This window comes from Rhinolophus sinicus, linkage group LG04 (assembly GCF_036562045.2).
Source record: "Rhinolophus sinicus isolate RSC01 linkage group LG04, ASM3656204v1, whole genome shotgun sequence".
NCBI lineage: Eukaryota > Metazoa > Chordata > Mammalia > Chiroptera > Rhinolophidae > Rhinolophus > Rhinolophus sinicus.
Genome location: NC_133754.1, coordinates 34,959,608 through 35,103,786, shown reverse-complemented (window position 1 = coordinate 35,103,786; position 144,179 = coordinate 34,959,608). Strand labels below are relative to the sequence as shown.

The 144,179-nt window shown below is 34.8% G+C and overlaps 1 pseudogene; it reads left to right on the top strand.

Annotated features, from left to right (window-relative positions):
* Positions 1-23,249: 23,249 nt before the first annotated feature.
* LOC109458893 (protein SEC13 homolog) lies at positions 23,250-89,012 on the top strand (annotated as a pseudogene).
* Positions 89,013-144,179: the final 55,167 nt, after the last annotated feature.

The following is a 144,179-nucleotide window of genomic DNA, read 5'->3' as shown; positions in this document are numbered from 1 at the left end:
ACATGGACCCCGAGAGGCCAGGTTTAAGCAGAAGTACATTTATTGCAAGAGTGTAAGACAAAAATCACAAGAGAAAGCTCTCGGCAGATCCACAGAGAGGGTGAATTCCAACGAAATGCCCAGTGGGATGGGCTGTGCTGGGAACTATAATAGCTCTAACTCAAAGCTGATTGATCTTCTGTACATGGGCAGTTAATTTTGGCGGGGTCGGCACGCTGATTGGCCCCCTTCCCTGTACCTGCGCTGATGATTTTGGTAGGCTTTTCAGGTTGAATATCTTTGTTACAAGCTGAATGGTCCTCCTCCTTTACATCTGAGCTGATTACTCTGGCGGGTTCACAGCTTGAATCTATTAACTAGCTATTCAAGTTGTTTCCTCTGGCTTTGTTATGGTCTCCGCCTTAATCCCCTCTACCAAGGCCATTTTCCTGACTGGCTATAATTTTTCTATCTCAATCCCCTCTCTGATGACGGAACCCTAACTGCCTTTAGGGAAAGGGACGAATCCCGCTCTAGCTGCGTCCTGCTGAGGAGGGACAAAGTATGAACCTGCAGTGGGCTAGTAGGTCAGAGGGTGGTCTAATGGCCCAAGGTAGATGGGCAGGTCTCATAGGTCCATACGTGGCTCCATGCTGAGTACCATCTGTAGCTTACTGGCTTCTAGGCAAGAAGAGATAAACTGAGTAAGTGAGTAGGTTGAGGATGCGAGCCTGAATGAGAGTAGAAGGAGGAGCATTATTAGAGGGCCTACAAGGAGCCACAACTATTGTAGGAGTTTGACTCTAAGGGATGCCCACCAGTCTGAGACACTTTTGATGGAAGTTATTAGTTCATCAGCAGTGTCTCAATGGTAACTATGGACCCCATATGATTTACGTAAAAACAGCATTCCTCTTGGAGATATACACAGGTCCTTCCCACATAGAATGTCAACAAATCTAAGGCCCATCTGTTTTGAAGAGCTACCCCAGCTAGTGAGTCCATTTATTGGGCAAGCTGTCACATTCCAGCAGTGCTTTCTTTTAATGTTTTTCCTTGTTGGACAGACAGATGAATGGAAGTTCCCCCTAATGATGTAGGATTTCTAGTATCCAGTGCCCGGGGTGTGTGGCCTCACACACTCGAAGAATAAGGATGCAGACCCAGAGAGGTAAAGTAAAGCAGTTTATAGTTTTATTGCAGAAGAGGATAGTTTATTAAAGCAAAGAGTTGCCAAGCGGGAGGGGATACCCGAAGCAGGGATGCCCATCAGCTAAAGCAAAAGACTTCTGTTTTTGTACTTTTTCTTGTATATCTAAGGACAAAAGCTGATGTCTACTGGTACAGTTTTATCAAATTATCAGCCTTGAGGAGGCTTTTGAGAAGGCTTATTGAAACAAATCGGTTGTCGTGTGCTAATGATGTTTCCCAGGGCTACGGCCTTGAAGATATGATTGGCCTTGTCCATTCTATGGGAATTCCTGACTGCCTGAAGTTATGCTGACTAACCTGCCTCAATCCCCCCTCTGAAGACGAAACCCTAACTGCCATTAAGGAATAAGGGCAATAATTGCTCTGGTTACTTCAGGCGAAGAAGGGGCGTAGAGAAACTGGCAGATGTCCAGACATCTATCTAAAGATCACTGGTAGATGAATGAGTCCAGGTGAAGATGTTGTCTTGTAGGCCATCACAGCCAACCATTAGGTGGTCTGCAAATTGAGGTGTATTGTAGACAACAGTATGAGGTAATCCTTAGCCGGGCTAAATAAATGTACATCGCTGTTACAGCAGAGATCCACAGCAAGTTCTCTGCGATATCTAACCTGATGAGTCTTTTGGGGTAAAAACACAGTAAATCGTCCGAGAGAGTAGGGCCCCCATGGTGCTGTAAGCTGGAACGTAAGAGTAGGTAATCTTTCCACAAATGAGAAGCAATCCAGCCAGCACTTTGATATATGCTTTAGCATAGCATAGAAGTGGTATAGTATAGCTATAGGTTAAGCTATTACGGGCCAAAAGATTAAAACACTGCTTGGGGCTGGCCTGGTGGCTCAGGTGGTTAGAGTTCTGTGCTCCTAACTCTGAAAGCTGCCGGTTCCATTCCCACATGGGCCAGTGGGCTCTCAACCACAGGGTTGCCAGTTCAACTCCTGGAGTCCCGCAAGGGATGATGGGCTCCGCCCCCGGCAACTAAGATTGAACATGGCACCTTGAGCTGAGCTGCTGCTGAGCTCAGCTGACTCAGTTGGTGGGAGTGCATCCTCTCAACCACAAGGTTGCCGGTTTGAATCCCGCAAGGGATGGTGAGCTGTTTCCCCTGCAACTAAGATTGAACATGGCACCTTGAGCTGAGCTGCTGCTGAGCTCCCTGATGGTTCAGTTGGTTGGAATGCATCCTCTCAACCACAAGGTTGCTGGTTCTACTCCGGCAAGGGATGGTGGGCAGCGGCCCCTGCAACTAGAAACAGCAACTGGACCTGGAGCTGAGCTGTGCCCTCTACAACTAAGATGGAAAGGACAACAACTTGACTTGGAAAAAGGCCTGGAAGTACACACTGTTCCCCAATAAAAGTCCTGTTCTCCTCCCCCCTGCCCCCCCCCAAAAAAAAAGAAAAAGAAACTTGAGTGTTATCCTTTAAAAAAAAAAAAAAAGAAAGAAAGAATGGAAAGAATGGAGGAACATTAGGTTGCCCCATATGCAACCTAAAGGCTGGGAAAAATACTTAGTAATTGGCTTGCCCATTACTCCACGGACAGTAACATGTAGATTGGAGAGGGTCCCTGGGGTGGAGAGGACAAAGACAGTGGCTCCTTTGTCTAGAAGGAAATCAATCAATTTTCCTTCCACTTCTAGGGTTCCCGGGTCTTGTGAGTCCTGATGGCTAGATGGGACAAAGGGGTCACTGTTAGAAGTCCCAGGTCCCTTTTGTCTCCAGTGGGAGTCTAGCTAGATGAAGCTTGCTTCGGGGTGGAGGCCTCTGGGGACAGTCTGACTTCCAGTGATCCTCTTCACAGATGGGACAGGGCCACAGAGTTCTCTGGGTCGGCTCCAGTTGTCGTGGGCATTCCCTTTGCCAGTGACCAAACTGCCTGCAATGGTGGCAGTCGGATTTCCCCTGGGTACCCTGTTCGGTTGTAGCTGTAAGGCAGCCACCAATTCTTCTTATTTATTTTTCTCCTTCTTTCTTATTTTTCTCTCCTTGTCCTGGGCTTCCTCCTGGTCCTGACTGTAAAAGAAGGTGTTGGCCACCTTGAGTAATTGGTCCAAGGTGTCTTCAGGGCCAATAGCCAATTTTTGTAATTTCCTGTGAATATCTGGGGCAGCCTGAGTTATATATTAATCTTTTAGAAGAACTTCCCCTTCTAGGTTGTCTGCCTTATAGTTGTATATTTAATTAAGGCTTCCCTTAAACTTTCTAAAAAGGCTGAGGTATTTTCTTCCGAATTCTGGCAAATAGTAGATAGCTTTGGATGGTCCTCTGACTGGGTGTCTACTGAGGGGGCCTCCTCTGGAAAAGAAGGTTCCATTGGAGGTTCCTTTGAATGAGTCTCCTTTAGAGGTGGGAGACAAGAAATCACAGCCAAAAGATCTGGATCAACCTTACACTTTTGACAGAGGTCTGGGTTGTCCTTTACAGCAAAAACAAAAGCCTGAACATATGGAACTTCTGACCATTTCCCTTCTCATCTGCAAAACAAATCTAGCTGTATGATAGTATTATAGTTAATACTTCCCTCCAAAGGCCAAGTTTCCCCATCTTCTAATTTGTATTGAGGCCAAATCTTGGAACGAAAGAAGACCAGGTGCCACTTCTTCAGAGTCTGAGGGTCAAATTTGTCCTAATATTTCAGGATGCAATTTAGGAAGGTGAAGGCATGTGAGGGCTGATTGCCCAGCTAGAAGGAAGGGGGAAAATAAAGGCATCCCTTTGCAACTTGTCTCCCAATCAACCTGTCTATGGTGTCCCCTAGATGCCTGAGCCAAGGACACCACACGACCGGTTCCAAGACTCGTGTGAGGAAACATGGTGCCAGGGTAGATTGTGCTTACCTGGGCAGCCCAAATCTTGTCCCTGGTGAGTGTCTGCCCAAATCTGTGGGTATCCCCGCCTAGTTGTTTGGCATCAGCCCACAGGCCGATAAAGGTAGTGGCCAATAATGAGGTGTTCTAGAGTAGAGGGGTGTATGGCCCGACTCTGGGCATCTCAAACATTGATGGTATGATCAGTGTAATGGCAGCCTTCCAAATAGAGATAGTTAAGGAGGGAGTATATGCTCAAAGCCTGTAAAGAAGGTATATTGCTTGGAAGAAAAGATGTGGAGGGAGGCCATGTTGTCCAATATGTGAGGAGGGACAGAAAGAGGTATTGGAAGACCCAAAAGTCTTTGGATGAGGCTGCTTCCTTAAAGAAAAGTGACTCTGGAATATGTCAACTTTCCCCAAGGACCATCAGCTTCCCTGATGGTTGGCAAAAGCAAAGCTATAAAAGGGAAGCAGCGAGATATTCGGGACCCCAGGGGTGACATCCTAGATGAACTTGGGCCGCTAGACATTTATTGGAAAATTGGCAATGGGTGGGAAGATCACAAAAACAACAGAGATGTTGGGTGTGAATGTCAGGACACCTCAATTTGTGTTTTAAAACTTGGAAGAGATCCCAATAGGATGATATGAAAGGGTATGCTGGATGACAGTAAATTGTATCCTAAGTAACAAGGGATGTCCTATAGAGACAGAAGTCCATGTTCTTACCTTAAGATGGCTGGTGGGGAGTGTTGAGGAGGTCTCATAAGGAAGAGACCCTGGACCAACGTTTCAAGAGCTAAGGAGAGATGGTGACAGGATGAAAAGAGCAGAATAGATGGAGGAGTCATCCAACTGGCACCCTTATGTGTGGTCGGGCTAGGAAGAGACCAATGAGACCTTTGGGACCCACTGCATAGTAGCCACATGCAGAGCCCCTCAGTTGTCTGCAAAGGCCCACAATCCTGGCCATGCGCCAGTGTTCAGTCTCCTTGCAGAAAGGAAAAAAGGCAGCAGAAGAATCGGAGAAAGTAGCAGAGACAGGGAGGGAAAGCCTCCAAACGGCACCCTACTGGGCAGTCGGGCTGAGAGAAGACCGAGGGAGCCTTCAGGACCCACTGCAGAGTATTTGTGACCAGAGCCCTTCAATTGCTGCCAAGAGTCATTCACTCCAACCCTGTGCCGTCTTTGGGCCCCCCTCCTCACAAAAGAGAAGGCAAGAGAAAAGACAGTTGGACTAAGGCCAATATTCCTCCGTCTTAGCACTGGAGGGGATTGACCAGAGCCTTCCTGGAGAGCCTGCCCTCCATGTCTTATAGATTGGCAGCTGCACTATACACTTTTAAGTGGCTGACAGAGGCCCAATTTTATTAAGAGAGTCATTAAAATGGAAACCTGAAGTCAGGCAAGTGGAAGCAGAAGCAGTGTGCTTACCTCTCCTTCAATCCTGAATGAGCCCCCAACAAAGGATGTAGGATTTCTAGTATCTAGTGCCTGGGGTGTGTGGCCTCATGCACTCTAAGAATAAGGATGCAGACTCAGAGAGGTAAATTAAAGCAGTGTATAGTTTTATTGCAGAAGAAGATAGTGTATTAAAGCAAAGAATTATAGCTCCCAAGCAGGAGAGGGTACCTGAAGCTGAGATGCCCATCAGCTAAAGCAAAAGACTTCGTTTTTATACTTTTTCTTGTATATCTAAGGACAAAAGCTGATGTCTACTGGTACAGTTTTATCAAATTATCAGCCTTGAGGAGGCTTTTGAGAAGGCTTATTGAAACAAAGCAGCTGTCGTGTGCTAATGATGTTTCCCAGGGCTATGGCCTTGAAGATATGACTGTCCTTGTCCATTCTACCAGGGAATTCCTGACTGCCTGAAGTCATGCTGACTAACCTGCCTCACTAAGGCTGCACCACATGCTCCAAAAATTCAGGTCAGGAGTGGGATTAAAACCGGTGTCACTGCAGCCTTTCGCACCCTAGGGCACTATTATTTTAAAGCATGTGGCATATTGCTGGTGCTGGGATCATAGTCTGCCATGGGAGCTATGAAAGCAAGACTACAGTGGCCTGTTGAACAAGGGGGTAAGGTAATATAGGCCTTAGTATCACAGAAGAAAAAAAGACCCTCTTCAGGTGTTAAATTAAGATTAAACCCATAGGGGTAGAGGGCTTTGGGTCTGGCTGACCGAGAGGAATATGTCCAGTTAATTTTTGCCAGATTACTTCCCAGTCTGGCCAGTCTGGCTCTTTCGGAGAGTGTGGCAAGTAAAATACTGGAAGGGTAGGTTTTTAGGGAGAACTGGTGTGCAGAGAGGAGCAGTTCCTAAGGCTAGATTGAGCCAAGAGGTATTGCAGACTATATGGGACCATCCTGCTGAACGGGATTAGTTTGAGGTAGTGTAAAAGGACGCCCACCCTGGAGAGGGGGTAGAGTGTTCTAAGGAATGTGTGATATCTAGTGTGATTTTTGTAGGTTCTTAGGGTGTGGTGTCTTGAGGAATTCCAATGTTCTTGTCTAGAAGTTGGGATGACATTAAATGTGAACTTACATTAGGAGGGGAGGAGTTGTCCAAAGAATAATTCTGGGTGAATTGTCTGGGGTGGGCGTGGGGGATTGTTTTCAGAGCAAAGTGGGAAAGTGGCAGAGGTGTTAAGGCCTAACCTATCTAACCAGGCAACAGTCTTGGGTTTCATTGGAACAGGAAGTCTGTCTCGTTTTACTCTCTATGTCTTCCCTCCAGGCAGTTAAGAACAGCTTCTCAATGTACTCGTTAGGGAAGAGGTAAATTAAGAGATTGAAGGAGTAAGGGTGTAATTAGCCTATAACCAGGTAAGAGTAAGGCAGGGATTATGGTGCCTAGAGACTCCTTCCCACAGATTCAGCAATCAGTTAAATTAAAGGCAGTTGCCATTAGCTGGACCCATTTTAAGATTTCCTCTGTCTGGATAGTGTGTGTGTTGCCCAGGAGAAGAGCCAAGAAGACGAGTCATGTAGCCATCTTAAATCTTGATGGAAATGTACAGGACTAACAAGGTGAATCCTATGAACTCAGTATATAATAGCGCTAAACTCAAGCCTGCCCATGAGAGACCTTGAAGACAGAGGAGGGGAGTGGGATCTAGAGCCCCACAAAGGAGGGAGGCAGCTAGAAAAAGGAGGAAGGCCAGTACTAGAAAAATGTAACCTCTGATTATTGCCTTCTTGAGGTCAAGTTCCACCATCTGAATACTTATATGAGCAACATAGGATCAGTTTTAGGTCTCCCTGGGGATGGCTGGAGTATTCAGGTCTCTGATCTGGGGTTGTCCAAGGCTTGACTCAGGAGTGGTGGATCCAGGAGTCAAATTCAGGTACTTTAATTGCAGTGGGAGTGGAGAGGATTACCAAGTAGGGGCCTTTCCAGACAGGATCTAGGCTAGGAGATAGAGAAGGAAGAGTTTTAATAAGAACCTCATACCCCAGGGAGAATAGAGGGTTGCTTTCTTCTCTGGGTTGTGATCCCAATATTTGTTGGACAGCTTGTTGGAATTGGGCTAAGGAAGTTACATGTTGGGTTAATTCTATAGCTTCATGGTCTACCAGAAGGTCATTTGTTAGAAAGGGCCTGCCATATAGTATTTGGCCATAACACCTCTGCTACTTTCCCACTTTGCTTTGGAAACACCCCCCCACACACACACCCCAGACAATTCGCCTGGAATTATTCTTTGGACAACTCCTCCCTTCCCAATGTAAGTTCACATTTAATGTTATCCCAATTTCTAGACAAGAACATTGGAATTCCTTTTGCTAGGCATGTTTCAACTGCGAGAGAGGACTGTTGGAAGTAAGGCAGCCCAGCCTTGGATGGTCCCTTGGGAAGCTTCCAAAGATATCTTTGGTAATATCATTGATCTTTTCTACCTTGCCAGAGGATTGGGGCCGCAAAGCATAGTGGAGGTGGTAATCTATTCCCAGGGCCTTTGAAACCCCCTCCGTGACTGTGGACTTGAAGGAGGGTCGTTGTCACTCTGGAGGAACGGGGGGAGGCAAAACCTAGGTATAATCTCTGTGATCAGAGTTTTAACACTTCTATAGCTTTTTCAGTCCTACAGAGAAAGGCCTCAACCTAATGTGTAAATGTCTCTCCCCAGACTAAGAGATATTTATATCCCCTAGCTTTGGGCATGTGTGTGAAGTCCAGTTGCCAATCTTCCCCTGGGTATTACCCTGTCTTTATAGCCCTATAGGTGCCTGGGGATGTGTTAGGGATTGTTCCTATTGCAGACTTCACAAGAAGTGAGGATGTTTTTAATAATTTTATTAATGTCTCTGCCTATGAATGACTGCTGAGCCATCTGTATGGTTTTGTCTCGTCCTAAATGAAAGGCCTGATGTAGAGTTTTGAGGACCTCCCATTGATTTGCTATTGGGAGATGGAGACAGCCGTCCTCACTTTGTAACCACCCTGTAGGCAGGCAGGTATAACCCCTTTCTTTGGCCCAGTTTTGCTCTTCCGGTGTGTATTGAGGTAGGATTTGTGTCGCTGAGCCATCCCAAACTACGGGAGCTATTACCAGAGATTGTCTGGCAGCCTCTTTAGCTACCTGATCTGCTAGATGGTTTCCCTTGGAAACCTCATCATTTCCCTTTTGATGTCTCTTGCAATGTATAACTGCTATATCTCGAGGGAGGAGTACCAATTGGAGTAACCAGTTAATCTCCTGATGATATTTAATGGGAGACAGGGTGGCTGTTAAGAAATCTCTTTCATTCCAGACGTTCCATGGGCATGTACTGTAAAACTAAAAAGGCATATTTGGAATCAGTATATATGTTAGTGTTTTTTATCTTTGCCTAACTATGAGGCTTGGGTGAGGGCAGTAAGTTCAGTGAGCTGAGCTCTGGTCCCAGGGGGCAGCGCTTTACTTTCTATGGTCTTATGCAGTGTGCCTATAGCATAGCCAGCTTTGGGGACTCCGTTTTCTACAAAAAAAGCTCTCATCGGTAAAAAGTGTCCACTCTGGGTTATCTAGGGGTATATCTTGTAGATTTCTTCTGGCAGCATAGGTCTGAGCTAAAATTTGTTGGCAATCATGCATGGGTTCTATGCCCTTCTCTGGTAGGAAGGTGGCAGAGTTGAGGGTTCAGCATGTCCTGATCTGTGTTATAGATCCTTCTAGCAGTAGGGTCTAGTATTTTAAGAGGTGAGTGTTTGTGAGGCAGTGACTATTTTCAGTGTTTAGTAATCCCTGTATATGGTGTGGGGTGTACACTGTGAGGTCTTGTCCCAGGGTGAGTTTTTGGGCTTCTGGCACTAAGAAGGTCGTCACTGCAACTGTCCTGAGACAAGTAGGCAACCCACGGGCTACTAGATCTAACTCTTTGCTCAGATATCCTATCGGTTGTTGGGAAGCTCCTTTTTGTTGGGTTAGGACTTCCAGCACCATTCCTTTTATCTCTGATATACAAGTTGTATGGCCCTCCAGTCGGGAGGCTCAAAGCCAGGGCAGTTAGTAAAGCTTGCTTTAAAAGGTTGAAAGCCTGTTCTCCCTCCGGGTTCCAGAGCACCCGGTATGTCCCAGCTTCCTGTGTATCTTTAATTATTTGGTACAAAGACCTGGCTATCACCCCATAACTGAAAATCCATAGACAGCAATATCCTGTGATGCCTAGAAATCCTCTAAGTTGTCTGAGAGTCCTGGGGAGGGGGTATGTAAAAATAGGCTGGACCCTATCTGGCCCTAGGGCCTTCTGTCTCTCTGAAAGAGTTAGGCCTAAATATTTGACTGTAGTTTGACATATCTGGGCTTTAGCCTCAGAAATTTTGTAACCCTTGGTAGCTAAGAAATTTAGGAGGGCAGTTGTTCTACAGCTTATAAGGCTCTCGGGGGGAGCACACAACAAGAGATCATCTACATATTGTAACAGAGTACATTGGTCAGAGGAGAATTTGGACAGGTCCTTTGAGAGAGTCTGTCGAAATAAATGTGGGCTGTTTCTAAATCCCTGGGGAAGAACTGTCCAAGTGAGCTGCGAGGTCTGGCTTTCAGGATCCTCAAAGGCAAAACGATACTGTGAATCAGGGTGTAAGGGTATGCAGAGGAAGGCATCTTTTAAGTCTAAGACAGCAAACCATTTGGCTTCTTTAGGTATCTGGGCTAAAAGTGTGTACGGATTTGGGACTATAGGGTGAATGGGGACAACAGCCTCATTAATGGCCTGGAGGTCCTGTACTAATCGTCACTCTCTGTTGGGTTTTCGGATTCCCAGAATGGGGGTGTTACAAGAACTGTTACATGTCCTGAGGAGCCCTGTTTTTTTAAGGTTATTGATAATTGAGATTAATCCTTGTCTAGTCTTGGGTTTTAAAGGGTACTACTTCCTGCAGGGAAATGTATGGGGGTCCTTGAGGTAACCACGGATTAGAGTAGCTGTTAGGGCACGGCCGATTAATTATTCTAGGCTCATCCCAGACCTCAGGGTCAATGTCTGTCTCTATTACTGGGAGACGTTTGGGAATTTGTCCAGTGACTAAGAGGACTACTGTTCCTAGTTTTGTCATGAGGTCTCTTCCCAGCAGAGGAGTGGGAATTTCTGGCATGATCAAGACAATGTGAGAGAACAATAAGTCACCTCACAAACATCCCAGAAGTTGTGAGAAGTATTTGGTGACTGGTCTTCCAGTCACTCCGTGAATAGTTACATAGTGGTTTGAGAGTGTCCCTGGCTCGGAGAGGAGGACAGAGAAGGTGGCTCCTGTATCGAGAAGAAAGTCAACAGGCTTTCCCTCTATTTCTAAGAGTACCCAGGGCTCGAGGGTCACTATGGGCAACTGGGACATGGGAGCCATGGTTAAAAGCCCTGGACCCCCTCAGTCTCATATGGGGGCCAAGCTGGACACGACTGGCCTTGGAGGTTGAGACCTCTGAGGACATTCCAATTTCCCGTGGTCTCCTTTACAGAGGGAACATGGCCAGAGTGGTCTCTGTGCTTTCCCCAGCCTCTGGGGACAGACCCTTTTCTAGTGCCCAGACTGTCACATTGATAACAATTAGGATTTTCCCGGTCTTCTGTGGGGCAGTGGCCCAAAGGGCCGCCACAAGCATCTGTTTTCTTTTTAATCTTTCTTTCTTTGTCCCGTGCCTCCTCCTGATCCCGATTATAGAACACAGTATTGGCTATCTTAAGCAATTGTTCTATGGTGTCTTCAGGACCAATAGCTAACTTCTGTAGTTTCCTGCGAATGTCTGGGGCAGCTTGGATTGCAAATTTGTCTCTTGGGTTGCAAAGATGCCTTCTTCTGCATACCCTTATGTCTCCTTCTAGAGTATCTGGTCTGATGGGGGTGTGTTTGATTAGGACTTCCCTAAGTCTCTCTAGAAAAGCAGAGAGGTTTCCGTCTGACTGCTGACTCATGGTAGAGTTTGGAATAATTGAGTGGCTTAGCCCATGTCTTTCTCAATCCCTCCAAGACACATGCCAGAAAGTGTTTCCTCTGCCAGTTTTCCATGGCCGTATCAGGATCCCATTGGGGATCATTGGTAGGCACTGCCTGTTTCCCTGTGGGGAAGGGTTCCCTGACAGGGTCTTGTCCTGTCTTTTTATCATGGTATACTAAACATTGATCATCCCCAATTCGCACAGTGGCTTGTAGGGCTACTTTTCTCTCAGGACTGGTAGGTGTCTGGTTAAGAAGTAACATGGTGTCCTTCCATGACAGTTCAAAGACCTGAGTTAGGTTTTGCAAGGTCTCTATGTATGTGTCTTGGTCATCTGAAAATTTCCCTAGGTCTCCTTTTATCTGTTTGAGATCTTGTAAAAGGAAAGCAACCTGGACACTGACTGGGCGGTATATTACCCCGGCATTTCCTGCAGGGGGAGCAAGTTGGACCTATAGTTGTGTGTCCTTTTGTCAGAAAGTCCCGGATATAGGGCAAGAGGGAAGGGCATTCGGGAGACTGGGATAGAGGGGTTTAGTTCCCAACGTTGGTGTACTATTCTCGGGGGAAGTTTCCTTACAGAAACTCTCAGGAGTAGTCTCCTTAGGTGACACCTATTCTTTAGACAGAAGATTTTCCTTCAGAGGTAGGCAAGAGATTACGTTTATAATGGCTGGTCTACTTTACAGGTCTTATAAAGATCAGGGTTATCTCTTAAAAAAAAGAAGTCCTGAACATAGGGTATCTCAAACAATTTGCCTTCCTACCTGCCCAATAGATCTAATTGCATAATAGTATTGTAGTTGATACTTCCTTCAGGAGGCCAGGTTTCCCCATCTTCTAACTTGTATTGTGGCCATGCTTCTGAACAAAAGAACATCAGGCACCATTTCTTCAGGGTCTGGGGGTCAAATTTATCCCAATGTTTCAGGTTGACATTCAGAGGGGTGTAGGCGGTTGAAGACTAATTGCCCACTCTGTGAGGGAGAAGAGGAAAAGGTGTCCCTTCATCACTCTTTTCTCCCGCTATGATGTCTAGGGTGCCCTCTAGACCTGCCTCTGTGATCTAGCTCTCTGCATTACCAGGCGTTAGAATGGGGGTCACAGGTGGCCAGGATTAATCATGCGTACCTGAGCCACCTGGACTGGACCCCGAGTGCCTGCCTGCTGTCTACCCCCATGATAGGGAACCTGTATAACGTGTGGCCAACAATGAGCCATCTTCTAGTGGAGGGATGAAGGGCCCTACTCTGAGCATCCTGGAAATTGATGGTGTGGGGTATGTAGAAGTTACTCCATTTGAAAAGAGCAGAGATGAGGGAGTAAATGACCAAAACCTGGAGGGAGAAACCTGCCTGAGGGATAGGGATTCTAAGGAATCCCAGTCCTGATGGGGGCTAAGGAAAAGATTGTAAATACCCCAGAAGGCCTCAAAGAAGGAATATTCCTTAAGGTAAAGGGAATCGGGAATAAGGGATGTGGTTCTGATGATCCTGCAGAAACAGAGGTGTGAGAGAAAAGCAGGGAAATATTCGGGCCCCCAGGAATGGAGGCCTTGATGTACGTGGACCGCTAGACAAGAGCTAGTGTAATGGCGGGAGTGGGTCAGGGAACAAAACAACAGAAGTGGTGGACAAGGAACTCAGAACAATGCCATCAGCATTTGAGAACTATGAGGAGTTATAAAGAATTCTGCCAGGTGCCTAAAGAGGTGATCTGTGGTGGCTAAGGAAGTGCAGTAAAGGCAAAGCTCCATTTTCTTACTGTAAGTATTGCAGAGGACATCTTGGTTGATGAGGAGGTCGAACGGGAAAGACCACGGACCAACACCTCACAGGTGTTGAGGATAGGAAAGGCTAGAAAGAGAGTCATAGTTTTGGAAGGGTCAATACAAGGCACCCACTAGTGGCGGTTGGACTGGCTCAGGGTCGCGGAGACCCTTGGGATCCACCGCAGAGTTGCCACAGCCAGGGCCCCAAAATTGCCTCCATGGTCAATGCCGTCAGTTGTGTGCTGAGGACGTCATCCTTTGCAAAAAGAGAAGCCTGGTGGCAGGCAGCCGAAATTCCTGATGTGGATTGGGGAATCAACCTCCTCCGTTTCTGGAAGACCTGTCCTCCGAGGCTTGTATGTCGGCAGCCACGCTAACTGCATTTAAATGGCTGATGGAGGCCCGATTTTTTGAGAGAGAGAGAGTCTTAAAAGGGAAGCCTGAAGCCAGGCAAAGGGCAGCAGAACGGGCAACAGAAGCGGGAAATGCGCTTCCCTCTCCTTTTGTCCCAGACGCACCCACGGCTGAATTAGGATCCTGATGTCTGGGCAGCTATTCCTGGCTGGCTTGCCAAAATGAATTAGGATCCTGTTGTGTTTTCCCTGGAACACGATCCTGCCATTACTGAAGAACAGCAACGCGGATCCTGAGAGGCCATGTTTAACCAGAAGCAGTTTTATTGTGAAAGTGTAAGCGAACAGGCATAAGAGAAAGGGCTGTGGGGACAGAGTCCCAGAGAGCAGTTTCCAGGCTCTCGGACTCATGTGGAAAGGTGCTGGCTCGGGTAGTCGATGGCCATCAGCTGTGACTAGTTGGCCTATAGAGGCTATAGTGGTATGAACCCCTTATCTATGGGTCCTTTGGTGTTCCTTTTTGGCCTCACCATATCCTGTGTTCTTGTGCGGGAAATGGCACCAGAGACCCTGCATGACAGGGCTCTCCTAGGACAGAAAGTCCGAAATGAAATGCGTCCCCCCCGCCCCCCAGGACCATCAGGTTGGGCAAAAGAAAGATGACTTAGAAGTGTTAGCTAGAAAAGTGGGTTTAGAGGTGGCTAAGGGAGCTGCTTGTGGGCACTGTTTGTAGAGGCCTGGCAGTGGCCATGGTGGCCGGGGGGAGACCAGGTGGCGGCCCTATGCTCCCGACCTTGCTCTTGCATCCCCTCCTCTCAGCTGCTGCTATAGTGCCAGCAGAGCTGGGGGTGGGGTGGGGGGAAGCCAGGTGGCAGAGAAGCGGCAGGCTACTCCTGGCTGGCTCACCAAAATATGTTACCAAAGAGTGGGCCCTTCTCAGCGTGATATCCAGGTTCTTGGCATCTCGAGCAAAGAATTTAATGAGATACCACGGTAAAGTAGTGTAAAAGCAGTTTATTAGAAGAAAAAATACACTTCAAAGAGCTAAAAGTGGGCCCGAGCAGAAAGCAGTGGCTCAAGGCCTTTATTAGAAGAGAAAGTGTACTTCAGAGGGTTTGGAGCAGGCCCAGAGCAAAGGCAAAGCTTGCAGGGGCCTGGGGGTTTTATCTGGGATGGCCTATTCCTCTCCAGGCATGGGACTTCCTGATTGACACCCGTGATTGACAAGAGGCTGTTACCTTATCTCATCAGAATGCAATTATTCTCTGAAGTTTGAAATTGTTAACTATCAGCTGAATGGCCCGCTTCCCCCAACACCTGAGTTTTGTTTGGCTTTTCACCTTGAATGGCTTTGTTACAAGCTGAATGGTCCTCCTGCCCCTACATCTGAGTTTTGGCGGGCTGGTCTCGCAGCTTAAATCTATTAGCTAACAATTAATGTTTTGCTATGGTCTCCGCCTTTTGTTATGGTCTCCTCCTTAATCCATTCTACCTTGGCCATTTTCCTGACTCCCTATAATTTTTCTATTTCACTACTACATCTTTTTTTTTCCCCTCCATAAAAATGCATCTCCATTCAACATACATCCTTTTAACAAAAATGCACATCTTCTGTTCCTTGAAAAAATAAGATGTTTCCTTTATTATTTCTAGTCATTTTAATTTCATAAGTTAATTAGAATTCTTAAACCTTTCAATTTATAAATAATTTTTATATTTTCTTGAAACATGAATTTTCATAGACTATTTGTCAGCATGGCATATAATATGTTTACTAATAGACCCAAATATCTTTATTTTTTTTGTAGAAAGAAGTGAAAATGGATAAACTTATGTTCAGTAATTAATGTTCTAATTTTTGGTTTTATTTGGTAATGATCTCAACTCATTAAATGAACTGAACTCATTATTTGTATCATCTTAATAAAACTTTAAGGTTTCTAATAAACAAAAGGAAGCTATTTGTACATACACATACCATAACACTTAATTACTGTTAAGTTCACCTGAAAACTTTTTATCTTATATGTATCTATTAAAATTGTTCTGAATAACCATGTTTAGAGTGCTTACAAAATACTTCATGAGACATTAGATAACATCAGTCATCATCTTAAGTTATTTATTAATTTGGCTGACAAATTTTGCAACAGAGCTAACATGAACTCATTTGACTAATAATCCCAGTTAGAATAAAAGCTGTTTATCTGCATTATTTTGAAAGGTCCTAACTCTGAAGATGTATCTGTTTTTATTAAATCAACAACTTAAATTAGCTTTAATACTGAATAATTTCCCCAGATCATGAAAACCTGAAAAGCATTTGGGTTATGTTCTACTATATTTCTGAAAGTTATTAATACTAAATTTATACAAGTGCTTATTTATTTATGTATTTATTTATTTATTTTATCCAATTTAGAACTCTGTTACAAATTACTTTTAGGAATACCATCTGGAGGTAGAAAATATATATATATATTTATATATCTGCAGGAAATTTTTAGCTTTTATTCTGAAAATTTTTAGTCAAGAAATGGTACAATAGTACAAAACTCATAGTTTATAGTGGGGGAAAAAAACAGTTGGGTCGAAATTTTTTCATAGAATAAACTAAGTTTGCCTGCTAAGAAAGCTAAAGTTCTTTACTATTTGTGGAGAAGACTTTTAAGATTTGTATTTTTCCCTGGAAATAATTTTAAGGAGGCTGTAGTCTAGAGTTTGGGCGAGAGAGCCCTTGTTGCATTTCGTATGTTAAAAGAGTCCTTTTTTCCCCTTTAGTCTCAGGTGAGTGTGGGCTGTATTTACATTTCAAAGACATGATAAGATTTATATCTTCAAGGGACTTAGAAGGTATGCAGGTTTTTTCCTCAGAATTTTGGGGTAAATTTTACTATTTAAAAATGTCCTTCTTTTTCTTAAGTTCAGGACAATATTATTTATATTACCCTAGTCTTCTAAAATACTTATAAGCATTTTGAAAAGAATAGGTGACGTTTTGGGATGCTTCTAGACTTGTATTTCTAGTTTGTAGAGATTTGTAAGACAAAGACAGTTGTTTCTATTAGACCTTGAATATTGGCCTCCAGCTAATCCATTTCCTGATTATTTTTAGAAGGGCCTGGGGACACTTTTTAAGAAGGAGGATTTATATTGGATTTTTGTTTTAAGTTTCATTTGTTCTTCCATCTTGGTAAGATTTCTAAGGCTAACTGTGATATTCTTTGTATTGTTTTTAAATTTGGTCTTTCTATAAATACTAATAATTCTTTAGGAAAAACTTCCAATTTAAAAGATCCATAATCTGGACACAGAGGAGTAGGACCTATTAATCTCAATAACAATTCAAACCTTTTTATGTCTTAACCAAGGATGCAAGATGCATCCCACGAGACTGGAAAACATGCAACCCCAACCACATCCAGAAAGTTTACTCCTAATGTTAGCCTAAGAAAGCAAAGGCTTTTGTTGCACAGGCAATAAGAATGGTGTAGTAAAAATAGCGTCTTAAGTCTCATAGAAGAACTTGAGGCACCTCCAGTCATAGGCTTACTGAATTAGGATCCTGATGTATTTTCCCGGTAAAGGGATCCCACCGTTACCTAAGAATAGAAACGGAGAATTCAGAGGCAAGCGAGATTTAAGCAGAAGCAGTTTATTGCAAAAGCATAAGAGAACAGGCACAAGATAATGGCTCCTAGAAGTGTAAGCTACCTCTTGGGCCCCTCTCCTCGGTGGCTACAGCAGTACCAAGCTGGGGGGCGGGGGAGGGGAGGAGGAGGAGCCAGGCAGCGGAGAAGCAGCAGGTTACCGGAGAGTGGGCCCACCTTGACGCAGTGTCCAGGTTCTTGGCATCTCGAGCAAAGAATTAAACAAGATACCTAGATAAAGTAGTGAAAGAACAGTTTATTAGAAGAAAAAGTACACTACAAAAAAGTAGGCCAGAGCAGAAAATAGTGTCTCAAGGCCATTATTAGAAGAGAAAGTATACTCCAAAGGGTTTGGAGCAGGTCCCGAGCAAAGGCAAGGTTCAAAAAGGCATGGCTCTCAGGAGCTTGGGGGTTTTATCTGAGATGGGCTGTACCTCTCCAGGTGTGGGACCACTTGATTGACACCTGTGATTAACAAGGAGCTATTACCTTATCTCTTCAGACTGCACATGTTCTCTGCAGTTTGAAATTGTTAACTACAAGCTGATTGGCCCTCTTTCCTGTACCTGGACAGTCAATTTTAGCGGGCTCTGCAAGCTGATTGTCTTATTTCCCTGGACCTGGGCTGAGAGTTTCAGCGGGCTTTTTAGCTTGAATGTCTTTGTTACAAGCTAAATAACCCTTCCCCTCTATGCCTAGGCTTTGCTCTGACAGTACTGCATCTTGAATAAAGTTATTTCCTCTGGCTTTATTATGCTTTCCTCCTTAATCTCATCTACCCTAGCTACTTTCCTGACTGCCTATAATTTTCTATCTCACTACCGATCCATGACACTGAGAGGGCACTAGTGAAACGGGACTTTTCCAGCACTAACAAAGCAACAAATGTTGTGCCAATAAAGTCCTCCTATAAACCGTGACCCCCTTATGACCATTTCCCCTGAGAGTTGACATGGTTACATAGAGAGAGTTCTGATTGTGACTTTGTGTCTCAGAACCCCAGTCTATTTGACTGGCCAGCACATGCACCGCAGTAAGTGCACCTTCAAGATGGCAGAGACCAGAGAGAATACTTCACTGGTCACAGAGCCAAGCTCTCAAGACAACTGTGTTTCCTCGAAAATAAGACTTAGCTGAACCATCTAATGCGTCTTTTGTAGAAAAAGTTAATATAAGACCTGGTATTATATTATATTATATTATTATACCCGTGCTTATATTATATTACATTATATTATCCCTGGTCTCATATTATAGTAAAATAAAACCAGGTTTTATGTTAATTTTTGCTCCAAAAGACGCATTAGAGCTGATGGTCCAGCTAGGTCTTTTTTGGGGGGGAAACACGGTAGAACAAGATGAAGTATGTAACAGAAACATACTTCAGAAAGAAAAAACAGTGACTATTATGGATGGAAATGGGGTTCTATGAAAAGTAGCTTCATAGATGCTCATAAATTACTGTAGAGGATCATAAATTCCTGACTGAGGTCATAACTTCTTTATTAAGTAGTAACTTCTTTATTAAAATGCTTAAGCTAGCCCTGTCCCTGTTCTTGTGCATCTAGGTTAACACACCTTTGAAATGCCAGAAGTAATCCTCTTTTTCAGACCCCTGGAAAAGTAACCACCCTCAAGGGTGCACATAATCTTGTTAACTATTCTGTCCTTTGCTTTCTTCTGAAGTAGGAATAGTTTTCTGTGAGTCCCCAAATGATGTAAATTATATTGGATTTGCTAACAGTTTTCTGGGTGTAGGCCGGGATCGTGTCTCGTGAAATTGAAGAATGGAAACACACACCAGGGAGAGGCAAAAAGTTGTAGAGGAAGATAGTTTATTAGAGACAGCTCCCGAGCTGGAAGGGGTCCCGAATGGGGGTGCCCAGTGACTGAGGCAAAAGCTCTTACTTTTATACCTTCCCTTGCCTATTTGGGGAAGGGGGCTGGAGCCTTCTAATTGAATTCATCTATCGGGTTTGTCCTGTTTGCCCATCCTGAAGGGATTAATGAACCAACCCATTCCTATCTATCAGATCTGCTCCTTTGTATGGCCAGAAGGGATTTGAGATCATTTATTAACCTCAAGGTGCAGTCTCATATCTTGATCCTGGAGTGAAGGAGACATTCCAGAAGGTGGACTTTCAGGATATGGCTGTTTTTTTTGTTTATTCCACCAGGGACCCCCCTGTCTACCTAGCAATCGTACTATCTAACCTGTCTCAATACCCTATCTGAAGACGAAACCCTAACTGCTGTTAGGCAGTAGGAGCAACAACTGCTCTAACTACTTCAGACTGAGGAAGGGAGTACTAGGGAGAGACCAGCAGCTAGGGCTTGTCCAGAGGTCTGTCTATCTTAGGGTCTCCAGTAGATGAACAAATCCAGGTGAGGATGTTGTCTTGTAAGCCATCGCAGCCAACCAGTGGGTAGTCTATAAACAGAGACGCATTGCAGGCAACGGCATGAGGTAATACCTATAATAATGGATAAAAGAAAAACTAGAAAAATTTCCTTAAGTCCCGCTAAGCTGGGAAGCTAGGAAGTAGGAAACGAAAAATCTAGGCCAAAAAATCTTGTTTTTAGTTCAATATTGGAAACTATATTATGAATTTGTTGAACTTTGTCTTTAATTAACTGCAAATTATCAGAGATTGAAACAGCATAACCCTTTAAACTATTTACATCCTTGATTGTGTTTGAGAAGGAGATAATCTATGGTAGCTCTGTTTTTGAGAACTGTTTTTCTGACCTGTCCTAACTCCTGCCTCATGGCATGGGTAGCCTGTGAGGTAAATTAAAGCACTGGTTAGAGCAGCCAGTGAAACTAACACATTGATTAGCCTGAGTTACGGCTCTTTTTTCTTTACTCAGTTCTAGTATTTGGGTGAGAGCTATTAGCTCCGCTAGTTGTGTGCTGCCCCAGAGGGAAGGCTTGTATTTTCTAAGATTTCATGTAGAGTAACTACAGCATATCCAGGCTTTTGTATGTTATTTTCTATAAAAGAGCTCTCATCAGTGAAGAGAGTCCAATCTGGGTTGTCTAGAGGTGTTTTTTGTAAATCTGCTCTAGCAGTATAGGTCTGTATTAAAACTTATTGGCAGTTAATTCTTCCTCCATCTTTGAGAGGAATATGGTAGGATTCATGGTTAGGGAAGGTTTGTATTTGGATAACAGGACCTTCTAACAAGAGGGCCTGATACAGGAGGGGAGGTGGCTATCAGTGAGCCAGTGACTCTTATTAGCATCTAAAAGTCCGCAAATGTGGTGTGGGGCGAAAACAGTTAAGTCTTGCTGCACTGTGAGTTTGGTGGCTTTAGGAACCAGGAGGCAGCTGTAGTTATGGCCCGGAAACAAGCTGGCCCGCCGGGTGCTATGAGGTCTAGTTCCTTATTAAATAGTTCCAGAGACCTTTTTAAGTTGTTTATTTTATATTTTCTTTAAGGTTGTGGGGACAGAACCCCAAAAAGCAGTTTCCAGGCTCTCGGCCTCACATAGACAGGTGCTGGCTCAGATAGTAAATGGCCATCAACAGTGATTGCATGGCCATCAGCTGTGGCTAGTTGGCCATCAGCTGTAACCATAGAGCCATTGGCTACTAATATAACTGCTGTGGCTATGCTAGCAGAGAGAGAAGAATGGGGGCTAGCAAGAAGATGGCGGCTGGGCTAACAAGTGTGGATGGCGGTTTGCGGACAGTGTGGATCCAGCCTCCAGTGAGAGTATAGTGCCACCAGAGAGAATATAGTGGTATGACTCCCCTACTTATGGCTCCGTGGGTCTTCCTTTTTGGCCTCACCATATCCTGCGTTCTTGTGTGGGGAGCGGGAGCAGAGACCCCCAAGGCTGCCCCGCCCGACAAATGGCGCAGCGAGCAGGGTCTCCCGCACGACAAAGGTATAGACCAATGCTAAGAAATAGGCTGTGTAAAATGAGCCCAAATCTGGGGGCTATCTTTATCTTTACAACCAAGCAGTTTTCAGAGGAAAAACCTCCAGAGTGAGCAGTTGAGACAGCATAAATGGCTTCTATATCAGTTAGGAAATTAATAGGCTTACCTGCCTTGTCAGGGTCACTGGCAGTTTTACCCCCTGTGATGAGAATAGCTTGGGAGCTGCTGAGAACTTCAGGCTCAACAGTGATGACAGCCATTTTTAGGGAGTTGATCCCTGCTCCCTTCAGAACAAGGCGTATTCCCTCCTCTAGGGCCCTTTAGTCTGTACAGGGGGTACGGCTGTTTTGGAGGACTAGGACACCCCTTATTCCAGTGGTCTGGGCTTCCATATCCAAAGCAAGCTCCTTTATCTGGCATTTTCTCTCGGGGGCTTTTGGGTGACTTGAGGTGGCTTCAGCCCAGGGTTGTCTATAACTGTGGCCAAAAAGTCTGGCCTTCCTCTGGTCTCATTCTCTGGTCTCACTGTTCCTTTATTCCTCGTTTTCCTGTCTTGGTTGTTAAAGACATTTAAACAAACTCCTGGCCTTCTCTAGGATCTGAGCCTCTTAATCAGGGATGTAACAGTGGGTCAGAACCATTAGAATTCCCTGCCAGTTAGGGGACAATATTAGGCGAAGCTTCCTTATGTTGGCCTATAGCTGATACCAAAGAAGGCACATGAACTCTAGCAGTTCTGCAATATAATGTCAGTAGCAGACCAATAGACTAGTAAACTTGATCTTAGTAGAGAGAGAAAGCTTAACTTTTATTTTGTACCAGCTTACTTTTGAGATTTAAATTTACTTAGTTAATTGCATTTAGCTTAACCACATATAAAACTCTCAAAACTTCTCACAAACCTTCTACAACTTTCCTAATCCCTCTCAGTTTGTCTCTTTTCACTCATTCAGAAATAACCATCTTTAGGACAAACTGTTTTATTTCAGTACATTCAAACATGGATTTCCGTACCTTATACCTTCCTTGAAAACACACCATTTTCTTCCATGTTAGAATCCATAACCTTTTAGAACCTTAATTTTTACTGACAATCTAAAGTAAGCAATTAACACTTCCACTGGCAAATCCAGGAATATATTTGGCAACATTTAAAAGCATGCACTTTTGTAATAAAATATAAGATATATTTATTAACAGATCTTAATTTCTCTCTTAACTTTCCTGTGACAAAGAAGCTAGAAATAGATGAATTTAGACTTACCTAATAATTGACACCTTAGCATTTTGTTATTTTGAAATACCTAGATATTTAATCTAAGCTACTTTCTTGACAAATTCTGTAACAGAGATAACATGAATTTAAAAGTAGGCTTATTTAGAATGTTAGTACTCTGGGACTCCAATCTAAAGGCAATTTCCCTTATAGTGAATCCAACTGTGAGTGGTCCCCACAGGACTTAGAATTAGAGCAGTGGAGTAAGAGGTCTGGCTTGAGAATTAGCTGCTTGGTTTTTAAAAGTGCCACTTTTTTCCTACAGTTACCTCAGCCTCAGGTATTTTTGTTTATTGGTGGATTAGGAGATGAATGTTTATTGAAGGGACCTCCTCAGGAGAGGCAGATCCCACTGGAGGTTCCTTTGGAGGAGTCACTTTATGAGGGGTCTCCCCAGGGAGAATCTCCTTAGAAAGAGTCTCCCTAAGGAGTCCCCTTAGAAGGAGTCCCCCCCAGAAGGGGTCTCCTTAGGAGGAGGGAGGCAAGATATCACGGCCAAAAGAGCTGGGTCAACTCTACATATTTTACCAAGATCTGGATTGTCCCTCGGCAAAAATAGCCTAAACACGTGGAACTTCTGACCATTTGTCCTCCTTTTCTGTAAAACAGGTCTAGCTGCATGATAGTATTGTAATTAATACTTCCCTCAGAAGGCCAAGTCTCCCCATTCCAACGAGTACTTAGGCCAAACCTCTGAACAAAAGAAAACCAGGCGCCTCTTCTTCAAAGTCTGAGGGTCAAATTTGTCCCAGTGTTTCAAGATGTAATTCAGGGGGATGTAGGCGCATGAGGGCTGATTGCCTATCTGAAAGGGAGGAAGGACAGAAAGGCGTCCCTTTGCAATTCATCTCCCACAACTTGCTCTAGGGCGTCCCCTAGACGCATGGGCCATGGACGTCGTGTGACCAGTTCTGAGGCAGGTGAGGAGACATGGCGCACCAGGATTATTCACACTTACCTGTGTGGCCTGGCCTGTGCCTCCAGGTGGGCGCCTACCCTGTCCCTGCCTGAATGTCTGACACTGGCCCACAGGCCAATAAAGGCTGTGGCCAATAATGAGGTGCCTTAAGGTAAAGCAGTGTATGTCCCAACTCTGGGCATCACAAAAATTGATGGCCGATTAATATAATAGTGGCCTTTTAAATAAAGATGTTTACGGATGGAGTATATACTTAAAGCTTGTAGGGAAGGCATGTGGCCTAGGCAAGAGGGAGTGGAAGGAGGCCCTGAAGCCCAATATGTGAGTGGGGACAAAAAGAGATACCTGAAGCCCAAAAGGCTTCAGAAAAGGCTGTTTCCTTATGGAAAAGCAAATCCAGAATATGTTGGTCCTCCTTAAAAACTTTGCCTGGTGGTGGCTGAGGTGGCCTGGTGGGTAGGTCTCCAGAGAAGCTGTGCTCTTGTAGCCCCTCCCTCTCAGCTGCAGTTGAGCCTAGCTGGGGGCAGAGCCAGGCAGCAGAGAAGCCACAGGGTCCCCAGATGAGTACAGAGATAGAACAGAGGAGATGAAAAATCAAGTCTCCAGAGAGGCATTATGCTGTACAAACACAGACCTCACTGGTGCTTGGGTTTGTCTTGAGCCTGGCAGGTACTAAATGACCTGTTCCAAGACTGGGTTATCCTGTCACAGGAGTTTTCAAGTGGTGGACACCCTAATGGCCATTTAATTGTCCAACCCATGCCCGCAAAGGACGGCAAACAAAAAGAGGTATAGGAAAGTGAGTGAGAGATTTTGGTGTCCCCTAAAAGGGACTTACCTCCTGGCTGGCTTGTTAAAATATGTTACTGGAGAATGTTGAGGAGGTCTCACAGGGAAGGGACCCCAGACCAATGTCTCATGTGCTAGGGAGAGATAGTGGCAGAATAAAAGGACAGCAGAGACAAAGGAGTCATCCTGCTGGCACACTTATGGTTATAGGAAGTTGGGCTGGGAAGGGACCAGAGGGATCCATTGTAGAGCAACCACAATCAGGGTCCCTCAGTTGTCCACAAAGGCCCACAGTCCTGGCCACGTGCCAGTATTCAGTCTTCTCGTGGAAAGGAAAAAGGCAGCAGAAGGAATAAGAGAAAGTAGCAGAGAGGGGGAGGGAAGCTTCCAAACGGCACCCTTACAGTCAGTCTGGCTGGGGGAAGACCCAGGGAGCCTTTGGGCCACACCGCAGAGTAGCCACCGTCAGAGTCCTGCAATTGCTGCCAAGGGCCATTCACCTCAACTGCGCGCCATCTTTGGTCTTTACTCCATCCAAGAGAGAAAAGCAAGAGAGAAGGCAGTTGGACTGTGGCCGACATTCCTCTAGCTCAGTGCCGGAGGTGATCAACCAGAGCCCTTCTGCAAGAGCTGCCCTCCGAGTCTTGAAAGTAGCAGCCGTACTTTCCTCATTTAAATGGCTGATGGAGGCCTACTGTTTGTATGATAGAAAAAGGAGACAAAACATGATGAAGGCCAATAGGGTGGGCAAGTAGAAAGGCACAGATCATATTTACCTTTCCTTCAATCCCATATGAGTCCCCAAATGAAGTAGGAATATTTTTCTGTGAGTCCCCAAATAATGTAAATGATGTTGGATCTGCCAGCAGTGTTTGGGTGTGGTCCGGGATCATGTCTCATGAAGCCAAAGTGTGGGAACACTGACCAGGGAGAGGCAAAAAGTTTTAAAGGAAGATAGTTTATTAGAGGCAGCTCCCAAGCGGGAGAGGGTCCCGAATGGGGGTGCCCAGTGACTAAGGCAAAAGCTCTTACTTTTATACCTTCCCTTGCCTGCTTGGGGAAGGGAGCTGGGGCCTTCTAATTGAATTCATCTATCAGGTTTGTCCTGTTTGCCCATCCTGAAGGGCTTAAGGAACTAACCCATTCCTATCAATCAGATCTGGTCCTTTGTATGGCCAGAAGGGATTTGAGATAATTTATTAACCTCAAGGCGCATTCTCATATCTTTCTCCTGGAGTGAAGGAGACTTTCCAGGACCTGGAGTTTCAGGATATGGCTGCTTTTTTATTTTTACCACCAGGGACCCTCCTGTCTACCTAGCAATCATACTAACTAAGCTGCCTCACTCCCACCTTCATACAATCTTGCTTACACTCCCTCATTAATTCCAGAAGTCTAAAAGAAACTGCAACACTGTCATTCTCCAGTGCAGTTGACATCTTGCTTTCCAGCAATTGTCATCAGTTTGGCTTAAATACATTCTTATACTAATTCTCTACAGATTTGGATATTTATTACATTGACACCATCTTTGGGAGGAAAAGATCAATAAAAACCAAAAATACTCATTTACCAAATTTACCAGAGTCACTAAGGAAGAAGTTCCACAAATATTTTCTCTGGCTAATCTAAATTTAGAAAGGAGAAAGGGCTCTCACTACTCTCATTTGCATTGGACCCTGCAGGTAGAGACCTGGAAGACTAACATGGTTCTCACCTTCTGCCAGCACTTGTCAGAAATCCCAGGGTCTCCCAGCTGCAGCAGCCTCAGGCAAGTAGTGTCCAGCCAGGGAAGTTAATATTCTGGCTAAGCCAACTGTCAAGGGGAGAATTTTTTTTTTTTTCTTGTACTCTTCTAGGTTCTTCTGGATGATCTCAGAATTTAATTGACGTGAGACAGATTACCAAGAAAAAAATCAACTTTGATGTCATGCATACAGACGTCTCATAGATAGGGGAACTAAAGATATGACCAAAGCAGGCAACTTTTATACATTTTAGACAACGGAACCATCAGTTCATGAGAAAATGACAAGACAAAGAAACTTACCTGCTTAATTAGTGAAGAATCTAAGCAGTTTGTTAACACAGGCCTCTGTGCCCTGAATTCCCTAACTCTGGTGATAAGGACATCTTCCCACCTCCCTATTGCAGGGAAGGCACCTTTCACAGAAGAGATTTATTAACCGCTTTCAGGGAGAACAAAGGACAAGCACAGTCTTCTTTTTGAACATGTTTCTTAAGTAACTTTAATTCAAAAGTTGCATATTTTGGGGTATCTGATCAGAGCCCCATCAGTACGTACAAACTCGAGTCTACATTTGTCCCTTAATCAGTACTAGTAGACATAATAGTAATGGGAGAAAATTTACTTCAAATTAATGTTTGCCTTCAGAGTCTGATTTTTATCTTAAAAAGGTAACAGACATTGGGAGCCTGAAGCAGGAAGGTAAAGGTAGGGATAACATTAAGTAGAAGATCTGAACATATTTTGATGTTGAAATAAACTGGATTTGCTAAAAGATTGGGTGTGAGATGTGAGGTAGGTTATCCAAACCAGATTTGCCTTGGATTTTTTTTCCGGTTATAGCACAGGAAGCATAACTTCATGAGAATGCTCTCAATCAGGAAAACCAGGTGGTTGGTCACCATAGCCTTGGGAAAAAGAGAGGTGTCAGGTGGATTCCAAAGATTTTGGCCTGAAAAATTTGGAAGAGCATAATTGTTATGGAAAAGTATTTTCCAATGTGAAAATGTTTTCCAATCAGTTGTATCAAGTTAAACATTCACAAGCAATACCTAGGAGATCCTGCAGTTTTACATCCTCCCCAACACTTGACACTGGTAAGCCTTACAGTTATTGCCAACTGAATGTACATAAGACGACATTTAATTGAACTTTTGATTGGCATTTCCTTAATCATTAATGATGTTGAACATCTCGCCATTTATTTTCTGGCCATATGTGATTCATGTTTTTGTGAATTGTTTGTTGATGTTTCTTATCCATTATTTTAATCGGGTAGATGATTTTTCTTCATTAATAAGCTGGGAAGTTTAGACATTTAGTTTCTTAATTCATCTAGAGTTAAATTTTGCTTACGATGATTTGGGGATCCAATCGATTTATTTTCTTTGTTTCCTTTTTTTTTTTTTTTTTAAATGCAAAGTGATAGTCATTTTTTTCTATTTACATTGCTGAATAGTCCTCCATTTCACCAGTGATGTGATAGGGCATCTCTGCAATACTGAAGTTTGATATGGGCACGGGTCTATTTTATGCATATATTGGTCTATTCTTGATCAAACACTGCATTACCTTAATTCATATAACTTTATACTTACTAATGTAGGAAACTATATTGCCCAGATTGTTTTTCTTCAAAATATCTTATAATTTGGGGACTATGTGCCTTCCATGTAAGTTTTAAAATCAGCTTGTGAAAATTCTCAAAAAATGATGTTAGTTTTCAGTGGAATTTCATTAAATTAAAAAATAAAATACTGAAAAATAGATATCTTTGTGATATTAATAGTTACAATCAAAGAAGATAATACAGACTTCATTGACTTAGGACTGTTTAATGTCTTTCAATAGTCTTATAATTTTATTTATAGAATATCAAATAATTTAGATTTGCCATTTATTCCTGGACACTGCAGTTTTATACCATTGTAGAACAAATCTTTATTAAGTTATATTTATGTTTGCTCACTTATCAATAAAAATTATTATGCTGATTTTATATTCATCTATTTTACAGATACCATTTTCAATATTTCAACATTAAACACAATGCTATGCATATAGTTGTTCATTTTTTAAAAATATACTCTTCGACTCATTATGGAACTTTCCTGTTATTTCTTGTTTGATAAAAGTTTAATTAATTAATTTTTAAATGAGTGAATATTTGGTTTCATGTATTGTTTTTCTGCAGCTATTCATTTTGCAAATGTTATTGAGAATGTAGTATTTGCAAGGCACACTTCTAAATAAAGATACATCATTTAAACAAAACAAAGACAGAAATCCCTGCCTTTCTCATATTGAAAGGATTATAGAATACACCTCTGGATTTTTCTACTTAATCCTGTTAATCTAGTTAATTAAATTAATTGATTTTCCAATATCAGAGATTCTTGGATTCCTGAGATGAAATAACCAACATGTATCATAATTTTTAAACATTTATGGATTTATTTGTAAACATTTTTTAGAATAATTACACACAAATTTATGAATGACCTATAATTTTTCTTTAAATAATGGGAAAAAGAAGTATCTTTTTTATACTTTGCAGAAACTTGCTTCATATTTGAATGAAAGTGTTCTATAAAAATTTGTGAGAACTGTGAAAATCTGAGTTTGATAGTTTCTTCTTTTTTTTTCTTCTGCAAAAAGCTTTATTGTTTCAGTTTGGTCCATGGCATGGGATAGGGCTCCAGGGTGGTGCCTAGTAGTGGCAGGGAGAGGTTCAGGCAGAAGCCCAATGCCAAGGGAATACAGAGGGGCCCTTCAAAGGCCTCTGGGCTCCACAGGCTTCTCATTGTGCTAGAGGGCAAGGCTTTATAAGAGATACTTGCCCTGCCCAGCCTGGGGGCCAGCCAGCCTGCGGAGGTTATTCAGGTGGTCTGATAGTGTCTTTCTGAAATAGCTTTTATTATGAATTCAACTTCATTAAAGGTTTAAAGCAAAACTAATAACAGCTAGTGGATTTTATTATTTCATTTATCTTTCTATAAATCCAAGGTGCTGTCTGATTTATTGACACTTTTATAATATTGGTTGTTAAATATTTCAACCATCACTTCCTTTTCTACTTCTCTGTTTTTCTATGGATGTTTTAATTTCATCTATTTGTTGGAAAACAGTCATTATAATATATACCTGAAGTAAAAGTTTATTTTGTATATATGTAGAGAGAGAGGGTGCCAAAAAAAAAAATGTATCCACATTTTAAGAAAGGAAACGTATACACATTTTAAAAATGTATACACATTTTAAGAAAGGAAAAAATACTGTATTAAAATTATGCTGATGGTAACCACTTTGAGCACCTCTTGTAACTGCAGAAGTCAAACATGACTTGTATTCATCTTTTGTTATTGGTATATATTGAGTATTACAATTTTAATACAGGTTTTTTTTTTTTTCTTTCTTAAAATGTATATACTTTTTTTGGCACCCTTTGTGTAGAGATAGAGATAGAGATAGAGATAGAGATAGAGAGAGATCTAGAGATAGATCTCTCTCTATCTCTATCTATATTTGTAAATCTCCGGGATCTCTTAGGTACTGCTTGTGAATGTTTACCTTGATATATATGTGAGAGATAGAGAAAGAAAGAGAGAGTGAGAGAGAGAGTTTGAGGAATTTGGTGAGGGCTGACTAATTGAAAATTTGTTGACCAGGTCAGCAAACCTGAAATTCGTAGGAGTTGATGCTGCAGTCTTGAGTTTGAAATCTATAGCGTGGAAATAGTTAGTTTCTATGTTACAAAGGCAGAATGCTTTTTTTTTTTTTTTTTTTTTTTGAAACCCTTAGTCTGTCTTTGCTTTTAAGGCCTTCAACTCATTAAATGTGGCTCATACAGTCATCGTGGAGGGTAATCTTTTCCACTCAAAGTCTATTGATTTAAATGTTAATCACATCTAAAAAGTATCTTCAAAGCCGTATCTAGAATGATGTTTGACTTGATTAGACAACTGGGAACCATAGCTTAGCCAAATTCACATAAAAAAAATAACCATCACAGTTTTTAAACCTAGGAGTTTTGATATGTTTGTTGGACAATCATGTCAGGAAATGTAATTTCATGCATATAGATTAAAGTACGGGGACTTGATTATATTTCACTGAGTGAATATACAGATGGAGAAAAAAGTGTCCCAGGAACAAGCCATCTGTACGAGGTACAGTCTGCAAATACAGTGAATGTTTAAAAAAAAATAAAAAAAAAATACATATGTATATTTTAGTGTGCTATAAATCATATATATAAATATATATGTATATACATGTATATACATATATACATATATATATGTATATATATATATATATATATATTTGCAGTAAAAGACACATTGCCATTTATCCCCCTCAAAATACTCCCCCCTCACTTTGAACACACTTATCCCAACATCTTGCTACTTTCTGAAGCAGTTCTGGAAGTCCTCTTTCGTGAGTGTTTTTAGTTGCGTTGTCATGGCTGCCTCGGTGTCCTGAATTGATTCAAAATGTTTACTTTTCATGGCCATTTTGACTTTGGGGAAGAGCCAGAAGTTGCATGATACCAGATCCGGTAAATAAGATGGATGAGGACACACCCGTCATGTTTTTATTTGACAGAAATTGCCATACCAGAAGTGATATGTGATATGGAGCCTTTCGTTTGTTATTGCAAAGTATGGTGAATGCTGCTACTGAGTGCCATCCAACAGAAAGGCAGTGATCTTCAATACAGGAAGTGGTACATTGAACCTTAGTAACAGAGCGTGACAAGTTTCAACTTGTTCGGTTCAGTCAGTCAGGTATGAGCTCCAGTTGAGAGAAGTGTGCTATAAATCATCTTTCATCATGACAACACTTTGTGTCATACGTCACTTCTGATATACAACAATTTCTGTCAAATAAAAACATTACTCTGTGTCCTCATCCACCTTATTTACCAGATCTGGCACAGTGTGACTTCTGGCTCTACCCCAAAGTCAAAATTAGTCAGGACATCTAGGCAGCCATGGCAGTGCAACTGAAAACACTCAGGAAAGAGGACTTCCAGAACTGCTTAGGAAAATGGCAGGAATGATGGGATAAGTATGTTTGTCATGAGGGGGGAGTATTTTGAGGGGGATTAATGGCAGTGTGTCTTTCGCTGTAATATATATTTTTTTATTTAATCATTCATCATATTGTTGGTTCACACCACATATATTGCAGCCTTCATGTTACATGGTTGCAGGCACAACTTTAAGATTTAAATGTGTTAGCAGGGGTGACTGTTATATTAATAGGTTATAGTGAGAGACTAAGAACATAGATGTACCTATAGATATAATAGGTATGTATATTCTGCTTGTGATTCCTTACTTGGCATTGAATTGGTAAATTCTCATAGGAAATATCATTGTTTAGATTACAAAAATAAAATTATTGTTTTAGGATTACACTTCATTTTGTGTGTAGTATTTTTGAATAGTTCTTACTCCTGCTCATCAACCATGATTTCTTTAATTTATCAAGTAGTTCAAAATTCTTACTTTTTATTTATTCTGTTTTTCTATCAATACTGCCATTTATATTTTACTGTTATTATTTTCATTATGTTATGTACGTAACTTTTTTGTAAGATCCTTTAGTCATTTTCCATTTGTTACTATTGTAATTAAAATTAAATATCATTTTTTTTCATGTAGATTTCATATAATTTATAATAAAAGAACAGTTTGGAAGTCTTCTGCTGTTACAGCCACCTTCTGCTATTAGATAAAATTATTCTGGAACATTAAAGCCATACACACAAAAAAGTCCTGCAATCATTCAAGCAAAATAAATGCATTGAGACAGTTTTGCACTTGTTTATTTGTTCTGGAAGTCATCCAAATTAACTTGTAATACTAAATAACCACAGATGCCAATGCAATGTAATTTGAAGTGACAACATATCAGTTTAAAGTGCAACCATAGCACTAGGTGTTACAATTTGTGTATATGAGGTTCAACCAGGGCATTTCATTATGAGAGTTACTGATTTTCAGCATGAACAGAAACATTTATAAAACAAATTATTCCAGCTAATAGATTAACAGGGATAATAATTTTTTTGTTCAGAGATAAAGCAAATGACCTTTTATTTAATTGCTTTATCATCAACTATCTGCTAATTATGTCAGCTAGCTTTCCCATGTGTTTTCATCTCTAAGAAATAGATGTCAGAGTAAATATCGTTTCTTCAAAAGTCTCACGAGTCAAAAACTTTTTTTCTGAAATATCAGAGAATCCATAATGATTTGTATATAATTTAAAATTCATTTGTATGCGTTTTAACTTGAAATTTTTAGAGGTATAAATAATATATTGCTTACACAATATTCCAACCAAAATATGTACAAAACAAGTTTTCTCAATCATTAATGGTTATTTAAAAACATCAGTTTTACTGAGGGAGAAACTTGATTCAGGAGTCATAATGGTGTGTAAAAACTATAACTTTTTTTAAAAAACTTTTATTTATTTAAGTGTGTCTTTTCAGGACTCATCAGCTCCAAGTCAAGTAGTAGTTTCAATCTAGTTGTGGAGAGCACAGCTTACAGTGGCCCATGTTGGGATAGAACCCGCAACTTTGTTGTTAAGAGCACTCTAACCAACTGAGCTAACCGATGCCCCCAGCAGTATAACTTTTTGGTTCATAATTTAAAAAGTATTCAACTTTATAAAAATATATAATGTAATATTTTACTGTTTTCCCAATCTGAATCCATAAGAAACATCAACATTGGTTTAAAATAGAATGTATTATATGATATGGAAAGCTTAACATTCTTTTATCATTTTTTTCTTTCAAATTTTAACCAGAAACTGTCGTTTGCTTATTTCTTCAGATTAATTGTTATCTAATTATACCAAAATTATATAAAAAAGTATAATGGGACTAATGTTTGAATTTTCAAAAAATACATGTTTTACTTATAAAATTATGCCATTTTACTAGAAACGTGTATTTGCCCACTTAAAGATTGAATATGTACTAAAACATGAAAATCAACATTACTTATATAAATTTTATTTACACTATTATTTACATATTTGACTGAAATCGATCTTATGAAAGCATATTTATTAATGGGTATAAGCTATTTACAAATTCTCTTTTAACTATTGTGGATGATTTAAATGAAAATTTATTTACCAGAGAAATAAGGTGATATCAGCCCCACAAATATGAAAGCAGCCACATACACATTCTCTGAGTAGGAAACAAAACTGCTAATTTTTTTTTAGCAATGCAGTACAAACTTTGTATCTTGGCCTTATGATGTAACTTATAATAAACACTTTACAAAAATAAATAGCTCATATATACTTTGTTTGACCATGAATAGTGCAACAAAATAACTACATCTAATTACAAGTTAAAAACACACACAAGCATTTTATTTTTAATTTGAATTTTCTCATGTTATCATATAATTCTTGACATAATTTTTTGTAGTATTAATAAACAAAGTTTATATAAACCAATTATTCCCGATCAAACTAGTCTTAATATTTTACAAACTACTCCTAAATGTGCTTTAAAAAATACTGCTGCATGCGTAAATTTACCATTAAAAAAGACACATGCTTATAAACATCTCTCTGTGTGTATAAATGTATATTGAATTTTGCTGCAATTTGCATCACACTCAGTCATTTATTTGTCTGGGACTTTTAGGGAAATATTTCTGTTTGACAAGAAAATAATTATCTAATTCCTTTTCAAATTAAAAATAATTTTAAATAAAAATAACTAACTTTTAGAGCAGTTTAGAGAAAATTGAGCAAATTGTACAGATTGTTCCCATATGCCTCGTTTATTCTCCACTCAGCTTCTACTAATAACAATTATTAACATCCTTCATTAGTATGGCTCATGTTTTCAATTGGTGAAGCAATACTGATACATTACTATTAACTAAAGTCTATTAAGTTTTACTCTTTGTGTTGTGTAGTTTTGTGTTCTGACAAATGTTTAATGACATGTATTCATCATAACAATAAACTGAGTAGTTTCACTGCCCTAAAAATCTCCTGTGTTCTTTTGGTGCACGCTTCACCTATTCATCTCTTCTTTCCCCAACCCATGGCAACCACTGATCTTTTTACTATCTATAGTATTGCCTTTTCCAGAATATTGTACAATTGGAATTAAATAATATGTAATCTTTTCAGACCAGCTCCTTCACTTAGGACTATGCCTTTGAGGTTCCTCCATGCCTTTTCATAGCTTGATAACCCATTTATTTTTATACCTAAGTAATGTTCTACCATGTGGATGTACCATAGTTTATTTACACATTCACCCATTGAAGAAAGTCCTGATTACTTCCATTTAAAAACAAAACAAAACATATATATATATATATATATATATGTATATTTATATACATGTATATGTATATGTATACATGTATGTATAAAGCTGCTATATGCAGGTTTATATGCAGGTTTTGTGTGGAAATACATTTTCAATTAATTTGGGTAAATAAAGTGTGATTGCTGGATTGTAAGGTAAGACTATGTTAAACTTTGTAGTGAATTGCCAAACTCTTCCAAAGTTCCCAGGCCATTTTGCATTCTCATAAACAGTGAATGAGAATTACTGTTATTCTGCATTCTGATCAACATTTGGTGTTTCCAATGTTGACTTTTAGCCATTCTAATACTAGGGATGTAGTCATACCTCATTGTTCTTTTAACTTGCAGTTCCTTAATGATGTTGAAAATCTTTTAGTTTTCTTATTTATCACCTGTGTATCCTCTTTAGTGAAGTGTCTGTTCAGATATTGGCTCAATTTTAAATGAGTGCCTTGCTTTCTTATTGTTCAATTTTCAAAATTATTTGTATATTTAAAGTACAAGTCCTGTATCAGATAAATGTTTTGCAGGTATTTTCGCCCAGTCTATCGCCTGCCTTTTACTCTTTTAACGATGTCTTTCATGAGTAGAAGTTTTAATTTCAATGAAGTCCAACTTACTAATTTTTCTTTCATGGATTTTGCTTTTGGTGGTATATCTAAAGCTTATTGCCAAACTTAAGATCACCTAGATTTTCTCCTATGTTGTCTTCTAGTTTTATACTTTTGTGTTTTGTGTTTAAAGTCTACACAGTCCATCAGAGTTAATTTTTGTGAAAAGTGTAACATCAGTATCTAGATTTAAGTTTTTCTTGTGGGAGGTCAAGTTGTTCCAGTTCTATTTGTTGAAAAGACTTTCTTACTTGAATTACCTTTGTTCTTTTGTGAAAGATAAGTTGACTATATCTGTGTTGGTGCATTTCTGAGCTCTCTATATTCTTTCTTTGATCTATTCATGCATTATTTCACCAATATCACACTGTCTTAATTATCATAGCTCTAAAAATCTTGAAGTCAGGTAGTGTCAGTCCTCTGCCTTTGTTATTTTTCTTTATTGTCATGTGACTATTCTGGGTCTTTTGACTTTCCATAGATGATAGTTAATTTTATGTGTCAACATGACTATAATATGTGGGACCTAGACATTTGGTCAAACATTATTCTGGGTGTATCTGTGAGTGTGTTTCAGGATGAGATTAACATTTGAATCAGTAAACTGAATAAAACAGATTGCCTTCATAAAGGGCGTGTGCCTCATCGAATCAATTAAAACTTGAATAGAACAAAAAGGCTGAGTAACAGAGAACTCCTGCCTGATACAATGAGCTGGGATGTTGGTCTTTTCTGGCCTTTAGACTCCACTAAAACATCCAGCCTGCCTGATTTCAGAATGGAATTTACACTATCAGTTCTCCTGATTATCAGGTCTTTGGACTCAGAGTAGAAGAACACATGTCTCTTGGGTCTCTAGCTTGCCAAATACATATCTTGGGATTTGTCAGCCTCCTTAATCACATGAATCAATTCCTTTTAATAGATTTCTTCATATATATAAAAAAATTAGTTGGGGTTCTCCAGAGAAACAAAATTCACAGAAAGATAGATAGGTAGATAGATTGATCAATCGGTTGATTGACTATCTCCAATAGTGATATTTTATGTATCTCTGTTACAAAACCTTCACATGAACAGTACTCTGTTTACTACTGGAAATAGAATCATTATTGTTCCAAATACAAGCATATTAAAAAGCCAATACCAGAACTCCACGCTGACTTTTGAAAAATTAATCCTTAAAATTCACTTTAAAATACAAAAGAGACTATTTAAAAGTGTTGGCTGTCTATTATCTTGATTTTTGGTGATGGTTTCACATCTGTAGCATATGTCAAAACTCATCAAATTGTATACATTAAATATGTGCAATATTTTATATATCAATTACACCTTTATAAAGTATTTAACATTTTTTTTTTCAATTAAAGTTTATTGGGGTGACAATTGTTAGTAAAGTTATATAGATTTCATGTGTACAATTCTGTATTACATCATCTATGACATTGTGTGTTCACCACCCAGAGTCATTTCTCATTCCATCACCATACATTTGATCCCCTTTACCCTCATCTACCACCCCCCTCTCCCCTTACCCTCTGGTAACCACTAAACTGTGTCTATGAGTTTTTTTGTGTTTTTTTCTCATTTGTTTGTCTTGTTCTTTTGTTGTTTTTGCTCTATATACCAAATATCAGTGAAATCATATGGTTCTCTGCTTTTCTGTCGGACTTATTTCACTTAGCATTATAATCTCAAGATCCATCCATGTTGTCACAAAAGGTCCTATTTTATCTTTTCTTACCGCAGAATAGTATTCCCTTGTGTATACATACTACGACTTCTTTACACATTCATCTAAAGAAGGACATTTTGGTTGTTTCCATGTCTTGGCCACCGCAAATAAAGCTAGATTGAACATTGGAGCACACTTGTCTTTATGTATAAATGTTTTCAGATTTTTTCGTAGATACCAAGGAGAGGGATTGCTGGGTCTTATGGTAGTTCTATTCATAATTTTTTGAGGAACCTCCACACTCACTGCCTTCCATAGTGGCTGCACCAATCTGCATTCTGACCAACAGTATGTGAGGGTTCCTTTTACTCCACAGCCTCTCCAACACTAGTTAATATTTGTCTTGTTGATGATAGCCATTCTAACTGGGGTTAGGTGATATCTCATTGTGGTTTTAATGTTCATTTCGCTGATGATTAATGATGTTGAGCATTTTTTCATATGTCTATTTGCCATTTGTATGTCCTCTTTGGCAAATGTCTCTTCAGGTCCTCTGATCATTTTTCAACTGGGTTTTTAATTTTTTATTGTTGTTGGGTTATATGAGTTTCTTTTATATTTTGGATATTAACCCCTTGTTGGAGGCACCTTTTACAAAAATCTTTTACCATTCAGTTGGTTGCCTCTTTATTTTGTGGATGGTTTCTTTGCTGTACAGAAGCTTTTAAGTTTGATATAGTCCCATTCATTTATTTTAGCTTTTACTTCCCTTGCCTTTGGAGTCAAATCCATAAAATGCTCTTTGAATGCAAGATCCATAAGTTTAGGACCTATGTTTTCTTCTATGCAGTTTATTATTTCAGGTCTTATGCTTAAATCTTTGATCCATTTTGAATTACTTTTGGTGCATGGTGACAGATAGTAGACAAGTTTCATTCTTTTGCACATGGCTTTCCAATTCTCCCTGCACCATTTATTGGAGTGGCTATCTTTTCTCCATTGTATTTTTTTTTGCTTCTTTGTCAAAAAATATCTGCCCATATTTATGTGGTTTTATTTTTGGGTTCTTAATTCTATTTCATGGGTCTATGTGTCTGTTTTTCTGCCAATACCATGCTGTTTTGATTATTGTTGCCCTGTAGTACAAGCAAAAGTCAGGGAGTGTGATACCTCCAGCATTGTTCTTTTTTCTTAAAATTGCTTTGGCTATCTGGGGTCTTTTGTGGTTCCAAACAAATCTGATGATTTATTGTTCTATTTCTTTAAAAAATGCCATCGGGATTTTTGAAGGGGATTGCATTTTATCTGTATATTGTTTTGTGTAACATGGCCATTTTAACTATGTTGATTCTTCAAATCCATGAGCATGGAATGTCTTTCCAATTCTTTGGTCTTCTTCAATTTCTTTTAAAATGTCTTACAGGTTTCAGCATATAGGTCTTTCACATCCTTGGTTAAATTTATTCCTAGGTATTTTATTCTTTTTGCTGCAAATGCAAAAATAATTTTTTATTTTATTTCTTTTTCTGAGATTTCATTTTTAGTATATGCAGATGCAATGAACTCTTGTACGTTGATTTTGTAGCCAGCAATTTTATTTATTGATTGTTTCTAATAGCTTTTTGGTGGAGTTTTTAGGGTTTTCTATACATAGCATCATGTCATCTGCAAAGAGTGACAATTTAACTTCTTCATTCCCAATTTGGATGCCTTTTATTTCTTTCTCTTGCCTGAGTGCTCTATTGAGGACTTCCAAAACTATTTTGAAAAGCAGAGGTGATAGGGGACAGCCCTGTCATGTTCCGGAATGTAGAGCAAAGGGCTTCAGTTTTGCACCATTAATTATGAGATTAACTGAGGGTTTGTCATATATGGGCTTTATTATGTTAAGGTATTTTCCTTCTATACCTATTTTATTAAGGGTTTTAATCATAAATTGATGTTGTATCTTGTCAAAGGCTTTTTCTGTATCAATTGATATAATCATATGCTTTTGTCCATTATTTTATGTTATGTATCACCTTGATGGATTTGCATATGTTGAACCATCCTTGTGCCTCTGGGATGAACCCCACTTGGTCGTGATGAATAATCTTTTTAATGTATGGTTGCATTTGATTTGCTAGAATGTTGTTTAGGATTTTGCATCTGTATTCATCAGAGATATTGATCCGTAGTTTTCTTTTTTGTGTTGTCCTTACCAGGTTTTGGTATCAGGGTAATGTTGGCCTCATAAAATGAGATAAGGAGTACTGTTTCTTCTTCAATTTTTTAGATGAGTTTGACCAGGACTGGTATTAGATCCTCTTTGAAGGTTTGGTAGAATTCACTAGAGAAGCCAACTGGTCCTGAACTTTTGCTTTTGGGAAGGTTTTAGATGACTGATTCAATTTCCTTACTGGGGATCAGTCTATTTAGATTTTCCAGTTCTTCATGGTTCAGCCTAGGAAGACAATATGTTTCTAAGAACTTGTCCATTTCTTCTAGGTTATTGAATTTGGTGGCATATAGTCCTTCATAGTATTCTTGGATGATACTTTGTATTTCTGTGTCATCCCTGGTAACTTCCCCTCTTTTATTTCTGATTTTGTTTATTAGTGTCTTCTCTTTTTTTTAACTTAGTGAGTCTAGTCAAGGTTTTGTCAATTCTGTTAATCTTTTCAAAGAACCAGCTTTTAGTCGCATTAATTTTTTGTATTTTCTTTTTGTTCTCTATTTCATTTAGTTCTGCTCTGATTTTCATTATCTCCTTTCTTCTGCTGACCTTGGGTTTCATTTGTTCTTATATTTCTACTTCTTTACGGTGTAACATTAGGTCATTTATTTGGATTTTTCTTGTTTCTTGAGATAGGCTGTAATGATATAAATATCTCTCTTAAAACAGTTTTCACAGCATCCCAAAAACTTTAGGATGTATTTTCATTCTCATTTGTTTCTATGTAACTTTTGATCTCTCCTCTAATTTCTTCTTTGACCTGGTCCTTCTTTAAAAGTATATCGTATAATCTCCATGTATTTGTGGCTTTTCCTGCTTTCTTTTGCAGTTCATATCCAATTTCAAAGCCTTGTGATCAGAGAATAAGCTTGGAATGATTTCAGTCTTCTTAAATTTGCTGAGGCTAGTTTTATGTCCCAATATATGGTCTATCCATTAGAATATTCCATGTACTCTACAAAAACAAAATGTATAGTCTGATGTTTTAGGATGAAGTGCTCTATAAATGTCAATTATATCCATTTCATCTAATGTGTCATTTAGGGCTGCTATTTTGTTATTTATTTTCTGTTTGTATGATCTATCCATAGCTGTCAATGATGTATTTAGGTCCCCTAGTGTAATTGTGTTTTGGTCAATTTCTCTCTTTAGTTCTGTTAGTAGTTGCTTGATATATTTTGGTGCTCCCTGATTGGGGGCATAAATATTGATGACTGTTATGTCTTCTTGTTGTATAGTCCCCTTTACCATCATGAAATGTCCGTCCATCTTTGTCTCTTGTTACCTTTTTTACCTTGAAGTGTGTTTCATCTGATATCATTATGGCTACACCTGGTTTTCTCTGGATACCATTTGCTTGGAGTGTCAATTTCTATGCTTTCACTTTAAGTCTGTGTTTGTCCTTGTAGCTGAGATGTGTTTCTTGGATACAGCATATGGTTAGGTTTAATTTTTTGATCCAATCTGCTAATCTGTGCCTTTCTATTGGTGAGTGCAGTCCATTCACATTTAGGGTGATTATTGACATGTGAGGATTTCCTATCATTCTATCTTTAGTTTTCTGTTAAGAGGGTGTCTCCATTGTTTCTTTGCCTTCTTGTTGTTGCTTATTATTTCTGTGTGGTGGTATTCTATGATTTCCCCCTCTGTTTCTTCTTTTATTACAGTATATATTTCAGTTCTGGATTTTTTTTATGAGTGGTTACCATTAAGTTTATGTAAAGAAAGTTTGATATTTTCAATATTCATTTTCTTCAGCATGCTTACTTTCTCCATTGCCATATTCTGGTTCAGGCATTTACTCTCCCCCTTTTTATGTTTTGGTTGCCACAATTTGTCCCTGTTGATGGCGGTCGAATAGCCGCCTTTAGTATTTCTTGTAGTGCAGGTCGTGTATTAGAAAATTCCCTCAGCTTCTGTATGTCTGGAAAGGTCTTTATTCCTCCTTCATATCTAAAGGATAACTTTGCTGGATATATTATTCTTGGCTCATGATTTCTCTCTTTCAATAGTTGGAATATTTGTTTCTACTACCTCCTGGCTTGTAGAGATTCTGCTGAAAAATCTGATGATATTCTAATGGGCTTTCCATTGTAGGTGACCGTCTTCTTTTCCCTGGTTGCCTTGAGGATTCTTTTTGTCGTTGATTTTTGACAGTTTCAATACAATGTGCCTTGGAGAAGGCCTGTTGTTGTTGAGGTTATTAGGTGTTCTATTTGCTTCTTGGATTCGAGGATCCAGTTATTTCCACAATTTGGGACATTCTCATTGACTATTTGTTTGAATATACTCTCTGTTCCCTTCTCTCTTTCTTCTCCTTCTGGTATGCCCATTATTCTTATATTGTTCTTTCTGATGGAGTCAGAAAGTTCTCGTAGGCATCTTTCATTTCTTTTAAGTCTCAAGTCTCTTTCTTCTTCCATCCATGTCATTTCTAGGTTTCTATCTTCGATCTCAGTGTTTCTTTCCTCCAGTTGATTAATTCTACCTAAGCTGGCAATTTCATTCTTGATTTCTTCGATTGAGTTCATAATCTCTAGAAATTCTATTTGGTTCTTTTTTTAAAATTTCAATCTCTGTGGTAAAATGTTCATTTTTTTCTTTGATTGTGTTTCTGAATTCATTAAACTGCCCGTCTGTGTTTTCTTGCATCTCGTTGAGTTTTTTCAGAACTGCAATCTTGAATTCTCTGTCATTTAAGTCACATATTTCCATATCTTTAAGTTCATTTTCTGGAGACTCTTCATTTTCTATCTGAGCTGTCTTGTTTCCTTGGTTATTCATGGCAATTACTGATTTATTATTTCTCTTCCTAGGCATCTACAGGAGTGGGTCCTACAACAGGTTGATAGGAAGATGTCTTTCTTTTGTTTTCCTGTAGGTGTTGGTAAAATGTTTTATTTTCTCTCCAACTGCAGCCTTTTATTCTCTGTCACACTGTAGTGTTATGTTTTCTCTGCATTATTCCAGCTTCTCACACAATGGGGGGATTCCCTGGGAGATGGACTTCTCCTCTGTTAACAGTTCGCGTGTGTCATAGGGAGCTTCATCAGTGTGGGTATGCGGAGAGCTTTTGAAGGTCCAAAGCTCCTCCTGCACCAGATTCAGAACCCGTGTGTTTCAGCGTTTGGTTTACTCCTGTAGAGATCCTCCCAGATAGGTGGGGACAGGGGTGGGGTTAGTTGTGAGATGTGGCCCAGAGCAATGGCGGTGACCACCACCACAGCCAGTCCTCCTTCCACAGCTCCCTCCCCTTTGCCAGAACTAGTTGGGCTGCAAATCTGTGTCTGCAGACCACACTGCAAATATTCTGTTCTTTTGATGTGACACTGCTACTGTTTCTCTTTCAGCCCTCGGCAGGTTGGGGTGGGGCGAGCTCTGGGACGGTAGGGAGGGGGCAGCTAGTCTCAGTGCCTAAGACTTCCATTCTCTGTGGCATTGAGGGCATAAACCACCGTTTTCAGCCTTCTTCTTTCAGTCTTTGCTCTGAGGTCTCTGCTGTGAGCGTTGGGTTCATCTGTGTTATATGCTGTACCCCCAGTCCTGTGGGCCATAAATGGAGCCCTAGCAGTCTAAGTTCTTCCGTTTCCCGTAGCTGTGGTAGTTCTGGGATGCAGAGAGCTTGGAGCCCTGAGTTAGGTCTGTGTCTTCCCTGTGCGGCCCCATCTGCGCACTTCTCCCTTCCCTTGTCCCCAGCTCGCACAATTTTCCCACCTTTAGGTGATTTCAGTAGTGTGCCTCTTCGTCTTGCATGTCTGCTGTGCAGGGAGTCCTTTGTGGAGTTATAGATGTTCAATTTGTTGTAAATCCCAGGGGAGATTTCAAGAGGCTCACCTCACTCCGCCATTTTTATGAAGTTCAAAAAAAGTTCTTTAAAAACACTGTTACTCTAGAATCACTGTTGGTATCAGTTTCTATTAGCGTTCGTCAGAAAAATAGGCCTAATACATACAGCCTAATATATCTATAATATTATATATATATGGCCTTGTATAATTATTGGAGAAAATCAGTAAGTAAAGTCTAAAGGAGGTTTGAGGAATCAGGAGGAGTCACCAACAAGTCAATTTGAAAAGTAAATTAGGCTCTAGTGAGGCACTGAAGTAATAACTGGTATAATAGTCCATGGCAGATATTTAGGATCCCTCAACTGAGTGTCTGGTGATTGGCTTAGGATCCATGTCAAAAATGAGAAAAGGTGGGACAAAACATTGAGGAGATCAAAGTAAAATTGAACCTGTCAGCTCCTATGCTTTTATCTATCACCATAATTAACAATCATATCCTCAGAGAGCTATGGCCAGTGCTTCGCTTTTGCTTGCAAAGAAGCTCTTCAAGGCTAATTCAACCCTGAATGTTAGAGGAAGGGGATTCTGGGAAATGTTATGAGTATAACCTAGCTGACAACAGACAATCCAGTGGAGGAAGTGATGGGTATATTTGAAAAAGAGAAGCAATAGAATTTTTGATAGATTGAACGTGGAATAAAAAGGGAAATAAGAGTACAGAATAATTCCAGAAATTATGATTGAACATTGAAGATGGGTGTTCCTCAAATAAGTTGGCAAATTGTGTGGGAAGAGGTTTGAAAGAGAATAGGAGTTAAATTTTGGAAATGTTGTATTTGAAAAATCTATTATATATCCAATGGTTGATGTCTTATAAATATTTGGATTGATGAGTCTAGAATTTAGGGGACATTTTGAGTTTTAAACTTGACATTCATCAGCATTCTGGCAATATGTAAAGCCAGGAAAATAGATGAGATTGTCGATATTTTAAGTGTAGATGACTGAACCTGTTGTAATACAACATCACAAGGTTTGGGAGAAATACGCATTTTACTAGAGCAAATAAAGCTGAGAGCAATCAATCAAAGAATTAAGAGAAAAATCCAGAGAATATGTTGTCCTAGAAGTCAAGGGAAGAATGGGTGACAAAGGAAATAGTGCACTGGATTGATTAAAGGCAGCTATAAAAGTTACATTTGTAACCAGATTCTTATTGAAGGTCCAGTCCTGCTCCCTGGAAAGTATTCTCTACAGTTCTTAGCTGCACATTCTGATTCCACGTTTTTTCTTTTCTTTTTTTTTTTTTCATAATAAATGGCTGGTTTTTGCAACTTATTAGCCTTCTCAACTGGCTTCCTGCCTGTGGAAGTATGGGAATCTGGAGAGTTTATTTATTTATTTATTTATTTATTTATTTATTTACATTGTTATTCTTTCTTTGTCAAACTGGTCAAATAACTTCTTGTGTATCAAATTGTAATCTGTTCTATTCATCAAAGTCCCAATGTTCTTTTTTCCAAGACAGAGTGTCCTATGTAATTGAGTGTAATAGTGCTGTGAACTGTACCTTTAAGATTCTTGGATGTTCATTGCTTACGTGAAAGGATATATGTGTCCTAATATACTTAATGCCCTTCCTACCCTTAACTTGTTCTAACATTCAAACAAAAGAAAAGATCTTACAGTCACATCTGCTGATGTCTTGACTCTTTTATGCGCTTTACTGAATATTGAACATTAGCCCTGAATCCATTCTTTAAGTGAGAACATTTTTTTTTGTGTGTGTGGCTGTTTCTAATATTTCTTTTTCTTTCTGTCTTCTTCTTGTTCTCCTTCTTTTTTTTCTTGGCGAAACTAAGGATGAGAAACTATTTTATTTTTGAACTAAGAAATTCTGGCTCCTTTGGATGCCCTCTGAATTCTGCTTGAACACTGAAAGCTTTTTTTTAGCTTATCTTTATCAGTACCTTATAACAAGAAAATAAAATTCATTGTTACATTTAACATCCAACTTGGAATTCCATCTAGCTGCATCTATTTTTTAATTAGCTATTTTCTATTTCCCACGTTACCACAGGCAACAGTTTCACTAGTATTTCTGCCACAGCACAATAAGGGACCCATTTTCTCTTGGATCACTAAAAAAAATTCTCTACGCCCTGACACTTTCCATCTGGCTCCAGGTACCAAACCCAATGCTACATATCACAAGTTTTTATTAAGGTATCCCTATACTTCCAAGATACAAGTATGTTCACGATATTTAGTGCTGCATTTAAGAAGTACACCAAACTTTAGTGAATTAAAATAACAATCTTTCTGTCTCACTTGACATTGACTTGAGTAACTCAGTGGAATTTAGCTGGCAGAGCTGGGCTGGGGTGGGTGTGATTTCCAGGATGTATTTACTCACATGCTTGGTGCTAGGGGAAAAGCTAGAAGGCTGATTCTCTCTCCTTCTCCGTGTACTTTTAGCACTTCTTCACAAAGTATCTCCACCAAGGTAGTTGAACTTCTTCCTTGGTGGTTTAGGAATCCTAGCAGCTGTGATACAGCCCACAAATCTTTTCATGGACTCGCCTTAGAAGTCCTAGAATATTACTTCACTATTTTGTACTTGTCATTTGAGTCCCTTAGGCCAACCCAAAGTCAAAGGAAGGGGAATTTGACTTCATCTCTAAAAAAATTAGGGGCAGCAAAGTATTTGTAGTCTTATTTAATCTATTTAAGTTTACCATTGTTTTTTCAGTTCTGTCATACTGAATCATTCCATAACTTTTGTCATCATTCAGCACTTATAAATATATTTTTAAAACCCTTTGCTTATTTTCCAAAACCCATCTCTCTTACAGTTTTCCTTATAGCAGTCTTCTATTTAATTTTATTTGTGGTTTCTTTTTCATTTATCCCTCTTATTTGTCTCTTTTCAGCATTTTCCCTGAATGAAAACTGAATTTCTGTCTTCCAAATAAATATTATTATTTTAGATGGTGTTCTCTTTTGATCTGACTAGTCATCATCCTGCTGCACATTTCCATTTGGTTGGTTTGCAGGTATCTCACACTCAACATGTCCAAATAGAAAATTCATTTATCCAGTGCCCTCTAAATCAGTTTCCTACCTTAGAGAATAGAGATACCATCCAATGAGTTGTTCCCAAGAGAAGACTTATTATTTCCCTTCCAATTCCTTTTCCTCCCAATCTAAATGATGCCAAAGTTCTCCCATTCTCTTTTATATATTTTCCCTGAGTTAATCCACATTTTTCTCTTTGCAGTGTCAATTTGCTAGTTTAGGCCAACATAATTTCTTGTCTGCATTGTTGCTAAATTCTCCTAATATTTTTCTTAAAACCAGGACCTACTTCCATCTAATTCATTTTCCAGGACACACATTCAGCAAATGATTTAAAATTCAAGTCAGATCAAGATTTACTTACTAAAAAGAAAAATCTACAAGGGCTCCCCCATGCTTTTTGATGAAGTCCCAAATCCTTAATAGAGCTTATGTGGCCCTGAATAATGTGTCTCTTGTTTATCTCTCCAAACATTATTATAATTATTTTATTGCATTTGACAAATCAACACTACAAGTAATCTTTTATTCACACAAATCAAATGTTTTTATTTCCCAAATGAGTCCATATTTCCTTTTATCCCACGTTTTACTCAAAATGTTCTTTTTACTGCTACTCCCACTTCCATCCATGATTCATTCCCTTGCTGATTTTCACCCACTGTGGAGGGATCACTTACTTTCACCAGCCTTATATGATGCCCCCAAGTGACTATTATGTACCCTTTCATTTATTTGTATAACATGCCAAACTTGATTATCAAAACACTTCATCACTCAACATTTTAATTGAATTTTTCACTACGCCATGTTTCATAAGGGAAGGCATTTTTTTCCTGCTGTTTTCATCATATTTTATCCAACTGTTAATACTGAGTCATTTACTTAGTAGCCTCCCATCAAATATTTTATGAACTCGTACATGAATATACATTTGACAGGTGGACTTTCTGAATGCAGCTTGATTTTTATCCAGGTGATTCTGGATTCCAACTTCCACTTCTTCAATTTACTAGACTAAAGCAATTAATATGACTCTATAAGTTCTGATTTCCCATCTGTAACATGGAGATGATATCATCTCACAGGGTAGAAGTTGTTGGGGTGGAAAATATTTCTTACTTCTCATGTTTAACTGGAAGAGAGGGAATGTCTACTCTCTACTCTCCCCAGGTGGAGAAAGACTAGGCAAGATACTTAATCTTTCTCTGTGTCCTTTTGTACTCTTCTCACTTTTCTCTTTTGGTCTCCTTTATATAGCAGTCATTACCATTTGCTCATGCAAGCAGTGGGCTTTTCTATTTATACCAGGAGGACAAGGTCATTATGTTCTACGTCTAACCTATATCTCTTTTATTTCTGTTGGCCTATCTAGCATTTTTTTTCCTAAACAAAAGGGGAAGAAAATAGTTAATTTTTGTCTTTTCCAACTTGAATGGAAATAGATGCACCATGCAGATACAAATCATGAGCAATCTGGTGCAGCTATATTAATATCAGACAAAGTAGATGTCTGAAGAAGGACTATTATAAGGGAAATATAAATATATTTCATAATGAATATTATAAGGGAAATATAAATATATTTCATAATGATAAAGGGGTCAGTTTCTTTTTTTTGTTTGTTTTGGAAGGGAGGTAATATTATAAAAAATATTTAAATCACAAGATGTACATGATTCTTATAGTTAACTAAAATTATTTGAACTTAAAATCATTATGAAGAAAGAAATTTGTAAAATAATTATGGGACAAAAGAGATCACCTATCTAATTTTTTTGAAATTTGAATCTTAGTTAAAAACTCATAGACATAGACAGTAATTTAGGGGTTACCAGAGGAGAAGGGGGAATGAGGATGGTAGATAAAGGTAAAAGGGATCAAATGGTGATGGGAAGATAATTGACTCTGCGTGGTGAACACATAATGTGATAAATAGATGATATATTAAAGAATTGTACACATGAAACTGATGTAACTTTACTAACAAGTATCACCTCAATAAACTTTAATTTAAAAAATGATATATTGTTTCATGTCAGTAGAGGAAGAATCAACTATAGTTTAATTTAAAGGTTCTTTTTTTTTTAATTTAAAGGTTCTTAATTTTTAATATTTTTTCTTAAGTCATTTAAAAAAATGTCCTACATTTTGTATTCCTATAAGCTTTCAAAGTTATTTGTATAAAGGTATCAGGACACTTAAAAATAAAACCATATGTATATATTTTTTTGCATTTTATTTTTTTTGTTCTTTGTTTCTTCCTCACTTACTTGTATCTCCCCTTTCTTCTTGCTTATTTTTCTAGAGATGTGTCTAAAAGTAAAAATCACAGGTCTGTGCACTCAATTTCTGGAAACTGCCTTTGCATAGAATGGGATCACAAAATAGGTCAGAGGTATTTTGTAATTGACGACTGTTAAGGGAAATAGCTGAAAATTATATCTTCTCTGCTTTTGAAATATCAAGAAAAAGTACAGGCAAAGCTGATATTGAACCAGAGAAATGAGTATTGTTAAATCAGGCTGTGTGTCTGACTTTTCCATGTTAGTACTTAGTTTATACATTCTGTTCTTGGATTCTGCCAGTAAGATCTCAGCTTTTTGTTTGTTTGTTTTTATAGACAAGCTATTATGAGTAGAATATATTTAAATACAAAGACTGGCATGAGCCCTAAATGACTTGGTTGAAAAATAAGGATGTATCAAAAAAAGAGAATCTTAAAACAAACAAAAAAAAAACCTTCAGAAAGCTCATTTATAGTAATCTCCAACTTTTTAGTCTTTTTTTGTTTGTTTGGTTGTTTGTAAAAGCATTTTTCATTAATAGAAGAGCTAAAATAAGTACCTGACACCAGGTAAGACAGATTGTTCAGTGCTATTGCCTCCAAAGAAGACTTTTTGGATGAGCATCAAGACCTTTTAGGTAATTACAGATATTGTATTGCAGGGAGAGTATAAGTAGGTGTGTTGGCTGTACCAAAGCTAAAATTCAAGTTGTCAACACCTTCTTAGGTGTTTTTAGTGCTCTGGACTCTGGAAAAAACTGAGCAATTCCACATAAGTTTCCAGGGAAACTTTTTAGTATATCTGAAATATGATTATAATTAAGCTCATAAACTGACTATTTTCATGTTTGGAGCCTTTCAAAACAGTTTCCTTTTAGTCTTCTAAACTGAAGACCTCAGTTGAAGAATTTACCACCACAACCCCTTAAGTATTTTGCTTTGTCTTTGTAATTTTTTTTCTCATGGAATTTATTTTTGTAGGATATAACCGATAATTTTTATAAGGAAAGCTTTCAAAGGCTGTTACTTATGAAAATTTGGGGGATAAATAGGTGATGCAAAAGATAGAAAACAAAGTTTTGGAGAGAATTTAGGGACAGAATAACTCCTTATCTATTAGGTTGGTGCCAAAGTAATTACGGTTTTGCAATTATTTTTAACCTTTTAAACCGCAACTATTTTTGCACCAACATAATAGGATGTTACTGTGGGGAGGAACAAAGTTTCCTCTACCCTCAAGGTTCTTCTGGCTGGTCTAACAATCAAATAGCCATGAGACAGATTAGCAAGAGAAAATAAATTTAATAGATACATATATACGGGAACCCCACATGCATGAGAGAGTCAGAGAACCCACCTGCAGGATTCTCTGACTGTGGGTCAGAGAGAGGATGATTGAGATACATAAGACATTCTGAGCTTGGGATGAGGTAATGAACTTTAAATATTTCAAAGGGTCATTCCAGGATGATAAGGACAGACATTTAATAAATAGAAATTTGCCCTGCTCTATAGATAGTAGTTAAAGGGAGGGGACAAAATGTCTCTTGAGCTTGAAAGCTAAAATTGTCATTAGCTCACAGCAATCTGCATACCACTGAGGCATATCTTGGGGTGGCTCATTCTAAACTTTTGCATTACAATAAATAGAGAAGGAAGAAAAAAATAATTTGTGGTCCTGCCCGATGGCTCAGGTGGTTGGAGCACTAAGATCCTAAAACTGAGGTCGTCTGTTAGATTCCCACGTGGGTCAGTGAGCTGCGCCCTCTATAGCTAAGATTGTGAAGAACAGCTCCAGGGAGAGCTGGGCTGCCTTAAGCAGCCCGAGGTTAGCGTGAGCTGCTGTGGGATGCTGTGTGCTGCCAGTGGGCTACCGTGTGCCTCTGTGAGTGGACACTGGCCAGCATGAGTGGCCAGCAACTATTGTGAGCTGCCATGGGCTGAGCAGCCGCCAAAGACTGGCAACTGACTGCCTCAGCTGGGGGGAGTGCAAGGCTCATAATACCAGCATGGGCCAGGGAGCTGTGTCCTACACAACTAGACTGAGAAACAACGGCTTGAACGGGGTGGGGGGTAGGTGGAAGAAAGGGGTAATATATATATATATATATATATATATATATAGTGTATATATGTGTGGAAGGTAAGTGGTATAGGACATAACTGTCGGCTGAAAATAATATCAACTAGGTGTTTTGGCACCAAAAAGATTTATTCAGGAAAAAGAAATGGTTGCAACCCAGCACATGCAGACATGGCAAGCCACGTGCCACATGCACACTCTGGCCTGTGTGCCAAGATAAAGGAGTATTTATAGAAGAGAAAGGGAAAATTAAAACTGTAGAGCTTTAGTATAGAGTTCTTCCTGAAGGAGCCTTGCATACGAGGGGTTCTCGTGATTATTTAGCATGGGTGAACTTCCATAAGCCCTAGCTCCTTGTATAGACCCTCCCAACTTATTATGTTTGCTTAAAGTTCTAGTTAGTCTTTATCACAACATAAAGGAGCTGAGAGATGAATAGACATTTCACATCCTCAAGGGCAAGGGTGAATCTATAGGTGAGCAGATATTTGCACTGGACACCATAAAAATAATCTTAAGGATTGATACAATATGGGGAACATAGAGTATAACAAGAATTTGTGAGCTATTGTGATACTATATACTCTCTCATTACCTTCACTTGAAGCCTATACAAGTAGAATTCCATGACATCAGCTGATGGGTCTGAACTGAGTAATAATATATCCATCAGCATTTACCATTGTAACTTGTACCTCTAAGAAGAGGTGCCTTACTGAAAACACTGCTTTATATGCAGTATTTTAGATTTGATTCCAGTATTCACCTTAAATCTTTTCTTTTGAAAAGTAGTATTAAAATAATAGAATTTACCTGAATACAAATGTTTCCAGTATAGATGCATTATATCATATGTTATCTGAAATTCAGTCTATTTTAACTCAAAATTTCATAACTTTATTTCCATTTTTGCCGATTCCAGTCCTCTAAAATCAATTCTACATAGTACTTGCAAAAAAAATAAGCCTCACTTATTTCCTGCAAATTCAGCTCCTAAGATTATCTTGCAGTTCTTCATTTTCTGCTTTAAAAATTTTCTTACAATAAACAATTCTAGGTCTCTATTTTCTGAAATGATCAACTCTCAGTTTGTTCAAAAGACTATATTAGAAGAGCAATGCCTCAGAAAAAAGTTGGAAATTTCTGAAAAGTTCCCCAAGAGCATTCTTCTTTTTTCTTTTGTTTGTTTGTGATTGTAGTGTCTAGGGTGAAGCATTTAAGGGTGAGGGTTGGGGATTGAAACCATCAAAAAGAAATTGATGATTCCCGGATGAAGATGTAAACTGATTAAATGCTAGAGAGAAAGGTTGAGTGAGTGTCAGTCACCAACTTTTGTAAAGATGAAAGGGAGTGGCAATGGAGGGGTTCATGAGCCAGTCACTGGTTTGGACCCCTTTTGGTGAAAATGCAAGTAAAAGAGCTTTGTACATAACATCATGATGTTCAACAGTCAGCATTAGTACTCTGTTTGAGAGAGGAACTAAAGGATTTAACCATAATTTGTGCGTTTAATTTTATTTCCTTGAGTTAAAAAAGAAAATGCTAATAAAATGAATTGTTAGAAATTTACATTAAATCAATTGCTGAATTATAAAACTAAATACATTTTGTGATATATTTTGCTTAGTACTATAGCTTCCAGGGAAAAATATTTGGAGGAGCTTCAACTTTAGGGGACTGCCAATATTTCCTTGGCATGATAATGTAACTGGGAATCTTGGCTAGGCCAGCTTAAACTCAAATGGATCTGTTTGTGGAGATGGACAACCCCCTCTCTGAAATGTTGTGGACTCTATAAGATAACATCTTGCTTGTCATTCATCAGAGCCACTGACCTTGAAGCACTTTTAAAATTAATTTTTTAAATCTAGGTATCTTTTTAAAAACATATACGAGACATTTAATAGGAACAATCTAAATGTGTTGTTCCTACCAATAAGACAATTAAAGCTGTTTGTAGGGAACACATGTGGTTCTGAGGGCAATATTTAGAATGGATGTCCTGTCCCTCTACTATCTATTACCTACATTTATATGAAAATTTGCTGAAACTATTATCAATTAGAGAATATCACTAGTTTTATTTAATAAGGGGAGTTGCTACTCAGCTGCAGCATAAAATGTTTTGCTTCATGAAGCAAGTTCAGGTTTAGAATCAAACTCATTAAAGATTTCAAGAGTATATTGTGATAACAAACTAGAGGAGGAGAAATTGCCAGGTTTTACTGCTTGGAAAATTAGGGAGTGAGAATGATTGATGCAAGTCCCTATAGCCTTAAAAGATAAAACTAAGTTTGCATAAAACTAGGGTTATGCTGGTGGGTGGAAAAATAGTGAATGCTATTACAAAGACAGGTGAGTAGACAAAGATATACAGCTCAATATCCCAATGTCATAACAGTGGTTCCAAAAATATTTAACTCTTTTGTGGCTAAGATAACTCAAAATTCATTGTTCAAGAGCAATATCAAAGATGTTTAGTTTTTTTTTTTTTTGTTTTTTTAATTGAGAGAATCAATAAAGTTAAAGTAGATTCCTGACTGATGTGATTTGGGCTGTGCCTTGCACATCCAAGAAATTTACACAGCATTTTTAAAAGGTGTTGCTCTGCTTTCAATATACAAGTATATCCACTGTGTGCAGAGCCGGTTCTAGGTTCTGTAGTAGGCACACAGGATACACATGGGTTAGACAGAGCCATGAAGAATTACAAATGCAGGGTAGGGCACCCTATTCCATTCTAACAATTCAATTAAAAAAGTCCCAGAAATGAAGCTTTTATACAGGAAATAGTGAATTAAAGTAATTGAAAACTGAACATTTATCTAGTCTCATACTTCTTTTCCTATCATGTGAACTAACCAAATAAATAAAGCCACCGAGCAGGATTAAAAATGAGGATGATCACCATTCCACATAAGCAGTTCAAATACAATTTTTTACAGCCAGGCCATTAAAAACAAGTATGTATGGCATGAGCCAAATCTTCTTTGCAATTCCTCATCATTGGTCAATAGGCCCACATGGGCTTTGTCCTACAAGATAGAAGTGACTGGTGATGGGAAACACAAGGACACCTTTGGTTATTGTCTCAATATCTGCCGGACATGACTCTTCGTTTGTTTTAAAGGTGAAGGTCATCAACTAGTCCATTCCCACAATATCAACCCCACAGTGGTCAGGGCTTATGCCAGGGCTTGTTCTTCCACTTGAACTTTTTCGTAACGTCTCTAAATTGGAACATGTTCAGTATCATTTCACTTCCCCTAGGACCTCCTTGTACTCTTAAGAATCATTGAGGACCCCAAAGATCTTTTTTTATGTAAATTTGATCTATTACATTTACTGTATTCAAAATGTTGCAACCATCTCTGTTGTTGATTGAAAACACAGGTCACCGCCCTTTTTGGAAATAACGGAAGTTTGGGCCTTCCTTGAATCAGACATCAGCAACATTTACTTGAAAATCTATTTTTCCAGGTAGTAGACTGGGATAACAAGGGTTCATATGAGAAGAAATTTAAAAAATCAGAGGTTTCATGAAGTAGTAAATTAAATATTTTGAAAAATACAGGCACAACATCTCTTATGATTAATTAGAATAATTGGGGAAGTATTTGGGACTATCTGGAATATTTGTTGAATAGGTAATATTGGACCTAGAAAAATGTGATTTAAAAATGTCTTTTTATGACTGTTCTCATCTTTCAGGAGTAGTTTGTCAACTTGAGTTTATAAGTTTCTGTGTCTCCTCCCAAAATATTTTGTATAATACCTATAGACAAACACTGCTGCTGCTGCTACCATTACTACAACGACTATTACTACTGCTAACAGTGAGCATTTATTGTTCCCCCACAACCCACGACTCACTGTCATAAGTTCTTATTATCTCAGTCAAACATGACAAAATACTTCTTCATTCCTCTTTTATATACGAAATTGAACATGCCCAAGAACAGAGAGAACTAGTAAATGTAAAGATGGAGGAAACCCCATTTCATGATTCTACCTTCCATCTCTCAATTCTGTTTGTGGAATAAAATGATAACGTTCAATTACATTTTCTATAGATATCAAGTATTTCCTTGTTCATACATTTCAACTACTGTACTTGTAAAATAATATCTGCCCTATCAATATAAAGGGTTTCTGAGAGATTTAAATTGCACATCAATGGGAATCCTTTATGAAATTTAAAAATATGGAGTCTTTGTAAAATCAATCTGAGAATAACTTTCCAGGGAAGGAAAAAGAAAATAAGTAAATGGATTTTTGTACATCTTTAAACTTCTATTAGATTAATGTAAGCCTCATCCAATCCCACAAAATTAGGAATTTCTAAAAATGAGTGACACAGAATAATTCCTATATTTACTAAGTGTGGTATACATCTTGATATTTGTTTTGTTTTGTAATGCAAGTGTCTGTGTTTAAACTTTGATTGCTGAGATATCCATTTCAAAGAGGCATCCACTTCAATGGTGGCTACTCAGGATAAACACATTGACAGCCACGCCCCTCTGCCCCCACTCCTTCCCCCACATACACTCTAAGGCTCTTTTGTTGTAGAGACCTTGGTTGATTTCAATAACTAACCCTTTGGGTTACTTGTTTTTTTCTCCCCCTCTTCCCACACTTTAAATTCCCACTCTTGTATTTTAAAATCCCCAATAACGAATAAGTCATGAAACTTAGTCCCTCATTTTCGACACCAATAAAAGAAAAATCCAGGTGCGCTGTGTAATTTCAGGTGTTGTAAGTAATAAACCTATATGTTTTCAGTTTCCTGATGCTTACTGCTGAAAGGTGTCTTGGAATCATAATAAGAACCACAAGAGCCAGTTCAACCACAACGTTGGTTATTGATAGGCTGAGGCTGGCTCAAAACACCAACTCTCTCTGTTTCTTACAGATGTATGGGTAATTTTGTATCAACCATGTGGACAGTAACTGGAAAAGTCAACCATGGGCTTAGACACAAGATCAAAAATAGAACCTATATGAAAATACATATTTATTAATTAATTTCACTAAACTGTAACATGAAAGTAATACAATTTTAGATTTTTTCAATGAGTAAAATCATAATACTTTCTACCTTATGACTAAACCTGAACAATAAAACTTAAATAATTATTTTTTAGATGTCAATGTTGACCAAATCAAAATTATTTTGAGAAAACAAATGAGCCTTATCTGTCCAATGTATTTCTAAAAAATTGACTTATATTTAGTGAGAAAAGAAAAAATATGCATATGAGTTAGTGTTGAATGCCTGTGCTCCTAAAATTGAGGAAGAGTATCTGTAATTATGTGCTTGCAGGAAATGAAAACAATAATCTTTTAAAAAAAATTATGACTTTATAGGCATTCAAACCCAACTTGGTTTTGCATTTAATTGTGGTGTTTCAATCATTCCCTTTATCTGAATTTTCATAGGAATCCTAGCAAAGTTTTACTGTGTATTAGAAAATCTTGTATTTTATCAGTATATCTTGAAAATTGGTTTTATATTAGTGTGAAGAATCTGAAACAAGATATTATTTTGTATTAGTGTAGAGATAACTATGTAAAGCTAATTTCATTCCAGGACAAGTAACACACAATGTCTACTACTGGAGACATTGACAAACGAATCTGTCCTCTCTTGCTTTACTTATAAAGATGGAGAGGGATGTCACAAATCTCAGACTTATAATATTGTTTTAATAAAATTGTATTAATAAAGACAGTAGGCATTCTTAAGGCATTTTTAGAGTTTCTTTAAGTGTATGTTCTCATCAATTCTTAATGCTTAATAGTTTCTTTGGGTGATCTATGATTCTCTACTCTAGTTTACAAATTGCTTGTTATGACTTCCTTAGAGTATGGTTCTCCTGAACATTACATAAGGAATTTTTTTTTTTTTGCAAGTACGTTGTTTCACATAATCCAACACTGAATTAAATCAAAATAATTTCTGAAACAGTAATGGTAAATCCTACATATATAATTTATTACAGTTAATGCAATTGATTAATATAAATGATAGGGTAGGTAGAAAGGTATAAATGAGTAGGAGGAGGAGAGACTAGCCCCAACTCAGACCACTCTTAGGGACCACCCGAGGCCCCTGTCTTTGCCCCAGTTTGTGTCACAAACATCCTGCTTATCAGGATGTACATTCTACTTGCCCAGATGCTCAGGACTGCACAGTGTTGTTTTTCCCCCTTTCCTGGGGCTTTTCAAATAAATTATGGGAAACTGATGGGTTAACAATTATGCCCTGGGAAACAAGGAAGGAGGACAGGAAGTGTCAGTAGAAAAACAGGAAGATACTGGAGAGGCAGGTGGAGAAAATAATTCTACCAGTAGGAATAAAAACCCTCACACAATGTAAGGGGACCCACTCTCAGGTCAGTCAGCTCCATGATTGGAATGTACTCGCTTACTAATAAACCTTGCTTTCTGCAACTTTCTTATCTCTGTCTTTTGACTGAATTCTTTCCTTCAAAAGGACAAGAACTGAGGAGAAAAAAAAAAATCACAACATTAATGCAATCATTACATTTCCTGTACCTCTCACATGTGTTTGGAAAATTTATTGCACTTACAAACTCAAAAAATATTAAAACTTAAAAAGATAAATTTACTGTCTCACAGGGTTTGGAAAAAGTTAGTTAAGGAAATACTGCTTCCATGTATAACTTTTTTGAACAAAATGATTAAAAAAATTTAAGTGTAATTCATTCAAATTAGTACATTAGTGACTGATATAATGTATTTCTTTAAGACTATACTTATTATTGATAATTAAAGCCAAAATTATTTGTTGGTTCCAAGGCTGAGTGGGGTTAAGTACAACTCTGCATCATTCCTGGATTTCTTAGATCACATGAGAGAGTATCTTCCCCAAAACTGGATAATTAAGATTATTCGCTCTGCAAGTTTCTATGTGCAGAAATCATTGGTCAATGTCAAGGAAACATAGAAGTAATTTTACAGTGCAATTAGGAAGACACAAATTTAATTCAACAGCTAATTATAATACCATATATACCTTAGACATATAGTAAAAGTACAGAAATATTCTAAGAATCCCAGAGGTTAATCACTATTTGAGAATCAGAAATAATAGAGACACAGACTGTGAACTCTATGTTTAAAATTAATGAAAAGGTGATAGAAGTCCTTTAGGCATGAATTCAGTTAAGTGGCTCTTGCCAGTATTTATCATATGGACTCAATCACTGAATGACAGTTCATCTCACTAAATTATTCCTTATGTGAAACTAATTGTCATTCCCCAAGTGACCTGACAAGCAGGGTATACACATCATGACATAAGCGTATATAACCAGAGAGAACACATTATTCTTTAGAGCATTAATAATTCTTTGTAATTCTCTAAGCTTATTTTTTTAATTAAAATGGAATATTTATTAGCTCATTCTAACTGTGTAAGCCCCTATGAGATAGGCAAGGTAATTTTAGATAATCCTGTGAAATTGACAAGTCCAATTGTAAAGATGTGAAAACTGAGGCTATAAGAGTTCTAAATCCAACTAACTCTTAAGCACAACCTTGGGAATTCAACCCAGGTATTTTGACTCCTATTTTAATTTCTCCTTTTACTAAACCACATTACCTCTTACAAATAGATTTAGCATTTGGATACTATGTTCTGTTATTAAAGCAGCTCACCACCCATCTTTTCTATGTGATATAAAATAGGTTTAAACCTCTCCAGGGGAGCTCTTAACTTAGAAAGGAAAGAAATGTATCACAGGTGAAAGACAGCAGAACAATGTGACCTGCTGCTAATTTGCGGTGGTATTCATTTGGGTGGGATTTGACATTTCTGGGTATATGTGTATTTGTGATTGATATTTCATTCTTTAAAGCACAGCCTTTAAAACAGCTGTGAAATGTCAAGTTATTAATTTACACATTGCAAATGTAATATTAGAAAACCGATTTACATCTTTCCAAATTCAACCCCAGGGATACCAGACTTTTGAGATCAGTACATCCTGAAAAAGATGACCCCAATCAGCATAACTCTAAAAATTACTTCTCGACTTTCAGCTCTGCAAAGGCAAAGGGATAATAAAGGTGTTCTGGTCTAGTCATAGGAGATGCAATAAAAACAGGAAAAGGTATACTTTGCAAAGCAGGGAGTCATGGGTGGAGCATTTTCATACTCATATGCTTTTTGTTTTTCAGTTATTTTATAACTTGTGGGCAAAGGTATGGGGCCTTCAATTCAATAGATCCCTGCTTAATATAGTAAAACTTTCTTGAGAGGAGAGCTTCATTTTAAATAACATGTAAAGCCTATTTTACAGGTTTTTTACCTGAAATATTTTCATTGATTTTTTCCTCCCACAAATTAGATGCACACCTATAACTATAAAAATCATCAAAATTATCAAAGCATGCCTCAAGCATGCATTTTAAGATACATGAAACATTTTCATAATAAACCTTTTGAGCAAATCCATAATTTAACGTCCAAATTCTATTGAAAATTGCACTAGAATTGAAACAATTTTTAATCACCCACCTTTTTTGTTTCATTTTTGGATGTTTATATTATATTAACTAGACCATTAATTTTACATTAAACAAAATATTTAAATGACGTTTGCGATTCATTCATTAATATAAAAAAATGAAGACTGAAACAAATAATTATCTTTCCTTAAAGCTATCACTTCTACATGCCTGATTCTCTGACATTTTAATAAGGCAAAGAAACCAAATTTTTATTCAGAAACATATTTATGTGATTGAAATATATTACTAACTCATTGAAAAAATTTGAATCTCCATAGGAAAACTAAATTTGGGGTCAAAACTAAAAAAATAGAAAAGAACAAGATTTAATCTACCATGTGATGTAGAGATTAACTGAATGATGTTGAATATCATAAAAAAAAACAAATATATTGAAAATGACTTGATTACGCTAGGTGAGTAAGTGAAACCTAGGGAGAACGCTTAAAGGAATAATAATATATACTCCCCTGGATGCCTTAATCACAGTGGCATAAGTTGGACCATTAAGGCTAAAATGTATGCCATAGCAACTCAGATTTTTCTAAGATATGCTTTTGTAAAATCATTGTGCCTTCACATTTTATTAAAACTTATGACAATAATCATTTATACCCGAATAATGGTTAAGCACTCTGATAATTGTTAGAAAACAATTAATTTGAAATTATTTAAAATTATCAAGTGAAGATATTCTTCAAAATCAGAATAAGACTGACATCCACTTACCACTCCAGACCTACCTCCATTATGAAATCCAAAAAGAAGATCAAATGATTTCTTCTCATGGCTTTGCTTGTGGTATTCTAAAGATAATATAGAACACCAATATCTGAAACGCTTCTTATAATCTTTGGCCAAAAATAGTAAAGGACTATAAATTAGCTAATTGACATGCTTTTATGTTTTAGTATATTTATCAATTGATGAAGGAATAGAAACATTGGGTTAGACCTTCCAAACACTATACATATATTATTGTGCATCAAATAAGATCTATATCTATATCTATATCTATATCTATATCTATATCTATATCTATATTTATATCTATATCTATATATCTTATTTGAAGCACAATTATATATATATATACACACACATATATATATATATATACATATATATGTATAGATCTTCTTATTTGAAGCACAATAATATCGTTAAAATTACACTTCCTTAATATATATTAAGTACCTGACAGTGTGTCACGTTCTTTACTTATTGACAAACTTTTAAACGATCAGTTAGTAATTCTTATTTTACTTATTTTACAGAAATGAAAAATTCTTCTGCAGGCAAGTTGCCTTTCCTAAGGTTCCTGAGAAAGAAACTGTAAGGCTTGCATTGAAAGAATCTACTGTGTCCACCACACTCAGAAACTCCATGCTCCATCATCTTCATCTTTATGAAAGAATTTCCTCATCGGTGAGGAGTAAGATTTTCACATATGCATCATTGACAGATTCTACTATTTTACTCAATAGTGGCCAATTCTTTCACTTCTAGCATGGAAAAAAAAGTTACCCAAATAATCCAATTTAGTTTATTCTCTTGGTCCACTTAAGGGTCAAGATAACAAATCCAATAAACCTGCAAATTAAAACACTAGTGTTGGCTGACATCAATTGGTTGAGGGAACAGCAGAGTTGACAGGCAGATGTGGCACGCACTTAGTGTATTTTGGCCAAAGAACCTTATAGATTGGGCAAACAGAACGTCAAAGGATGGTAGGAAAATGTTAGCTCTCATGTTGGAGGTTCTAGTTTGCATTAATTGAAGTACTAAAATGATTCTAATATTTCCCATTTATCTACAATCTTATATAAAAATAAAAATAATATTTTGTCACAAATTGCAAGTGATATCCCTGTACTTGTTTTATTATTTATTGGGAAACAATGACAAATATTTGAGACAATATTGATGGGTAAAATATACGAATGACAGTATATAAAGTTTCCCTTTTGTAAAATGTTAAAACATAAAATGTTAATAGAAGGCCTTATAGTTATTCATATGTGTTCCTGAAAACCCTTAATTAATTATGGCTTGTTTTTTTTTTAATGTCTGGTTGTATTTAATTTGTCAAATTTTCCTTAGGAATGTTGCATGCACATTTATATTTGAAACTGAGCTGTGAGTACTGTTCTATTTTTCTCTTGTTTGGCATTGTAGTTATTTTATAAGCTAAATTTCTATGCTTTTAAACAAGTTCATGAATATATTAAAAGGTTTTTCAATGTCTTACTAGTTAGATAAAAATCTTAATCCTACTTATGATTAATGGCTTTCTTAAGATATATATGTCCACTTTCTGAATTTATAAATTAAACTAATTTTATCCAGTTTTGTTACTTTATATTTTTCTACCATGCTATCAGCTCATTATAGATTTCCAAATGTTTTAATTCAATATAACTGGGAATGAATTCAGATATTTTGGTGTCTTATGGGAGTTCCTTAAGTAGCAAACAGAAAGAGATGAGGAGCATTTGCTGCTTTCATAGCATTTCTCTCTGTAATTTTATCTTTCTTTGTGATTCTTCCCCTCCCAACCACACAATTAACCTATTGCAGTGGTTTTTGTCAGGATACAGTTTCTCATGAGCATTGGACTGAGGCTCTCAGTTCCTTGCCACGTGGACCTCCACAATGTGGCATCTGGCCAATGGGTTTTTCTTTATTCATTCAAGAAATACTAGTTCCCATAATCTGTGTGAAGAAGAGCTTCAAGGAATCCAGCAACCAATGCTGAAAACCACTGCCTGAGATTAAGCGCAGCAGGCAACCCCCAAATATTGAGATGGAAAATGAAAGAGAGTAGGGGAAGAGAGTAAGACTGAGGGAGAAGCTTCAGGAAAAAGGAGGTGCAAGTGTGCCAGAGCAGTGTGAAGATAGTTCCCTAATTCAGATTACGTGATTTTGTAAATAGGTATAAGCCATACTCATCGATATCCTTCATTAATCATAAAACTGAAGACATTTTAATAAATACTTCTATCCTTCAACTGGGTCCAAACTTGAGAGGGGAAAAATATATATCATTTGACTGTTGCAAAATCTTAATATTAATGATAATTCACTTACATAAAATCAGATATCTTCACATGAAATGATTTAACATTTATTAAAAAAAAAATTTTTTTTCTAGAGTTTGAGAGAGGTTTCCCTTCCTCCCTCTTGCACATTAAATGATTAGTGGATCATTTCCATAATGACTCTTGCTAGTAAAGAAAAAGAATCCTGGCTGATACATCTAAGTAAAATTTTCTCTAGAATAGTTACAGTGCTGTTGAAGACCAGATTTATTATTCTAAGCATTAACCACACATTTTCAATATAGGAATAGATTTCTTTAAGAAATAATTGACAATGTAAGATTAAGTTAATTGTTAAAAAAAAAAAAATCCCCTAGTAGCCACATGTCTTGCATAGAACAACGCAACATTTGTAAGTATCAAGCTGCTCTTTCCCAGACAAACATGAATCATAATATTGCTATTGAAAATGTCCATTAAACTAAATGAGAATGCAATTAGCTTCCAAAAAAATGTTAAGGACTCCAATTTGCTGTCAAGAGAAATTGTACATCCAAAATGTGTTCATTAACTGCAGTGTGTTAAAACTTCTGATTTCAGGACTATTTCCTACTACTTTTAAAGAATATCTATCTTAAAAGAACTTCAAATGCAGTTTCAAACATAATGTCACATTGTGTGTTATTAATATACGGAAATGTTCGTAGTTTTATTTAAACTTTTATTTTTTCACGCTTCAAATTAAAAACTTCATTTTTTTTAAAAAATGAGTCCACTAAATCAAATTTATATGGCGGTTGTGCTGTGTTCTAGAGATGTACCTATATTAAGGCAAATTAAATTTTCTATCTTGATTTTATAACTTGTATGATTCCATTAAATAATTGGTCTTGGTTTTCTTACCTTGGGTATAAGAACTATGTGTCTAAATTGCTGATTGAATTTAAAGACACTCTTTTGAATTCTACTTTCAGCAATATTGTGACACTTTCACACCACAAACATCTCAACTTCTATATGCATGATTAAATTCAAGTATTTTAAATGAAGAAATGGTCTGAAAGAAATTAAGACAAATCATCTGAGGGCAAAAGCAAGCCTGAAACACTGATCTACAAAGGTAAGAGAGTTCTGAATCTACAGTGTATCACTGGTACATCTATGAATGAGTGTAACTTAGAATTTTAGTGCACAGGAAGATGACTAAGGCTAAATGTGAAGAGTTAAAGACCACATCTCTTAAAAAGGGCACAGTAAGAAAAACAATGAAAAAAAACAACCACACTATATCTATAAAATATTTAAATATTTACCTCAGACTTCCCTCTCTAGAAAGAAAAAAATGAATTCCCTAAAAAATGTTTTAAGACATATGGAACTCTCCTGGTAGAAGAAAAAGTCCTTTTTCTGAGCTTTAGATGCTATCTTTTGCTATTCTCTATGGTATCTGCTGATGACTGTATTCATAATATATTTCTTAATGTAATTCTGAATGTAAATACTAGATAGTTAACATCCTGCTCTTGATATTTATGGGAACACTGCCAAAGATATAGTAACACATTTGATGATTAATATATATTTCTGGAAGAAATTCTTTACGAGTAAAAGCAGTTTCCATGTATTTACAAAGAGTTTTGATCGTGTTTTCACACTCGAAGTTATCAGCTGGTTTCACTTGGTCTATTATGATAAGCATAATATGTCTCCCATCAGATTGACCTTTTGGGTGCAATTTGTGAGACTACTTGAGTTCCATTTTTTTCCTCTGGCAAATATGTTCTATAATTGTTCGCTATTGAACATTCATTACATGTTAGTTTCTATCTTTATGCCATCACTGCACATGCTTAATTTCTCAGGATCAAGTCCATTCTGCTTTATTGATATATTCCTGACACAACATGCCAACCGTGATTTTGAGGGCAGGATGTCTTTCTGTTTGCTGGGACACACCTGGTAGTGCCCTGGCAGTTTCCTTTGCCTTCCAAGTGTTACCAGCCATAACCATCACTCTAATTATTATAGCCATTCTTCCATTCCATCCTGCCTGTCCCATCTCTGTCTTTGCCTAGGGAAAGACACCTGTTCTTTATGCTTCTGGGCATGGTGAGGAAAAGGGTAAAAGCAAGCACACTTTGCAGGGCCAATTATAGTTTTCTGACCAGGACACTTAAGGCAGGGTGTTGACCTGCTTTTCTTCTCCTTCCTCACCCTCTCTGTTTGGAGAAGCTCTTTGTTAAAGCCACTAAGCAAGGCAGCCATAGAGTACACTGAGGTGGCTCTAAGGCCATGGTAGTCTGCACAGACAACCCATAATCGAAACCACAGTCAATGCACTCAAATTCAAAAAAATAAGAAAAAGAAACTGAAGAACGACTAGTCGCAAATAGCCATGAGGCTTTCCCAAATAACGCAACTGCTTAAACTATGGCCAATTAAATAACGTCCATGTTTTGCTTTCATATTCTCTATAAAAACCTGCCCCCGGCTCCTTTGGTGGAATGCTCCTAACCACATCCAGTTTGGTGCTGCCAAATTAAAATCCATGTTTGCTCAACTAAACTCTTACGCATTTAATGAGTCTCACGGTATCTTGAGTACCTTCAATACTTGCCCCTTTAGCGTAGTGCTTCTCACATGTATCCCAGACTGTTGTTTTCTCTCCTGAACAAATACTACAGGTTTTAGTGTAGTGCTTCTCACATGTATCCCAGACTGTTGTTTTCTCTCCTGAACAAATATTTCAAAGATCCTAACGAATTTTCCCCCCTGAAGATATTGTTTTTTATTTTCTCTCCCTGCCCCCAGCCTCCCACAGCTGACAATTCTTGGGATTTGGATGAGGAACAGAGTTTTCATCTGCCATCTCTTTCTTTTCTTATCTCTGTAGATTTTATATTTACAAAACACCAGTATTTTTTCTTTGTATACTTTCTGTGTTTGTGGGTTTTTAGTTTTTTATTTATTTTTTCTTTTAAGTACCAAATATCTGCCATTGGTATAGATAATTCTAGATCTTATTTTTGAAACCTTGATGTCTAGACATGGCAGTGAGCTCCTCTTCTGATCAATGTGTTTAACATAATCACCTTAGGAAAATTAAATATTTTATCCAAATATGCTCTTAAATATGTAATATATTTTATTAGAAATCACAAATATAATTTATTACAGAACAAATAAGAAATGTCAAAATACAGTCCCAGCATTTTGGAGTAGCATCTACCATTTCGTTCTCTGATATTGGGTTCATTTTGAATGATTCCACGAACCTCTGCAGCAAATGAAACTTTTGTGATGGACAGCCTCCAGCTGTTATGGGGTTTAGAACTTGGTGCTTCATTTATTTAATTCTTCTGGGCATGATGTTATTCTACCTACCCCTTCCAAGATATCAAATCTTTAATGAGTTACTTAAACTCAACACATACTTAACACTCGTAAGTGGGATCACTTACTGCTTAGGCCAGATACAGGCATTTTAATTGCAGACGCTCACAAATAGATATTCTTCTGAGTGACAATAAAAATACCTGAGCAGAGTCTGATATTCTACAATCTGAGTAAATATAGCAGAAATTTAGACTATGGTCATCATCAGCAGGATTAGGATTTAGCTTTATTATCAAGGTTACTCTTGTTTTTTCTTGTTCCCACAGCATTGCTCCTCCCAGGCTCCTGCAGTGTTTTCAAATATCAGAAACAATTTAAGAATAACATAAAAGTTCTATTGAATGTCTTAGCGAAAAGAGGTGAGGTAAAGCCTTGATTGACTATAGAAGTTTAAACAGGTTAACATTTTTCATTATGATTTAACTGAACTTTATGTAAATCTGACAAACTTCACCTCTTGGTGTCCCCTGTATCGCATTCCTCAGAATATATGCCCTCCTTGCTGCATCTGGATGTCAAAAGCCCATCAGCTCTAAATTAGCTGTAACCCCAAAATACACCTCTTTCTTTTCTTTTTTACTTCTGTCCTCATTAAACTTATTAGGTTGGTGCAAAAGTAATTGCAGTTTAAAAGGTTAAAAATAATTGCAAAACCGCAATTACATTTGCACCAACCTAATACATTACTTCATGACTGTGAGGTATGAAAATAAATTGATTTTTTTAAAAAATGAAATCAAATGTGAAAAGTGGTGAAGTGACTTAATTCTGGAAAAGATGTAGGCAAATAGTGTCAACACAAATCTATTGTATACAAAATTTTGAGCTTCATGGAAAAATTTTTTTTGGAGTGGTAGAAAGCTATCTTTTAAATTATATTATACGAACTACTGCATGGGGAGGACAGAAAGGAGAACTTTAGGGTACCATTTATCAAGATGGGGGAAGGTATAAATTTCATTAGATGCTTAATATTTTCCAAGGACATAAAAGGCTTAGTTTGTGGAGTGAAAGCAGGAAAGGAGGAAAAGGAAAATGGAGTAGAAATAAAAAATTTCAGTTTTCCTTCTCTCACAGGTGGTGTAGCACAATATTCATCTTTAGTTCCACTGTTCCTGTCACCATCACATGCTGTTTATGCCTTTCTGCTGGATAATATAAATCTAAAAACTTAAGTTTGAACTACTTTTCAATGAATAAATATGGTCACATAGGCAAATATTTCAAATTACTAGGAAAGGCTTGAAAATATTATACTAGTAATTATTAACTATATGCATTTTATGGCTTTTAGTAAACATTCATATCCATTGACAAATATGTCCTTTTAAGGAGTGACATTTAATATGTTTAATAGTCAAAGTGATATTCACAATATTTAACTTGTACAGAATGGTCACTGACCAATAGGAACTGGGAAGGGCTAAACGGGTGACTCCCAGCTAAATGTGAGCTCTTCGTGTAGTCATTCTTTCTTTCAATCATCGATTGATTAAATGATAGCACAATTTTGTGTCAGCTTACAAAATCATTTACAGATATTTATGCTTATAAGCTGAAGTAATTTATATACTAAATTAGCCAAATAAATTTTAATTTCTTATATGATACCTCAATTACTCTGTAACTTGGAATCCTCTTCATTATTTGCAATACATGGCTACAAAATTATTTTGAAACATTAAAATATAGTACTGTACATTAATTTATAACATTTGTTCATTGGAAAATTTAGCAATTAATATTTGTAATCTTTCAAGCAAAATGGCTATAAGGTTCAAAAAATTATGTCTCAGTTGATAAATATATTTTCTTATATCTTGATGAAGTAATTAAATTCTCATAACTCTCCAAGAAAATAAGCCTCCAAGCTGATTGTTCTGGTTCTGTTGAATTTAATGCAGGCCTCTATGTCTAAATATCAATAGAGTCACTGAACATTTAGTTTCAGCTCATATTTTCCTAACAAAGCTTTTAAGTGCTCATCCAAGAACCTATAAACTGAATTCAACAGTTAAAAGTCCCCATTTCCACTTAACTTGCTTAAAACTTCTGAGGAGGTTGAGTGAGCTAATGGAAAGTTAAATAAGCCGAAAGAAAAAAACATGGGAGTTAAATGATGAGGTTTCTCTTTGGCTTTTTTACTCTTGGCTGCCTGCAGAACTAAAACACTTTACAGAATGGACACCAGAGATTAGATCTGTGTTGTGAGATTTTCAACATGGAAAAATGTTAACTGTTTATCTGACTAAACTGATTATATTGAAATAGCTACAAGTAAGAGATACATTTAAAAACATTAAAATGTTTATTTCAAGTAAAAAATATGTGTAATATCTATCCAACGTAATCTTTTTAATGATTACTTGTATATATTTCATTATGTCTATCTATATTTCAAGATAAAGTAAACACATTATAGATACACATTAAAGTACACACATTGTAAAGCTATTTTAATATATCAAATAAATTCAAACATGAACTATTCTGGAGTTACAGTCTCACTCAAATTCATAATTTTCTATCTAAGGAGAGCAAACTATACCAACATATATCTATTTATTGTATGGAACTCTGATAAATGGAGAAGAATTCACTTCAGGTTTTAAAATTGTATTTAAGACAAGTAAATTTGACATTTATTTTCAAAGAACATTGTTAGGGACGAGAGTATAAAGTTTTAGGAAGTGATAGGTGATATATACCAGTTATTATGAAACGAAGTATAATACATTTTTTTATTTTAAGTAGGTAGTGAGTATCTTGTTTAAGTAATCTGTACAGCCTCCACTAACAAAACTGTATTTTGAATGTCTTTTTTGTCTATTTTCTTGTATTTCCACTTTAATCTTATGGTTTTTAGTGATATTTGAAGTGGCAGTTTTTAATTTTTATGGTAGAAAAAAATGCTGACTGTGAATGAGAGACAGTAAACAACACTGGAGAAGACCAAAGAGATGATGTCACTGAAGAAAAATGGGAAATTAAAAAAAAAAAAGTATTTCCATATTGAAAGAAGATGAGTACAGTGGATAGGCCATGGAGTTACTGATTTTAAAGCCTACTTGAATTTTAAGAGACATTTAGAGTGTAGAACATCTATATAAAATTATTTTAATATTCTCTCTCTTTATTGACTATGATTATTAGTGATTAAGGAAGCTCAGGATATAGTTAGGGGACTGAGAGAAAAGTTTAGGGAATATTTTCCTAATGATTATTTATAGTGTATACTTAAAATATGAAATTTTATCAGTGAAGTTTCGAGTTATTACAGTTTTTAATCATCCCTGGCAGGACAATGTTTGTCAAGAAATAGAAAACAAGAACAACCAAAATCTCTTCCTCAAAATAAAGCAAATTGGTTTGGTATGTGGCAGACTTACTTTAACAGACACCAATCACTCATGTTATAGCAGAATGTTTGCTGTAATGATGAAACATGTAGGTGGCCATTAAGTCTGGAATGATAGATATTATTTTATCTGTACAGTAATATACAATATGTATACAAAATATATCAATACATCCATTCATTATGAATATTCATTTATGTTTTCAGAAGCACTTTACCCTGTTGTTGAAATCAGGTAATGAATAATTCATGAGTATTTAAATATTTTTCCTATAAAAGAAAGTGAATTACATTTTTATTAGTTTTTCTCTGTGGTTTAGTGTGTACTTCATTTCAACTACTCCTGGTTATACTCACTGTCCCTACTGGAGAAACAGTGGAAGAAAAGTAGGAGACAAAGAAGCAATTTTAATATTTATTATTTAATAATACATTGTGAATCCATATCAAAGTTTCCATATGATGAGTAGAAGCTGATAGCAACTGAAGGACCTCAATATGATATATCCACAAAAAAGACTTGTTTCCCTTTCATAATCATGTGACATATTTATCAACTCTTTTTTAGAACTATAACTCTGAGATACAATACTCATTTAACACATGTCCACATATGGGTGAAAGATAATAGAAAGAGTTACAAGATGGAGGAGAATTAATTATTTGTGGTTACTTCTTTAGATTTCACACAGCCTTATTAATATCTTCTGACAATCCAGTCTAGATTTTTCCACCCACTCCCAATTATCCTCAATCTACATGTCCTTATCATTTCAGCCTCATTTTAGGAGCATTATATTAACAGACAGAAAGTATTTAAATATTTCCAGTAGAAATCCAAATCAGTTAGTGCCTGAGAAAAATGAAAGGGATTTATTTCAGGCACAGTATTGGAAGAAGTGATAATGTGCATTTTCTCTGATATTCCTGTATATAAAACATTACAATAGCAGATCCAGGTTTTATGAAGTTTGAAGCATATATAATTGGTGGTGGTAGTAGTGGTGAGTTTTTTAAAAAAAATAATGCTAAATGTAATACTTTGAAATTTTTACTTAAGAGAGGATAATGTGAACACACTTATGGGTTTTGCTAGGAAAGGTAGCATGCAAATGCTATATAACTTAAAAATTAAATAAGTAAAAACATGGAAAATTAATAAAACTAACGTTTTCTAGGTAGGAAATGTATTGGATTTGTCTCATAAGATATTATTTGATTTAAGGCTGACAAGGCTATTTTTCAGACAAGACAATTTAGAATTAGGTAACTTGTATTCATTAACCCATGTCTTGATTTTTCCTTAATTTTTTTTACATATTTTCATGGTGTCTCTGATCAGAGCTAAAAACAATCTATAATAGTACACAGGTTTTTATGTCAAAGAAGATATTAAAATGGGCAATGATTAACATAGCAAAACATTTCAAAAACACCGAAGAAAGTTTTCTTTAAACACTAAAACTCTCATGGAGGCACTCATTCATACAGAAATATATAACTAATAACTAGTTGTGTACTAAGTTAGCAAAATATTACTTTGGATAAATTAAAATGGTTATGAGGGTTATGAGTTGATACTAAGTTATATGGAATTGCAAGAACATATATATATATATGTGTGTGTGTGTGTGTGTGTGTGTGTATGTGTATGTGTATGTGTATATATATGTTTCATATATATGTTTTTAATTAAAATGTTTTGGGGTGGCAATGGTTAGTAAAGTTACATAGGTATCAGGTGTACAATTCTGTAATACATCATCTATATATCACATTGCATGTTTCAAGAACATATTTTGTTTGAAATTTTAGATAGGTAATTAGTAAGTCAGTGAATATTAGAGTAATTGGTAGCCTAACCTTTGTTTATTTATTTATTCTTTGAAAATTTCAAAAAAAAAAGAAAATTTTACTACATCACGATATACAATTGAAATTTTACTTTACTTTTACTGATTCATTAAAGCCCTACAAATGTCCAGCATACTATTACTTTATTTAAATTGGGAAAGAAGCAAAATAACATGCCTAGTTAACAGGTGGCATGGATAAGTATCAGTTCCTTACATTTTTAAAAAACTTTATCCATTTAACATAAACACATAGAAATATATTAAATATATTATTTTAGTGTTATGCATTTGATTTCTGTTGCAATTGAAAAAAAATAAGGTATATATTATTCACATATTTTGCACATATTTACAAATTTTTATTTTTGTTATAATTTTGGTTACAGTATTCTATTGATCAAGTATTTTAGAGTATATGTGTATATGTGATGAGCTGAATTGTGACTATTCATAGTTCATGTGTGGAAGTCCTAATCCCTAGTACTTCAAAATGTGAGTATATTTAGAGATAAGTTCTTTAAAAATTGAATTAAAGGTGGTCATAGGATAGGCCCAGATCCAACATGACTTCTGTCTTTATAAGAAGAGATGAAGACACAGACACATACAGAGGGAAGATTATGTGAAGACATGGACAATACTGGCATCTCAAACCACCGAGAAAGGCCTCAGAAGAAACCCAACACTTTCAACACCGGTCTCAAACTTCTAGCCTCCAAAATTGTAAAATAATTAATTTCTGTTATTTAAGCAGCCTAGTCTGTGGTACTTTGGTATGGCAGCCCTAGCAAAGTAATACAGAACATATATTTACATTTTATTTATTTGGAACATGCTTCTAAAAAGACTATTTAATTATTAGTACTGAATTAAGAGTATTTAATTATTTACATAGTCTTCTATATTAGTGAAACTGATTTCTTATTTCATATAATTTAATAATAATAAGCTAAGAATAAATAAAATAGCTTATGAATATTGCATTATTCCTTGTATACATTAAGCTTTCCCATGTAATTTGAGATTCTAGATCATAATATAGTAGATTCTAGCAATGTTTTTCTCTATTTATATGTTAACCATTTCACTGGGAATTTGAGAGTAGAAATTTAGTCATGTATGTTTTTACAGGAAAAAAATGTAACATCACTATATGTTTTTGAACTATTATTATTGAATCATTGGAAATTATCAATGAATCATGGATTATTATGTTAGGGTGACCAAAATCTCAAAATGAAATCTTATGTTTTTAAACTTTCCACTTAAATTTATTTGTAAATGAGACACATTTTTCATTCATTTTGCTAATATGCGATGTCTCTCTCAAAGGGCAAGTACTTTCTCTCAAATGGTCAAGCTACTCATAAAAATAAATTTAAATAACATGAAAGTAGAATTATAGTAATTACACAATATTAGAAATACATTATAAATAGCTTGAGAAGAGAAAAAGTAAAGGGGATTTCATATCAATATTCAACATTCATTTCAGTTTATGATTCCTAGTATCATGATACCAAACATAGTCATTTGTTTCATGCCTATGTGGTCTATGTACTCCAGGATTTGATACTACTTTCATAGAGAAAACTGTACGTACACAAATTAGTCCTCCATTGGTATATTTTCAATTGCATCTTCCCCCCTCCCAATTCCTTACACTTTTACATTTTCAGAAATTTCAAGGTATTTCTTATATTAATAGTGTTTAATAAATATCTTCTTTTTTCACATGAAGAGTCAGTTACAACTTTGCACTGAGACTGAGCCTATAAGCTTGCTTTCTTTCAGGTAGATTGCTTGACAACTGAGTGGAAATTCCAGAAATGTGTAAAGAAAGCCTTCATCTTTCACAATGAGTTTCTGTACCAGTATAATAAACCTCCAAACCCAATATGCCAGGTTTCTGTATCACCAACCGCCTCTACAAGAATCCATTGAAGACACCGTCTGAAAGCTAAGCCTGGCAAGTATTGAAAAGTACTTGACAGATATTACAGCATTTGGGAATGTCTCTTAAAAATGAAGTGAAAAGAGTGGTACTGGAGATATTGTCTAGGTAGTATTTCCAAAAAAGTGAGTAAAAAAATAGATAAAAATCTTCTTAGAAATAGTTTATTTGTTAAAAAGAGGAGAAACTGGTTATTTTAATATATTGAAAGTTATAAAGTCAAAAAAATATTTATCAGGGAAATTTTATGATAAGATTTTTCAAAAGGAAAATATCTATTGAAATATCTAGGTATTGGAAAATCTGTTTGGTAACAATTCCATAAAAGTGCATGACATCCAATAGATATTTACCAATAATTTATTAAAATAATTTTTCAAAATCTAAACAGACAGATCACCAGTAACGAAATTGAATCAGTCATTCAAAACCTTCCCAAGAGCAAAAGTCCGGGACCAGATGTCTTCACTAGTGAATTCTACCAAACCTTCAAAGAGGATCTAATACCAGTCCTGCTCAAACTCTTCCAAAAAATTGAAGAAGAGACAGTACTCCCTAACTCATTTTATGAAGCCAACATTACCCTGATACCAAAACCTGGTAAGGACAACACAAAAAAGAAAACTACACACCAATATCTCTGATGAATACAGATGCAAAAATCCTAAACAAAATTCAGCAAATCGAATGCAACAATGCAATAAAAGGTTTAGTCATCACGACAAAGTGGGGTTCATCCCAGGGGCATAAAGATGGTTCAACAATGGCAAATCCATCAGGGTGATATGTCACATAAACAAAATAGTGGACAACATCATATGATTATATATATTGATACAGAAAAAGCATTTGACAAGATACAACATCCATTTATAATTAAAACACTTAATAAAATAGGTATAGAAGGAAAATACCTTAACATAATAAAGGCTATATATGACAAATCCGCAGCTAATCTCATAATTAACGGTGAAAAACTGAAGCCCTTTGCTCTAGGTTCCAGAACACGATATAGCTGTTCCCTATCACCTCTGCTTTTCAACATAGTGTTGGAAGTCTTCTCCAGAGCAATCAGGCAAGAGTAAGAAATAAAAGGCATCCAAATTGGGAATGAAGAAGTTAAATTGTCACTCTTTGCAGATGACATGATGCTATATATAGAAAACCCTAAAGAGTCCACCAAAAAGCTACTAGAAACAATCAACGAATACAGTAAAGTTGCCGGCTACAAAATCAATATACAAAAGTCCATTGCATTCCTATATATTAACAATGAAATCTCAGAAAAAGAAATTAAAAAACAATTCATTTTGCAGTTGCAGCAAAAATAATAAAATACCTAGGAATAAACTTAACCAAGGATGTGAAAGACCTATATGCTAAAAACTATAAGACATTTTTAAAGGAAATTGAAGAAGACACAAAGAAATGGAAAGATATTCTGTGCTCATGGATTGGAAGAATCAACATAGTTAAAATGGCTATATTACCCAAAGCAATATACAGATTTAATGCAATTCTCATCAAAATCCCAATGGCCGTTTTTTAAAGAAGTAGAACAATAAACCATCAGATTTGTTTGGAACCACAAAAGACCCCGAATATCCAAAGCAATTTTAAGAAAAACGAACAATGCTGGCGGTATCACACTGTCTGACTTTAGCTTGTGCTACAGGGCATGGCATTGGCAGAAAAACAGACACGTAGACCAATGGACTAGAATTGAGAACTCAGAAATAAAACCACATAAATATGTGCAGATAATTTTTGACAAAGAAGCCAAAAACATACAATGGAGAAAAGACAGCTTCTTCAATAAATGGTGCTGGCAGAATTGGAAAGCAACATGCAAAAGAATGAAACTGGACTGCTATCTGTCACCATGTACCAAAATTAATTCAAAATGGATCAAAGACTTAAGCATAAGTCCTGAAACAATAAACTGCATAGAAGAAAACATAGGTACTAAACTTATGGACCTTGGGTTCAAAGAACATTTCATGAATTTGACTCCAAAGGCAAGGGAAGTAAAAGCTAGATTAAATGAATGGGAATATATCAAATGGAAAATCTTCTGCACAGCAAAAGAAACCATCGACAAAATAAAGAGGCAACCAACTGAATGGGAGAAGATTTTTGCAAGCAGTGCCTCCGATAAGGGACTAATATCCAAAATATACAAGGAACTCATGCAACTCAACAATGAAAAAACAAACAACCCAATTGAAAAATGGGCAGGGGACCTGAAGAGACAGTTCTCCAAAGAGGACATACAAATGGCAAATAGACATATGAAAAAATGCTCAACATCATTAATCATCAGGTAAATGCAAATAAAAACCACAATGAGATATCATCTCACCCCAGTTAGAATGGCTATTATCAACAAGAGAAATAGTAGCAAGTGTTGGAGTGCTGTGGAGAAAAAGGAACACTCATACACTGTTGGTGGGAATGCAGATTGGTGCAGCCGCTATTGAAGGAGTGTGGCGGTTCCTCAAAAAATTACGAATAGAATTACCATATGACCCAGCAATCCCTCTCCTGGGTATCTACCAAAAAAATCTGAAAACACATTTGTAAAGATATTTGTGCTCCAATGTTCATTGCAGCCTTATTTGTGGTGGCCAAGACATGGAAACAACCAAAATATCCTTCGATAGATGAATGGATAAAAAAGTTGTGGTATATATACACAATGGAATACTATTTGGCAGTAAGAAATGATGAAATAGGACCATTTGTAACAATATGGATGGATCTTGAGATTATAATGCTAAGCGAAATATGTCAGACAGAAAAGCAGTGAACCATATGATTTCATTGATATGTGGCATATAAATCAAAAACAACAAAAGAACAAAACAAAGAAATGAGAAACACAAACTCATAGACATAGACATAGAAACAAAAACTCATAGACACAGACACAGAAACAAAAACTTGAGGATAAGGGGGAAGGGAGCTAGTAAATGAGGGTAAAGGGGATCAACTATATGGTGATGGAAGGAGAACCGACTCTGGGTGGTGAACACACAAAGGGATTTATAGATGATGTAATACAGAATTGTTCCCATGATATCTATGTAACTTTACTAACAATTGTCACCCCAATAAACTTTAAAAACAATAGTAATAATAGATTTTCATTTATTAAAAATATTTATGATTTAATGAATATAGGTAAAGTAAGGCACAATTTCCTTAAATACATGGTTGCTACTAATATATATTTGGCTGAAAATTTCATAAGTTAGTTTTCTTCTACAGCTCGAATTTAAATTATTTCAAAGGATATATAACTGTACAAGTGGAAACCTCATTAAAAACAACTTCTACAGTTTTTGATAGGCGATATTGAAATGATGATTATAAACCTGAGCCTATTCCTTATTATTTCTACAGTTTTTGAAAGGTGGCTATAATTGACACACACACACAGACACACACACACACACACACACACACACACACACACACACACACATATAGATATGTAGTATATAGTATTAGAAATACTAATTGAACAAAGTCCACTAGAGGACCTCTGATCCTGAAGGCACATGGGGCACATTTTCTGATCTTATTTTTTTCCACTGAGCTTCAATAATTCTTAAAATATGTTAAATATTAGCAAATGAAGGATGCTGTTCTTAAACATAAATTCTGGTACTTCAAGAAATAGAGAAGGATGCTGTTCTTAAACATAAATTCTGGTACTTCAAGAAACATAAATTCTGATATACACAAGAAATTAAAAACAAATAGGAGTTAATGGGGGAAAGACTCCAAGAAGCAGTATTTAGATAGGATACAGAGACTTAAGAGACAATTTTGTAGGATCTTTGCAGAAGTAGTAGGAACCCCCTCGGAAAATTTGGTCCAGATATGGAGTCTGAGGATGCCATGCACACATCAAGAGAGTGAAAATATTTGTGAGTAACATACTTGAGGTCTCTGGAGCAGGGAAGGCCAGCCTCTCAAGCAAGCCTTAAATGGGGTCAGGAGTTTTTGTTTTTTAATTTTGATTAGGGGTGAGGCCTGGGTGAAGGTTTCCCTATATACGTAGGAGTGGTATGGTTTGAATCTCCCTCTGGCACCAGAGGATGGAACATCAATATTCTTATCTGCTTGCCCAAATGTAGGGCAGAAGATAAAAATGGAAGGGTGAGGCTTAAAAGCTCACACGAAAAAATGGGGCCAGAATCATTATTACAGAATTATTCACAGAAGTGTGGAGCAATGACACTGTACCTGGGGACAACTGATGTGATTAAGTTAGGTTTCCAATGTGGAAGTTGTTAGGCTGCTAATTACTTTGCATTTCTGCTCCCACCCAAGAACTGAAGAGCTGTGATTGTAAGGTATTCGGCCAGGACAGGCCATTTTCTGGGATAAAAAAGGCAGGATCGTGCTCTGGGAGGCTGACAACTAGAGAAAGGTATAGAATACTGTTAGTGGAGACAACCTGTTGGAGTAGTTTACTCAACTTCCAGTCTCACTGAAATCAAGCTATAGACACTCAGGTTCTGACAGTCACCTTTCCCATCCCAAAGCAAAGAAGCGGATTCATTTTGAAACGCAACTCAACTGCTAAGATGAACTCACAGGAAAGAAATATAAGTAGATGAAGTAACAGCACCATATCACAGACAACTTCCATATGAAAATACGTAGAACAAACAGACCAGAAAACTATTAGATTCTTATCTAACAACATATATACATATGTTCTATATGAAGTAAGAATGTAACTATGAAGCATAATTTTTAAATTATTTAAAGAAAAATTAGGGGAGGTTTATTACTTTAGAGTATGGAAGTTTATTTTAAAAGGTACAAAAAGCATAAATAAAGATGGGAAAGAAGATAAGTTCAACATGAAAAAAATTAAAATGTTTGAACTAAGGACAATTTTAAAAAAGTAAAGGCAACTATCAGATAAGAGTTGGTATCAATACTGTTATGATTTTGTGCAATTTAACCACCTGAACCAGTAATATACATTCACAAATACAAAAACATAGGAAAAATTTTCTAGTCTGGAATAACAAGTTTCTTATAGTGAATGTCCTCAGCGCCACATTTTACATTGAATTTTTTGTTTGGTTCTGTATTATTTCTTTCTTTACATTCCGCATACAGCTACAAGCAAAATCACATTGCATCTGTCTTTCTCTGCCTGACATACTCTACTCAACACAGCACCCTTCAGGTCCATCCATGCCATCGTAGATGGCAAGAATCCATTCCCTTCTATGGCTGAGCAATATTCCATTGTATATGTGTACTATCTCCTCTTTATCCATTCATCCATCAATGCCAGGCTGCCTCCACATCTTGGCCATTGTAAACAATGCTGCCATGAGCATATGGATGCACATGTCCCCTCAAAGTAATGTTTTGGATTTCTTTGGATAAATACCCAGAAGTAGGATCACTGGGTTCTTCTTTGTTCCTTGTCATAGCCTTTCTTTTAAGGTCTAGTTTATCTAGTATAAGTATTGCTACCTCAGCTTTTTTTTTTTATTGTCTCCATGGGATTTTGAAAGAAACCAATGCACGTAGATCATAGAGCTATATGTTTCAGATTCCTCAACATTGAAAATGTCTAGATTTTTCGGTTTAAGATGGTTATTCTAGTATTTTTTTCTTCTTTGAATTTATATAATTGAAATCATGTCAAATCAGAAATACATACAAATTCAAAAACACACTAAGCAGAACTATGATTAGCCATCACAGGTTTTCTAATGGTATTGTCATCTGTTTCTAATGGTATTGTCATCAAAGCCCAATAAATAACTTTTGAAAGTCAGTGTATAGTTCAAAATTTGAAACACCCTGTGATTGTGACCAGTTACCAATTTATCAGAAATGCAATATTATATCAACTAGAAGAAAGGAAACCTATGCCTTCATTGCATCTGTACAATTTCCCCAGAATAATATGACAAGCTCCCACACCCAACCATGCATTCAAAGTTATTCTCTTTGGACAGTGATTAGGAGATAAGAGTGCTTTAATGCAACACAGTTGGAGAAAAGGTGGAAAAGGCAAGCATGAATTGCATGCTGGGTTTTTAAGTGAGCTATATGTAAGGAAAAAGACAATAAAACACTGGGAATAAAATTCATTGCTACTAAAGCTTAATTACGTTCACCCACTTTTGGAGAGTAAAAGACAAAATTTGAGAACTGCTTTTGATTCCTACAAAATAAATCACAAACCATTTTCTCAGGAAAAACAAGCAAAAATCCCAGAACTTTAAAAAGCATAATATTCTTTCTTAATTTATCAGAACTTAATATAACTGAAAATCAACTGATTAATGAATATTTGGTTAGCAGCTATCTTACATCTTGGAAATAGTCAGATTTTTAAAAGCCTTCAGTTGAAAGCAAATAACTGAAGTGTGTAGTTTGCCTAATCCAGGGTTAAAATAATAATAATAATAAAAAGTTATAATTTAAAATATTCTCCAGTCAGAAGGTAAGAGATTTCAGAAATTGAAGAGTATAAACATATTGTTGTAAAAATTACAATGTAAGAGATAAAGAATGATTCTATAATGCATGTACTTTTTAATATCAATAAAATATAAGTACTTACTATACAAAAGATGAAATAGCTTCAAAGAGGCATACTGAAATTTTTTAAAAAGCAAGAAAAAAAACTAAGAACAGAGACATATCCTACAGCATAATAAAACTCTAATTATAAGTAATATATTGCTGACATGAGATAGCAGAAAATAGAATTAATTACACGGAGAGTGAAAACTTGTTATACTCATTCAAGAAATATGAAAAAAAATTGATATATAGTATCAAAAACAGTAATCTGCTTAGTAATTATCATTTTCAAACTGAACTAGAAGAAAATGAAGCAGAGGTAATAAAGATAAAATAGAAAATAATTTACTGGGTTTGAAGAAATAGCTGGAAAGTCATATTAGAAAGTATTCTATTTGCCAAGTTATGTTCATGAGTAAACACCAAGATTAAACATATCTTGGTGATATTTTTTTATTTATTAAGTAACAAAAAGGAAAAAAAAGTCACAATATCAAAGTGACTAGAAAATCAAGCTGATCTCCACTATTTGGAACATAATATTCCAGAAATTATGGCACAATCTGTACTGATGTATTTTTCCTAAAATTTACTAACTACTATGAAGCTTGTAGTTCCAATGATTTTATATGCAATTTACCATTAATCCTCACAATTTTTAATCCATTTAAAAGATAAAGAACCTAAATTGTATAATATTCCAAGTTCACATAGCTAGTGATGCATAAAGCAAGATTGTAAAATCATGGATGTCATTCTAAATCCCATGCTCTTAAAAGTTATTAATTAAAAGTTTATGAATTTTGGAAAGATATTGGAATCTAAGAATTAGTCTTAGAGCTATGGTAAGTGAATGGCAATTGAGGAAAGTAAGCCAAACCAAGTCAGAGATAAAATATAAAACAAAAAGAGTAAGGCTTCTGAAATGACAGTGATAAGAGGATCATGGAATGTCATCTAGCTAGGTGTGTGTGTGTGTGTGTGTGTGTGTGTGTGTGCCCCTCTCCCTGTATCCTTCCATATTTGCGTCATTATGCTAAGGAAGCAAATTGTAAGATAACGATCTGTTTGATCTCAATGACCACTAGACTTAATGAAGAGCTTACAGACTAATGAGAGTTATAAGTCATGAGTTACAGCGTTGAAAAGGTGATCACTGTTTATGGCATTGAGAACCTAACAGATAAAGTACACACTAAAATATTTCATACTGTATGATTTAGATGGTAAACCTATATATTGACCAAGAATTATGATATCCAGAAGAATGATTACTTTCTACTATGGGAGTTTGGAAATGTTAAGAGGTAAAGGTGATATTTAAGCCAAGTCTTGAAAAAAGTTGACATTGTCTAGTTGTGTATGATAATTAGGGCCCCACAGCACTACAAATTACTTGTCTCAAAATCTTAGTCCTCATATCAGTAAAACTGTCTAGTAGGGCCATTGTGTGTCTCCCACTACTCTACCCCAAACACCCCAATTATCAAACCTCATTCTCACTCTCCCGGCAACTACATTTTTAAAACTTTTTTGTTCTTCTCAAAGTTCACATCCTCCTCCCTCGCTCAATCTCAGTAGAAATAATTTCCTATCTGAAAAAAATATACATGCACTTCAAATATCTCATCTATCCATTAAATCATTCAAACTTACCAGTATCTCTGCCTATGCTCTACTAGCTTACCCTTTTCAAAATGCTTTTTAGTCCTAATTGGAGGGCAGTTTCTCTACTGTGATTTAGATTTTACTTTCCATAGTCTTTGATTATTCAAATTAACCATAGTTCTTCATTTTCAACTGTAGGCTTGCTGTTTTATCTCATTAGCATTTTAATATATTCAAATATATCCCCTGTTAAACAGAAAAAAAGTATTTTGGAATCCACTTGCCCTTACAGCTACTACATTACCTCTGACCAACCCATTTACATGAAAAAAAGAAAAAAAGAACAACAAAAAACTCTCAGAAATCTTCACTTAGGGTTTCCAATTTCTCATTTTACATTTGTTTTTTAATTCAGTCTAATTTAAATGTTATCAATCAATCCAGTGAGATTCCTGCCAGCATTAGAGAAAACTTTTTTTTGTTTAAACTTTGTTGACACCGCAACTGTTACATCTGTGGAAACAGAATGGCATATTTCAAATAAGTTTGGCTTATTCCAAACTTCTGCATGTACCTAACTTGATCTGCTGGCCTGCTATGAAATCACTACTAGTCTTTTAAAATCCAGCAGATTTCATTATTATCTCAGCATTGCTAGATATTTTCAATTAAGAATGGCTGATGTAAAGAAAAACAACAAAAAAGTTTATTAAAAAATACAATTTTAGAACAATACTTGATTTATTCCACACTTTTGAACTTCAGATAAAGAATCTCTGTTAAATAACATCCAAGACCTCTCCTTTAATGTTTTGAAGGCTTTTCTTTGTCATACATTTATGCATAGATAAATTTAATTAGATTTGGTGATTTAATTGAATTTGAACAATAATTTATATTGCTCAGTGTGAATTATGGGATCCATCTTGTTGATTTTTCATTTCTGCCTTTTCTGTCAGAGAAGGAGGGAAGGGAGGAAGGAAAGAAGGGAGGGAGGGATCAAGGGAGGGAGGGAGGGAAAGAGAGAGAGAAAGGAAGACTAAAAAAGAGGGAGAAAAGTTGAGTATCACCTTTCATACAAAAATTACAAATATTAACGAAAATTTAGAAAATGCTGATTATCAACATATAGAAATTATAAAATAACCAAAGCCCACTAGTAAGCAAACATTTCATAACTGGGTGTGAAAATACCTGTTTTGCTGTACCATCAACTATTCTAACTAAACTGATAGGCTTAGATGAATCTCAAAGCACATTTTGATGCCCTAAGATATACATTATTTCATGAAATTTTCAACTATCTATCAATTTAAATAGTTTACACTTACATTTACGTTTTTAAATAACCAATGAAATGAAGATTTAAACAAGAAAATTCTGCATTAATGTACCTATATTACCAAACTAATAAATATTGAATAATTGATCAAATATCATGGTTTTGAAAATCTACCCTGTTTCCTCGAACTAAGACCTAACTGGACCATCAGCTCTAATGCATCTTTTGGAGCAAAAATTATTATAAGACGTGGTCTTATTTTACTATAAGACCAAGTCTAATATAATATAATATAATATAATATAATATAATATAATATAATATAATAATGTAATACCGGGTCTTACATTAATTTTTGTTCCAAAAGACGCATTAGAGCTGATGGTCCAGCTAGGTCTTATTTTCAGGGAAACAGGATATTTATGGGTTTGAAATGCCCTTTGACAGTTATATGATACCTACTTTCATTTTTTTTTCTTTTTTCTTCTTTTTAAAAATCTCTACTTAGAAGAACTCCAGCTGTTTTGAATTCATTTTTAGTATCTATGCTTAAACAAAAGTTTGGGGAAAAGGCTACTTATCAAAATACTATAATAGGTATCATTTAATTAGTTCTTACAATATTCAAGGAACTTTGTGCACTGTGTATGTATTATTTATTGTTCACATCAAGTGTGGCTTCTTTCTTAGTGTTTTCATTTAATAGAGTAAAAGACAATTTAAATAACTCACCTAATCTATTAAATGGTAAGCAGTGATTTGAACTTAAGTGTTATGTGAATCCGAGTTTCATGCACTTACACACCAAGTGAAATGCCCCTCATCCCTGGGTTGTTCTCTTTGATAACATGCATGGAATTTAATGTGGTGAGTTTATTTAGTAACATTGTACAGGGTGGCTACAGAAGCTGTAGTTGTTTTAAAAGGGCAAATTATTGTTTTGTTTTGTTTTTATCATTCTTCAAATTTGTGAATACATTACTTTGTTTTTCCAAGCAAATGCATATGAAAACCACTGCCATCTACCATCAGTCTAAATTCACAGAGTACTAAGTTTAACATCAATAGCAATTCTGGTCATGAAGTTCATCTTACAAATACACACATAATAGCTTTATTTTTCCTGTTTCAATTCAGATCAAATAAAATTTAGAGAAATAGCTGGTTAGATATTAATATTTGGTATCACTGTCTTAAGAAAAGCATTATACCCCCAGTTACTTGTTATGCGAGCATTAGAAGATAAAAATAAATATATGCGAAATGATGACATTTTAAACGAGACAGTTTTGTTTTAAATACTGTTATTATGCTAATGTAATCTTTTGAGGTTGAAATCACCAGGCGTATCCTACAGGTATCCACTAGCAGAATTTCCAAGTATAAGATTTCTTGATTTCTTGGGTAACTGAAGAATGTATTAAAATCTCTTCAGAGTTGAGAGCACTAGACTCTCAATACAAACAAAAATATCCATTCATAGTGGAATAGCACTTTCTACATTACATTGAAAATTCTGGTATGACATTCTGTACCTGTTATATCCAACAAAAGTAAAATTATTTAGGCAAAATTTAGTGGCCAGTGTTGTGCATAGTGTAACATAGATATTCGTTTTTTAAGCTGGAAATTTATTTTTAAACTAAGACAAGATATTAATCTCTTTTCATTGTCATGAAAACATCTTTTTTATTAATATATGTGGGATTACACTGAATTAAATAAACTTTGCCAGCCATCTTCGTAAAGAAAATCACGTTAATTATATCTTGCATGTGGCAAAGGAATTGAAGGATATTCTGTATGTTCTATGTACTATTGAAATATAATTAGGTAGAAATCATTTTTGAAACTATGGAACAAGACATTTTAAACTGGGTTTTATAAGAGACATTTATGAAAAATTGTCAAAATAACTTTAGCTGGGAAGATATCTAAATTATCTACTTAAAAAGATTGAGAACAAGCCTGTTTTCTCTGACAAGTCTTATTTAACCATTGCCATTTAGATTTCTCTCTACTGACCTTAAATCACGTACAGATGAGCACTAATGAAGTTCATTAATTGAAATAAATGTTAATTTGACATTATAATTCCTATTAACCTTTATTATTGATACTTTTCCACAAACTTTAACTGTTTTAAAATAGTGACAGCTCTTCCCATAGAATTTGCTAATTTATGGTTCCAATTATACCTTTAAATATGAAGATGATTCAGTCACATACCCCATGACCTCTTTATATGCAGTCATTTAAAATTTATGAAAATATGGGGACTCTTAATAATATCTAAACTTCTAAGATAAAAAAAGATGGTATACTAAGTAAAAGAATGAAACAAGAAAAACTATACATTTAAAATATACTTTATTTTTTATAAAGTATATTTTAAATGTATAGTTTTTCTTGTTTCATTCTTTTTGCATAAAATATACTTTATTTTAAATGCAATTTGATTTTTTTCAAATTCCAGAATATCTAGATAAAATATTTCAAGTAAGTCATTGAATATTCAGTCACTAAACTTTTATGTCTTCAAAGAAAGATGAATTCTTATTCATCTCTGCAAATTCAGGTTCTAGCAAAGAGGTTAGTCCCAAGTAGATGCTCAAGTTGACCTTGAAACACGATAAAAAAAAAATATATATATTAAATGACAAACTTAAAAAAATTATGTGTTTTCTTCTATAATTTGAAATTATCTTTTATATAGAGTCTGTGACATACTATGTATGATATCTTAACTAATTCAAAGACTGGAATGGGCCTTCAAATGTTTATTCATGCTAGCCATTTATATTTTGCTCATTTCAATCAGTGTGCTTCATTATTTTCCTCACTTAATAATAATACAAATACAAGTTTAAAATATATACTACAGAAATATTGATAATTTGGTAGCCCAAATATATCTAGCACACCCAAATAAAACCAGTTAAGAAATATTTGTTTAATTCGTACTGTTTCACATTCATTGTTATATTTATTTATTTGACAGCAAAATTGACATGACTAGAAGTAAGAGAGAAAGAAAATTGTAGGATATAACCAGATTTTTTAACCCAACTTAGGAGAGAAAATATAGTGAGAAATTGCTTAAAAACTAATGTGAGAAATAAATAAATAAATAAATAAATAAACTAATTTATGAAGATATATGGGAGTTTGAAGAGTGGATATAGTTAATATGACAGATGATAAGAGACAATTGAAGGAAGATAAATAAGGTGATTTTTACAAAAAAATACTATCTATTCATGAAAAAATCTCTCAGTAAACTAAACGTAGAAGGGAACTGCCACATTTGGTAAAGAGCACCTATAAAACGTATAGATACTTAAAGTTAAATTATTAAAATAGCGTATTTCTAAGATCAGGAAATGTCAAAGATTCCCACTGTAATCTCTTCTTTTCAACATTATTTTGGAAGTTCTGGTCATTGTAATAAGCCCAGAAGAAATAAAATTATACAGACTCAAAAAATTAAATTCAGGGGGCCAGCCCGGTGGCTCAGGTGGTTAGAGCTCCATGCTCCTAACTCTGAAGGCTGCCGGTTCCCTTCCCACATGGGCCAGTGGGCTCTCAACCACAAGATTGCCAGTTCGATTCCTTGACATCCACAAGGGATGGTGGGCAGCACCCCCTGCAACTAAGATTGAACATGGCACCTTGGGCTGAGCTGCCGCTGAGCTCCCAGATGGCTCAGTTGGTTGGAGCGTGTCCTCTCAACCACAAGGTTGCCGGTTTGACTCCCACAAGGGATGGTGCGCTGTGCCCCCTGCAACTAGTAATGGCAACTAAACCTGGAGCTGAGCTACGCCCTCCACAACTAAGACTGAAAGGACAACTTAAAGCTGAACGGCACCCTCCACAACTAAGATTGAAAGGACAACTTCACTTGGGAAAAAAGTCTTGGAAGTACACACTGTTCCCCAATAAAGTCCTGTTCCCCTTCCCCCGAATAAAATATTAAAAAAAGAAAAAGAAAAAAAAAGAAAAATGCATTTATAAATAAATGTAATTTCTATTTCAGATGACAATTTTAATGTAAAATTAATAAAGGAATCTATGAAACAATTACGAACAGTAATAATTAATTAGTATGTTCTCAGGGTACAAATAAACAAAAAATCAATTATATTTAATATAATTTTAATAAACTTTTGGAAAGGGAAATAAAAATAATTCTATGTATAATAATATCAACAAACTCAAAGAATGGAGGGATAACTTTTTAAAAACATATTTCAAGTCTGGAGGATTGAAAACTATAAAATTTGTAGAAAGAAACGTTAAAAGGATTAAACAAAGACATGTATCATGTTTATGGATTAGAAGAATATTTTCAAGATTTTCCCCCAAAATTGATCTATAAACTCAATCTACTCTCAGCAAAATTCCCAGCAATTTTTTAAAAAATGTTTTATAAAAATTGACTAGATATTTTAAAAATATTATGAAAATGCAAACTCATCAAAATTAAAAACTCTTATAAATCAGAAGATACTGCTAAGGGAATGAAAAGGCAGGAAATATCTTTCCTTATATAAGATGTTCTGTCAATATTAAAGAGCTCAGATTGTCAAAGCCAATTTTAAATTTCTATCTCCAGGAATAAATAGTTGACCAAGTCTTAAATACTTGAAAATCTCATATCAATTTGTTAGGGAAAGTTCAACATCAACAAATTTAAATCTCTTCTTTTCATATTAGTTTTTTATAGAAAACTTTGCCCATACCATAGAGAGCCCAGCCATGATTTAAAGCAGTAGAGGTTGTATCCTCCTTGCTAGAGCAAATCACATGAGTTATGGATTTCACTGATCCCTAGATTAAATACTTATCAATTTTTACTAAAGAATTTTGATTACATTTTTTACTTAACTCAGTTGCACGAAAATATATGTAGTAGTTGAATTAAAAATAATTAGATAATCACTTCTAGAGAGTGCATCTAAGAAATAAATAAGGTTATGGCTCAGGATATATCTGACATAAATTTAGAATATTTGGATCAATGAGAATTGAAAAGAGTAATCATATTAAGTGTTAGCCTTAATATGACCTGAAAGAAAAGATACATTGTTTGTTATTGTGACACATTACTTAACATGCAACTTAATGTTTTGGCTACTGTAAATTATCTGCCAATAAGCAGTGAAATCTTAGTCCAGCATAAGGCCCTGGTAACACTCAACTCACAATAAAATAACTAGACTTATGTCTTTGAACAAAGAATGAGCAAACTAGTGAATAGGTTCCTTTATTAACACTCATTCATTTGTCCATTCATTCATTCAATATTTATTGAACTCATCAGTGTATTGGATAATGGAAAATATATCTTATGAGATAATAGCATCTGTCTTAATAGACCTGACAGTCAAATGTTGTAACATATTTATGAACTAAATGGATTCTGAAAGATATGCAACAATATTAAATATGTTAAGGGCTATCAAAAGAAAAATAGCATAGGGAAGATCGTCATTGCATAACTCAGGGGTCATGAAAGGTCCTGCAGGGCAAGTGCCATGGCCCACTCCATGTACAGCCATATCCTGGCATCCTGTTCCTATGACCTGAAAGTCATTGTCTGGAAAGAGATCAAAGGGTCCGGGGACATGACTCCTCAGTAAATTCTGTGTGTGGAACCCCCACAACTGCAGCCTGATCCTGGCCTGTGGCTCTGGATAGGGCCATTTCCCTGCTGATCTGCACTGGGGAGGGCCAGTGGGAAGAAGTGAAGATGAACAATGCTCATACTTTTGGCTGCAATGCTGTCGGGTGGGCCTCTGCTGTTGTACCTGGAAGGCTCATAGATCAGCTTCTGGGAAGAAGCCCAACTACATGAAGAAATTTGCCTCCATCAGTTGTGACAACCTTGTCAAGCTGTGGAAGGAGGAGAAGGACCTTCAGTGGAAGCTGCAAGCACACAGTGATTGGGTTCAAGATGTGACTGACCTAGGCTCCCTCCATTCGTCTACTCACCAGCACCATTGCCAGCTACTCCCAGAATGGGTGTGTGTTCATTTGGACCTGTGTTGATCCCTTGAGTAATACATGGTCCCCTGAACAACAGCACAAGTTCAATGATGTGTAGTATGTGAGTTGGTCTATCATAGCCAATGTCCTGGCTTTCTTGGTTGGAGATAATAAAGTGACCCTGTGGAAGGAGTCATTGGAAGGGCAGTGGGTGTCTATCAGTGATGTCAACAAGAGCCAGGGTTCTGTGTAGCTTCAGTCACAGAAGGACAGCAGAATGAGCAGTGACAAGAGAGGCAGGGCTGGCTCCTGAACTGCTGACACCAGGACTGCCTCTTCTATGCCAACTGACCAAACAGCTAGGAGGAAGAGTTCCTAACTCTAACAAGATAACATTCCCTAGATTAGTTAAAACTGCAACCAGATTCATCATCTGCCCTAAATATGATTTGATATGGTTTGTAATTTACTGTCTGGCTAAAAGCACTCATGTTTTGAGGAAGAAACTACAAAAGTTCTTCAAACTGTTATTTTAAAATACTTTTGGCCATTTTTTATGTACTGTATGTGTTCAGATATATACATATATGAGGTCAGATGATTAAGTTTGTGAACTTGTTGCAATGATGTTGCTAACCTTTTTGATATCAGACAGATTATTCATTATGAATTTGTACCAACTGGACAAACAGTTAACTGAGTTTACTCTTTGGAAGTGCTGAAAATGCTGCTTGAAAAAGTTAGACGACCTGAACTTTTTCCCAACAATTCATGGCTCTTGCATCACAACAATGCACCAGCTCACACAGCACTGTCTGTGAGGGAGATTTTAGCCAGTAAATGAATCACTGTATTGGAACACCCTCCCTACTCACCTGATCTGCCCCCCCCCCCCCATGGCTTCTTTCTTTACCTGAAGATAAAGAAAATATTGAAAGGAAGACATTTTGATGACACTCAGGACTTCAAGGGTAATATGATGACAGCTTTAATGGCCATTCCAGTAAAACAGTTCCAAAAGTGCTTTGAAGGGTGGACTAGGCACTGGCGTCAGTGCATAGCTTCCCAAGGGGAGTACTTGAAGGTGACCATAGTGATATTCAGCAATGAGGTATTTAGCACTTTTTCTCAGACGAGTTCACAAACTTAATTTTCAGACTTTGTATATATGTATATATTTCTCCAAGAATACTAAGGACACCTACATTTTCATTAAAATGTGCATAGAGTTTAGTCATAATTATACTTAATAATTATTATTCACCTGTCAATCTCTGCAGCAGGCCATAAGCTCCATGTTCTAAAGGCCCATGTCTGATCATATTTATAATATATGCTCAATAGCCATTTTTAAATTAATGATTTGCACATTATGTTGTAAAGCTACTTAAATTGATAAAATACAATTGTATTGAGAACAGAACACTGTAAATGTGCATTTTATTCAGCTTAAGGAATGTACATGAAAACTCTAAGAATAAAATATGGTAATATAGCCCAATCCATATAAAGTTTGCCATTATTACTAATATTATTTTGAAGTTAAACTTTATAATGTGAGAAATCTTACATAGAATCATATTTTCAAGTTGAATTCCATTAAGTAGTTTTAGATTTGCTCCCTTATTATATAGACTACTTACATTACATTTATAAATATATAAGATTTCAGCATTTGTTATAAGAGTAGTGTGATGTTTTGTAAATTTGCATAACTTTCTTTTAATATGCCACCCTTTCAAGTAGACAAATGGGCAAAATTGTTACATGACTTTGCAAATATATTTAAAATACTAGCAATAAGAAAATGCATAACACAAACTCATTTTATTGGTACTGTTCTCTGATTCCATGTCTCTTCCATTACTTTAGAAGTTTGCATAATTTCCGGGCTGTGAGAGATCCACATGAAGATACATTTCCAGGCAACCTGATCAAGTTGTTAATTCTCATTTGTGACTAAAAGTGTTAATATTTCATCAAGTGGAGTTGTCTACTACTGTGATCACTGAAAACTGTATTTGCTATCAGCAGGCTCAATGCTCAATGCCTGGCCATATACATACACACACACACACACACACACACACACACACACACAGATATATATGCCTGACAATATATATACATATATATGTATATGTATATATACATGTATATGTGTGTGTATATATATAATATATGATATATATATATATATATATATATATATATATATAACAGAATTTCGAGACTTATCAATACCCAAGCAAGAATTTCTATTGAGTAAGTTTGAAATACATTCTGAGTAATGAGCTGCCCCCTGAAATAATAAAACAAAAGGTAAGTTAGAAGAGATGCATTATTCAGCTGAGGATGAGTCAAGGGAAGTTTCCTGAGTAAATGATGTAGGAAATAGTTCGGATATATACATTCCATTTGGATTTCTATTTCCTTTTTAAATTTCTCTTTAAAACTTTGACTATTGCTACTTGGTTTGGAGTTATCCCTGTCCAGAGACATCTTAAAATGTACCTAATTAGACTATGAAACTCAAAATAATTTATCAGTAAATACTCCTTGAACAGGAAAACAGCACTTCTACTACTATTGCTAACACCAATACCCCTCTCTCTCACACCATGTTTATTATATGTAGAACTATTACTTTTACTTCACTATTCTAGTTATTGAAACCCTTCCCTATATCAGAGAATGTAATATGGCATTAATTAATTAAGGTGACACATATGGCATTCATTTAGTCTCCAATTGTAGTGATTTTCCTCTTTTACTGTAGCTAACCTGGTTTAAGTAGTCTGGCCAGCATCACTTAGCTAATGAGTGAATAATCTAGAATTCAAATCATAACTACATTTTTCTAAACCCATACTTTTTTATTAATCACAGTCCCAATATTTTAACCATAAGGCATAGTACATATAACTTAAGTTCACCACTAAGAATTTTTTCTTTTGAGTGGAATATATATTTCTGATATGGAGGGAAGTTTATGCTATATTGTTAATTTTATTTATATTTTTGTTAGTTTCAGGTATACAAAATAACACAGTGATTAGACATTTATATGCCTCACAAAGTAATAACCTCGATAAGTCTATTACCCATCTGACGCTGTACATAGTTATTAGAATATTATTGATTATATTTCTATGTTGTACTATATATTCCTGTGACTATTTTTTAAAATTATGTTTGATATTCAATTTGACTTTATCTTAGTTTCAGGTATATAGCATAGTGGTTAGACATTTATGTAATTTATGAAGTGATCCCCCCGGTAAGTCTAGTACCAATTTGACATTAACCATAGTTTTTACAATATTGTTGACTATATTCCCTATATGTTACTTTGAATCCCTGTGAGTCTTTAAAACTCATACAACTGAACAACAAGAAAAGAAACTATCCAATTAACAAATGGGCAGAGGACCCTAGTAGACATTTCTTCCAAGAGGACATACAGATGGCCAACAAGCATGAAAAGATGCTCAACATCACTAATCATCAGATAAATGCAAATAAAAACCACAATGAGCTATCACCTCACACCTGTTAGAATGGCTATCATCAGTAAATTAACAAACACAAGTGTTGGTGAGAATGTGCGGATTGCAAATTGGTGCAGCCAGTATGAAAAAGAGCTCTGAGGTTTCTCAAAAAATTTAAACCAGAACTATTTTATGACCCAGCAATTCCACTCCTGGGTATTTATCCAAAATATTCCAAAACACTAATTCAAAAAGATATATACACCTCTATATTCATTGCAGCACTATTTACAATAGCCAAAATATGGAAACAACTGAAATGCCTATCAGTAGATGACTGGATAAAGAAGAAGTGGTACATTTATACAATGGACTATTACTCTGCCATAAAGAAGAATGAAATCTTATCATTTGTGACAACATGGATGGACCTAGAGGGTATTATGCTAAGTGAAATAAGTCAGAATGAAAAAGACAAATACCACATGATCTTACTTATATGTGGAATCTAAAGAACAGAGTAAACAAATAAACAGAAACATACACAGATATGAAGAACAAACTGATGGTTACAAGATGGGAGGGGGGTTGGGGTGCTGGGTGAGAAAGATGAGGAGATTAAGAAGAACAAACTGGTAGTTACAAAAGAGTCAGGGGGATGTGAAATACACACTAAGAATTTTTAACAGATAGCTGTAGAGTATGTGTATGAGGCAAACTAAATTATTTACTTAATCTAGAGATTTAATGCAATCTTCATCAATATTTTAGCAAGTTATCTTTTGGATACCAACAAACTGATTCTAAAGTTTGCATGAAAAGGCAAAAGACCCAAAATGGCTAATGCAATCCTGAAAAAGAACAAAGTCTGAGGCCTGACAATACCTGACTTTAAGACTTACTTTAAAGCTACAGTAATCTAGAAAGTGTGGTACTGGTGGGAGAGTAAACAAACAAATGATTAATGGAACAATACAGAGCCCAAAATCAATGTACCCAAGAGGTCTCTGAGAATTGTAATCCATCAAAATATAGTATCCCTAATCTTAATATTGTCTTTTTTAAGCATAAGGACTCTTTCTACACATAGACACATCATTTAGAATATACATTTACATATGTGTTTTAAGTTTTATACTTGCACACAACTATACACATAAAATAAAATAATGCACAGACATTCAAAAAATTTATAAACTGTTAGATGAAATAAGCATAAATTTTTTCAAGGTATTTATATAATTTGTCTATATGTTAAGATATTTACTTTATCTATCTGATACAACTTGGGTAGTCCAAAAGATGAACTTATTAACCCCTCTGATTTTCTATGCCTCTGATGATAATGCCTCAATAATTCCTGCTCCCTGCCCTTTGGATGGCAAGTGTGAAAATAGTTGGCAGTTGGCAGCTATGGACAATAGAAGAGAGTTTGCAGGGCTGTTAGTTGAAACCAGGGTTGATGTAGAAGCCATGGTGGGCCTCCTTGGTCAATACCATTACACTATCACCTTATGGGTTGCATTAATAATTTTAAATCGTGGAAAAGATGAGAAAAGATGGGAGAGATGCTTAGAATTACTCTATAATTATGCTCAATCATCTCTGAATGTGTTTAAGTTATTTACTGATTAAAATATAGTAGCATTGAAATTGCTTGATTTACCAAAAAAAAAAATGCTTTTCTCTTCCCAGGTAATAATGTGTTTTATTCTTTGAATCACATTTCTGAAAAAGTCATTCTACAAAGTGTATGGCAAATTTATAATAGCACCTTGTGATTGTGTATATAGATAAGGATCTACTGAAAATTTATTAATATAAATGTGATTATTTAGTAAGATGTAATAAATTAATTATTATTTAGTATTTAAATGTATTTACTGTTAGTCCAAAATGATTGTGCATTTTAAATACAAAATTAATGGCTTCTCTAAATATCATGGACAAATAAGAATGTGAGATTTTATAAAATACTGTTTACAACAGCACCAAATATGAAATAATGATAAAAACACCTAAAATTGGTGAGAAAAACTTTATAAATTATAGAATTATAAAGAAAAAAACTAAAGAAGACCTACATAAATAGAAGCATTTATAAATTTGAATATTTAAGAACTTAACAATTTTATTTTTATCTGTATTAGTTTAGAGATTTTATGACATCCCAGTCAAAATCCCACAAGTATGTGTAAGTATGTGGGAAATTAGACAAACTGAATCTAAAATTTATATGGAAATATATAGGAACACAAGTAGCCAGGACTGACATCCTGGAAGGACAAACTCTAATAGAAAGTAACACTTATCTCAAAGTTACAGAAATTAATGATAAATCTGAACAATGAACTAGCATAGATATCACAAAAAATAACAAACACATACATGCTTACTTAACTTATAGAAAAACATGCATATTTCTTAAACTTTCCTTCCAATGTTTTCTCAGAGCTTTTTTCTTTATCACCATACACGTATGTTATTTCTGTTTAATCATTTTTAGATCTTGTATGTGCCCATCTATGTATGTGACCCTTTCTTTCCACCAATCCTCCAGGAGAGTTAACATATATTAATCTCATTGTTTCACTATATAATTAGGTTTACAAATATGTTCAAAATATATTTTCCAGATTCTTCTTGAAATTAATACGTTAATAAATGAATCATTTCAGTTCTGTATGTTGTGTTTTTCATCACTATCAATTTGCTTCCTTTGTATCAATTATTGAAAAGTAGTGACAAGTAAGTTAGGAAAATTAGGTAAATCTGTTTACTTTGAGTTCTCTACAAAGCATATAAGCAATTTAAGAATAATGCGCATTTGGTTTCATGCATGCTTAGTGTTGACTATTAAATTATCACTAAACAGGGACTAATTTTCTCAAGATTTATGGATTAATGTGTATGTGATCAGTTATCCACATTAATAAATTTAGATTTAGTAGTAGAGTATGTGCTAAATTTAGATTTTTGTGTTTTGGCAGTAAATTTTACCCTTCTAACAGAAGCTAATTATTATCATTGGTTCTAGTTCTTTACAAGGCAGCATGCTGTTATTCAAGCATGTTTTCTTTGTCAGAAAATGCATCATGAAATTTTCCTGAAAAAATATTTCTCAGGATTTGACACTGATTGCAGAGAATAGAAGAACACCCTAACATATGATAAATTATAGTTAAGTCTGAGTACTTTTGGCAACCATGTATTAGTCATCTCAGTATGTTATTAATTCCTCAGAATATTTCATGCATCTGTTTTGAAAAAAGTAGGATTGTAGAAATTTTATTTCATTTATATCAAGGTTAAGCAGTCTAAAATATACTCCCAGCAAGCAAAATTTGATGGTGGTTTATAAAATGGCCTTAACATATAAATAGAACAAAACTAAGTCAAATAAACAGTGGATAAAGATATAAATGGTTAATGTAAACCCATCTGTATTCTGAGCAATAATAATTTAATATGAATTATGATTTTGAAATGCATTTAAGCTATATACATAAAGATATAGAAACACTTTGTGTTTCTTATTGAAATCATGACATTTTAAATGTCCATGAAACTATTATAAGCATTAGATGAGAAATAAGTCCTGCCAAAGGATAGTGTAAACACTATTTCATACTCTTAATGAATTAAATGAGAAAAAATTAAGGCCAAAGTACCTAGTTATTAGGTGAGTGTAAAGGGGATCAAATATATGGTTATGAAAAGAGAACTGACTCTGGGTGGTGGACACACAATGTGATACACAGATGATGTATTACAGAATTGTACATCTGAAATCTATGTAACTTTACTAATGACTGTTACCCCAATAAAGTTTAATTATTAAAAAAAATCTAGTTATTGTTAGCTGGCCATTTTATGATGATTTTATTCATTAAATTATCTAAAATGAAGACAAGAAAAATAATTTCCTGATGCCTTGTCTGGCTTAATAGAAATATGGAGAAATATCTATTCTAAAATTTAGAAATCATGAGGTCAATAAAATCATATACTAATAACAGGTTGCTATGTCAATGTAATAACAAAAGAAGGATGTTAGTTTTATTTTAAAAAGAGAATTTGAATTAAGTAAGTATATAAGTAAGTAATATAAGAATCAAACTAGATAGGGTGAGGATCACTAATTAAGTTTGTGTCAAAATGATTGTAATATTTTGGAGAAAATTTTAAATAAAATTTGTTCATCTCTAATTTTTAAAAAGTGTGAGTTTAAATTACAGTTGGTTTAAGAATTAATGATACATATATATGCTATTTATATGTAGTTTGGTCATTATAAATTATGGATAAAAATCTCTGAAAATATGGAGAATTGTTATGGAAAATAAATTAATTATTTATTATTAACATCACTATAAAAAGTATATTTCTTTAATCATTCTGCTGCCACCAAAGCAAGAAAGAAAGACAGAGCGAGAGAGCAAGAGTGACAGAGATACAACCGATATTTTTTAAAAAAATTATATATTTCAAATTAAAATGCATCTCAGTAAAATATTGGTGTCTAAAAAAGAAGGCAAATTATTTTCTTTGCTCAAAGCTACATTTAAATTATGCATTTCTAACTCAAAGTAACCAGCCATGAAAAGTTAAAACTAAACTCATAGTTCAATTATTTTTCAAATCTAAATCCTGGGGTCAGAGTGACCTTTGATATTAAAGAAGAGGAAAACATGAAAAGCTTTGCTGAATTGTGAGAGATTTTGAGGAAGCCTTCATACCAGCTTCTTTATTTTTCCCAACTAAATTCTATGAAATTTGTAAAATTAATCACACAAACTCTATTGAATGCATTTTGTTAGATGTCCATTGATAATATTTGACAAGCATGCTTTTTAGTCGTATTAGAAGAGATAGCTTATTATAAATGAAATGTCTTCTAGTTTATAAAACTTTTCTCATTCAACAAAATAATATAAATCATACTATGTAAAAATACTAAGAATGGAGAAATTCATTAAGCACATTCTGCCAACAATGAATTTAACTTTCAGTAAGAGAAAAATGTTAATTAAATGAACAAATGAATTATAATCTTGATCATGCAATAATACGGTAATTTGATTCAACACTTTAAATCATAATGATTATGAAAGTGACAATAGTGTGAGAATTAAAAAAAAAATCAATAAGTTTAACAGAGGAGGGAATCCATAAAATAAACCCTCACATATAGAGTCAATTGATTTTTGACAAAGGTAACAAGACATTTCACATGGGATGAAAGGTGGGAAGGAACATCCTTTCAACAAGTGATGCAGTTATATGCAAACAAGAGATAAATATATAGAAAAATTAACTTTGACCACTATCTCAGGCCATGAATAAAACTTAATTTGATCTGAAACATTGAACTAAATGTAATAGCAAAACCTCTGAAACTTACAGAAATAAATGTAACAGCCGATATTTGAGACCTTGAGGAAAGTAAAGATTCTTTATAAAGTCCATGAAAATCACTAAATAAAAAAAGGGAAAAAATGATAAATAACTCTTTATTAAATTTAAATCTTATACTCGTCAACAAATAGAATATGAAAAGACAAGCCATTTTTCAGGAAACGATATTCCTAATACATATATCTGGGAAATAATTTATAACATAAATGTATAAAAATGCTGTAAATCAATAAAATACAAATTTGCCTAGTTAAATTAATAAACAGCTGACATTTCAAAAGTGAAGATATAGTAATAGCTAATAGACTCAGAGTCATTGATGTTCAACATTAGTCATTAGGAGAATGCAACCTCTAGAATGGCTCAAATTTTTAAGAAGAAAGCAATGTCAAACATTAGTGAACATGTGGAGCAACTGGAACTCTCTTACATTGTTAGCTGTCATGTTAATGGTATATTCATTTTGGAAAACACTTTGGCAGTTTCTTATGAAATTAAATATAAAGCTGTTCTATAACCTGAAAATTTTTAGTAGAAATAAATATCATAAACCAAAAAAATGATTATACAAGCTTTATTAATAAATTCAATGCTGATACCCAAATATCCATCAATAGAAGAATTGATAAGCCAATTGTGGTACTTAATACTACCCTACAGTAAAAATGAATGAATGCTATAACATAAGGGATCTCAAAAGCAAAGATCCTGAGCAAAATAGGTAAAACACACACACAAAGATTACAAAAAATCTAATTTAAACTGTGAGGAAGTATGTTTTCTCTTATATTTGTAGTAGAGAGATGTGGCAATCTACATGAAAATTACATCAAGATCCAAACATTTTTTAATGACATGTTTTAGAGCAGTTTTAGGTTCACATCAAAATTGAGGAGAGGGTACAGAGATTTCTCATATAGCTCTGCTCCCACCCTATCAGGTTTTTGTCCCACTGTACACTATGGCCATATACTATGTTGGTCTTGTCTTAAATCTAGCATTCCTGTGCCCATAATATGGCTATCTCTAGCAATCATTGTTGCATGCAATTCATTCCATTCAGTAGAAAGGAGAAAGTGACTTCCTGTGAATCTCATAAGAAAAAGGAAATCCTTGTCCCAGAAGCTGACTGGTTGACCTCTCCTTAGGTCTCACTGTTCTAAAAAGACTTAGACCTCTCTAACATCTGTCCAATCATCACTGTTTAAAGAAAGATAATATTTCCTTTGGACTAATTTCATTGGTTCAACCTGGGATGAAGTGAATGAAGGCATCATTCCCATGAAATGTTTAAAAATAAAACAGCCAAATGGCTACCTTCTTTGTGACTATAAAGACAAATGGTTACCTTCTTTTGTGACTGTATATATATGCATCATCAAGATTCTAATTCATTTGTTCAATTAATTCACATTTTTTTCCTACTGAAACCTAAATTCCTTGCTGGCAGGATGTGCTTATTGAAGTTCTCCATTCTTAGTATATATGTGTGTATATATATATATATATATATATATATATATATATATATATATATATGTGTATATACACACATATATATATACACACATACATGCATGCATACATACATACATGTATGCATATATATATGTATATATATACAGTCACTTAGTATTTATATACATTTAAATATCTAAAATAAATCCAGCTGGCTCAACCTGGTTTGGGTAGCTCTCTTTAATCTCACTATAGTGACCTTTTATACATATATATATATATATATATATATATATATATATATATTTATAAATCTATATATATAATATCTATAGATATTTATTAATCTCTCTCTACTATAGTGAGATTAAAGAGAGCTACCCAAACCTGGTTGAGCCAGCTGGATTTATTTTAGATATTTAAACATAAATGCAAGCATTTGATAAAGGAAGTAGAAAGCACCTATAAAAACAATTTTTACAAGTGTACTGTGCTCCTCATAACATGAATTTTACTTTTAAAATATCAAAGATGTACCTGTGCAATCAAAAAATATGCTTTGACTGAGATGATAGAGAAAATCATAAAACACTTTTGGCTTTAGTGGGAAAGTTTCTTATTAGCAAAGAGAGTAAGTTTTTGTTTTTGTTTTTAGTACAAATTAAGTGATTTTACAGTAATTCTAGTAATTTTAATATCACATAAAAGCAAGAGACCAAATTCCTAGCTGTATTGGAGGATTCAAGACTGCTTTTCCAATTTTTGAATTTCCATCTTGTACTTACATTATTAACATATAAAAAAATAAGAAATGCTAGTTCTGAAGTGGCTAACTCTTAAGAAGCCATCTGTAATCACACTGGGTGATTTGCAGGTAGTTGCTATTAAAAAGTCACTCAGCTCATTAGTGGTCCAATTAGCTGATATATAGTGAAGCACCCTGGCAAGTTATTTCAACTGCCATGTAAAATCTAGGCAGGATTCTTAACTATTGAAACTTCTAGTGAAATAAAGTAGATGGACACCCAGTGCAGAAAGTCATCTAATCTTCAAGTATCAATTAAATTATCTAGAATTCTGCTTAAGATACATAATTTGTCTGGATATGTATCTTTACCAAAATGTGATATCATTCCAAGGCACTATTAGTATTTAATACATTTAATTCAGAAAAAAAAAATGTGATGCTTTGGTATGAATATACACGTTTTTTAAATGAAAATAACTATAACACTTTAGGTTATTTTTACAGTTAGTTTCTGAGATACATTTATCCTATACAGTATTTCAGACACTGTGGTGTGATGAGTAATCATCTGTGCCTCTAACTAAAACTTCAACAATTGAGTTGAGGAAAGTTTCAAACCACAATCAGATTATAACCAAAAAGTAATAATTAGTGTTCACAAACTGGTTATTATGTTTAAAGAGAAGAGTAATAAATATATTTTCATAGAACTCAACAAAATTTTCATTGTCTAAAACCATGCCAAATGATCTTACATTAAATACTACCGTGTTTCCCTGAAAAATAAGACCTAACCATAAAATAAGCCCTAGTATGATTTTTCAGGATGACATCCCCTGAACATAAACCCTAATGCATGCATCTTTTGGAGCAAAAATTAATATAAGTCCAAGTCTTATTTTCAGGGAAACACGGTAAATCTCATGTACTATTTCAGTCAATATAGATCACATAAAAAGAAGGCAAAGAAAAAAATATCAGTAAACACACATACACACACACACACACACACACACAAACACACCTTCTGTCAATATAAATAAGATTGATTTTTAACCATTTATAGTATTGTCTTTTTATGAGAGAGACACTTATTTATCTGAAGTTTTAAAGATAATGTTGGGAAGAGAAAAAGGGTATGGCAGTAAAAATCTATGCTCTGACTTTATGTTTATTAAAACATTCTCAAATTGGCCATTATGGAAAATAACAAAAGCAATCATCTTTAAAGAAGATAGCTTGGTTGTGTCATTGACCTCTATCAGAAATCTGCCATTTTAGGGGTTAGGGATTGCTACTGTATATTACACTGATCCAATTTAGCTTAAATTAATATCGGAATTCTGCCAAAGCCTTTAGATTATAATTATAGATAAAACAGGTATATTGAACATTGAGCTTTGTTGTCTATCATTAAGATTCTCTACGGAAGGTAATATATTGTGAGAGATTAGCTATTATCTTCCACTCAGTTAATATTACAAAGAAACTTGACTGACAGTTCTGTAATCCATACTATATAGAGGCAACTCTTGTAAAAAGATAGTTCAAAAATATGATCCATATTTGTGACAACTGTCTCTGACTCCATTCTGTTGGCTAAATTGCCATATTATGTAATAATAGGTTGCTATTACCTAACTGTGCAATAAAATGGATTATTCCACAGCAGGGGATTTAACACTATAGAAATGAGTCATTTATGGGGGAAAAAAAGAAGAAAAAGTAAATGAAACCATTAGATATATTATCACTGCTTTAATTCCAAATTATAGATACAGTCTGGAGCAGGCCCAGTCCTGACATAATCTTTCTCAAGATTAGTGGGTAATAATGTTAGTGAACCTTCCTGGGGCACTTTCTTCTCTCTCTCTCTCTTTTGTTATTTAAGAAAAACTAATGAGTTTATTGGACATAAGAAACTGTATTCTTTTCAGGTCAGATTTTATAGATATATAAATCAGTCCCTTAAAAGGTAAGATCATTATATTTCTTTCTTTTTTTTTTTTTTAATTACATTTATTGGGTGACCTTGGTTAGTAAAATTATATAGGTTTCAAGTGTACAATTTTATAATACACCATCTATATATTGCATTGTGTGTTCACCACCCAGAGTCAGTTGTCCTTCCATCTCCATATATTTGACCCTTTTACCCTTTTCTACCATCGCTCCACCCTTACCCTCTGGTAACCACTAAACTATTGTCTGTGTCTATGAGTTTTGTTTGTCTTGTTCGTTTGTTGCTTTCAGTTTTATATCCTACATATGATTGAAATCGTGTGGGACACTTCAGTTACTTACTTGAAGAGATAACAATGTACTCATCGATTTGTATTTCAAACTATTATACAAAGCAAAAGAAGTGTGAATCAAAATAGTTCACACCTCTAGACAAAGCTCATTTGCCTTACATATCTCTCCTTTCCTGTTCCGCGTATCAGAATTAAGTCAGAAACAATACTAACCCTCCTCTATTGGGCCTGATACATCAGACATGTAGACCTCCCTGTCAGATTATTTCTTCCTAAAAATCTTTTATCCATAAAATGGAATATTGAACAGTTAGGAACAGTTCTTGGTACCTGGTATGTTCTATGTAAATATTTGCTATTGCTTTATTATTACTAATTATTCAGAGTATGAGTTTAATAATATTTAATCGACTGAAATCATTGAAATATATAAAATTATCTCTAAATCATTATAATATCAAAAGAAAAATATACAAGATACCTAAATTAAAATATACTGGCATAATTCTCACTCTTTAGTCATTTATACATAAGCAGACACCTCTTATTAACTTCTCCTAGAAAAATTCAATAGTAATAATAAAAAAATAACAACAGTAATCATCATCATCAGCAGCAGCAGCAACATTTTAAGTTTATTATGATCATGCCTTACTAAAATTTCCAGTTTCTGGCATTTATGTTTCTTATGGACTGAATTGTGTCACCTCAAAAATTGTGTCACCTCAAAGTGTTCTAATACACAATAAATCAGAATGTGACTGTATTTGGAGACAGAATCTTTACAGAGGTAATTACATTAAAATGAGGTCATCAGTGTTTGTCTAATTCAATATAACTGGGGTGCTTATGAGAAAAGGCAATTTGAATACAGATTTAGACAGAGGAAGGATGATATGAAGAAATAGAGAGGAGACGACCATCTAATACAAATCAATTAGTGAGGCCTAGAACAAATCTTTCTCCCACAACCTCATAGGAACAACTCTGCCGACACCCTAATCTCTGACTGCTAGCCTGCAAGCTGTGACAAAATAAATTTCTGTCATTTAAGCCACACAGTCTGTAATGGCAGTCCTGGTAATTTAATACAAGTCTGCAGCTAGAAACAAAAATACATACATTTTTTATTAATATTAACAAAAATTGGTCATTGTGTATCTATTAACATGGTCAAATTAACTTGGCATCTTTAAATGTTTCCCTGAGAATAATTTATGATTATAAATATGTATATGTGTATATGATTTTAAAAGTAATAACATATCCAAAGTTTTTGTTGTTTTTTTCACTTTGAGATTTTATTGTTTCCTAGAGATATCCTAATAAGATGGTTGAAGTTTGAAGTCCAGATGTGAAGTTTTCAGGTTTTTCTGATTAATTGCCATGAAAATAGAACACAATTAATTCCCTAATATTAAAAAGAAACTACAAAATGGATTCTCAACTAAAACTGTCATTACTGCATTTAATATCAAATATAATATATATTTGCTAATATTAGGAATTGTACAAAAATAATGCTTTGTCTCTTGTTAACATTAAAAGGGATTTATAATAGAACATCTTTGAGTATGTAAATTTCAACTAGTGATATTTACATGAAAGCAGTACTGATTATAGGAGAATGACTATTTGTTTATGTTTTCTCAGGAAGAAGAAACTACTTATTAAAGGTATCTATAACATATTCAGACCTACATGATTTCACTTTGATTGAAATGAAAATTTAGGAAAAAACACAAAACTGTTTTACTTGCAGAAAATACTGACTGTTGTTCTTACTTTAACTTAGAACTAGTAACCCTGAAGATTTTGGCTGGTCATATGCATTACTCCAACCAAAGAAGTGAATATTCTATGATAGAAAAATCTGAGTGAAAGGTGAATCAAGTACCATTTCTCAAATAACACTATAAAAAATATCTAAGATCCTCATCAACAGTGCCTTCACACATATTTTGATGATTGTAATAGTTTCTGTGGTATGATAACAACTTTTAAAACCATTATGGGGAGAAAGAGCTTTTAAAATTAATATTTCAGAGCTAATACCAAACATGTTCTCATTTGAACTTTACACTTTTTCCTCTATTGCCTCTGAAAAGTTCAGAGCTATTTGACTTGGTTTCTATGGTACTAACCACTGAAGTGGAAATACTCCCTTAAATGAATTCTTTAGGCTATTAGTTTGGATGTGCCCCATTTATTTGTGTTCTGCTATTTTCGTGTACATGTATTAGAGACTATGTAAGTAGATTTTATTACTTTTCATTATTCTCCTACCATTCAATATGTAATTTTGTAACTAAGGAATTTCATTGCAAGATCAAAGACACCTGTGTCTATAACATATTTAGAAGCACAGAATGTATACCTAAATATATAAAATGCTTTAGTTTAGCACTATATAAAGTATTTAGATGTCAAACAAACAAAATAATGGGGTTATAAGGATTTCTAGGTTCATTTTATGTTAAAGTACAATTATTACCACAGCAGTGTGTTCAAAGTCACCATATAACAATTCAGTTAAAAATTTTCTCACTAGCATTTTGTGTTGAAACTTAACATAGACATTTGGTAAAAAGTTATGTTCTTCAACTATTTTATGTACTTGAATACAATCTAAAACATATAAGAAAAGAAAAATAAAACTCTTTTGCATTCATAAAAATATTTTTATATGATTATGTAATTATATTTATAAGTAAACTCCATTTCATTCAATGTTTGTCAACAACCAAAAGATCTGAGGTTTTATCTTATTTGCAAGGTAACAGATTAGTCTGCTACAGTTTCTTGTGTACTGGAGGAAAGCATGAGACATCTGTGTCAGGGACCAAGAGTTTTATCACTCAGAGTAATAGTAGTCACTGAAAGCAAACATTTTATTGTGTTTGTTCTCTGAGTTTCATTTCCCACAAGGTGATGAAAAAAGAAAGCCAAGGTGACATCTCCAAAATCAATTGCAGAGAGAAGAAACCTGAGCTTAGGGAATCTAAACTTTTATGCTGGACAAGTTAGAATGACTTCCATTTGCTCATGCAAAAAAAATAATCGCTGTCTTGTCCAAGGCTATTTTCTATACAGACATCCCTAAAAAGATAAACAGAAACTAATTTATCTATGTCGCTGCTTATAAGATAGACAAAAATGTAGAACCCAAGAAAAATTATTGGTATTATTTAAAAATACATACATTTGCATAAAGGTCATAGACTCTCAAAAGAAATATTGATACTGCTATTAACCAAACACAAGGTTTGGGCTATAATAATGCAAAAAAATTATTTATTTGAGCAAAAAGCGTTGCAATCCTGGAAGCACAGATTCAGGTAGCAACATAAATTGTGCTCCAGAGAGAACGAAACTTATGTTTGATAAAGGTAAAAAACCACAATGTATTTCATGCAAATAAAGAATCGTTGTCTAGGTTAACAGGGATTGGTTAGTTACAATATGCAAGTGAGAGAGGAGTGAAAACTATAGGAGGTATAGTCCTTATGTGTCCGTACAGCTGTTGTAGTTCCAGGATGTTTATAACTCAGCCTTGAGGTGAGCTTAGAAACACATTTAGCAAATTAATAGCAGCTCTGGGAACTGACGCTTAAGATGTGCACAGACCCCACTACCTCAGTGGCCTCCTAACTCTATTTTAAGTGACTCTCTTAGTAATACTTACTCCATTTTATTTGCATATTTAACATACACTTGTACAGGAACTCAAGACCCACTTCGTTTCTTTACCCTACAGTGAAGAAGATCATATCTAAGAAAAGCTCTCTCATCATAACTTTTAGAAGGACAAAATCAAACCACATAATAAGAAGTGTATTGTTTATGAGAGAAGTGTCAACTTCTTGTTCTATCATAGTATGTCTTATCTCTATGATTTTGTCCCCATCCGTATCTCCCATTTTCAATTTTGCATCATATCACATTTATAGACAGCAGATCTTAATAAACTTAGGGTCAAAATCATATAAGACAAAATAAGACAAAGTGGAGACTAAGTCAAATATATATATATATACGTACCTATCTCAGTTAGCCTACAGTGAGAAGAGAGGGAAAAAGTAATACTCAAGCAAGCCTCACAGATAGCTAAGTTTGCTTAGCAAAGTTAGGGATCTCTTAGAATATAATATTTTGTGCATTTGATTGGTATATCCCTTAACAATATTACCTTCTGGAAATTCATGCAGATTTCCATGGGTGACCAAAAAATGACAATTCTGCTGATTTGTATCGCTTTCACCAGTTCACAGTTATGAATCTTGCAAATTTATCAGATCACTAAGACAATCTCTCAAACATTCTCATATCAAGATACATTGAGAATTAATAGCATTTATATGGTACACTGGAAGATGAGGTATTTTTTGTGCCTTGAAGAGATCTCACTGGGGGTTTAGGATGTTAAGGGGATCAATGATTTGAGGCATATGTGTACCCTATTCATGACAGTGGCACATACATAGAGAACCTCTGATTTAGTTACAGTGGAATAGTAAGATATTTTAGAGCTATGTTGTATAAAACAGGGAGGAAACAAGTAGATACATTAATATGTACTACTGTATTTCCCTGAAAATAAGACCTAGCTGAACAATCAGCTGTAATGCATCTTTTGGAGTAAAAATTAATATTAGACCCAGTATTATATTATATTATATTATATTATATTATATTATATTATATTATATTAAAGACCCAGTCTTATATTGTAGTAAAATAAGAGTGGGTCTTATATTAATTTTTGCTCCAAAAGATGCATTAGAGTTGATTGTCTGGCTAGGTCTTATTTTCAGGGTAACATGGTATTTCAAATATCACTTGTCTTTATTCTCTTATTCATCCTCTAATAAGCAATTGGAGAGGAAGTACTATGTGACTATGGAAAAGGCACTTAAATTCCCTGTCCCTTAGGCCCCAAGTCTATAAGGTAAGTATAATAAACTTAGCTGAAATATAGAATTGTGAGGATTAAGAGAGAAAATTCAATTTGTGTAAGTTACAGACATTAACAGTGATATTAAGTATACATATATGTAAGGATACGTATTTTACCATTCCATCAAGAAAATTCCTATTAGAGAGAACTGAAGAAATTATGATATACAATAAAATAGTATTGTCTTTAACAGTTCATGCTGCTATAAAAAAGCAACAACGAGTGGGCAGCTTCTAAATAACAGACATTTATTTCTCACAGTTCTGGAGGCTGCAAGGTCTGAGTGCAGTGTGCTAGAATCGTCAAGTTCTGGTGAGAGCCGTCTTTTGGGCTGCAGACTGCTGGCTTCTCACTGTGTTCTTACATGGCAGAAACTCTCTGGGGCCTGTTTTATAAAGGCATTAATCCCATTAATGAGGGCTCTATCCTCAGAATCGAATCACCTATTAAAGCTTTCTAATACCATCATACTGAGAATTAGAATTTCTACATAGGAATTTGGGGGAATACAAAATATAGCAAAATATGTTGACATGAAGTAACTATTAGGATGTTAGAACCAGATGCATGTTAAGAGTTGGTGGCTGAAAATAAGACAAAGTGGAGACTATGGATTTGGAAAACAACACATTTCCATGGAATAAAAAGGAAAAGTCAATGACTAGCTTAGAGAAAAGAAATTAAGAAAGAGGAGGAGGAGAAATGGGAGAACAAGGATGGGGAAATCACAGACTAGTAAGAGCAGTGATACAATGGCAAGGATAAATGAAAGTATATCAGTAATCACAAAGAATGGTAATATATATTCTGTAAATTCAAAATAAATTCAATCAGTAGGAGATTAACATAGTATTATAAGTTTTACTAAACGTTTATGGAACAGGCAATTCTTTTTTTCAAACTTATTAAGAGTATAGGCAATATAAATAGAGGTACATCATTTTTATAATGCTGGTACAATCCTGAAGCTATTTGGGGACAATGCAAACAAAACAACAACAACAAAAAAAAAACTGTTATCATACAGGTCACATTCTCTGATGGTAAAAAATGTTAACTAGAAAACACAGTTAAATATAACCAAAGTATAATGAAACTAAATTTAGACATCAAGTACATATGCTCCCAAATAAATTCTGAGAAAAAGAGGAAAACATGATTAAGACTGAAATATTTAATCTAAACAAAATTAAAAGTCCTATATACAAAAACTTGTAGGCACAGATTTAGCAGAAAAAAGGAAAAATATTAATACATGTGAGCAAAAGAAAAAAAAAGTTGGTAAGAGTATCAGTATTCAAAATGACAAAACTGAGTAATACAAAACCATTAAAGAAATTTAATTTGAAGACAGAAATCCCATCTCTCCTCATGTACCGATCCCAGAGCTTACTATAAAAGTATTAGATCCAGCAGTTTTACTAACACATTTTATTAAATCTTCAAATAATAAGCAATTTCTCTCATTCAAATATATTAAGATAATATAAAGAATAAACATATTAAATAAATGTTTATTTATTTAATAATCACTTTGTAATGCTAGTCCAACCACGCTAGTTAGAGACAACAAAATAAAATTTAAAATAAACCTGGCTAATAGAAATAGTTGCAAAATTTTTATATATGAGAAAATAATAATAAAGTATGACTATTTAAGATCTTGTTGAAGAACACAAAGATATTTCAACATAGTTTAATATAAGTTAAACATTAAAAAACTAAACCTGTACCTCATTATGATTATAAAATTAGATACTGAAGAAGAATTCAATAAATTTTGATGCTGAATCTTGGTAAAAATTAATAATATTGAAATAAAAAGAAACATCATGAGCTATTACAGACTGCCTAGATTAAAAAAAAACACACCAAAAAAAACTTTATACTTTAACAACCTAAATAAAATATCATACTCAATAGTAAATTAAAATGTTATCTTAAAATCAACAAAAATTCAAAGATTCTTGTTATTAATGAACATTGGACTGGATTTCCCTTCCAATGTCAGGCATTTGAAGAAACTTAATAACTGCTATTGAGAAAGACAGACTTTGGAGAGTGAATTGGCAATATCTAGTAACCTTGAAATTATTTATATATACTAGCAATTTTGCTTTTAGCCGTATTCTCTAAGGAAAATCTTGCATATATATTCCAGTAGATAAGTGATACTGTTCATAGCAATAACAATAAAAAAAAAACAGGACTTGTCCACTAATATGGGAACAGATATTTTAATTATAATACACCACAAAATAGAATTCTATTTAACATCTAAACAATAATAGAGAATCATATCATATGTTTTAATATTGATATTAAAGCAAAATTTGAATTACAGAATACAACTAATTGGCAGGGTATGTACATGTGAAACACAGGTCAAGTTTAAACATACACACACACACACACACACACATGCACATACACATACACAAAGACTATGCATAATTTATCAATGCACATACAGCATAAGTGAAAAAAAACACAGAACTTTCTGTTCCTGTGTGGACTGTTGCCAGTGTTCCAGGAGACACGATTAGATGAGCAGGTGTGCTTCTTCAGGGTTCTCCTGTTTCAGAGAGAGAAGTTAGAATCCTGCAGTTTCCTTCACTTGGCTGTCGTCAAGAGCCTGCAGGTAAGTTCTGTTTTCACAGATGAGATACTTTCCTTGTCTGGAAATAGTCAGCTGAGGATCTCCACGCCTGCTGGGCTAGATATAAAAATATATTTCTGTCTTGCTCTGACACTGACTTTAACTTGAACCCAGAGTGTTTTCCCTTTATGTCTCTAGGTAATGCTAATAATTAATTTGCCTGCATTGCCATAGCCTATCCAATAGATAACACTTTAAAATGTTAAAAATTACCTAGACATGTTTAAGTCAGAGGGGAATACCTGGGTATCTCTACTACCTAAATAAAAGTTCTTTAAGACTTATTTTAAAGGCCAGAAAAACCTTTTCTATTTATGCTCAAATAATGATATTCACACATTGAGTAAAATAAGCAATTATAAAATAAAGCCAATTAATGTTAATTTTAATGATTGTGTTAATTTCAAAAGCATTTCATTTTTACAGAGCCATACATTTTCAGGAAGGGAAAGGAAATTAAAGATCATCATCTACACTAGCCTACTCTCCCATGCTTTGACATTCCCCAGAGTTGGTATTAATTATATAATAACTCAGTGATAAGTACCTTACCATCCTCACCCCAAAGGTGACCTTATGAAGCTGTTTATTTCAAAGTGGCAGTTCTAATTATTATAAAGCTCTCATTACATTATACAAACATCTGTTTTCTAACAACTTTATTCTTCAGAGCCCAGGTAAAATATCTAAACTCTAATTGGCATGGAAACTTTTCAAATATTTGGAAAATTGTATTTGTCTGAAATTTTATCCTGCCTAAAGAGAAACTACTTTGTTAGAATTTCTATGACAAAGTTTCCTTTCCTTTCTCTATCATTTGGAAGAAATCCAGTGTAACGATATTCTTGTTAAATCATGAGTCTCAGAACTGTGTATAGCACTTCAATCGAAATCTGAGAACCAAACAGAAGAGCAGATGTATTAGAGTCCTTTGAAATATGTTTACCATTAAATGATGTTATCATGATTAATCTCTCTTTTTCAAACACACACACACACACACACACACACACACACACACACACACTACTGCTTGCCTGCGTCTTGCTTCCATTTTCTGTGCAAAACACAGAAAATATATTTTCTATGTCGCTATTGGGCATTAAAAATATTTTTGTTGTCTTGGCAGTCAGATCACAATGGTGAGCCTTTAAGTAGTACTGGTAAAAACTGTTTTAAACTGTGTTATTTTTACCCAGTAACTACAGTTTTTAAACTATGCTTTACTATTTTTTTTAAACTATCGCTACATTTCAAGCTTTTGAAAAAGTTTTATCAACTTATCATGTTTAATATATTAGTTATTCTCTCTGAATTTTTGGCATCTGCCAAATTAAACAATGTCTTCTTAAATTTAGTTTTTAGAAAAGGGGAAGTTAGGAAGAGAGTGTCACTAAACTAGTCTCTCTATATTGCTAGAGTCTAACAATGGTTAGTGACCACAAAATAATATTTACTGTATGATGAATTTTCCGTTAGGGGCTTTCATTTCATTCATCACTAGCCTTTCAATAAGACTGCACAACTACCTATGAATTTACCTAACTGATTTTTGATTGCATTCAAATTTTTCAAATATCTGAAATACAATCTCATCACTAATCACTTAACAATGACAATGCATTTTAATTGGTTCCCATTTTTCCATCCTCTCCTTATTTCTATTTCCTCTTGCCAGGTAAACTTTTCTAAAGCTCAGCTCTGATTAAAATATTTATCAAATGAGAAATTGTATCAAGTATAAAAGCCTCAGTAGTGATTGTTCCTGAGACACCATGCATTTATATCTTATCTCTTACCATTCCCTTCAAAATGGGCGAAATCCTCTGAACTTAAAGATTTTCAACCGTTCTTCCTCTGTTGCAACCAAATGCAACCTACTGAAACCACAGATCCCTTGGCACAGCTTTCCTGGCTTTCCATTGTTGTGAGAGACAACATAGTACAACAGTTACTGGCTACTAACGTTGGAGGAGCTTAGTGATAAGCACTTTATAAGTAAGAAAAGTTATACCAATGAAGTTATGTAATAACCACCTAAGAGTTCCATTTAGAAAGTGGTAAAGTCAAGATTTAAATCCAGACCTCACTCATTTCAATTGCTGCATTTATATTTGCTATACTGTTTCCTCTAAGCTCCTATAGTAATTTGACAGTTACTTGTACTTCATCCCCTTCCAGTAAGTGATAAATATTCAACCAATTATAAGCAGATTTTTTTATAGTCCCTGCAAAACATAGTTCCTACCTCTTTCTCTTTGTTTTTATTTAATCGTATTTCTCCACTCCTCGACTCCATCCTCCGTTTCCTCTCCCAACCCGTCCCTTATCTTCTCCCCTTTTGTTTCTTCTTTTCTTTCTCCTACTTCATAGTTCAACATTGGGGGGGTGGGGGTTATGTTTTAAATTTCCACACCAAAATCAAGGAACAATAGACTCAATTCTTCCTTAATTTATTAAATTCCCTTGAATTATTTTTTTTTTTCATTTTTAAATTGATCTTGAAAATATCATGAATAAAAAACTGGGTAGTTTCAAACAGACATTACCTGCTTTACTATCAATTTAAGTTTGTATTGATCATACCATTGGACGTTCTTTTAATTTTTGAAATCATGGTTTTCACTTATTAATTAATAGTTTAGCAATAATTTTGAAAGGGTAGATTCTTAGTTGCTAGCCGGGAACCATTTTTGTAAATACTGTTTTATGAATGTTTTGGTGGGCCTCAGAAATTTCGCTGAGGTATAATAATTGTCTTTTAATCATTTCTGTTTCCCAATAATACCTAGCTAAGTCTTTTTTCTTTTATTTTACAAAAAATGAAGGACCACAGAAAGGTTAAACATTATGTGCTACATTGATAACAACATACTGTGCTACTCTGAGATTAAATATTAATCCAGATACTTTCTGTTTTCTATTTTTTGTCATAATGATTAATTATTTCAGTTTGTTTAGAGAATGCTCCTGTATGGTTCTAATTTGCATATCTTATGTAAAATGAGTACCAAATAAGCATGCAGTTTTTAATTCATAATATGTTATGAACGATTATTAAGATACATTATGTAAATAAGGATAATTGCTAGAGTTAATTCCCATAATTTTAGGGTCCTAAATTTTCTTTAAGTTATTTGTTTAATTGAGTAAAATGCTTATAAATAACACCTGTCTTGTAATCTGGTAGAATAAAACAATTTAATATGTAGAATATTTAAATTTTATAGTTACAATTTGACTGGAAAGCAAAACATGTATGAAAAATAGGGAAATTGTGATATTGGTGCCATTTTGAGTCACATTGCACTGAAATCATTTAATCACAATGTATTATAACCATTCTCTAGATTCATATAGCTATTTCTGATATTTGCTTGTTTATTTATTATTTATTTACTTTAATGTTTCTAATTAATTCTAAAAGTATAAATTCAGAAATGTTGGTTGTGGTAATAAATGTCACCTTAGTAATTTTGGATTATTGATAAATTTATTTGGAAATTACCTTAAACCACCTAGAAACTTCAGGGACAGTTATAAAACAACAAGAAACAAAATAGGAAAACTGAAAATAAGAATTATTTAGTTAAAATTGTTTCTTTGTTGAGATGTGTCAACTGTATAAGAATTGTGCGATTCAGTAATTATAATATGATAATACTATGTTTCATGAATGTAAGATTATAATAAGATGCTTTTTTCCTCAAGTTCAATCACTGCTGTTGTTTTGCATGTTGGACATATACTTTTTATACAGATTGAAATTAATAAAACATATTGTGTGTTTTCACTGTTTGTTTCTTGGCTTTTGCATGTTTGTTCATGACTTGTATTATTAGAGAATTGTGTTCATATTCATCCAGGCTAATTATTGTTTTTATTATAGTGTAATTTGCTTAATTACTTCTCTACTGACATTTTAAACTGGATTTATTATTAATTAATTAATTACAATTTTGTGCACAATAAGTATATTGTGATGATTTTGCAAATATTACAAAAAGGTAATTTCCTAATGGTAAAATTTCTAAGGACAATTTATAAGGACAATTTAAATATTGATTTTATTGCCAAAAGTTTTGAAATACTGTATACTTCTGAATAAGAGGATTGAGTGATTTTGCCCACAACCCTGACAAAATAGGTAATGCAATTATCTTGATTGACATTTATTTAATTAGATTAGATAAGTCAATCACATTTTATGTAGTGATAATGTTTTATTTTTACATTGAATTTATTACTGATTTCTATGATCTCTTTATAAAACAAATAAGTTACCTTCTGTCAATCTTAATATATTCAAATATTCATTCTCAGGTTATTTTTGCTAATCTATTTTTTTGGATTCTGGGACCCAATTCTATTGTATGTGAGTGTGTGTGTGGTTGTGTGTGTGTATGTGTACGCTTCCCTACTCAATCAATTCTCAGACACCAGCAGGGTGTCCTACAATTTAACTTAATTCTGACACTATCCACCGATAGCCTCAGATTCTACTGGTAAAGGGCTTAGTCCCGTAAGACTGCCTTCCACTTAAGACACCAGTTGAAATCCCAAGTTGTTACCTGTACTCTGATCAACTGGTTATAAATCAGAGGTTACCATGGCTTTCTCCTTGGATTCAACTCATTTGCTAGAAAGGTTTACAAAACTCAGGAAACCTGTTTACTCACTAGATTACTCATTTGGTACAAAGGAACTTAAAAGATATGAATCAACAGCCAGATGACATGATCCATGGGGTGAAGTCCTAAACAAAGGGCTTCTGTGCTCCTGAAGCTTGGTGCTAGGCACAGTGGCACCTGGAAACATTCTGGTTCCCCAATCTGAAAGTTCCCTGAATGCCCCTCCTTAGGGATATTATGGAAATTTTATTATAGGCATGAGTGATTAACTATTGGCCATTGGTGACTGATTTAACCTCTAGAACCTCTCTCCTTCCTGGAAATCAGGAAGTGGGATTGAAAGTTGTGGTTGGTTCCGCAGGCAACCAGCCCAATCCATAGGTGGTTTCCAAAAGTCACCTTCAGTGACATACATATTTCTCAAACATCTACCTAGACCATATATACAAATGCCTCATTTGAAAAAGTAATCTTAATTCTAAGACTATACTAAAGGGGTAAAGAAATTAGTAAATTCAACAGTTCAATGTTTTGTTTATTTATTCATGGATGTATTTATTCATTTTGTTACCTAGAGGGAAGTATCAGCATGTTAGGAAGTCAGATGATCATGTATCCTAGGGATTTAATATGAAGGGTACATTGCATGGATCAAAGAACAGAGAACATTGAGTATCCAGACATCTCAGCAGGTGACACCTGGAGGCATATCTATCTTTGGCAGAAAAATGCACAGATAAGTCAATGTCAGCATATGCTGGTGTCAATATCAAAATATGACTGCAGATTCTTCCCTGAAACTTAGTCGCTGCCCTGAAGTGATGACTTTTTGTTCTGATAATGAATTCTGGTTAAATTCATAATTCCAAGTCATTATAGCTAACTCAAACCAGGCATACGTGTGTGTGTGTGTGTGTGTGTGTGTGTGTGTGTGTGTGTGTACACACAAAGCAACCAGTCTTAACTGTAATTGTTAAACAAAATACTACGTGCATGCTGGATTTATTCTCATAGACTATCTCACAAAGTATTATTGATTGTCTTTCCAGATTTCCTTCAAATCAGAAGTGGATGTGACTAATGCTATTTCTACATAACGCAGATGTGTATGAAAGCCTCCAGGTGCCTGAGATACACCTTTAGACGCTTGTTTCTAATGAGTTAGAATGTCACATAAATAAGATTGACACAACTCAATGCACATTTATTTAAAAGAACTTTACTACTAAAATGTCTATTTTAAATCAAGCACGTAAGCAATAGCCAGAATGAGCTTTGTAATTTATTTTGTCTTCTGTTTTTTTAAAAAAGCAATTATCTTTATAGACCGATCGTCTGTAAAAATAATTATCAAGTGTGTCAATCTCTGTGCACATAGAAACTTCTATTAGCATCCTTAAAAAAACTCATCTACTACTTTGTTATTGAAATTTCAAATAAAATAAAGATTAAAGACTAAATGTTTACTAATATATATTATTAAAAGAAGCATTTCATTGTTCTTAATTATCAGGAAAGCTTTAATTCAAAATGAGCCATTAATTCAATATTTTTCTAGTGACTTCATATAGATAAAAATATATACAATCTCATAAACGTGCTCATATATTTATATATCATCATGATTTCTGAGATAACGCAAAAGCATTATTTAATTTTCCTAACATATTTTCATTGTATTGTACCACCACAGAAATTCTTTCAAATGACTTTGTGTGTATATATGTGCGAATAGAAAACATCTATGTATTCAAAAATTATATGTGTGCATCAATACATGAGAAAAATAATTTATGGCTATTTCTTCACAATCTATTTTTAAATATTGATTTTTTTCTGTTTTTTTGAAGTAATGAGTGCCCAAAATAATGTTCCCCAACCCAGTATTTTTTATTATACACCATGATAGAATATCCATCTTTGAAAGGAAACTCCCCACCCCACCAATATAGTTAGGGTCCATAAAGTCTGGGAGAGTTTCACTTGGGCAAAAATATATCATCCTCTTAGTTACCAAATGGCATCCATTAACATGCCATTTATAGTCAGATACATATTTGTCCTAAATCAAGGCTTGGATATCACGTATAATACATGGATATTCTGATCATGGATACATTTAATACTTGATTTCAATATTTTAATTTAGTGCTGTACATTTCATTAGGAAAAATAACTTCTGATTTCATTCAGATTGTTGAAAGTTAATTTGTTTGCCATTGTGGGATGGAAGTCACCCTTTTTTTTCTAACTGTGTGCTGAGATCACTCTCAGCTTCTAAGGGGCATCCCTCTCTATGGGCAATTCAGAGCATGGATGTTTGTTTTCTTCCAAGCCAGCTGGAATTTGTCTATCTGATTTCCATTTTTTCCTCTAGCCAGATAAAATATTCTGCCTTTAGAGGACTCATGTTATTTGAGGAGGACAACATGGATAATCTGTCTATCTTAAGACCAACTGTGCCCCATAACTTAACTGTATCAAGGAGTAAAATTCATCATCTTTACAGATCTGGGGATTATGCAGGACATAGACAACAGAAGGATGGAAATCTTGAGGAACATCTTAGTAGCTGCCAAACAGTAATGACAGAATGCAAATGTAGGTATGAGAACTGTTCTTGTAACAGTTTTGTCTCTAAATTCACAACATTTCTGTAGAAGTTTGAAAGTATATGGCTGACTCTACAACTGAAAATTGAAAATGTGAGTGCTGATGTTAGGAATATGAAATGTGAGGCTCTTAATAACTTGTTCTCCATTTTCATGTTTCATTTTGTGGCACCTTTGTAATAACATAACTACTGTCAGATAGTTTATCAAAGTACTGACCATATTTATTTCAATAATGGGTGATTCTTTTTGCCATAAAGTAATATTGTATTGTATGGGGCATTCAGATTAAATCAATCTTTGTCATTTAAAAGCTTTCTCAATTTCATCTCTTACTAAAAGCAGTCAGCATTTGCAATTCTACAAGACACACAGATTCTAGAATCTCTTTATTATGTTTCATTTTTTTTTCTTACAGAATAACCAGCTCTTTTATGAGCCCATTCTTGTCTTGCAAAATTTTGCTCAGTATATCCAATACATACTATCACATATAACCAATACATACTATTAACTTTATTTTTTTTCCCCAAGTTCTTCCCCTATAGTTGAAAGTTCATTGGGATTTTGATTAACATGTCAAGATAATGTAAGCAGCAAGATAACCAAATATTTTGCCCTCACATAATGAATATGAATATATTTCTTACTTTCTATGTCAGTTTCTCACCAGCTACAAACTTACTGCTAGTCATTAGCACATATATATAAGATTTCTGCTTTTGTCACAACCACTACTTGAAGCAAATTCTACACTGATTTTACATGCAGATTGTTGATGGGTCCTCTTCCTTACACAGAACCGTATGCTTCTGGAGATTCTACTATTTTGTGTTGCACCATCTGGACATGTGGAGTTTGAGGACGCTACAGAAGAAAGAGATAGGGGTAGAGGAGGCACACAGCCATCTCAAGGCTCTGATCTAATTAAAAGAGTCCAGGACATGGGAGAAACCTCAAGTGGGCACTAAATATCTTTGCCACAGCCCTCAATTAAGCAAATTGCACATAGAACAAAACTTTAAAACTAAGGAAAGTCAAAGAAAATAAAGACTAAATAAAATCATAATCAGAAATGAGCCATGGAAGTGCTTATTGTTTTATTGAGCCAATGACACACAACAAGTCTCATGATTTTTTCTGGAAGAATAACCGTAAGGTTCTAGATTTCTCTATTTCTTGATGAATCTATAAATTTATTTATTTTTCTTATTGTACCCCACTCTTCTTGATCAAGGGTACCCACTAAACTATGGGAATATCTACATAATAATAGTCTAAACTTTATATTGGTGGGAAAAATTGAGAGATCATAATAATAGTCTAAATTTTATATTGGTGGAAAAAATTGAGAGATCATGTCTTTATTTAAATATTAATATCTATGCTGTACTTCAGGTTCTAGGCTTCTGATATAGGACATTTTTTAAATCAGAGGTTTTACATGTATGTACCTCCAATCATATTCATTACAATCTTATACAATTTGTATTAAAGTGCAAATTATTTGGCACTTCCCCAATAATATTGGATTGAATTTTGGGGGGATGGACCTCTGAGACATTGTGTGTTAAAAATATTACCATGAATCAGTTCATACACAAATTTTAGGACCACTGTTCTGATCTTACTGAATCAAGGCTATGCAAGTTACTATGACTAGAGTTGGTGGGAGTGCAAATAGTTACAACCACTTTGGAAGTTGGTTTAGCATTGTCTATTGAAACTAAACATATTTATAACCTAGGGCATATGTATTCTCCACAGAAACCTATACTTGTATTTAACAAAATATAAGGAAAAACATTTGCATTATTTATAGTTGTAAAGACTGTAAACAATATGCTTTTCTACTTGCAGAGGACTAATGAATTAATTGTGTTGTATTATTTAATGGAATACTCTACAGGAATGAAAATGAATTAAGTACTGCTACAATCATATTTAGGGCTATGTTTTAAAGATATAAACTGTATCAATCTCATGTATGTAATGTACAAGATCAGGTGGACCTAATCCATAGCTCTATAAACCTGGTAGTAGCTTCTTTTGTGGAGAGGTGTTTGGTTGATGAAGAGAAGGCCTGAGGGTAGCTGTTTCAAATTGTACTATTTCTTGATATTGGTTGTGCTTTATGTCCTAAAAGTTCATTGAGCTGTATACTTTTATTTATGCATTTTTTCAGTATGCATTTTCTGTTTAGCTATGATTATAATGAAAGAATAAAAAACAAAGTGAAGACTTGAAATTAGAATATACACTTAAGCTATTGATTTTCCCAGTCTGAGATTAAAATTTATTTTAAGGCCACAATTATAAAATTTAAGCAAGATGTTTATTCACCTATGCCTCCATTTCTTAGCTATAAAATATGATTTATAATTTCTAACTTGCAGATATACTAAAATATAAAATTAAATTATGTAATCTATGAGGCAGTGCTTTGTGTGGTAGTTATTTGCTTTTAGGGGAGGCCATAACTCCTCAAGATCATAGCCCCGCCCCAACACAAAGAAATACTGTTTAGAGCAGATGAAATTCAAGGCTATTATTTGGGTCAATACGCCCTGGGGTTTTAACTTTAGGTGTGACATTTATAAGTCCTTGTCAAAGTGTACATTCTTCCACTCTCTTGTTCCCAAATGGATATACTGTTAAAAGAAGATCGTGTCTGGTATTTCTTGGAAGCTATCATTTTATAAAAACCTGACGTGGAGACATTAGATCAGCCATTCTTTCAGTCGAAGGTGAGTCTCCAATTCCTCTTCTGATTTCCTTTAGCTCTGTCATTGGGCACATCCCCTTTGCAACTAATATTGCAGTTACTGTCACATTGATGTGATGCTACGGGCAAATGGAGAAGTAACTGCTAAAGTTGGCTTTAAGCCTAAGCAAGAAAACTTCAACACAGCCCAGTCTGGCACACCAGGGATTTAGAGTGCATTCAGGGGCAAAGTAAAAAGAACATTGCTGTGATGTTATCTGTGAATGTATATATTTCTGGGGGACTTGAACTCCTGAGAGGCTTTGGTAGGACAAAATTTGGGTTTTATGATCGTGAATCTGGTCAAACTACTAGCCCTATAAGGACTTATGGTACTACATAATTATCTACATGATAGACACACATTTACATCTTCATATATTTTTATAATATAACAAAACAGAGAAACACAATACATATTTACAAAGTGTATTTATTTCTATTTTAAAGTATTCATTTTCAAATTGTTCTTAGATCCTGAATTAATGAATAGTATGCCCTATATGAGGTGGGAATTAGAGGTTCCAACTAAAGGGTTCTTTGCTTCCTTTAATCCATCCAGCCAAACAGTGCCGTGTTTATAATTTTTGTATGCTATAGTTCTAAGGAGCTTCTATTTGAAGAAAATATGCTAAAAATACTAAAAAATAAGTACTGTTTTGAAATGACATTTTCCTATCATTTTATATATTTAAATATTACTTAATGTCATTTAATATTAGATATAATTTAATATACTTTCAATGCTTTGGACCACAGTGAAACCCCAAATATAAATCAGGAAATGATTGTAATATATTTAATTTTAAATAGATGTCTCTTGAATGATATTTTACGTGTCTAACTTATCAGATATTCTGATCTTAATACTCTATATAATGATTTATTAAAATGATTTTCATAATTTGTCAAAAAGAAAAAAGATATTGGGGATGAGGCATGTGTAGAGAACTTGATGGCTCATAAATTTGAAGTAGAAGGCTCTAAGCTTGTTTACTTGTAAATTATCCATTTAAAATTTTCTGAAGACATTGAACTTAAAAAAGGAAAACAGGCTTTGAACTACTACATTACTATGTCTGTCATACTATAAAATTACTCATCTCTCTTTGTTCTGTTCATCCCCTTCTCTCTAATTATTTGTTCCCTTGAGAGCCCTATCCTATGAGAACAGTTAATACCATCCAATTCTGACCAATTGCCTATTTTCCAAACTCATTCATTTTAAAAAAGATGTTTGTAGGAAAAACCTCAATGAAAGAGATAAAAGATAAATGGTTGATAACTACCAGTTAAGTTCTTTTTTTAAAAAATGTAAGTACATGAAAATAACTGTTACAAAATTTGAAAATACAATGAATAATTAATTTAAAAGAATTATATCTTTTTACATGTCATGTAAAGTGTTATCACAAACCAATTCATAAATAGAAAACTGCTGTGCCCTTGTTTTAAAAAAATGGAAAATTCCATGTGCCTGTGGGCCTTTGTATAGGAGTAGAGTCATTTCCGGGCCTCATGTCTACTGTATTTTGACATGATATTTTATTATCTCAATATTAAGCAGTTATAGCTCTTAAGGACATATTTTTACCTATGATGTATAGCACCTCACTGATAAATTTTATTCCCAGTTGTCAGAGCGTGATTTTCACATTTTTCCAATATGATCAGTTCAGTTGATTGATTTATTCAGCAACTATGTATTGAAGCCAATAGGTTTTAGAGATTAGGCAAAGAACAGCGAGCAGAGATTCTACTGTGAAAGAAGGAAATAGACAACATAAGGTCTAATAAACATATGAGTAAAAACAGAATAATGATGTTTAAATTTGCTAATCTTTGCAAATTCAGGAAATATTTAGAGTAAGATCACATACACTCAGAAACTTGAAATTCAGTGCTCAGCCTAAGAGACTAGCTGATACTTTCCCCTTCCTATTTGACAATATTAATATACAGGATTCATCTCCCTTTAAATTTATATATGAGAAAGGTAGAGCTGGACGTGAATACAGTTAGCAGTTATTAAAAGATTTGTTCAATTGCTCTCTCTTAATGTTCTTACCCCCTTTTATTTTTTTTTATACTATAACATGTCTTGTTGGAAGAATTCTTTTTATTTCTTAGTAGTGTTCTTTCTGGGATATAGTAATGGTTCTTAAACTTTAATGCAAGAATCAGTTAGAGACCTAACTTAAACGCAAATTCTTATAGTTATCAACAAAGATTCTGAATCAATAAGTTAGTTATCTTAGGCCAAAGATTGCCTGGATTTTGTAGTCATGACAGATAATTCAAACATAGTGATTCCCACAACGTATTTAGAGAACCATTGCATGGTGGGATATATAAATAGGCTGAAAATCAGCCTTATTAGCTCCAGATATTTCCATAGTAGAATATGAGGTTGAAGACTTAGCAGGTAATAGAGTTCGATATTGTTTTATTTATTTTTTTATTATTTTTTTTCGGTATATATTGACTGAGCTGTCCACATTTGTTGTTATGTTTTAGAAACAATTCTGAGTAACCTTGTTTTTCTAGCCAAATAATATCATAAAGTCAGTAAATTGTCAGTACCACCAGAACTGGAGTGTTATTGCTGTCATTGCTCCTTTTTTTTCACTGGTGGAACCCACAAAATTGATAGTTAGGAGTGAAATGGCCTATAGGGAATGAGGGAGAACCCTGCATGGGACACCTTCTTTGTAGAAATGACATTATTGTCATTGACCATCCTGTGTTTAGCAATTTGGCATAAAATCTGTTTTTCAAAGCCAAAGATGGTCTCCTTATGACTTCAAATAGTAATAAATTGTGTATTTTTTCTTATTTCTGTTTCCATTTTTCCTTTCCTTTCTTTCTTTGCTTTTTTAATCACCAGTAGTTACAGGAGTGACTATTACTCTGTAAGTCTTCCCCAAGTATTTGTGAATAAACAATTAAATGAATGAGTAAATGATTCAATTTTATGTACTGAGTTGAATCAGATTGACTCTCTAAAGGAAGATGTCATTGAAAAGTATTTATTTATTTTTTTATTGTTTACAAGTCTCCTGGTTTGAATATTGTCCCCTAAAAAAATAATGTACACTGGAACCTGTAAATAAGACCTTATTTAAAAATAGGGTCTCTGCAGATGTAATCAAGTTAAGATGAGGTCGTACTGAATTTGGGTAGGCCTCAATTCATTTTAACTGATATCCTTATTAAAATTGGGAAATGTGGATGTACACACACACACACACACACACACACACACACACACACGGAAGGTGGTCATATGAAATGGAGGCAGAAACTGGAATAATAAAACTGGAGCTAAGGCATGCCAAGAATTGCCAGTAGCAAACAGAAGCTCAGAAGAGAAGCACAGAAAATATTATTCCATGGATTCTCAGAGAGATTATCACCTTTTCTGATACTTGATTGTAGACTTCTAACCTACACAACTATGTAGAAAAATTTCTGTTGTTATAAGCCACCCAGTTTGCAGTTCTTTCTTTCAGCAGACCAGGAAACTAATACAGTGACCAACAGTTTTAGAAAACTAAATGTAAAGCAATGATTATATTCTTAATTCAATTTTCTCTTTGTTTATAAGTAACCAAATGTACATTCAAAATATCTCCTTTCTGTATACAATTCTCTCAATCTTCACCTCTGCTTTTTAAAATCTCTGTCACATGTAATACCCCCACATATTATATTATCTTATTTTACCTTTATATGCAAAATATTTTGTTAATAATTGAAGAAATAATATGTCTAATATGTGCATAGAATAATAAGTTCTACTACTGAAAACTTTGATCTGAAACAACAACAACAAAAAGTAATTCCAATTAAGAAGAAAGGACCAGCTGTTTTCTTAAGGAAAGTAGTTGATGAACCCTAAATTTAATCAAAATCGTCAAACCACTACCAGTGAGAGATTGGTATGGAAAACAGATCATTGACAAGCTCAGCATATGTTTTTATCTTTAGACTAGCATGTTATTTCTTTAAAATTTTCATTATAAGAATGTTAGAATTTCTCACTAAAAATCAAGCCACAATTCGATAGACTTGAAAATAGAAAGTTCATGATTTACTTTGGTGTGAGATTAGGTTAAGTATTTATCTCAAATGGTTCATGCAGCTCACACTGGGTTCCAAAGGCAGTACACTTGGTACTAATTCTAACTATATGTTTGAAGCTAGTTATTTGGAACCTCTTGATGACAGTGTCCCTTTATGGGATTTGAAATAGTGTAGAATAATCCATGCTGCATTCTACCCACACGACTTCCTACTTAAGGATTAATAGCTAACATTTTGCCTTGTCCTTATGTGCATTATGCTCTAAACATAAGGACTTTTAATAATTAAGGAAAATTGCCAGTACTCTGGCCAGCAGAGTAAATGCAAAGCTGTTTTAACAATACCATAAGCCCCTGTGTTTGTACAGCAAATTACAATAATGTCCTAAAAGTCAAAGTCAAGTTTTGTTCTTACAATAATGATTCTTTGAAGCTAATGTTTATTCAAAAAGAGCATAACTGTGTGAATGTAATGAGCAATAAGTTTACAGCTTTATCATTTCCAGTAATCTTTTGTTGTGTATGTGATAAAAAAATAATATTCAATTGCTCTTGAAATAAACTGGGCAATTATCAACGTTTCTGTGAATTTCAATACACTCGGTAATGAGTCTTAATTTCACATTGTTTTGTATAGGCCCAAATTTTGCCTAAATTATTTTATAATCAGTATGTGACACAGTCAGGACTAAAACCCAATTTGGCATGACTCTATATTTTGTAGTTATTGCCACCATGGGTAATGTTAGCTGTAGTAGCTTTAACTTATAAATGACAGGGGTAGACATTGTCTTACATGCATATTTTACATAGATCCTAAGATAAGGTAGGAAGAGTAAAATGTTAAAAAATAATAACAAAATATTCTCTACAAACATGAATTTAAAAGCTGAATGCATCTGAGGTAACTGAATTCAGATAAAATCCTACACACAAAGCAGAACAGGTGCTCTAAAAAACTCTAAAACTGAATGTCACTTCCGCTTTATAAATTCCCAATCCATTTCTGTCTCAACGCTTAACCTTACTTTCTGTCCTCTTTCACATCAGCTTTGAAAAACAACTTCTGTGACTCTTCAAATGAAGCGAATGTGCCCCAATGTTGCAGAGCTATTTTTCTTCTTGTTTGCCGTACCTTATGCTTGATAATGACTAAAATGTCATGTTGGCTTTATTTAAAAGTTTAGTGTTTTAGTTTTCAGTTTATAGCTAGAAACTTTTAATTCATGTCCTTTTTCTTTTCCAAAAAAATCCAGATTCTAAATTTTGCAAACCTATGTGATATGTGCACTTTGAATTATTTCCCAGGCATTATCATATATATATTTGGAAAGTTTTTCAAAAAATTAACTGAACTTTAGCAAAGAATTTCATCACTAATTTTATTTAGATGTGGGTCATGTTGAGATAACCCTTGTAAGCTGAAGGAAAGTGGTTGTATCTGGTTCCTCCTATAACCAAGAAAGAGGCACACTGCCTGTGGGGCAGAGAATTAGAGTTACAGAGTTAGAGATAGTTATAGATCTGTAAGAAAGTCAAAGTGTGAAAAACTTAAAACTTGTGAAGTGTTCAAGGCTAACTTTCTGAATGATGTGAAAGAGATTTATTATGAGGAATTGGCTCATGCAGTTAGGTTGCTGAGAAGTCTATGATATGCTGTCTTCAGGTTGCAGACTCAGGAAAGCCATTGGCCTTATTCCAGTCCAAGTCTGAAGGCCTGAGGTCAAGGGGAGCCAACAGTAAATCCTAGTCCAAGAACAGGAGAAGACCAATGTCCTGCTCAAGCAGGAAGACAGGAAGTAAGAGGGGCAAATTTCTCCTTTCCCCACCTTTTTGTTCTGTTCAGACCCTCGATAAATTGGATGATGCCAAGTCACATTGACTGGGAAGGATATCTAATTTACTGAGCCCACTAATTCAATGCTAATCTCATCTAAAACACCCTCACAGACACATCCAGAAATAAGGTTTAAACTGGGCACTTGTGGGCTGTTCATGTTGAAATAAAATTAACCATCACAACACCTGAAATAAAATTAAACAATAATAGGAATAAGCTAGATGTAGTAGGGGAGAATCATCTTCGGGAAAAAGACAGTAAACAAAGGCCCAGTGAAACTCTCTATAAGGGCTAATTAGTATTTTCTGACCCAATAAATAAATGAATAAATGTTACACAAAACAACACAATTTTTCTGGAAATTGTAAGAAATCTACTGTTCTGATTCATAAAGTCAGGCAGGGGAAGATAAAAGATGAGTTTTGCAATATGGGCAGAGCCCAGATCATGAAGGGTCCTTCATGACTTTCTACAGCAGCTTTATCTTCATCCTATAGTTGATGGCTAGTTATTTAAGGGAGTGTTTCATATATCTTTCATGGGACAATACCTGAGAAAAAGAAAGCAATTAGAATGCAAGAAATGTTGTGTGTCTGAATGCATGCAGAATATTGCAGGAGGAAGAAGGAGACAAAGATAAATGACAAATTCCTAACATGTGAAATAAGGTATACGGTAATGCCATTACCAGAATAAAAATCTCTGTAGTTGCCAGTTTAATTGGAACATATAAAAATATTCCAGATAGAAATGACAGCCGGAAGTTGGATCTATAAGACTCAAATCTGTGCTATTTACATGTAATAAACGTGAGCATCTAAATAGTTTTTATTGTCATTGTATTTGCTAAGTGTGGAATTCAAAGTGGAACGATAATAGGAAGGAGGCAACATGTTGTGGAAACAGCTCTACATAAGATAGGGAAGAATTGAGGGACTAGTTTGTTCAGTGATCACACATTATGGGCATGTCAGATATGTATGGAAGTGAATAACCTTCATTTTCCTGCTTTTCCCAAGTCAGCAGTCAACTTGTTTATTTTATTTTCAGGAAGCCAGCAGTGATAGCTAACAGCAAGACCTTGTCGAGGGTGAGGCCTGTGTTATTGTGTGTGGAGTCCTAGCTGAGAAAATGCCTTTGGGTCAATTTTCACTGGGAACCTCTAATATAATTTTTGGGGAAGTGACTGCTAGGCCCTTAATTACAACAAAGGATGTCTGGCGATTATAGCAGTTGGGTTAAGTAAGACTGAATGTGCACAAATCTTAAAACTACTGCAGGCCTGAGGAACATAGAACAAGTATAAAGATATATAATTGGGTGTTTTAGTGGATCTTTACATCTTTTACTATAAACATCATATAGATCCAAACAGGCCCTAGATCCAGTGTAAGTATAAAGATGTGGTTATAAGAAAAGGGGATAACACAGAAACAACCTAATTTAAGCCTTTCAATTACCCATGTCTGACTAGTTCTGCTCCGCATACCAAATGTCTCTTGGCATTAGTTTTCAAGTTAGACTAAAGGAGAGCTTTGGCAGCCTGTCTTTGACTTAGTGTAATCAGGCACTTAGCAACCCATAGTTGGATGCTGGCATTCTTTGTTTGGAAACAGCAGTTGATTTCACAATGAACTAGTTGATTGCTAATTTAGTGCACTAATGTGGAGAAGCAGGGGGCCCACATTCTGCACCTCAATCCAGATGTCAGTTTGCTATCAAGATAATGTGTTATTTAAAGATCATTTTCACTCATTTATTGATTGTATAGAGATTTCATAATGTGTATTTTCTCAGATCCTTTGGCACTTACCTTTCTCAGTAGTGATCGTGAGTGGTCATTTTTGCTTCTGTGGATCTTCTCTAGGCTATACAAATATTACAAAAAGGGGCATGTTACTTGTTAACAGTAATTAATGAAATGAAGGTAAGTATTCAAATTAGCAACACTATTACAATGAGACTTAAAGGTGTATATATATTCGAAAGTTTAACATTTAAAAATATCAAATATTTATTTTTTATTAACATTGTGTAATTTGTCAAAATCTACCATACATATTCAGCAAAATTTCATATATCAAATATTTTCAAAGCTTCAATATTTAGTTGAAGTTAATGTAACACATTTATTTCAATAATAGCTACATACACTTTCACAGGTCAGTGAAAACTAAATGTAATCTCAACTAAACCATTCTAGAGGAAGAAAAGAAGGATACAGTCATTGAATATATCATTTATAGTTACAAGTAAGTCATAAAAGTAGCATCATTATTTGACAGACTAAAATAAAATAAAATGGTTTAGTCCTTAAGATACAAAACAGCCACATCCCAAATGATATAATCAAAATATATAAATACAGAATACAACTGAAAGATCCTAAAGAGACTTGAAAAGATAAAAAGTGCATAAAAGTGAAATAAATGAAAATAAAACAAAACTATGGGATTACATTATATAATGAACATTGCATGAGTTGTTAATCAAGAGACTTTAGAAAATTTTTTCACTGACGTTATTTGTTAAGGCTGTATGTGTATATATATATATATATATATATATATATATATATATATATATATGTATTCAGCAATAGACTAATAGAAAATATCATCAAATTTGTCTATATAATTTGGTAGACAATATAAACTATAATCTACAAAAATGCATTGTGTAAATTAGATGTGGGTATGCATATTTAACTGAAAGAAAATACAGCATGTTGATTCAAATTTGTTAAACTAAATATGCAGAAAAATATATTACATATGTGTATATATATATATATATTTTATGAAATATATAGATTTATAGAACTTATCTGGGCAATGTCTGCATTTTTGTGTGAACTGCTTCAGTTGAACAATGCCAAGATAAACATAGATTTAATTATAAAATAATCCTTTTGCTTTTAAAACATCAAGTCACACATTTTTAATAATTTATATATTAAAAATAATAGAATTTGTGATATTATTAAGCAGTGCAGTAAAGTGATTGAAACAAAAAAGTGATGCAAATAATTAGATGTTCTAATGCTACATAATGGCATTTCAAAATCCATTTCCCTCTTGTGTTTTAATTGGAAAATTGTTATCTTTTGGTAAGTGCTTATTGAGTGGAAAGAAACAAAGTAGAAGGTTGCCAGTATTTCCCTTGCTGACTGAGTTCTGAACTTTGGTGTGTTAATGTGCTTTTTGTTTTGTTGTTTTTTTAAGGTTAATATACTCCAAGGAGATTCCCTGATAATTAAAACTGTGGTTACCTTAAGCCTCTTTGCAAGTCTTGCAGGATCTGTGAAGACTTAATATGTTGACATCCTCTGCTTTGAGCAGAACTTCTGACAGATCTGTAAATAATACGTTGAATGAATGAATAATCACTTTTACCTGTAAATTTCCTTAGAACATCCTGACTGTTTGGAGACACAAAATCCACACACAGTGCTATCTGGGAGAGGAAGAATCATTTGTAATCTCAGTACCAAATTAATGTAAAAACTAGAAGATCAGAGAAAATTGCGCTAAATATAAGACACGTGTTCCCTCTTGCACAATTGACGTTTCCGTATGTCATGGAGATTTCTGTGCCTCCTTTCTTATTTCAAGGAGCTCTTGATACTCCATCTGTCCCCTGGTACATCTATACGGCAGTTAACAATGCTTTCATTAACTCAATTTTTTTATCCCCACAAGTCAAATCAAGTACACATAGTAAAACTTCCTTTCTTAAATGCAAGATTTACTACCTGAAGGATAATATAAGACGTGTGTGGTTGTGTGTGTGTGTGTGTGTGTGTGTGTGTGTGTGTGTGTGAGTGTCCACATGCAACTTCTAATTGAATACTTAATTACTTAGGTAGACCATCTGACTTCATTCTAAATGTAAATTAAAAGAAATAAACACTTTAGATGGATCCCCCTCACCAAAGTCAGTGTATAATAAACTATTAAAATTATGTAATCATATGTCTAAAATATACTACCTTTTATAAATCATCTTTCTTTTTGTCTTCAAAGTATTTTGTTTATATGCTTTTTATACTTTTTGATGCTTGTGTTTATGTTTCACTTTTCATTATGAATCTAAGTGTTTTTTTCTTCTCTCCAAAACGTATTTATCAAAATGCTCAACAAATATTTTTGAATATGTGAAAGTACAAGATCTTTATGTCCATCTGCTTTCATTTTTTCTTTATTGTTTTTATCCCTTGAAATTTTTCCTTTGTGTCCTTTCGTCCTATTCTTAGGACACAAGTTCCTAAGAATATAGTAGTCCTTGCTACAAGTGACAAAATAATTGATTTATTCAACTTCAACTGAACTCTGTTTCATTTTGCAAATTTTTACTTTTGATTTCTGGGCAGCATTCTTAATATTACATGTATTTTAATAAAAACCTAAATTGGATGAAAACATGATAGCATGATTTTATTTTATTTTCTTTGATCACAACTCTATTTAACACTTATTAAGTCCCAAAATTTTGTTTAAATATATATTAATCTTAATGAAATTTATTGATTGCTTGGTTCTTCAGTTAGAAACAAAGCAGAAAAAGAAGAGAAATATTTCTTTATAAAGGACATCTTACTACTAAATTTGCAACCCTCACAACCTAATAAATATTGACAATATAGTATTGCTTAAATGAAAGCCTCAGATCATTTTTTTTATAATAATTGTGGAATTGGAAGAATATAGATCACCAAGCTAGTTAGATTAAATAAATAGTGTAAAAAATAAGTTTCATTTGAAATGAAAGTATTTACTTAAACCAAATTAGTATACTATGATATGAACTCTGGTATGGACTTTGTGATGGTAAATATTATGTGTCAGCTTGGGTATTTTTTACTAGGTTAATATTACACCTGGTGAACTTCGAATAGAATAGACTGGTTTCCATAATGCAAGTGGGCCTCACTGATTCAGTTGAAAGCCCGAACTGAACAAAAAGATCAGCCTTCTTGAGCAAGAGAGAACTCTTCAGCAAACTACCTTTAGACTTTATCCATACCAAATGCTTTCTTGGGTCTCAAACCGATAGGCCTACACTATATATTTGGATTTGTTAGCCTCCGTAATCATGTGAGCCCATTCCTTATCAAACATTATATATACAGAGGGTGCCAAAAAAATGTATAGACATTTTAAGAAAAGAAAAAACTGTATTAAAATTATGCTGATGGTAACCACTTTGAGCACTTCTTTTAATTACAAAAGTAAAATGTGACTGTATTCATCGTTTGTTATAGGTATATATTGAGTATTAAAATTTTAACACAGTTTTTTCCTATCTTAAAATGTGTATACATTTTTTAACACCCTCTGTGTATGTATGTGTGTCTAATATAAATATATAAAATATATAAAAATATACAAATATATAAAATATGTTTATATTACACACACGCACGTGCATGCACAAACACACACACACAATGACAATTAAGTTCATGAACTTGCCAACATGCGCTTTCATTGCCAGCAATGTAAAAATGGCCCGGTAAGGATTTATAACCTTGGCACATCAGTGTCTCACAGCTGTGTTTGAGTTGATGTGTGGCCGTGTCTTGCTGAGTGACGTTCATTATTATTGTTGCATGTTTTTGTATGCCATCGTGTGAATGTCTGAGCTTGAAGTACAGCAACGGACAAACGTTAAATTTCTTGTTAAACTTGGCAAAAGTGAAAGGGAAATCAGGACATGTTAGTTTAAGTTTATGGAGATAATACCAGGAAGAAAACGGCAGTGTACAAATGGATTAAATGTTTTACTGAGAGGAGAGAATATGTCACTGATGAAGAGAGGTCAGGGTGGCCAGTAATGTGCAGAACTGATGAAAACATAGCAAAAATTCATGGAATTATGTGTCAAAATTGTCAGCTGATGGTGAGAAGCATAGCTGACCAAGTAAACATCGACAGAGAAACAGGAAAATCTTAACCGAAAATCTTGGCATGAAGGTGTGTGCAAAAATGGTCCTGAAGGAGCTCACTGATGAACAAAAGCAAAGGAGAATTGAAGTTTGCCAAAACCTTTTGGAGAGGCAAGACAAAGTTTTGAGCCATGTTGTCACTGGTGATGAAACATGGCTGTACCAGCATGACTCTGAAATACAGCAACAAAGTGCACAATGGAAGTCAGCCAATTCTCCATGACAGAAAAAGTTCCGTTAGTCCAAATCAAGAGTCCAAACCATGTTGCTAGTCTTTTCCAGTATCAGAGAGATTATTCATTATGAATTTGTACCAACTGGACAGTTAACCAAGTTTACTATTTGGAAGTGCTGAAAAGGCTGTGTGAAAAAGTTAGATGAAAACGAACCTGAACTTTTCATCAACAATTCATGGCTCTTGCATCTGGACAACGCACCAGCTCACAGGCACTGTCTGTGAGGGAGTTTTTAGCCAATAAACAAATAATTGTATTGGAACACTCTCCCTCACCTGATCTGGCCCCCAGTGCCTTCTTTCTATACCGAAGATAAAGCAAATATTGAAAGAAAGACATTTTGACGACACTCAGGACATCAAGTGCAATACAATGACAGCTCTGATGGCCATCCCAGAAAAAGAGTTCCAAAATTGCTCTGAAGGATGGCCTAGGCGCTGGCGTCAGTGCACAGCTTCCCAAGGGGAGTACTTCAAAGACGACTGTAGTAATATTCAGCAATGATATATGTAGCACTTTTTCTAAACTGCATTCACAAACCTAATTGTCAGACCACACATTTAATATATATGTATATTCCACTATATTCTATTGGTTCTATTTCTCTGAAGAACAGTGATTAATACAGACTCATTATTTACTTTTCTACTCAGTCTAAATTAACACTGAAATTCACAAAGAAATTACTAAATTTGTTTTGCAGCATTTATGTAGGCATGCATACAATTTATGTCTGTCCTGCATTCAATGAGCTTACAATGAGTAATCATATTGGCAAAAGCTTTCATTCATAAAGATTGCTAAATTCAAGTTCCTGGATCCTAGCCAAATCCTCAGCAATGAGGCGATGCACATTGTAACACAGCACTACAGGGGAATATATCCACAGAAGACAGATGACAGCAGGATGACAGCTGCGATATGGTGAGGCAAGGAGGGAAAACCACCAGTGCACAGCATGCAGGAGAAATGCTGCAAGCGTTCAGTGAGGCACAGCTTCACACAACATGACACAGCTATGGAATGTGGAGAAACAGCAGTGGGCCAACTGTCTTAAGCAGCAGTACAGTAAATTGTAAATGGGTGACTCATATGGAGTAAAGGTACTGGTTACCCCATGGGGAGAAGGGAAGTGACACTGCATAAAAATATTACCTCTCATAGCACCCGAAACTTTGACATTTAGAGGTGTGTAAAGGGAATCGGTGGTCCTTGAAACACATTTTAACAGATAAACAGCACTGGTGCTTTGTTTCAAATGCAAAGAGCAGTGTAGCACAATTATCTGTTATTGGGGTGGAATAAGCACTTTCAGTGTTAGTTTTTATAAACAAAATTGGAGAGGTATGCATTTTATAAATTCTCATATAATGATGGGAGCACTTAAATCCATAAAGAAATCCGAGTCTAATCATATGAGCTGTACAACAGGATGCTCAGTGTTATTTATATTTTTCAATTACAATTTCTCTTTTACTTTTCCTTGCATTTTCTCTTTGATTTTGAATGTTAGTGGTTAGAGTTATTGAATTGTATGTTCTGCAGCTTTTGGAAATCATCTAACACCAATGGGAACTATATGTTATTGATTAAAGAAATGCATATAAGCAATAGTATAATAAAAGTTTGCATAAAATAATGAAAGGTTGGTACCTCTTCTTTTATCTCTTCCTGACTTGAGAGTTGCTAAATAACAACAGTGTTTCAGATACATCATGTCCTAAAAGCTTATTTCTAGTTCACTTAATTCAGCACAATAAGGATTCAAGGTAAACTTGGGTCCCTAAAAGTATTTTCCCAACCTCTTTACTGATATAAATGGTGATAATTTTAATTCAGAAAACATCAATTTAATAAAAAAAATATTTTCTACTTTTTCTCTTACCGGATGAATTGAGATTCCAAAGTTTAGTGTATTTTCCCATATTCTTTAACTTGCCATGGTTGCACTGAAAAAAACACCTTTGCTTTTCATGACTTCTCACTCCTTTTTTTCTTGTCAACATAAAGTCACCTCTTTTCCTACTTTAAACACTGGTACATAATTTATTTTCCCAGAACATGTTTGTGTACTTACAATAATCAGAATATGACTGATGGAGCCGTAAAGGATAGGGAGAAATAATGGCATTAATCTTCATGGAATTCAGGACACTAGGGGAAAGTAAATATAAATACCTTAATAAAGTCTAGAGACATGTGATGGTACAAAGGTTTGTTGTAGCTCAAAAATAAGAAAACAGCCTTTCCAACTGAGATTCTCAGGAAGACTTTACAGAGAAGGTAAAAATTGCCTCAATAGATAAGAATGAGTAGAATCTTAACCAGAAGTGTTTGCAACAGGTATTTATTCTCTATTCATCCTACACATAATGAGGAAATATTAATATGTCAAGAATTGGCATGATGATTATTATTATATTTTGAAAAAATATTTTTAGAAAATTCCTAGAGTAGAAAGTGAAATTAGGACAACACAGAACCAGCAAGATTCACAGCAATTCACCATGATGGATAAACAGGACAATTTGAGGGTTGATCCTGACAAGAGGGGAGATGTGAGAAGTCAAGAATATGACATGGGATGGAATTAATTTTTAGAACACATTCGAAGAGAATTGCTTCACTTCAATATAAAGTCTTCTTCATAAATGTTCCTAATTTCCAGTACATTAATTCTTATGTTTTCTTTGTTACTCATTTTTTGTATGTAAACTGGATTGACACATTTCATAGAAGATAAAATATGTACAAAATCAGGATCTAATCTTCATAGAAAACTTACATTTTCAAGTGAATTTTAAAATATTTGAAGACAGTTTTGACATGTATAGTTCAGAGAATAGAGGTCTTAACAGCTTATAGCAGACATGTATCTTTAGATGCTTAGAGACAAGCTGAAATCTGAACATGTTTGTGTGTGTGTATGTGGAAAAAAGTTTATATTTTATAATTAAGAACTTCAAAAACAATGATATGTTGTTAATAATAGTAAGTTTTTGATTTTTAGACACAGTTCATGTCCTCATGTGGTAAAAAGTATCAGTAGAAAATAAGTCTTCTATCTAAATAACAAGGAAAGAATTTCAAAAATTTTAATCACCGATACACATAATCATATACTTTTATGTCTGGAAGAGATATTACAAAGGTTATTGTATAATTTTTAAAATGAATACTAACTCAAAAACATGAATAAGAGGGTAATTTACAATTCTGGAAGGTGCTATGAATCCACATTGTAAAGTAGCCTTCTCGACTATAAACATAGTTATGGCAGATAAAATACTTTTAAGCATTATATCACAGATGCTCTTAAACTCAAGGAAAACTTATCTTGGGAAAGAAACAGGAAAGTACCCTTACACTATGATAAGAATTGGAGATACAAATCAGTTGGTCTTCATTCTGAGCAATGGACAGAGTGGTGGCTGGATTTCAGGTAAATTAGGTGGTGCAGTTCTCACTGATGTTAGGTCAGGGCTTTCCCATACATTCATTCAGGTAAAAAAAAAAAAAAAAAAGGAAAAAAACACTGAATTTACTTTCTGGCAGTATGGATTACATGATTCTGTCTAGCTGAGGTGAAATAAGGATTCAGAGAAATCGTTAAAACCAGACAAATTTAACTGCTTACTGGTTCTATGACTCAGTTTGCAATATCCTTTACATCACTCACACACAGAATCCTTCAGGACAGGTGTAACAACATATACAGTTTTGCATGGTCTCTTTAACTTTCAAGACACATACAAAGAGAGTGGCAGTTTGCTACCCTAGAAATGCAGTGTCACACCACAATCTTACTTCATCCCTATCACAGTATGAATATTAATTACATTAATATTGATAAATAAATATATGTATGTATAACTTGCATTAATATAGAGATAAACATATACATATTACCTATGTGTACTGCCGTTGTGTTAAAGATTAACATTAAATTGGCATTAATGCTTCACTGAGCCTAAGGATGATTAGAATTTCTGCTTCTGATTTTGACCAAAATTACTCCATTTATGTCAAAACAGACCTATTTAAATAGTATCTTTGTCAACTATTTATTTGCACATTGCCATCTTAAATTTAATTCACAGTTTTCATTGACTCGACATCTTTTTACCCCACCTTCTTATTTCTAATATGAAATATAATTTGTGTAACTGATCACTCCTAACCTAAATATTAGGATTCTCACTATACCAACATTTTTATACAGAACAAAATAGATATAAATATGGCATTTTGTATCAAATTGGCGAAGCCGATATGATATTGAAAGCTCCAATCAAATATTGTTTTAGTGAAAAAAATTAAATATAATAAAATAAAACTAATATTTAAAATTTTTAAGGTAGACAAATAGAAAACAATACTATGCTATACAAATTGAAAATAAAATAAGATTCATGACAATATTGTTACAGATGGTAACTTCTAGCAACATTTTAGTAGGTAAGAAATTAAGCCAATGTAATATTATATGAAAATCAATATACACTGTGCTAAAAGACGACAGCTACAGTATGCTTATGAAATGGAAAAATAAACTGGACAAATTTTAGATCTTTAACACTACATCTATCTCAATGCTTTATTTATTTACACAGTACCTATTCAAATATATGTTTGAAATGAATTGAATTTGAACTTCTCTGCATTCCGTGTAGCATTTTTCAGGAAAATATACTTCATTTTTATATTTTCCTTGTATATTATTTCAACAATTTTGAATTTAGCTTCTACTTTTGGAATACCTCATTTCTTAATTAATAAATTATACATACAAATTGTCAAAAGATTGCTACAGAAAGATGGAGCTACCAATTTATGCACTGAAACTTTTAATGGTACATATAATTCTTAGGGGAATTTATTACTATTATTGTTTCTATAATTTATTTTATGATCTAGTAGTCATAGGCTTTTTGTTTCTTTAAAATTAATAGTTGTCATAAAAATATTTCTATATTAATTTCTTCTTTACCTAATAGTGGTTGGTTCAGAATCTATGTTTTCTTTAAAATTTCAGTTATTTCTTCATCTTCAAATGATGAATAAACCAAGTGTTATATACCCATATAATAGAATACCATTCAGCAATAAAAAGAAATGAAGTACTGACATGTTACAACAATAATCATGAAGACATTATGAGAAATTAAAGATCCTGACTAATTAGATTATGACACATGCTAGAAAATTCAAATATCTGAGTATTAGGAAAGTAAAACTTCTGACCGTGACATAGAAATACAATAACTATTGGTGGACAAAATATATTAATATTGAAGAGTTAATTAGCAAACCTATAACCACAGACAAAATCAAGAAGAAACTATATGATTTCTCACATGAAATCTTAAAAGACCGAACTCATAGAAACATGCCCCAAATTAAAGAATAGAAAAAAGCTCCAGGAAGTGAACTAAACAAAATGGACACAAGAAATCTATCAGATAAAGAGTTCAAAGCACTGGTTATAATAATACTCAATGATCTCAGTGAGAACTTCAACAAAAGCAGGAAACAACAAATGGAGATAGAAAACATAAAAAAAGAACCAATGAGAAATAAAAGAAAAAAATACAATAACTGAAATGAAGAATACCTGAGAGGCAATCAACAGATTGCATCAAGCAGAGGATCAAATCAGTGATTTAGATGATAAGGTAGCAGAATACACCAAATCAGAACAGCAAAAGAAAAAAAGAATCCAAAAATATGAGGATAGTTTAAGGGCCCAGGTACAACATCATGTGTACCAACATTCGCATCATATGTGTACCAGAATGAGAAGAGGGAGAGCAAGGGATTGAAAATATAATTGAAGAAATAATGATGGAAAACTTCCCCAACCTGGTAAAGGAAATAAATATACAGGCCCAGGGAGCACAGAGAGTTCCAAACAAAATTAACCCCAAGAGACCCACACCAAGACATATCATAATTAAAATGTTAAAGGTTAAAGACAAAAAAAAAAAAAAAGAAAAGCAGTTAGTTACCTGCAAAGGAGCTCTCATAAAACTATCAAATGATTTCTCGAACAGAACCTGCAAGCCAGAGGGCTAGGCAAGAAATCTTAAAAGTGATGAAAGGCAAGGACCTACAACCAAGATTACTCTACCCAACAGAGCTATCATTTAGAATTGAAGGACAAATAGCTGCCTAGACAAGAAAAAGCTAAAGGAGTTCATCACCACCAAACCAATATTACAAGAAGTTTTAAAGGGACTTCTTTAAGAAGAATAATAAGGAAAAATACATAAAAAATATGAATAATAAAATGGAAATAACTACATATCTATCAGCAGGTACTTTAAATGTAAGTGGATTATATGCTCCAATCAAAAGACACAGTGTGGTTGAATGGATAAGAAAACAAGACTCTTACATATGCTGCCTACAAGAGACTCATTTCAGACTGAAAGACAGAAACAGACTACAAGTAAAGGGATGGAAATATGTATCTCATGAAAATGGAAACAAACATACAAAAACAAGCAAACAAACAAAAATGTAATACTTGTGTAATACTTCTACCAGACAAAATAGGCTTTAAAACAAAAATTATATAACAAGAGACAAAGAAGGACCCAGTAATCCCACTTCTGGGCATTTATCTGAAGAAACCTAAAACACTACTTCTGAAGGGACATACCAGTTCTGACAACAAAGTCCGCAAATTTGTTGCAACAATGTTGCTAACTTTTCTGATATCAGAGGGATTATTCATTATGAATTTGTACCAACTGGACAGACAATTAATCAAGTTTACTATTTGGAAGTGCTGAAAAGTCTGCATGAAAAAGTTACATGACCTGAACTTTTCACCAACAATTCATGGCTCTTGCATCACAACAAAGCCCCAGCTCACAAGGCACTGTCTGTGAGGGAGTTTTTAGCCAGTAAACAAATCACTGTAATGGAACACCCTCCCTACTCACCTGATCTGCCCCCCCCCCAATGACTTCATTTTTTACCCAAAGATAAAGGAAATATTGAAAGGAAGACATTTTGATGACATCTAGGACAATGAGGGTAATACAATGACAACTTTAATGGCCATTCCAGAAAAGGAGTTCCAAAATTGCTTTGAAGGGTGGACTAGGGGCTGTAATCAGTGCATAGCTTCCCAAGGGGAGTACTTTGAAGGTGACCATAGTGACATTCAGCAATGAGGTATGTAGCACTTTTTCTAGGATGAGTTCACGAATTAGTTAATTGTTACTCCTCATATGCATCCATATGTTCATTGCAGCATAATTTGCAATAGCCAAGATATGGAGGAAACCTGGGTGCCCATCCATGGATGGATGGATGGTAAAGAAGAAGTGGTATGTATACACACACACACACACACACACACACACACACACACAAACACACACACACACTGGAACATTACTCAGCCTTAAAAAAAGAATGTAATCTTGCCACCTGCAACAAGTGGATGGACCTGGAGGGTATTGTGATGAGTGAGGTAAGTCAGACAGAGAAAAGACAATAGTCTCATGATTTCATTTATTTGTGGAATCTAGATAACATGATAAACAAACAACAACAACAGAAACAAGCTCATAGATTCACAGAGCATTTTGATGGTTGCCGGATGGGGGTGGGTGGGTCAAGTGGGAGAAGGTATTAAGAAGAACATTGATAGTTGCAAAATAGTCATGGGGATGTAGAGTATAACATGGGAAATATAGTCTGTGGTATTGTAATAACTATGTATGGTATCAGATGGGTACTAGATTTATCAGAGTGATTTCTGCATAAGTTATATAAATGTCTAATCAGTGTGTTGTACACCTGAAACTAATACAATATTATATATCAACTGGAATTGAAAAATAAAAATATTTGAAAAATGTCAAGTTTATTTATTTGAATACTTAAATATGCTTAGTTTTTTTCTATGTCAATTATATCTTAACAAAGTTGTTTGCAACAACAAAAAAAGGGGGATCTATTAAAGATTATCTCTCAACATAAAAACTCTGTCAGGCAGACTGAGAGCCACACGTTTATATTTTTATAAGCCAGTATTAACATATAAGTCACACTGCTTACTGAGGCTAAAAAAAGAGAGTTAAGACAAAGTACCCCCAGTGTTTCTGTTTAGACATAATAAATGTCCCATTTACTTTCCTCTGACAGGAGAATTTTCACATTTTAAAGTTGATGAACGGATGCAGTATCAACCCTTGCAATTTGATTCTTCCAAATATCCATATTTTGTGCTATGTTTTACCTCCTTTCAGTAGGGGATCCTCATTTCTTCTGATTGCAAAAAAATTAATTCTTTAATACAGAGGAATGGAATCACCTATCCTGTTGTCAACTTCAATGTTAGGATAATCTAGCAATCTTAAATTACATACTTTTCAATTAGATATTTTCAAAGGGGTTTTAAAATGTTCTCCTAAAATTCTCTGTGTGACTCTCTGAACAGTTTTTAATGGAGGTAAGTTTACTGAAGAAAAACTTGCTAGACATTTGGATAATTATGATGACTTTGAAGAGCCTATTATTTACTCTGTGTGTCAGTATTTAGTATTGGACAGGAATTTTGTCTGTTCATGTCTTTTTTTTTTTTTCCTATATTGACTAAAATACCAACCAATCAAATCCACAATATACCACAGGCTCACAAATATGTTGATAAAAGTATGAAAGAAATTAATGCAGCACCAGAAAATTCACACTGCAGCTACCATCCATGGACATACAAAACATAACAATTATTATTATTTTTAAGTTGGGCTAAACATGCAAATTGATAATGCCATACAATGAGCCAAAAAAGGGAATACCAAATTAAGGAACTAATAAAATTTAAGAGTGAATTTCTTACCAATTTCTAAATGCAATAGATCAGGTCTCTTTTAATTCAACCTGAATTTTCTAATTTACCCTAATTTTTTCAATTTACCATGAAGTTCTCAAATGTGAATAAGCTATGTCAGTTCACGCTATATCCCCATATCCTTTGTCTGTTACAATATCAGATACTGCCATTTAGTAATACTGCTGCAATTAGCCGCTTTACCTATGAAAAGACCAACTCCATGTCCACTTGTGTCTCTTACTGAATATGTTGGAGAGACCTTATGTTTATTCTAATTATTTTTTTGAAAAAAAAAAGACATTATTTAAGAGTTTTCATTGTTCTTAGATAATACAGTAACATCACAACACAGCTCTTATTTTAAAATATTGTTTATATCGTGGGAACAAATGTAAAAATAATCCAAGTTTTCTTCATCTTCAATTCTGTTCTCCAAAATATTTGTGACCCTCATTCCAGTAGTCAGAATTGGAGGCAAAACCTATGGAATGTACCTAAACTGTACAATTACAAGATGGCATGACCCTTGTTTTTCAAATGTCTGAGTTGACACTTCTTCATCAAGTGCCTAACAGTTTGCATAGCCTGGAGACAGGAAAGTTAATAAATATTGTGGACATGAAAGAAGAGATGATGCCAAAGCTCAGGTTAAGGCTCTTGTCATAATATCCCTTATACTACACAAAACAGACCAGAAGTGAATGGTTTTCAAATAAAACAAATTGATTATTCACTCCCAAATCATGCTGCTACGTCTAGAACTACTGACTGCCTAACAGAGACAGATTTCAAAGTATTATGCCTGAATAATCATGGGGACATGATTATAACAGAAATTATTATAGGGTATGGGATTTCTTTCACATTAAAATGAATAATTACATAATTCACCTAGATATGTTATATTTAGAAAGATACTCAGATATAAAATTGTATTCAACATATAAATATAAAATGGACTTTCTATTCAGCCAAAGAGAAGGAATACTGGAATGATGGAACAGACACGTGGAGTTCCAGCTCAAGCCGTAATAACTGGAACTTTAATGAGCATGGCCAACAATTGTTCCATGGGTTGCTATTTTCTCAATGAGCACACTTCTAAAGGTCCTGGCTCTTTATGTACATGCTTAGATGAAGAAGAGGACTAAAATACAAAGTAGGATAAAACCTATATGTTGTAGTACAACTGATAAATAGGCAACACTTTCAGGTGATTTTCTTCCCTTATACAAAAATAATAGGCCAGGGTAAAATACAATTAAGGCTTCATCAAAATTATTTGTGTTAAATCCAAAAATGGGAGGGAATTAGGCTTATTCCTTTGGTTGGACAAAAGGTACATAATTTATTGGCTAAGAACTACAGATTGAAGTTTTATTGCTTCTTTCATGTCTTGAATTCTAGGTACTTGACATATAATTTGCCCATATAATTAAATAAAATTTTATTTTTTAAATTTAAATGTCTGGAAGAATTATAAATATATGAGTTTTCATATTATGTGAACAGTATAAATTATTCCCTGGAATTATTTGCATTGGATGATGTTGGGAATTTAACTGACTAATCATATATTTGATGATCATTATCTAGTAATACATAGTTATAAATTAAAATTGGTCTAAAACATAGAGTAAGTCAGAGAATAAAAACTTGAATAATTTAGTCTGACTGATCCAATTAATTATTTTCCTACACTGCTATTTTATATCAACATACTGAATGCAATTTTAGTATAGAAAAAATTCTGGATGTTTTCACAAATAACTAAATAATTTACATACCTATATATTGAAAGTTAATTTTACCTTGGATTAGAAAGGTTATAGATTCCCATATTAACTTCAACACATCTGAAAATGACAATGTATTTCTTGACTTTTATTCAAATGGCACAAAAAAGTTTATAGGCATTATTTGCTAATTTTCACTGGGTTACATCAAGAAAAATTACAATTATTACTTGACATTTTACATAATTTCAGGTTTGCAGCCATCATTTTAACTTCAAAGGTATAACCTATTGAAATTCAATGATGATATCAAGAAGCAGGGGAAGTTGAACAAAATAATTGATTGACCTGAACTGGTCTCAAAAGAGTAAATACTATAGGTAAGTTGTTTTTCCAGGGTATGCAAGAAATGGAGATGTATGTAGGACAGAAATGGGCATTCCAGAATCATATAAAGTAAATCAATGTGTCACTAAAACAATATATCTTTCTAAATTTCAATTAGCTCAAGATTTTTTTTTATAAATGGCATGACTTGGATAAGAATTTTATTATAACCTAAATAAATGGCAAACTATAGCAATGGTATCAAATTCAATATCCAGGAAAATATATTTTAAATGATATGCAATAAGGGACAAATAGAAAGTTGTCTATTGGGTAGAGAAAACACATCAAGAAGATAAAGCAATAATTAATATATGTGCACCAGAATGAATTATCATCTGATAAAACTATGGAGAGAAATAAATAAATCAATGGTTATTACTGCAGATTTTAATATACTGCTCTCAGAAAACAACAAAGCAAGCTGTCAAAAATGAGCAATGATACAGAAGATAAGTTATTTGATGTCTTTACATCCAAACACACTAAGAATACATATTTCAATAAAAATCAATGAAATATTTGAGAAATTTAAAAAATAGATTTAAAAATGTATATAGAAGAATGCACATTATCGATGAGTCAAATCAATTTGAGAAAAATAAATTTAGCCAAGTGCATATAAAACCATACTGTACAGGAAAATACTTAAAAGTGTGGTACTAGTGCAGGGATATGAAAAAATAAAAATCAAATGTGATAAAACGTAGGGCCCAGAAACAGACCCATTTAAAGACAGAAAACTTACAAAGGAAAAGTTGGCAGTGTAAATGAATAAAGCAAGAATACATCAGCAGACAAGACGGGAAAGATACGATTAATTGTAAAAAATTCAGTTAAACTTCCATCTCATGTTACTTTGAAATAGGAAATCTATATTCATTAAAAAAACAAATGTGAAAGGCAAAACAAACCTGCAGGTGGGTGATGTGCACAAATATCTTTGTGGCCATGTGTGGAAGAACATCTTAAAGAATACATCAAAATACAATTGGTAAGAGAAGTTGACACATTTGATTATAAGAAATTTATAGATTTACTTTCAATAAAGGATACCTTAGGTAAAATTAACGAATGGTTGACAACACAGAAGGACATATTTGGGATGTCTAAAACTGACAAGAAACTCTTGCACATAAGCAAATTTAAAAATGGAAACAAATAAGAAAATTGATGAAAATTATAAATAGGCAATATGCTAAGCAAAAGTAAACGCCTAACCAGAGTAAGAAGATGTCAAAGTCAACCAACAATGAAGTATAGTTTTATATCCATCAGACTGGCAGAATTTGGAATGTCGGATAATTCCAGGTGTTAGTGAGGAGAAAGGAATCAGGAAAACGATTGCCCTGACTCATTGCTATGGCTTCCCGAAGCCCTGATCAAGACATGAAGAAGATGATTTCAACTGTGATACTAGTGAGTCAGATAAGGAGGAGGATCTCCCTTGCATGTACTCCAACCTTACCCATTAGAAAAAAAAAAAAAATCAATTAAGAGTGGGACCAAGGTATCCATGTCCGCATTGAGGACCAGTGGCTCTACGACCCTGTCAAGGTGAAAGCAAAACAGGAGAAAATTCAAAATGTTATGAGACTCTTGGATACTGGTGCCAAAGGAATAATAACCCCAGGTCCTTGCAACAGTAGGTGTTAACTGGTATCATTGAAATTTTGGGGGAGGAACCCGGTGACTCACGGTAGACAGGTTTGCGTGTGCTTGTGGATGGGCCCTTTGAGTCATTTTGGGTGCCTGTGATCATGATTCTCACCACTGGGTGCATTATAGGTATTCATATTTTGGTTGCTTGCAACATGGAACATCACCACTGCCTCAGGGAATATGCTCCTGATATTTGAGCCATAAGAGTGGCGTGTCCATTCCCTCCTATCATCTCAGTTACTCAATCCTGACAAATTATTCAATGAAAGAAATACTGCATAGCAGACTCAGAAAAGGATGTGACTCTTGATACATGGCTTGCTGCAAGCACTAGAGTTACACACAGCCCAGTTGCAGTTTAACAGCCAGACTTGCCTATAAAAAAAGGCCCAGGAACCTGGACGTTGACAGTGGGCTATGCTAGATTGAATGCCAAGGTGCCACCCTTAGTCCCTTTTGTTCTAAAATTATTGCCATCACCAAGGCAATGGCAACCCACATGGGATATTGGTACACTGTAACTGATGTGGCTAATGCCTTCTTATCAACCCCTTTGCATGATGAAGATGAAGACCAATATGAGTTCATATGGAATGGTCTATGGCATGATTTCACTGTATTTCTGAAGGGAAACTTTAATTCCCCTGCAATATGTCATCAGTGGGTGTAGCTAGATATGCAACCAGTGAAATTACTCCCAGAAGTACTTGCCATCCACTCTACTGATGACTCCATATTTCTGGCCTGACCAAGAAACAAGCTGACCAGGCCCTATATGAAGTCCTAGACATTATGGCACACAAAGGCTGGGCATTCATCCTTGATGGGAACCAGCAACCTGCTCAACAAGTTCAGTTCCTGGGAGCTAGCTGGGCCAGTAATCATAGAAATATCAAACAAGAATT